Below are 144179 nucleotides of genomic sequence, written 5' to 3'. Positions count from 1 at the left end.
GCCAAAATGAATTACCGTATTGTGAAAATAAGAAATATTGGGGGGGGGGTCAATTTTTTGTCCTCACTCGGGGCACCATATTGCCAAAGTGTGCCCCTGGCCTGGCTCTGCTTATCACAGGACATTTTCAGCAGACAACGCCTGATACAGGCACAGCCCCTCACCAGTCCTGAGATTGCATGCAAAGCACGCCTGGTCTGAAATAAACCTTGCATCAAAAACTCGCTGCACATGAAAAACTAATACCGAGCATGACCTTTCCGATCGTTTGAATTGGCTCACATTTTTGGCTGCTTCAGGGAGGAGAGATGGGGGCGGGGGAGGCTTTTGTTTCTTTTTGCAGGATTTCTGTGGCTTGACAATCTCTCGGGGCTCTTAATGTTTGTAATAGAAATAAGCCCTTGCAGTTTAGGTAGTTATTTTATGAGTGTCGTTATTTTTCTCAGCGGGCCTCCTGTTAGGGAACTATGTGGGGCCTCTTTAAGTTTGGAAGGTTCTGCAAAGATTTTGTGGCCTGAAGTAAAGACTTGTCTGCTTAACTGCAGCTTTGCTAGATCTTGGATGACACTTAAAATGCACTTTTCCACAGTTGTGCATATTTCTGCACATCAGAGTTACTTAGCTGTGCCATTAACACCAGAGATTGAGGCTGCAATCCTGTGCCTATTTACTTGGGAGCAATGGAGCTTCTAGATGGGGGTTTAGTTTGGGATCAGTGCTCCTCATGCATGCAATTTTGTTTTATTTTTGCAGCATCTACATGACATTGTTGGCATCAAAATGCCCTCCTGTACTGTTGCCAATAACCCATTGGCAATCTTAATGACCTTTTTGCAATATTAAGCCTCCATCCAGAAGCCCCCTAAGCCCCACTATAAGGACAGCAGTTCTTACTCCTGCGTAAACATGTATAGGATTGCACTGTAGTGGGAAATTAAAAGGTCAGTTAAGAAGGTATCTTTTACAGCACCAATTACTACTAATGAAAAAGGCAGTATAAGCTAAATTTCAAGTCACAGTGTGTGTACTCAAAGGTTTGTGGACTCTCTCCAGCAGAAGTTGGACCAATCACAGAATCTAAGCTTGCTTTCTTTGGACAAATTCCAGGTCTCCTGAACAAGCCCCATCAGAACGGATGAACTCTGCACATTTGTGCTCTTGCACAACTCCCATCGGCTTGCTCGAGGCTTGCACAGAAGTCATTCTCAAGGGACTGTGCTCGTTTTCTCAAGCATTCCTGCAGATGAATGGCTATTGCTAGGAGCTGCCAAGACTGGGCACTCAGCAAAGCCCAGCTGGTGAAAGGAGCAGCACCAAAGCGAAAGCCACAGTCAAAGTCTCCGTCTCCAGGAACGGATGGAATATATTCAGAGCATAATTACAACAAACAAGGCCAGACAACTGGGAGCACTATGCAATTGTAAGGAGGATGAAAACTGGAACTGAGCTTCCACTTTGGAATATAAATGGCAGCTCCTTTGGCTTCTGAGTTTAGGTTTAACACAGAGCACTTGTGCACAGGCTGCCTTCAGGGGGAGCCTTCCGTTTCTGGTTGGGCTTTTTTAGACCTCATACTCAAAGTTACAGTACTTTCTTAGGAAGGAAGGAACTATCCAGTGAAACACAATTTGATCCGTGATGTGTCCAGCATCAGGCGCTACCAGTGCTGGATTATCCACTAGGCACACTAAACACATACTTAGCACACCAGCAAAGCAGGGGCACCCAAAAAGTGAGAATCGTTTTGGAAAGAATTAGACATTTTATATACAGTATTTTTAAAAAGCACTGAAGCAGTCCTCATAGGAAAAATTAGAACTTTGTTACTCTCCACAACACTCTTTCCCTGTTTCTTCTGTTCTCTGAACATGACTTATCTCCACCTAAACAAGGGGGGCATCCTTCTAATGTAGATAAAAATAATGCAAGGAAATCACATCCTGAAGTTCATTCATGTACATCACAGCATACCTATATGTTTTGAAAAATAGATTTTATTTTACAGTTTAGTGCTGTTTTTGTTTTGAATTACAGGGATGGGGGCACCAAAATCTTTCAGCGTTTAGGGCCTCTCAAGGTCTTTATCTGGACCTAGGCACAACTATACAGCAAGGATACCCTATATATCTGCACCTAGAGGAAGAGGGAGAGACAGAGAGATGGTATTCAGATGAATTCCAGTGGACATGATTCATCACGGTCTGACCATGCCCTTTTGACGTGAACCAATTGGATCATCTTATTTTAACCAGGGTTACAGTAGTCCTCAGAGCAGGGCTGCCAACTTGGATAAACTATGGGAGGGAGGTAAGCCCTACCCTGCAGTATCCATCACGTGGCATGGCACACACACACACCCACTTGAATGGCAATGCCCATCAACTGGGGGTGGGCGCTCAAATATTTTTTGGGGGGAGGAAGGGACCTCGGTCCCCAGGAGTTGGCTCCTATGCCAAATGAAGCACACTCACGTTGATGTTGTTGTTATATGGATTGTTCTCTCAATTTATTAATTATAAATTTATGACGGGACTGCCTCCCTGTATCACAGCAGCAGAGCAGAAAATCCTCAGAGAAACCTGCTTTCCCGAGCCTTCGGGATTTCGCAGCATCCTGCGCCCTGTGCGGACTTTTTTCCGCCAGACTTTTTCGTCGCCTCTTTGGGAGGGATTCCCTGTTATTCCTTTCCCATTCCCATTTCCCCCTCTCCCTATGGAGCGACGAGGCTATTGCCTCTAAAAATAAATAAACCCGCTTCTAATTTAGCTCTGTCGAGGCGCCCATTCGGTTTGATGCTTGGACACTGATATTCGCGCAGCAGCTGAGCAGGAGCCAGAGGAAACGGCAGCCCTCGTCGCCCCTCTTTCTCCTGCTTGATGGTCTGATGGAGACGAAGTGGATTCGCCCGTCTTCCGGGAGGTCCAGGCTCCCGGCAGGCGCTGAGCGAGCATGAAAGAGAAGCGGAGCGGAATTCGGAGCCGGGCTCAGATATCACCGAAGGGCTGTCATTGGGACACGCGAAATGCGCTTCCCCAGAAAACGGTGCGGCGGACAACTCTTCCCAACCCAGCCAGACCCTGAGATGCCTTTGTTTCCTGGGAATCACGCAGAAAGTCATTTGTCATTTAATGGCGGTGGTGGATTCTGTTAGAAACCAAGAGTCTGATAGCGCCTTCAAGACGAACTCATTTAGGAGGGCATGTGCGCTTCGCCAGATGCCTGCGTCTTAGTTGGAAAGGAGAAAATGGCACGGTGAGAGCTGAATGGCAATGGGACGCAAAAATTACAGTCAGTGACAATTAAAGGATAAACTATGTTAAATAGGCACAGCTTTTTACTGTAGCAGAATTGCTATAATTGCTGAAAAGATTCAAACCTGTAGTGGGGCAAGGAACCATTCGCAAGAAACAGGCATGGATAGCGCATTTTCCCGTAATTAATACATATACTGTGAGGTTTTTTTAATTAAAAAAAATCATTTTCTTGGTTTAGCCCACAAGTGATTGTATGGAACGTGATGGTCCTGAACACATGAGCTTACTCAGAACTTCTGGGAGCTTTGTCCAAATCCAGAGGCTGGTAATGTATTTAGGAGGTGTTAGAAGCTCTCGAGGCATTGCACGGACGAATCCTAGGCATGGGATTCAAGATTTCGCCCGGAAACCGTTTACACTAAATCGTTCGTGGCAAGGAAATACTTAGAGGTGGTCCCGCTTATTTGTTATATAAAAATCATTTATATTTTTCTATTAGTTTAATAACAATAACAATAATAATTTTTGTGCGGCTGAGCATTGCCTGCGATCAGCAGATTCTAAGCCTTGTTGATCCTCATGCAACCTGGAAAGAAACTTCTCCCGCTACTCCCAGCTCTACTGGGAAAAAGGAAAAAGTCATCCTTCCGCAACTTCGTTCCTGCGCGCTCCCTGCGCTGCGGCTTTCGCGATTTTCTCTATACGCCGCTTGCTTGGATTTGCCGCTTTAAACCTTGCTCAGGAACCACTTGATACTTAATACTCTGCACACCTCACCGGGCAGGAATCGGAGGGACTTAGGCTGCAATCCTAAGTAGACTGCAATCCTACTCAGAAGTAAGCCCTGTTGGGTCCAGTGGGGCTTTACTCCCAAGTAAACGGGGTTAGGACTGCAGTCTTAAATCTCGGTCAACAGCGTGGTGTAGTGCTTGAGTGTGTCAGACTCGCACCTGGGAGACGAGGGTTCAGATCCTCCCTCAGCCCTGAAGCTCGCTGGGTGACCTTGGGCCGGTCACTCACTCGCACCCTGACCTACCCCACAGGCCTGTTGTGAGGATAAAATGGGGAGCAGGGAAACTATGTGGCCACAATGAGCTCCTTGGCCGAAAGGTGATATAACTGTAAGAAGCAAGCTGTGCATAGGATCGACGGGAGGGGCAGCTATTTGAGGTTACCCTGAGAAAATTCTGGTTATGGGCGGCACAGACTAAGGAGGAATCCTCCGAGTTCCCTAGTCTCTCGATCCGGGTTTTGCAGAATTTAGAGAAAGAGACCACCAGCAGTAGCAGCAGCAGCGGCGGGAGCTCCAGGGGTTTTTACTCCTCCAGCGGCGCCTGCGGGGTGTCAGTGCCGGCTTCTCGCTCTCTTCTCCGCCTCATGCATGAATTAGGGTCCACTTGGCGTCATCCTTCTTGATGCAAGAAACCCGTTGACAAGCAGGGAGACGAGGAGTCTCAGCGCCTCCACGCCTGGAAGGAAAAAACAATTTTTTAATACAAGAAATCCGGGAGAACCTGAGAGCAGCTCAGAAGAACTCAGGCGCTTGGAGTGAGAAGTGACTCTTCCCATCCAGAGAGCAGCTTCAGTGCTCCAAGGAACCGCTACTAATAGTAGTACTAGTAGTAGTAGTAATAACAATAGCTCTTTGGAACACTCGAAGTTGATTATTATTATTATTATTAGCTTAGCTTAGCTTACATAGAATCAGAGCATTGTAGAGTTGTGGCCCAAAGAATGATCTAGTCCAACCCCCTGCAATATAGGAATCACAGCTAAAGAATCCCTGACAGAATCCCTGATCTTGTAATCCTGCCAACAACCCTGCAAGGTAGGTTGGAATTACGACCCCCTCTTGCAGAAGGGAGCTTGAGGCCACCTCGGTTTTAGGTTGCTCTCCTGAGCATTAAAATGCAGAGGAGAGACTTTTTACCGCCCTAATCTGAAGCGCGCATTGTGGAAGGCGCAGTGATGGAGATGCCATTTACGCGCAAGTAGCGCCGTCACAGAATCAGAGCTGCTAGTGACAGAGATCTTTCTTTCGGATGGGGCTCTTTCTTGGCAAACCATCTCCGCCGCTTGGAAAGGAGATGGTTCCCGGTTTAGCCCCGCCTCTTAAAACGAGTTTGAAGTTGCCCGCAGTCTCCTTCTCTCAAACGGAACGCCGAATCTGGTGCGCAACACTTGATCAGCTCCTGTATCGTTTTGGAGAGGCAGCAACCGAAGTGGTGCAGACACCCGCTTCGCCTCTCTTCCTCGCCCTGCAACGAAGGGATTGACAGGGCGCCCTGGTTCCACAGCTGCGCCCCTCACCGTAGCTCCATCCTGGTAAAAATGCCACCTGTTGGATGTGCCCTCCTGGCTCAGACCAGGGCGAGGGATGGGGACCCTGAGGCTCTCCGGCACCCAGGCGAGCTGGGCTGCTGGGTGTTGGGGTCTCCAGGGCCGCAGGCTCCCCTCCCGAGTGGAATCCAACATGCTGCTTTATTCCGAGTCAGGCAAGGGAGCCAGCATGGTGTAGTGGTTAAGAGCGGTAGTCTCCTAATCTGGGGAACTGGGTTCGCGTCTCCGCTCCTCCACATGCAGCTGCTGGGTGACGTTGGGCCAGTCACAGTCTCTCAGCCCCACTCACCTCACAGAGTGTTTGTTGTGGGGGAGGAAGGGAAAGGAGAATGTGAGCCGCTTTGAGACTCCTTAAAGGGAGTGAAAGGCGGGATATCAAATCCAAACTCTTCTTCTTCTTCTGGTCCATGATTTAACTCAGGGCTGCCTGAACAGACTGGCAGTAGCTCTCCAAGGTTTCAGGCCGGGGTCTCTGCTAGCCCAACCTGCAGACGCCTGGATCTTGAACCAGGACCTTCTGCACGCCAAGCAGATGCTCAGCCACTCAGCGACGGGTGCTTCTCATAGCGCCCGACCCAAGGTCTGGACGAGAAGTCGAAGAGATCCTTTGGGTGGCCCCCAAAGGGTGGGCACGGCCCGAGAGCCTTCTGTCTTTTAAGGATGATAGCCTGTACTGTACACTCATCTCCTGCGTAGACAGAGGTCAGGTGGCACCCCTGCCAGACGCGCTGTTTGGAAAGCCCCCTTCCTTTTCAAAAATGGCTTGCTGCCTGGTCTTGCCGGGGGTCGCTGTGGGCCAGGCCACCGTTCGCGCGCTCCCTCTCTTGAACCGCGGGGTTCTCGGTTCTTTCAGATCCCGGTCCTAAATCAGGCAAGAGTCAGTTGGGGTAATAAGAGCCAGAGTAGTGTAGTGGTTAGAGTGTCGGACTAGGTCCTGGGAGACTAGGGTTCAAATCCCCACTCGGCTATGAGTGACTTTGGACTAGTTACTGCCTCTCAGCCTAATCTATTCAATGAGGATGGGGAAGAAGAAGGAGAGTTTGGATTTGATATCCCGCTTTATCACTACCCGAAGGAGTCTCAAAGCAGCTAACATTCTCCTTTCCCTTCCTCCCCCACAACAAACACTCTGTGAGGTGAGTGGGGCTGAGAGACTTCGAAGAAGTGTGACTGGCCCAAGGTCACCCAGCAGCTGCATGTGGAGGAGCGGAGACGCGAACCTGGTTCACCAGATTAGGAGACTACCGCTCTTAACCACTACACCACGCTGGGTGGGAGGACTATGTACGGCGCTTTGGAGTATAAAATGCAACAACAACAACAACAATATACTGCTCAGGGGAAAGCACCAGACAATGAATGGGTGTTGAATAAGCAAGAGAAGCGGAAGTATTGTGTCTTATCACACATTTTGCAATAATAACGGAAAGGAATCTGTTTATTGTGGTTTTCCTCTGCATATTTTGAAAACCCCTGAATTTAAAAATATTGATAAGGGGGTGTCATTTGTTTTAATTAAGAAAGGTGGAAAATAAGATTTTGTTAGTGTTTTTCTAAAGTTATTTTTGGGCGACTGAAACAATCGGAGTCTAAATGGAAAGCTGTTACCTGGACAGTTGCTTTTAAGTAGCACCTTCCATCCCAATAAAGTTGGTCTTTTATCCTCACAAGCCCCCCTTGGTGTAGTAGTTAAGAGTGTCAGACTGGGACCTGGGAGAGGAGCTGAGTTCAAGTCTCCACTTAGCCACTGTGTGGCCTTGGCCCAGTCACTATCTCTCAGCCTAAGTTTACCCGCAGGGTTATTGTGAGAATGAAAGGGAGAGGGAGAGATCAGAGTGTGCGCCGCCTTGAGTCCCTTGGAGAAAGGCGGGATGTGAATTTAATAATGGCCTAATGGAAGGAAGGAACCCGCGGGATGAGAGAGTTATTCGAGCATATATATGGGATATTTTAACAAGAAATATGATTGCATGAAAGGAGTGAGTTGCGAGCATATTCGAAGGCTCCGCCGACGGAATGCTTGGCTCACTCCGAGGCTGCGCTGCGCGGGGACAGGACAGGGATCTGTTGCTGCTGGCCAGCTGGATCGCGACTCCCTTGACGCAGGAGCAAGTCCGGCAGATCTCAACCCCGCTTACTTGCGAGTAAGTGGCCTGGGTCGAGAGGAAGGCCAGCGAGCAAGCATTGTAGGCTGGTCCTGATGTGCGCGTCGGGGGCCGAGAGAGAGAGGGAGAGAGACCCACCCGGGACAAGCCCTGGACTGGAGCCGGGCCGGGCCGGATCGCGGCTTGATTGGCAGGCGGGCCGGGCGGCAGGTCCTGGCGGGCCTTTCTGCGAGCTTCTCCCATGCCGTGTAGATTATAGGCTAATGGGGTGCAGGCGATGGCAAGCTCTGTTTATATAATCCATTTCTTCACACAAGTTCCCCGTGCCTTTGCTGTCTGTGGTGGTTCTCTGATCCCGCTGACCCCGGCCATGTGGTTTCACTTTTTCTTCTGATCTCAATTCCAGGACCAGCGGGGAATAAAACACAAATTGAATAGTAACCATTCACAGACCATTCTTCGCAAACGCCTCTTAAGCCTTCTTTGTCTTGTCGAGCAATTGAGAGATAAATGCCTCGCATTTGGCCCCGTTTCTCGATTTTGCTTTCTTTACCCTCCTCCTCCGCCTCCTTTCGATGTGTGTGTGGTGTTCTCCCTTAAAAAAAAAAGAAACTTTCCCCCAATAGACTCACACCCAGCCACACAGGCGCACTTTCCTCTACAGCACAACGGCGGGGGGTCGGTTAGTGGATCCCGTACAAATCCCCAAAGCAAAAGGTCTTCAACACTTGGATCAGTGAATTTCCTCTGTACACGGGTATTGCCGGCTTTCCGGCTGCGTTCACACGGCTCCCTCGTTCTCTTTCCCTTGAAAGCGGACCCTGGAGCGCTGGTGGGAACCGAAAACGTAGCTGGCAGAAGAAACTCCCCATCCCCACTTGGTCCTCCGGGTCAGCCTTGTCTTCTTTTGCTCCGCAGTCCTATTTTCTGCCGTGTCAGGTGAGGGCAGGAGCTGTTTATTCAGCTTTTCGAGAGAACGAAAAGCAGCCCAGAGACGCTGAAACCATCTGTCTTGTTTGTTATGGGGACAGGACCGGGATCCGCGTGTTTGTCTTAGGCTAGTGCCCCAGGCTCTCCCGGCTGCAGCTTCGCTACCACATTGCTGAGCGGAGGAAAAGCCGCTCCGAGCGCTCAAGGGAGCCGCGAAACCCATGTCCGATCAACAGTCTCTTCAGACGACCACAAAACACGACACTGCGACAAAGACTGCTCCGGATTTTTAAATAGCGGGTGGCGAATGGTGATGACGAGGCCGATCCTTCTTAAATTTTAGGTAGACTGATGTCATAACCACTTCTATTATTATTTTAAAAACCATTTGCCATCTATTGTTCGTTGCCATCAGATAGTAAGAATTCATTATTACACGCGTGTTTCGTGGCTCTGCTAAACTGGGACGGGAATGCGGGGGAGGGGGGAGGGGGATCCCTTCCTCCTCGAAGGGATCTACTTCGAAGTGACCTCAGTTTAACTTCCCCGGTGAGAACAACTGTCCATAACCCCAAATCAGGGCATAGTCTGGTGGTCTTTCCTGGACCTGTAAATATCACTTCGGTTCGGCGGGTCAATTATTTCGCCGCTTCCCAGTTTGCATTCGCAACGAATTCGCGGTGCCGGCCGACTACCGGTCACTCGAGCCCGTGACAAAAGACCCCCTTGACGCGAGAGCCTCTGGACCGCAGCACTCTCCGGCAGTTGTAAGTTGCCGTGTCCCTCCCAACTCCCACTCCCCCCCCCCAAAAAAGGAGAAATTAAATAGGGATCGGGAAAGAAACTGGAGAACAAAGCCAAACAAAGATCGGATCGTGCAGTTAAAGTCATTAACCGCAGAGTTGAAAAGGCATTTAATTGGCCGTGTTTGAAAAGGTCCCCCCTGAAAAAGAGCTCATCAAAATATGTGTGTGTGGTTGTTGTTTTTTGTAATAACCCTCCAGTTTTCCTTATGGCTGTCCAACCAATAAGTTAAGCATCTGCCTAGCAACGGAACCAAATCCTGAGCGTGCAAGAAATAGCTCTGCGCTTTTCTCCTGCGTTGAGATGCGCTCATGCGTCTCCGAAGCGTCGATGACACCAGTCTATGAACTGGGGATAAGAAAGGCCAAAGATTTGGCTCGGGGGTGGGGTCGGTTGCACCCGAAAAGTGTTAGATCCGTGCAAGGTAAAAAAGAAAAGCCCGGGGGGATTTTAAAGGAGTCTGAGGATTCAATGAAGTTCTAAAAAGACCAGCGCCTGGGATTCCCAGGGCTTTTCGGGGATTTGTAGCGCAAGCCTCTGTTCATAGGTTTACTCCGAATTCAAAAAGCCCCCCAAGTTCAGGTCTTGTCCTTCCCTAGGAAGCATGCGCAAGGGTGTGCAACCTCACGATGGAACTATTTCGTCGCAACCTCATCGTCTTCAACACGTGTATTCAGCCTCGTGAAGAGTTTAAGATCGGGGAGATAAAACTTAGTTGGGAAAACCAAGGGCCTGCGGCTGTTTAATGAGATCTGGAAGGCGCAAATCCGTAGGGGTGAAACGAACATAACCTGAATCAGACCAGTCTAGTCTACACACGGACTTGCAGCGGGCCTTCAAGATGTTAAGTACAGCGTCCAGGAGTGCCAGCGACCGTGGGTGCCCGGGGCCGTGGGTGCCATGCAGTGTGCATGGCCCTGGCACCGAAATTTGTGAGTGCCCGGCCCCTTCATGGGGAATTTTGTGGGTGCTCGGGCACCCAGGGCTCTAGGAATTTGGCACCTGTGATGGCGTCTTTCCCAGACTGACTTACCTGGAGATGGCGGAGATCGAACCTGAGACTTTCTGTCTGAGCAGACTTTCTGCCGCTGAGCTGCGGACCTTCCCGGCTTGGAACAGGGGCAGCATCCTAGGGCGCCGTTTGGTCAGGCGTCACTGTGCAACCTTATGTGTGCTTTGCATAGAAGCAAGTTTCCGTGTGCTTAGTGGGTCTTCCTGCCTAGGAAGCATGTTTAGGATCGCACACCTGAAGCACAATGTTGACCCTATTACCTCGAAATTGAGATCCACTGGATTTCCCACGAGTAAAATGTGTTTAGAGTTGCTAATCCTATGTTTATTCAATTGTTTTTGTTGAGTTAAATATATATATATATATCCTTTTGTGGCTGTTTCGATTCATGTTGCGAAGCGCCTTGGGTCCTGCGCTGAGAGAAAGGCGTAGTATTAAACAAATAAACAAATTGCTCACTTAGCTGGGAGGGAACCCGCTGAAATCAGTAGAACGTACCATTGTCGATTAGAATCTCTTCCCTGCGCTTTGAACGCCAGAACAGGAGAGCTACATCGCTTGCACAGGGATTCTCTGGATTTAGGAAGGAGAAAGTGTGGACGGCAACAGCGGACTAGGGGGGATTAAAGGAGGCACGAGGAATTCATAATCCACATTAAGCAGAGGTATGCACGGGCCCATAATATAGGATTGCGCTCTTAATCCGGATTGACAACAATGTGGGAAACGCATTGAAGATACTTTGCCCCACTCACACAACTTTCTTTGGAAGTCCGACGCCTGGGGAGGATTCCAAAGGGAAAGAAACGAAGCAACGCTTCCAGATGCGTGGTTACCTTTCCAGTTAGGCAGCCTGAATGATCAATACAAGGCGGAGGAAGGAAGAGGGACAATCAATAGCCTCTTGCTCACTGTTTATCCTGTTTCTGTCGACCGACTCCCATTCATCCAAGCCATTCCAAGCCACTAAAACTAAAAAATAAAATCCTGCGGGGGAAAAACGCCACGAATTTCAACATAACGCTCTGGATGCGAATCTTTCGGAAGGGATGCGAATTCTATTTAAAGGCCGTTTACAGAGAGATATTTATTTTGCATGCAGAAAAAGGGGCTTAATTCGGAACGGACGGTGGGGGAAGCAGAGGTGGAAATTTTAGCACAACCGCTGATCAGCCTCGACCGGTCCTTTTGGATCACCTGGTGGCGGCGAAAACGCGGGTTCACGAAGAGGGAGCCCTTTGAAAAACGGGTTATTTTGTGGGATCCTTATCAGCTGGTTCCAAGCCGTATTAGTGAGCCACGAAGAGGACCGCCCCCAGAGTGTGTTGGCTACTCCGGATTAGCCGCTCCGGATTAAAGCGGCGGGGTGGTGCCCGAGGAGCGGAGCGGGGCCGCGCTTCTTCCCCTCCCACCTGCTTCCCATTAACCTCGCCTGCGCGCTCCGGCCTCCTCCCGGCGGCTTCCTATAAACTTCCCGTCGTTTATTTAGCCTGGTTTTCATTGCGGCAGTCGTGCATGGGTTGCCGCTTTGTTTAGTTTATTAACCCACAGGGTTACTTTAACTAAATATTTGGGCGGAATACTTTCGGGTTGGATTTCAACGTTTTCTAACAAAATTACCCAGTTTTGCGAAGCCAAACAGAGAGCCCTCTGTTGACTTTATTAGTCGATTAGGCAGACTTATAAAGGAAAATAAAAATAAAGGGGGACCTTGCGGGGTGTCCCCCACGGAGAGCCGCTTCTCACCCCGCCACCTTCCCCCAAGGTATCTTCTCTGGCCCTCAGATGCAGTTCCTCCAAGCGCGCATCGACTCCGGGGTCCAATTCGGCCAGGGCAGCAATTTAGAGGCTTTCAAGGCGCGCGAATCTATGCGCAAGTACCTTGGAGTAAGTCCCATTACTTCTGAGTGGCATGTGGAGCACTGCTCTGTAAACCATTCCCAGCTGGAATAAAAATAGCTTCTCTTTGATTGGATCCTGCTCAGGAATTGGAATAGGGATACCACCCAGCTTCTGATGTAAGGAAATTAGATTAGATTATGCACCCAGTTTATCTCGCAGCATAAACCTGTCATTGTCCAATGGAGCTTACTACTCACGGGTTTATAGGGTGATCAGAGCGAAGGGAGGCGCTTTCGGGTTGCTCTTGGGAACACAGAGAAGGGATTAAATCGGTTAGCCTGCTCTAATTCAAAGACGTTGTCGCGGACCAAACGCGAGAGAAGATTGTATGTGTCTGCACTATGAAAGCGAGATCAGCTAGGTCCATTAAACTGCATTGCATTATGTTTACTTGGAAATCAAGTAGGGTTTCCTCGCAGGTAAATGTTCATAGGACTACAGTTAGCGCAATTCAAGTTAGCACACACTTAACATTTCTAGAATCTAAATAATGTGCTAGTATTAAGTACGATTGAAATCACGGGGACTTTAACTTTAATTAAACTTATTCCGGTGCATTTCAAAGCCGTTTGTCTAAATGGTACATTAATTTTAACTTGGTTTTATTGTCTTCATTCGTGATATCTTACTTAGTATCCTTGTGGCTCATGCTGTCTTGATTAGGCTCTTGCGTCATTTTGAGTTTCCTAAATCGGGTAATAAACTAGTTTTAGGATAGCGCGGGCACATAGTCGGCCCGAAAAGGCGCGTGAACGTGCCCGCAAATCAAACAGCAAACACGCACCCGAGTCAGCAATTCTGAAATAACCCGTAAATAAATTTGATTCTTGCCAGTTGCTTAAATAAAAGTCTAAACTGCTTTGCAGCTCGCAAACCGAGCTGAAACCGTAATGGGACAGAAAATCTATTTGGATTTTTCACGAGATGGTTTGAATCCGGTACAATTTAAAACTAGTGATTGCTACGGGTCCGAAACAGGCGATACTGCACAACTCAGTTTAGGCTGCAATCCTGCACCAATTTGTCCGTAAATCCCATTGAAATAAATGGATCTTAATTCCTGTGTCTAGGATTTCACTGTGTGGTCCTGCATCTAAAGGGGCTTAATCCAAGCCCTCCTTCTCTAACGGGTCTGTCGGCTCTGGGTGTTTTGCGCAAGGAGCGCCTGGCGACGGTCTTGCGCAGAGGTGGGGGCTTACCAGATGACGTCACTGAACTTCAACTCCCATCATCCTTGGCCATTGGTCATGCTGATGGGAGCAGAGAGCCCAGCAACATTGCAAAGCGCTTCACTTCAATGATCCACTGTTTTCAGTGGTGATTTGTATGGCTGTACACCACCCTGATATTTCACGAGATGACAGCATCTAAATACTTTTATAAACAAACATCTGGAGAGCCACAGGTCCCCCCCCCCACCTTTTGACTGGTACAAACCAGTTCAGTCTCGATCGATATAAAAGGATGTCACATAGAGGAGGGAGAAAGGTTGTTTTCTGCTGCTCCAGAGAAGCGGACACGGAGCAATGGATCCAAACTACAAGAAAGAAGATTCCACCTAAACATTAGGAAGAACTTCCTGACAGTAAGAGCTGTTCGACAGTGGAATTTGCTGCCAAGGAGTGTGGTGGAGTCTCCTTCTTTGGAGGTCTTTAAGCAGAGGCTTGACAACCATATGTCAGGAGTGCTCTGATGGTGTTTCCTGCTTGGCAGGGGGTTGGACTCGATGGCCCTTGTGGTCTCTTCCAACTCTATGATTCTATGATTTCTCTATCTTATTGGCTGCTATCGAATCAAATTGATCTCCAACCCCCGGGAGATACAACACGGGCGCTCTGGACTGCTGGTTAATTCAATGGGCAGTTAAGTACCCCCAGGCTCCACCTTGCTAGATGCATCTTTAGAAGGACCCCCACCCCCTCACCTGGAAGGTACGTCTCAGATTCCTCCCCACACCCACTTTCCAGACTCTTTCCCTCTGCCCCATCCTCCCTCGCCCTCCGAAACTTGGGTGGTCGCCTCCTCCAGGGCTGCCTCCCTTCCGAAGGGAGTAAGAGCTCGCCTCCTGCGCCTTTCAAGCTGACAGCCCTGCCCTGGGGAAGCACAAAAGCTCCAGGCAGCAGAAAGGGGGACGGGGGCGTCAACCAGGACAGGCTTGGTGGTTAAAAGAGGAACCTGAGATTTTGGGAGGAGGCTTGGCCATCCCATCACTGAGAGCCCCTGGTCATGGGGGGGGGGCGGGAGGAAACGGGGTCATGGAAATGGAGAGGGTAACCCAGAGTCTCCCAGCAAGCGAGGCAAGCTCACATCCCTCCATTCCTTTTTGGAAAGGATCGCTGGCTGGTCTGTGGGGGCGAATTGCAGGCTGCGTCAGCCAGCCCCACCTGCCTGCCTTGCAGGGGGTTGGACTAGGCCAGGGCTCAGCAACTTTTTTCAGCAGGGGGCCGGTCCACTGTTCCTCAGACCTTGTGGGGGGCCGGATTATATTTTGAAAAAAATATATGAACGAATTCCTATGCCCCACAAATAACCCAGAGATGCACTTTAAATAAAAGCACACATTCTACTCATGTAAAAACATGCTGATTCCCGGACCGTCCGCGGGCCGGATTGAGAAGGCGATTGGGCCGGATCCGGTCCCCGGGCCTACCCATGGACTAGACAAAACTTGGGATGCCTTCCAACTCTACAATTCTATAATCCCTTAATCACCAGGGTGTCACTGTCCTTTTCCCCTACTAGAACTCGGCAGGGAAGTAGAATGAGGGAGCCCTGCCTGCTGTCATTGGCTCTGGCGCCACCTACTGTTGGGCTCTCGGCCTTCTGCCCTACGAGTCCCAATGAGCACCAGTCACTCCTGTTCAGTGGTGTACCCCACCTCAGAAGTTGCCCTATGCCTGACTATTCTCTGGAGTTGGCCATCAGAGGAGTAAAGGTCAGGATGGGGGAGTAGAGAATGAACAAGGGCAGATAGACAACATTTTATTTCATAGAATCATAGAATGGAAGAGTTGGAAGGGATAACGAGAGCTGGCTAGTCCAACTCAGGAGCCTGAGATTAAGAATCTCATGCTCCATTGACTAAATTATTTTTCCATAGGCGTCAAGAACATGAAGGGACATTTTACTATGCCTGGTGGATATTATGATTATGATTATGATTATGATTAGTATACCACCCTATACCCAATGTCTCAAGGCAGTTCACAGATAAAATCACAATATAAAAACACAAAATACATAAATCAAGATAAACAAGAACAACCCAATAACACCCCCCCTCCCCAATTTTAAAAGGGCATTGAATGTCAATCAGTCAAAGGCCTGGTTAAAGAGGAATGTTTTTGCCTGGCACCTAAAAGTGTATAATGAAGGTGCCTATCAAACCTCCCTGGGTGTAAAAAGGCTAAAAAAAATTGGTTACAAATACCTATATTGATATAGCAGATTTTAAAGGTTAATGTTCAGTGGAAGCCAGACCTTTTTCCAGGTAAGGCTAATGGATACACAACTGGAAAAGGACTAGGGAGGAACATTTCCATATATAATCACAGCCATGAGATTGTTATATGCACAAAGATGGAATGATACAGCCCTACTTACTATGGATGACTGATAAAAATTATTGGACTTAGCTGAGATTGCAAAGTTAATGTGTTTAAGAAGAGAAAAAGCATTGCTGACTTTTATTAAGGATTGGAAATGTCTTATGGACTTTTTGAGTGATGGAGAAAATGGGCTTATAATATCTGGATTTGAAGACTGAAAAATATTGGCTTATAGAAAACAGAATAGTTGGATGTTATTGAGTGAATACTATATTTAGCTGCGGGGCAGAGGTCTTTTTACATTTCCTTTTCTTTCTCTTCTCTCTCCCTCGCCTTCCTTCCTTCCTTCCTTCCTTCCCTCCCCCCTCTCTATTTCTCTTTGTTCCTTGTCCCTTCTTTTTCCTTCTGTTCCTTTTTAGATTAAATTTTGAAAGCATTCCTTTTATTCTAATGTATTGTAAAAAGATGCTAGCTACTAGTTTCTTAGCAGCCTAAGTTTTTTAAAGGATTTTTTAAAAAGCAGACTGGTTTAGGAGGAGTGGTGTTGCTTTGCAGAGAAAGGAACTTTCAGCATTCCTTTCTAGTACAGCGAGGCTTAGCACCAGGGAAAGTAATGTATATGATTGCAAGTGTACCATGGTTGTGTACGCACTTCTCCTTGCTCTGCATCCCATGTACTCCCACTGCCGGTGTGGAAAGCAGTGTGCACATGATGTTAGCCATAGTACATATCTATTCTCTCTCTCTCTCTCTCTCTCTCTCTCTCTCTCTCTCTCTCTCGTCATTTCTTATAAAATACTGTGTTTTAATGCACTTCCCACTAAACCAGCTTTAATCTGAATCGAGAAAAAGAACAACATAGCTGTTATGGATGTCTAGGAGTGTCTGGAGAAACTGGAAGCTCTGCTAAAAAACCATGGTAGAAAATTCCAGATGATAAAAGTCACAGTTAGTTATAAACAAGGATATTTTAAAGAGGCAGGTAAAATTGGATGAGCTGAGCTTTCCAGTCAAGGTGTGGAACAGAGAGAGAGAGACCACACTTTTCAGCTAAACACACATGGAAGGACAGACAAGGAATAACAGAAGAGCCCATGATGGATTTGCACTTGCATTCCATGAAAAGAAAAGGCTCACCTTTCAGCTGTGCACTTCTTGATACTTCCTTAAGCATACAAGGATAAAGCACTGTACTCCCACTTCAGTCATTAATCAGTCCATCAACAGTTTAGCAGCAAAAACATATGTAATTTCATCCAACAGGAATGCACAAGCTAAACTTGGTTGTGTGATATTGGGCAAAATGCATAAGATGTCAACCGTCATGCCTAAGCAGCGTGAAGTTGATGAATAGTCAAGTTAAAGTGGGAAATTATAGTTCTAAGCTTGGAATAAGCTTTATCCTAGAACCACACGTTATTGATTTTTCATACACACACTTATAGACTTTTCTGTGAAATTGTGAAATACACAGGCTGGGAAGAGCTGAAAAACTGCACAACTTGTTCTGCATGACCAGCAGGATACCCCCCATGTGTTTCTAAAACTACTTCTGAAGCAGAGAAGATTTGCAAAAAGCAGCTTGTAATATGACATTGTCTGATGTTCGTCACATGTGCTATTAAAACTATATTATAAATCATATACAGAGAAATTGGAGGGGGGGGACAGGTTCCTCACAAGTGATGTAGAAAGAAGAGTCAAAATTACATTATCTTGGACCTTATCTTTTGAATACTTAGTAAATAAATGCCAAGTTTATAAATTTCCTTTTTAAAACTAGTGAATTAATGAAATTGCAAATATGCAGGTTTAGTAACTCCTTAGTGTACAAAGCCTCCCAAATTACATACAGGCGGATAGGTTCTGGGGCTTTTGTGCTGGACACCAAGTTTGTTATTTTTTAATAGAAACCGCTATAACATATAGATTGGGGTAGAAGTGGATGAAATTTGCAGGCAAAATAATTCCTTCTGTGTGCATGAGTCTTGGGAAATTTCAGAAGCATCACTTCAGTGTTTTCCTACAATGGCAGCTGTTATAATTTGGGGGAGGGGATTTTAAAAAAGGAATCAACTAATCTCCCCCAGTGCTCTGCAGGCAATTGGCATGATAATGGTGGACATTAGAGAGGTGCTTCTGGGCAAGAAACCTGGCATATTGCAGATAAATAAGCCCAGGGGCTTTTGTGCAAGGCACTTTTAAATTTGATTTGTCTGGAAATGCTAAAAGTACCGTAATTTGTTTCTTGGATAAAATTATTTTCTAAGAGTTTAACACCATTTACCATAATTCTTTTAATATACTGCTTTGCAACTAGAGGGGGAGCAACCTTGAGAGCATCAACCACCAGTCCCTATTTAATTATAAGGGTTTCACATTTTTGGCCCAGGTTTGTGCACATCTATAAGTAATTGCTCCAAATAATTTTTCTCAGGCAATCTTGCATCTGACATGTGTTGTAATTTCAACCAGTACAGAAGCAAGGCAGTGTGAATGCTGGACAATATGGGGGAGGGAACCCAACCCCACATTTCATCGTGACAATGGGAGCGCCGCATGTGACGTTCAAGGCTGACCTCACATATAAATTTTGGGTTGTTTCCAGTTTGACAGAATTTCCACAAGCCCACACCTCTGCACCATACACCGCTTCTGAGATCACCATTCCCTTAAAAATCTTAAGTATAGAGGGTACTAACTTACCAACTTAGGGGCAAGTAAAGGTTAATAAGGCTTTGGTTACTTATAGGGTTGAGAGCTTGTATTGTTCTGGTTGAACTGGTAAGTAAGTAAGTAAGTAAGTAGTAAGTAAGTAAGTAAGTAAGTAAGTAAGTAAGTAAATAAATAAATAAATAAATAAATAAGCAAGCAAGCCAGCCAGCCAGCCAGCCAGCCAGCCAGCCAGCCAGCCAGCCAGTGTACTCAGAAAAGTGACCCAAAGCAATGTACAACACTGTATAAACGCCAGTTAAAATTACCAGTTGAGTTATGAGTTACTGTAATCCTATGCCCACCTACTTCGAGCTTACTTCTGAGTAGGCAAAAAGAGGCCAATCATAGAAAATGCAAGCACATTTTATGACACTATTTTTTTTCATCCTTCAGAGATCCTGTTCACCTTAATTCTTCCCCTTCTTCAGCTGCCCATTAGCCAGAGCATTGTACTTAACCAATTGTGAAATCCTATACAAGCCTGTTCAGAAGTAAGCCCCATTCAGTTCAGAAGGATTTACTCCCAGGGAACTGTATAGGATTGCAGCCTAAGGAGCCCAGGGCGGCTCCCATGACCTTTCCTTTTGCTTAGAAGATCCCTGTGTGCAAAGTCCACAGCTACCACTTGGCGTTTTGAAGCACATTTTTTTACTTTTAAAATTTAGTTACTGTCCATTTCCAAAGCCAGACATATGCTAGTGATAAAAGAAGGATGGTGACATTAAAGTTTAAGCAGTTACATAAGGCAGAGTGCTGAATTAGACTGGAAGGGGAACATGTTTGGCTATAAAATAAAAGAATGTGCCATTATTAAACTCTTGTTTGTGGTCAATCCTCATTTTCAAGGAAATTGGCTCCCAGAACCTTCTTTGTTGTGTGAAAATTACATATCCAAAGTAACGAAACTCAGGCTTCCTGTTATGAGTTATGGAACACAACATTGCTAGGAACAAGCATTGGTCTGCGCCCTGCTTCTGAGCTTAGCCAGTCTGAATATGGAAGAATCGGGGCAGAAATGGGTATGAAATGCTTCCTAGTGTTCCTGTGATCTTGCTGGCTGAGGGCATCCCACTGCTTCTCTCCTTGATCAACAGAGATGCCCTGCAAAGGAATGGACATGACTTTACCCCAGGGATATCCTTTCTCAGAAACAGCCAGCTCAGGAATAGCAAAGCATGTGCAGTGGTATCATTAGGTCATTTTAGATTCTGGACTTAGTAGCCTCCAGCTGATAGATGAGAATATGCGTTACTTAAATCACTGTGGCAAGCGGGCGCTCTTCTGTTTGGGAGACCTCATGTTTATCCTGCTGAGTGGGACCCTGTATGTCTGCCTCCAAGTCCTATTTGGATGGCGCCACGGGCTGCATGGTGCATGTAAAAAGGTAAAGGGACCCCTGACCATTAGGTCCAGTCGTGGCCGACTCTGGGGTTGCAGCGCTCATCTCGCTTTATTGGCTGAGGGAGCCGGTGTACAGCTTCTGGGTCACGTGGCCAGCATGACTAAGCCGCTTCTGGCGAACCAGAGCAGCACACGGAAACGCCGTTTACCTTCCCGCCGGAGCAGTACCTATTTATCTGCTTGCACTTTGACGTGCTTTTGAACTGCTAGGTTGGCAGGAGCAAGGACCGAGCAACGGGAGCTCACCCCGTCGTGGGGATTTGAACCGCCGACCTTCAGATCGGCAAGTCCTAGGCTCTGTGGTTTAACCCACAGCGCCACCCACGTCTCCATGGTGCATGTAAAGGTAAAGGTAAAGGTACCCCTGCCCGTACGGGCCAGTCTTGACAGACTCTAGGGTTGTGCGCCCATCTCACTCAAAGAGGCCAAGGGCCAGCGCTGTCCGAAGACACTTCCGGGTCACGTGGCCAGTGTGACATCGCTGCTCCGGCGAGCCAGCGCAGCACACGGAAACGCCGTTTACCTTCCCGCTAGTAAGCGGTCCCTATTTATCTACTTGCACCCGAGAGTGCTTTCGAACTGCTAGGTTGGCAGGCGCTGGGACCGAACAACGGGAGCGCACCCCGCCGCGGGGATTCGAACCGCCGACCTTTCGATCAGCAAGCCCTAGGCGCTGAGGCTTTTACCCACAGCGCCACCCGCGTCCCTACATGGTGCATGTAGTTTGGTGCTATTAATCACAGTCATAGCTAGATGGAACTTCCATGGGTCATGTGGCTGTGAATTGACTTGCTCATCTACTGGTGGAGGCTGGTCTCTCCTTGTTGGACGCAATGGAGAAATCCCTCTTGCTCCCCCTTCAGAGAGTTTTATCCAGCTTATGAGACATCTGGGGTGCATTCTTGATGGTGCTCCAAGACATATTGAACCTGCCTGCTTGTGTATTCCTCTTTACCAGTGGTGAGATAGAGAGTATCAGCCAGTCCCTTGCCCAAGATGCTTCTATGTGCGATGGGGCTTCTCTGCAGAAGGGAACCCAAAGAGGTGGATATTGCCTATGAGCCCATGGATCCTCCCTCCTTTCTACTTTCGTGTCATTGGCTCAGTTAATTAAAATTGCAGTAATAAGGGCGGCTGAACAGTTTAGCTGATTGGTAATAGGATATATAGCCTTTCACCTCCAGGTCACTGGTTTGATTGCAGCCCAAGTAGGTAGTGACTAAAAAATTATTACCATCCAATTGCTTTTCAGTGACCTCTGCGAAACCAGTTGGAGGCTTTCAGTTCCGTTGCTAACTGGGTAGGTGTCCGCGTTGTCAAGGCCTCTAATGCAATTGGCACTAATTGGCACCTTGGTTGGCAGGCTTAGCAGAGGATGAGGATGGACTGGGCATGAGGAATGAACTGCACCTTCTACTTTCTGCTCTGCCATCGGGGATGGAGTGATACACCAGTTTAGAACCTGGTTCTACAGAGAAAACAACTGTAAATAAACATATTGCTTGTGTATTGTGTACTGCATATCACAGAACTTAATAAGAATGTATCACTGGACAAGTTATTGCAGTTATGTGTTGTTCTTGTGCTTACACAAGAAGCAGTAAAAATAATTGGGGAAAAGAATATTTTCAATTCTGGGGTATGTGTGTAGTGTGGGTAAGAGATGCATTTGTTTATGTGTCCAGGTGAAAGATCAAATTAATCTGCTGGGTAACTTGGCTTTTGCACACAGATAGCTTCATTTGAGCAAATGATTAAAATGCTTATTCTTTCAGAATGGAATTCTTGGAAGTCAGTGCCACTTGAGTGAGTGGAACTTAATAGTAAATGAGCTTCCGATCGAAGGGTTAAGTGTTCCTCTTCTTTGTGCCCGTAAAAAACCCAGCATGCTATTTTCCTTCCATCTTCCTTTTACAGAATCAGTTTAAGTCCTTGACTTCTCTGATTCTCCACACACCATATTGGAATGAAGGCGTCTTCTTCTATCCAGAGGCCTTGTAAGTGCCATCCCCATGTCTCTCTGCTACTCTTCAGCACCCATGGGGAATTCTGCCCACTTCCTGCTCCGTTTTCCCAGAAACCCCTACTCCCAAAACCTCTGCTGTAAAAGGACACTCTCTTTTCCTGCAGTGACATCACACTCCCTGTTACCCTGGCAACCTCCCTGGCAGAGCTTTCTGCCTGGTTGATGACTTCCATTGCAAGGCTAATGGCTGGCCATCAGCACCACAGTTTCTTCAATGACCCACCATCACCACCATGAGGAAGTTAGCTGGTGCTTGCTCATGACCCTTCTCTGACTTTGACCCTTCACTGAATGTAGAGATTATGGGGAGTCTTCCCACACACATACCCAAATTCATAACACTATGTTCCTGTTTCTAAAGCTCTTCTTTACCCATTTGAGGACTCCTTCATGGTTTAATTTACACACTATTTTGATTCCGCGCATGAACATTTTGGCAAAGGGCTTATCAATGCCAGTTCTTTTCTTGATTGGAACAAAATGCTGTCACATTATTGACACTCTTTTCTGGCTTGTCTTCAGCTTTCCCTTTCCTTTTGCTGTGATTCCCTCTCTCATTGCTTAATTTGGTGCATTAAGCTCAGTGCCTTGTGGCTTTCTGGAGAGACTGCTTGGATTCTACCCCTCCTTTCCCCTCCTTTTTTTGGCTGTTGAAGCTGTTGTGTTATTCTTTTTGCGTCCCACTGACTCTTCTTAAGAAAATTGTTTTCCTAGAGTGTCACTTCTTTGTTCCTCAGTCACCATCAAGACACTTTTAGCTGAACTTCGCCCAAGATTTTGGACTCTCCAAACTGTTTGCTTGCTTAAGGGCATCGTTCACACCATCCAAATATCCATGGCTGCTGTTTTAATTAAGTCAGCGCCAAATCTGCCGCTATTGTTCCTGTTCTTGCCTCCATCAACCACATGTAGAAAAATGCACCTTTAATAAATAATATTCTGGCACCAGCGTGAACGATGCCTGGTGGTCCCTCTCCCAAGGTTCTCAGAAGACTTGCTGGCAACTTCCCAAGGCGCTGTTGATTAATGCTTTCCACTCTTCCTTTAAGGAGCTCCAGTCTGCACACTGGGCTACAATCCATTGTCCATGTTGGGTTGTAGCTAATGCTAGTCCTAGTCATGAGTATAGCTATTGAAATGAATGGGCTTAAGTTAACCATGTACATTGATTTCAGTGGGTCTGCTCCAAGTAGGACTAGCACTGGCTAAAGTAAAGGTAAAGGGGCCCCTGACCGGTAGGTCCAGTCGTGGATGACTCTGGGGTTGCGGCACTCATCTTGCTTTACTGGCCGAGGGAGCTGGCATTTGTCTGCAGACAGCTTCCGGGTCATGTGGCCAGCATGACTAAGCCACTTCTGGCAAACCAGAGGAGCACACAGAAATGCTATTTACCTTCCTGCCGGAGTGGTACCTATTTATCTACTTGCACTTTGATGTGCACTTTAATTCCCCCTGTGTGGAACCTACTGTAATAAAGGTTAGTTTTCATCGAAGGAATGAGTCCTCATTGAGATAATAAGTCAAACCAGGTGAGGAATGTAGATGGGCTCCAGGAACAACCTCCTTCTCTGCTTCTATTCTGAAGAAAAGCTCTCTTCTGACGCTGGTATTTGTAGTGGGGAAACGCCCCCCCCCCGAAACAGATTCCCACTTCAAGAAAGTGATTTTCCACAGGACCACAAGGGTTATATTCTCCCACCATGCTTTTTAATTACTATTAATGATTAGTTGTCCACCCTGCTGGTGCTATTTGGTCCTTGCACAATATATGAAAAGATGCATTTAACTTACACCAACCTTGGTCCTGAGGTATCACAAGGCCACCTGGTCACCTTCACAAATAAGGACCAAAACACATTACAAGGCAAATATAAATCAATTACCATCTGCTTTCTTTTGTAGATGAAAAAACAGCCACAGAAGATTGTAGATTTGAGTGGACAATTAATGTTAGGAAGTGTGACAGGAGGAGTTGTAGATGGAAGGACCACTTAACCCTTTCCAAGCCCATTATCTTAAACTCAGTACCATCATCTAGTCAGTGCTGTGTGCCGCACCGGGGCAGGGCGGGGGGTGGGGGTGGCGGCCAAATAGATTTGAACCTGGGGCCTCTTGGCTCCCAGCTTGGCCTCTTTCTGAGCCACTATAAAAGGTAAAGGGACCCCTGACCATTACGTCCAGTCGTGACCGACTCTGGGGTTGCGACACTCATCTCGCTTTATTGGCCGAGGGAGCCGGCGTACAGCTTCCAGGTCATGTGGCCAGCATGACTGAGCCGCTTCTGGTGAACCAGAGCAGCTCACGGAAATGCCATTTACCTTCCCGCCAGATACCTATTTATCTACTTGCACTTTGACGTGCTTTTGAACTGCTAGGTTGGCAGGAGCAGGGACCGAGCAACGGGAGCTCACCAGCTCTTTAAAAGTTCCTCTTTTATGTGGTGCAATTTAATAAAGTATCAAGAATGTGTCATTCAAGATAGCCTTTAAAATATCACCTCTTTTGCCTGGTAACTTTCCAGCAGTCTCCCCCACACAAATGCAAGATGGTTCATATCTTCCTCCCCCCCCACACACACCCCTTACACCTATATATCCTGGCAAAATGGGGAGTAAGTCAAGCATTATTAGCCTGGCTGCTTGTAAGTCATGTCTTACATTCATGAAGTGGTTGATTTACAGTGTCTGGGTGTTCTCTAAAGCACAAATGATCTAGGCAATAAAATAAAATCCTTTTATTAAGTTTGTACACTTGGTAGCTCAGTCGGCAGAGCATGAGACCCTTCATCTCAGGACTGTGGGTTCGAGTCCCATGTTGGGCAACAGATTCCTGCATTGCAGGGGGGTGGACTAGATGACCCTTGTGCTCCCTTCCAATTTTGCAATTCTATTATTCTATTTGTACAGTGAGAACTGGGAGCCAAATGCCCTTGAGAGCCTGGGCAAAGTATTCCAGAAGGTTGCCCTTGGCCTGGGGAAACTGTAGAGATCCAGATATTCTTATTAGACAACAACTAGTAATTTCAACAACGTTCTGGGTATCTGCTCTTTTCCATATATAAGTGTGGTGTGATGGTTAGAGTGTCATACTAGGCCCTGGGAGACCAGGATTCAAATCCCCACTCATCCCTGAAGCTCACTGGCCCCCTTGGGCCAGTCACTCACCTCCAGCCTAACCTATAATGCGGCTCAGTTGTTTAGAGTGTGCCAAGCTTGCAGGTTCAATCCTCATATGGGGATTTCAAATACAAGTGATCTTTGGATAAGGCTGGGTTGGGGGGGGTGCTTTTAAAAAATAGGTCAATAATTCCACTTGGCTAGCATGAGCTCCCTGAATGAATTAAGCAGCTCTTTGGATCTAGGCTTCAATCTTGAGCAAGCTAACAAGGGCACACCTTTTCTTTCAGCCAAGCTTTTGAGCACCTGAGAATAAAGACCAAAATCAAATTAAATTAATGTTGTCCAATAGCACAAACCACGGCCTTATTAAGACCTTTAGAGGCCCTCACTGAAAACATTTTGGTGCCCCCATATATAGTCAGTTCAAAATATAAACAATAATAAACCGTAAAATAACCATAAAATAAAATTTTCAAAATGAAACAAAACCTAAAGTAAGATGGAAAATAATCTTTATTTTTGTATACTTCCATTTTATTTATATTTGATTTTTTTCTCCTACTTTTTCTTTTATCAGATCCTCAAACCAATGTAACACGTCTGCTTCTGCACTTAGGAGAGATAAAGCATCCAGCCTGCCTTGTTGCCTAGTTGTTCTGTTGGGATTTTTAATATACTTCAGCTGAGAAAATGAAGGCTCCGCTGACCATTAATGGTAAAAATCCGGCAATGGAAAATTTCTGTGGTGCTCGCCTTCCCTCGATGCCCTAAGCATGTGCTTATTTTGCTTAATGGTTAATCCAGCCCTGGCACAAACTTTTTGAGATAGAGCACTTTGAGAAATATGTATAATTGTAGGCCAAAAAGTAGTATAATTCCTAGAATTAACACCACAAAATAGATCTGATGGGAAAAACACTGCAGTATTGCAAAAGGACTTTTGTAGTTCATATATTAGCAGCTGTGTGCTTAGCAGACACTGAAGAACAAGTAAAGAAATACCGTATTTTTTGCTCTATAAGACTCACTTTTTCCCTCCTAAAAAGTACGGGGAAATGTGTGTGCATCTTATGGAGCGAATGCAGGCTGCGCAGCTATCCCAGAAGCCAGAACAGCAAGAGGGATTGCTGCTTTCACTGCACAGCAATCCCTCTTGCTGTTCTGGCTTCTGAGATTCAGAATATTTTTTTTCTTGTTTTCCTCCTCCAAAAACTAGGTGCGTCTTGTGGTCTGGTGCGTCTTATAGAGTGAAAAATATGGGTAACACTCGAACTGTGACACAAAGAATTGTGGTAGATAGTTGTGGCTGAATAATGCACTTCACAGTTGCAATATTTAAGAAATCAAAACAAATGCTTTTTTTTTAACAAGATGGCAAGCTTTATTCAGTATATAAAGACAAATGAGTTGAAAAAGTGTCCACTACAAACCTTTCTAAAACTTTGTAAACACACAGAGATCAAAATGCAGATGTATGTCAGTGTGACACTTAGAGAAGAATGTTGTGGCAATATCTCATGCTCTGTCTGCAAACTTGCAAAAAGGAGAAACGTTGCGTTTAGTAGAAGGATGTAGAAACTGTCCCCCCACCCCAATATTGCTGGACTCCAGTTCCCACCAACCATTGGTTATGCGGGTCTGATGGGAGCTGTGTAATAGTTCAACAACACTTGGAGACCGCGGCTTTCCCATCCCAGGTTTAGGAGACTGTGTGTTTATTAAATGTTTAATGAAAAGAAAAGTTGTCCTTAGTGTGGCATGACATAAGGGAGAAGTCAGGGGGAGGTATGTTCCTCTGATCTCCCAAAGTATTTATATGAGCTCCACGGCTCATCTGGGACAGTGATAATTAAGTGGGGTTTAGGGAGGTGCAAGATAAACACCACCCTCAGCCCATAAATCAACTTTCCTTGCAGCAGAAAGGGGGCAGAGATTTTGATAAAGGGCACCTGGAAGCCCTTCCAGCATCGACATGACTCTGGTTTGTGCCGTCTTGAGTTGATTTCTTTTCTACACTTGTTAAAAGTTGACACGGGAATGAAAAATGCTGCCAGATTCGGAGAGATCCACCTCCCACTGTCAGAACTGGTTCAGCTTGAAAGTCTTAAAATAATGATCTTTTGCCATGTGTTGGTTATAACTTGAGGTTATACAAAATGTGTCTTTGATTAAGTGTACAATATATTCCATGACAAACTGCCTGGGAGTTGCTCCTCTGGAGAGAAGCAGCTTCCCCCCTCCTTGCTGTTGTTATAGCAAGTGGGATTTCCCCCCTTGGGCCTACTGAGCAGACAACGGATGAGGAGTTGGCCCTTTGCATACGGCCGCTCTTCAGAATGGAAGGTGCAGAAGGGGTTTCCGCCAGGGGGCTGTAATGAAGTCTGTCAGAGGGCCTTGGAAATGATGACTTCGCTACAAAGAGCTGCTGCTTCCCACATATGAGGTGTGCAAGATGAGACTGTGTAAGGCAGTGGTGTCCAAACTTTTTTCAAAGAGGACCAGATTTGATGAATTGAAGGGCCATGAGGGCCGCCCAAAGGGCCAACCAAAGTTGTTGAGCTTTAAGGATTGAAGTGGTTGAGTTTTTATTATGATTTTACCCCAAAGTTGTTAAGCTTTAAGTTGTTAAGGATTTTACCACAGAAAATACACTGCCACAGGGGCTAGAATAAATCAACTGGCAGGCCGGATTAGGCCCCCAAAACGGACATTGGGGACAAAGACATAAGAACAGGCCCTTCAAATGTCCCTATTTTCTCGTGACAGTCTTGGATATACAGGATCCATCCTGGAATGCCCAGCTTTTCCTTAGGATGTCCCTATTTTCATTGGAAGATATGTCAGAAGGGCTCTGCTGGATCAGACCAAAGGCCCATATTGTCCAGTATCCTGTTCTCGTAGTGGTCAATCTCAGGTGTCCCTGGGAATCCTGCAAACAGAACCTAATCCTCACAACACTCTCCCCACTTGTGATTCCCAGCAAGTGTGAAATGCAGAAGGACAGACTTCCACCAACAGGGGAGGCAGGCCATAGCCAGAGACCCACTGACAACTTTTATCCTACATGAATTTCTCAAATCCTGCTTTAAAGCCATTCAAGTTGATAGCCATCCACCTCTTCTGGAAGTGACGTCCAGTCAACGAATATTATTTTTAATCATTTGTTTTGAATAGAAAAAAAGACAACAGTGAAGCAGGAAGATGCAAACTAAATAAATATATGCCTTCTATTGAATTCCAGCATACACATATCTCTACTCCTTTGGCCAGCTGAGATATTATTGCTTGTCATTCAGACTGGCTGTGCTCTGCAATCCACAGGCAGGAGGAGCAGGGCAAATCAAATGTAGCTTCTACATTCCTCTGAGGAAAGGCTCTGATGTAAAGGATGCTGTTTTGCCCTACTTTATTCCCCTAACAGAACAAGTGTGATTTCTCAATATTCTTTAAGATTTTCAGGATCTGGAGCAATGCGGTTTATACCCCAGCAACCAGCAGCTGAAGTAATCGAGTGTGCTAGAACTCAGAGGCAGCTCTGGAGCAGTGGGTCTATGGAATTATTTGTTGGATGCATTAGTATATTGCGTGTAATGACCCAGGCGACATCAGGGGTCATTTGGAGAGCATGGAAAGAGGCTCATGGAACACTGAGCATTTCAGTCTTTATTTTCAGGGCAGCTCTGGAAACACAAAGCCGTTCCTCAGTGTACAGAATATATGCTGCTATAGCTTGTTAACTAGTGAAAGGAAAGGGTCACGGTCAAATCTACACACACACACACACACATGTTTGTATTGTAGAGTTGTTCTCAGCATAAGTGATGAGCTGGATTTCATTTTTTTAAAATAATGTTTTATCATATCATACATAGAGAAAGACTATGAAACACTGGAAATATGACAGCATCTATTTGATGGTATTAATATAATGGGATTGCATTGAACTAAGTTCTATTCAGAATAGACACATGGGCATTAATATACCTCCATTAATCATGTCCATTAATTACAGTAGGTCTACTCTGAGTAGGGCTAACATCAGATACAACTTGTGATATGAGTTCTTCTAATCTTTTGAATCAGTTCACATATTATGAAATCACAATACTGCAAAACAATTAATTTTATAACATGTCTAGTTCTCTAAAATTAATTAAAAGATGACTTTATAACTTCATTGTTTATCATTGCATATACTGGTAAATGAGAAGTACTTGAAATGTCTGCATATATTTTGCAGCCTAGTCTGTTGTCATATTTAAGAATAAAAAATCATTGTAAATGGAGTCTCAAGAACAAGAACAAGGGCAAAAAAAAAAAAAAAACCTAGGTGAAAAACTAATAGCCACATCTGCCTATTTAAAATTTGCGCAGGAACTGTAAAAAATCTGTTTCATTTTTGTATGTATGTATGTTTTTCCCCAGTTAGGGAATTAAAATGCTTTGAGATGATAAAATTATGTGTGGTTGCATTTATAAAAGCCTCCTGGTGTTTTCAGGCTATCTGAGGACATCAAACATCTCATCATGTGACAGTAAATAGGCTGACATGCAAGATGCCCTCATCACACCACAAAAAAGGCTTAAGGGCAAACCAGCTATTTTGAGTGGGAGAAAAAAGATGAGCTCCTCCAATGAGGCAGAATGAAACAGACCCTCTTTGCACGTCAAAACAACACCAATAACAACAGAAAAAATGAATGTAAAGCAAGGATTTTTTCCAGCAATGAAACAAAGCAACAAAATGTTTTTAGACAGTATCAACATCTGGTACATGGAAGATTAGGAAGGATTTTTGCAAATTACAGCTAAAGCCTGCAAACGAAAAGCAAAACAGAACACAGAAACTCACAAGCAAAACTGAACTAGCACAGATGTGAGCTACTGCTTCGTCAACTAAAAATAAGATGCTTTCGTGGTCGTGTCTTCTTGTTTTAAATGAAGCAATTGGCTGTGATGAGCTGGCACTACCCTGGACATGGTGAGCTGGTAACCTCAGGTAACACCACGAAGATCTGGATACCAGTAACTATGTGGCAGGATGAGATATGGGCAGGCATGAGCCACGAGGCCGAATCCAGAACTTGCACAAGTCCCACTCATTTGGAAAGGATGCAGGTTGGGGCTTCCCCTGGGCCGTATGCCACTACTCAGAGTAGACCAGGCATGTCCAAAGTCTGTTTCCTAATCCGGCCTGCTGGTCTGGTAAAATCCTAAAATCCTTTGGTTGGCGCTCATGGCCCTTCACTTTCAAATTGGGCCCTCTTTGGAAAAGGTTTGGATGCCTTACAGCTGGGCTCCTGGGCCACTCTCAACCCCCTGCAGCAGCTTCTCAAGCAGGGTCCACTTGGCATGGAATCACACTTTCCTCCCCATGGAGGCTTCTCAGCCACTCCGCCAGCAGCTGCTCCATTTTATCCAACTGCAAGCTTTGTGATTGATTCTCTCTCTTAAGCCACTCAAGGAGTGTTGCTATTCTCTGTTTTGACACAGGTATACCTCTCTCATGGTGCTGGAGGAGACTCTTGAGAGTCCCATGGACTGCAAGAAGATCAAACCTATCAATTCTTAAGAAAATCAGCCCTGAGTGCTCACTGGAAGGACAGATCCTGAAGCTGAGGCTACAATACTTTGGCCACCTCATGAGAAGAGAAGACTCCCTGGAAAAGACCCTGATGTAGGGAAAGATGGAGGGCACAAGGAGAAGGGGACGGCAGAGGACGAGATGGTTGGACAGTGTTCTCGAAGCTACCAGCATGAGTTTGACTAAACTGCGGGAGGCAGTGGAAGACAGGAGTGCCTGGCATGCTCTGGTCCATGGGGTCACGAAGAGTCGGACATGACTAAACGACTAAACAATAACAACAACATACCTCTCTCACAGGCCCTCCTCCAGGAAACATGGATCCCAACTTCTGACACCAGTGTCGCACACCACCCCAATCTCCAAGTGGTGTGAGATTCCATGGGTCGCAGGCGCTTAACCAGGATTTTTGTTTCCTTTCAGAAATAAGGCATAGTGGAGACTGTGGTATATTTATGAGATATGGTTTATTTACACATATATACAATCAACACCCCGAAAGTGTTTTGCTTTGCTGATAGCTGCAACCTTGGATTCAAACAGAAATCAAACATTGCTCTCTGAGCCTCTGCTTGCTGTTTTGCTTCCAGGTCACATCCCAGCCCTAAAGCTCACGTTTTGTCTTTCTAACTATCTAAGAGTTGTCGGAGGCGCCCCATTCATTTTCCATCTAACACACAGCCCACTGTCTTTTGTTCTCTTAATGACCCATCACCCAGGCTATCTTCTCATGAGGAAGTTTTATATTCTTAAGTTTATATTTAAGAATATATTTTATTCTGGTTTATATTTTAACACTTGCTGGATCTAAGGATTAAAGGGATCTGGAACCCACAAACTCATAACAATATCCTCCAGATGGAATAGATGGTCCATGAGGGTTTCTTTTGAAGCTACTTTCTAATTGAATCCACAATTACAAAATGACAGCTACAGTCCCACACTTTCCCCTCCCTCAATCCAGATTTTCTCATGCTATCTCCTCCTCAGAGTATCTGTGGTATGAAAAAATCCAGAGGGAGGGAAGGGGAAAGGGTAGGAAGGCAGCGATTTGAAGAACATCTTATGGGCAACAGAGAATTAATGGAGGTGCTATCTATATTAAACAACAGTATGGATGAGTCCTGAATCTTTATGAGGGAAGAGCCTTTGCTAGGATGGAGTGACTGGCTGGCTTGAAATGTGTGTGTGTGTGTGTGTGTGTGTGTGGTGAAGGCATAGGAGGGGCTAAGGAAGAAAGATTGTTTCTGCTTTCGAATGACCTTTTAGGGGGAATTGGCCATGCTCAGCTCAGCAGGGACCAGGAAAGACTTGCCTTCCCCCTTCCATGTTGTTTGAAATAATAAGGATTTTTTAAAAAATGGTTTAAAGTCAACACATGATGCAGAGCCATTTGGGACTATGTGAGGTGAGAGTGTAATAAATAAAATGTTATGTAGAATTGCCTTCAACGGTGCAGAAAATGATGGTGACATAGTTTTGTTACATCTGCATAGGGCACAGATATAGCCAATTATGGGCTCCTCCACACTTTCACTTGACCCCTATTTTGATTGTATTGTGTACTGATTAATTCCCCTGTGTTCCATGGCTGTGCCTTGTGAAAATCAGATCTCACCCACTGAAGTGGATCTCATCAGACATGGGAAATCCAAAAAGAGATGTTGCTTACTGAGTGTCTGATTCAGTGGGTAAGATTGGCTTTTCCCCCAAGGCACAGCCACCAAACAACAAGAAAAGCTCTTGGAACCATTAATCAGTATACAAGCCGATCAAAATTCAAGGCAAGCAAAAGTATGGATGAGCCCTATGACTCAGCGGTGCAGTCTGCCAGGCGCAGCTACCGATTGGGACTGAAGTGTCAACAGCCGTCAGTTTCACGGTTTGGCTCTGTGTCCTAAAGGAGGGTACTTTCTATATACTTTCTCAGCAAATGAAGTGCACTTTCATTTATTTAATTGCAGATGTATAGACCACCTCACAACCAAAAGCAGTGTGTGCACTAAGTTAAAATACTAAAGATCGCAGACTCAGGGCTAGTCCACATCAGTGCTTACTGTGTGTTTACAGCTGTTTGTGTGACCCCATTTAATTTGCAAGGTCCACATGCAGCTACCCTCTAACACCAGTCCTGATGTTTCCCCCTTGTAAATTCAGGTTTACCCAATAGGAGGATAATCCGATAAACCTGGGGTGGGGAACAAAGTTGCTCCTCATGTACAAATTCAAATATGTACGGGTGTGAATTACTCCAATTTGAATAGGAGGGAAATGGATTAACAGCTAAATAATGCTGAAATGTGAACATGCCCCAATAAACTGAGAGCAATAAAGTATTTCTACAACTGTACAATTAATATTACATAAAATGACAGGAGTGCCTGGCGTGCTCTGGTCCATGGGGTCACGAAGAGTCGGACACGACTAAACGTCTAAACAACAACAACAAAATGACTGGGTCACAGTTCAGGAAAAGCTATTTTAAACAAAAACGTATTCAGTAGCTACCCAAATAGCAAGATACTAGGCCCTTGTCTAACTCCATTGGCCCATCTAGCCCAGTACAGTGATAACTCAGATTAAGTACTTAATTCGTTCCAGAGGTCCGTTCTTAACCTGAAACTGTTCTTAACCTGAAGCACCACTTTAGCTAATGGGGCCTCCTGTTGCTGTCGCTCTGCCAGAGCATGATTTCTGTTCTCATCCTGAAGCAAAGTTCTTAACCCGAGGTAATATTTCTGGGTTAGCGGAGTCTGTAACCTGAAGCATATGTAACCTGAAGCGTATGTAACCCGAGGTACCACTGTATTGTTTACAGTGATTGGCAGCACCCCTGCAGGGTGTCAGGCAGGGGAGGAAGAATTCCTACCTGGAGACAGGCCACTACCATGGAGGCCTGGTATGCTTCTGGCTTTTGAGGCCCTTAGCTATAATAAATGCAGCCAGGAAAAAATGCTGACACACGAAAACACAATAAGGTAGTTAATAAAGGGGAATTTATACATTCTTTTTTATTTAACAAATGCTTTTGCACTTGAGACCCTGAATCTAATGGCCTTCCTGCCCCCTCCTCCTGACTGGCCATGCTTGGAGATGCCACGATTCAAACCTGGCCCCTTCTGTGTGCAAGGCATTGCAGCCCTTGCCAGCTTTCTGCAGGCTGCCAAATTCACTGGAATCCATGTGAAAGCACATAGCACGAAGCAGGTATTTGCATTCATTTCCCCAGAGAAAACCAACCCAGACGGTTGCAGCAAGTCAGCCATTAATTCTGCTTTCCACCTGACCTACACACCTTCGCAGGAAATGCATCTCTTTTCAGTTGCAAGTACTGCCCCTTTGCAGATATTCTTCATGGTGTTCCTGTTGAAGAAGAGAGAACCAGCAACAAACAAAGAGAGACTGTGTAACAGAGATCTCTTCTGCACACCACCACAACCAGGGCCGGCCCAAGACATTTTGGCACCTGAGGTGAACCACAAATGGTGCCCCCCTACTCTGCCGGTTGAGTTGTGAGGGGGGAGTGTAAATCTGCACCGGGATGAGTGAAGATCAGCCTCAGAATTAAAGTGGGGGTGAAGATCAGCCTCTGCATGGGAGGAGGAAGCGGTAGTGGAGGAGGCAAAAGTAGAAGCAGCAGCAGACAGATCTGCTGCCCCTCTTCTCGATCTGCCGCCTGAGGCAACTGCCTCACCCTGCTTCATGGGCCTGACCACAACCTCTACAAATGCATAAACACATTCTTTACTTGAGGCCACCCAAATGCAATCTGGCAGCCACTAAAGCAGGAAGCCCACCTACCCCTCTGACTTGATGGCAACCTCAAATGTGAAACACATTTGCACAAATGCTGTCACCAAATATCGAGATTCATGTCATGCCTCTGACATCTTCAGGCAATCTCATCTGGCTGAGTCGGTTGCGTGGTGCCAAAGCAGTACAGTCTCAGGCAGTTGAGTTCTCCAAAGTGGCTTACTCCAAAGTCTCTGGACTTGGAAGAAAACAACTGAGCTGCAGCTCTTGCATGTGGCATCTGCTCTCTTTGCCATCTTTCAGAAAAGAGTGTTTCGGTTCTGTAATGCCATCATAAGGAAATCAGCCCTGAGTGCTCACTGGAAGGACAGATCGTGAAGCTGAGGCTCCAATACTTTGGCCACCTCATGAGAAGAGAAGACTCCCTGGAAAAGACTCCCTGATGTTGGAAAAGAATGAGGGCACAAGGAGAAGGGGACGGCAGAGGACGAAATGGTTGGACAGTGTTTTCGAAGCTACCAACATGAGTTTGACCAAACTGCGGGAGGCAGTGGAAGACAGAAGTGCCTGGTGTGCTCTGGTCCATGGGGTCACAAAGAGTCGGACATGACTAAATGACTAAACAACAACGCCATCATAACCTTCTCATTATTAGGAGAGGCCTATTCTCTTCCCTGAGTTACAGTAACCAGAGTGGTTTACCATTCAGTCCCTCTTCTCAGGGAACTCTAGGAACTCTGTAGCTCTATAAGGGAAATTGGGTTCTCCTAACAACTCTCAGCACCCTCAACAAACTACAGTCCCCATAATTCTTTGCAGGAAGCCATGACTGTTGAAAGTGGTATCACAGTGCTTTAAATGTGGCTGTAGTCTGATCTAGCAGAGCTGTTCTTATGTTCTTATGACTGGCAATGCTGTGGAAGTACAAACATGGCATTCATTTCCAAGTGCATCCACACAATCTTGTTTGGGGAGGCAGAAACTCTTCACATGGGGATGGGGAACCTGTGACCTTCCAAAGATTGTTGAACTCCAACTGCTACCAGTCCTAGGCAGCATGATCAATGTTCAAGAATGATGCAAAGCGTAATCCAAAAGTGTCTGGAGGGGCACATGTCCCCATTCCTGTCTTTTGTTCCTGACTTAGCACATCTACACTCCAACCCATAGCATATGTAGACATCCTCATTAAAAAAGCCAAATCAAATCCTATGAACAATTCACACACACACACACACACACACACACACAATTTGAACTAAATATTTAATCTATTATTTTAGGAGTCAAATACTGCTTCAATGTGTTTTACCTGAGTTTTGTATTTAAAAAAACCAAAACTTTAAACTCTCTTTAAGAGAGGAATGGTGGGGTATATGGAATATATATGATCTAAGAAACTGACATAAAGACTAAGTTCAGTAGCAGTTCAGGAATAATATAGAATAAAGCCTACAGAAGGAAGAAAATACAACATATTGTGTAATTTAGTATAAAGATTAAAAACTATGAGAATACTGATGTGTAGTCTGATCCATTTAAAAACACACACAAAAACCTGGGAAATAATTTCTATACCCAGAGCTAATATTCTGTGCACAGAGAAGCATATTTGAACTGGAATTCTTCTTCTTCAGTGTGGATCATGAACTCATTGGCAGAGACAACTGAGAAGCAGAGGAAGTAATTTAAGAGAGATAATTGGAACATCAGTAACTCATCAACTGCAGACCACATACCAGCAGACATAGCACCAGTGAGAGAAACCAGAGAAGTTCTGAGTTTATGCACAAAATTATAGGTTCCAGGGACTCAACTTAGCTCTTACCTTTGGATTAGCTTTAAATTCATAGGTAGAAAATCAGCTTTGTCCAACCTGGTGCCTCCTGGTGCTTTTGACTATGGCTGTTACAGAAATGTAAAGCCTGGAAAAAATAAATATGTATTTGCCTTCTGCCTAAACGACAACAGAAGGGGTGTCAGATGAGCTTCCCTGGAGATAGAATTCCATCACTGGGGAAAGCACTACTGCGAAGGCCCTTTCCTCTGTCACCACTCACATGAGATGCTAGAAGTAGAGGAGGAACTCTGATGCAGATCATAGGACACATGCAGGTCAGCGTGGAGGAAGGCATTTCTTTAGGGATGCTGAACTCACTGGCTCTGCTCTGGTTGGGGCTGATGGGAATTATTGGGTGTCCAACATCATCTAGAGGGCTACAGGTTCTTCGCTCTGCTCTAGCCATTCCTTCAGTTTCTACCACCCAAGTTACAAAGAGTGAGCTTTTGAAAATTCACTTGATTATGATTTATTTATTACTGCATTTATGCCCCACATTTCCTCCAGGGAATACATGGTTCTCTCCCATCCGTATTCTCGTCACAAGATCCCTGTGAGATAGCTTAGGCTGAGTTCTGATGAGAGCCCACAATCACTCAATGAGCTTCTAGCAGAGTGGGGATTTGAATGTTGGTCTCTCAGATCCTTGCCCAACGCTCTCACCACTTTATCACATTGGCTCTTTAAACGAATTAATGAATGATATATCCTTTATTGACATCAGCAGAGAGGAAGAAAGGCTGAAGAATGACTCAAGAGGGATTGTTAAACATCGGGTTTCTATAAATGCAGGCAGTATGAAGCCTTTGGTTGAGAAAATCATTCCTAGTCAACAGACTAGGTCACAGTGTCAATATTCTGAATCTCACAGCTCAAAGCCTGCCTCTCTAAGAATTGACAGTTAAACCACTGTGGGAATTGTAGCTCCTTGTGGGGAATAAGGGTCTGCTCACTTTTAGCTTCCTTAAGTTCCTAGGATTCTTTAGGAGAAGCTATGCCTGTTTAAAGTGGGATGATGCTATGTTTATTGCAGGTGAGGCCTGAAGATTTGTTGCCAATCAGCATAGGTAATACTGAACTAAGGCAAGTTCCTATCTTCTTATATGCCAACCAGTACAAGTGCGTCCTGAATGTTCAAATGTGAATCTATGTACAAATCTTTGTATACAGAATGCAACCTTTTCTGAAACAGCAAGATACTGACAGAGACAAAATTACCTTGCCCCACTTTTTAACATTTCAGCGTACAAATAAAGATGTTAAATAAAAAGATGGAAGGCTGACGATGGATGGTGTCATGAGGACACCAAGCTGGTTTTAAGGCTTGCTTGTGGATGCAAGTACATGTTTGATTGAAACAATGGGCATTGCCATTTCTGGCCATTATTTCCCAAGTTTGTTCATAGCACTAAGCAGGGATGGTATCTGGGAACGGAAAGGGGTTGTGAAGGAGGAGCTGCCTCTCTGCCACCCCACCAGTAATTATACCCACCACTGAACTAGAGAAAAAGAGAAGGTCAGAGCAAAAGGACCTGCCCCAATTCAATAGCGCTTTGATTTAACAGCTCTGAGGCCTTTGAAAACATTTTGCCAAGAAAGGTTTGCCATCAACCCATATAATCTCTTATCAGAGGCCATTGAAAGTCCTGGCTCTGAGGTTAATTCCCCCATCGCAAAGCGTTTGAATCAGCCCTAAACTCACATTGAGATGAAAGCCCCCAGGTCCCCTGCTCCCCCCGCCCTCCGGCAGACTTGTCCTGCAAAACCCACTGAGATCAACCGACTGGGGAGGATTAGGGCATGTTCATCTGCTGGCTCTCCAGCAGGACGGGCAAGCTCAAAAGAAAAACAATAATTAGGGATAATTGCTTGTGTCCAAACACAGGCATTAAAGTCCCTTTCCCCTTTGGGACTTTGTGAGCTGGAATGAAAGAGACACCCCCTGTTTTGACAGCTGGGCAGGCGAACAGAATGGGTGACAGATGAAGTGAGACGTCTTCAGACATTAGGAGGAGGAGAGAAACAAGGGAGGTAGCCAGGCAGCAACAGGGCCCGCCCTCTTCAGGCTTGATACTGAAGGAGGATCTCACCCTCCCACACACACCGCCCCATCCAACAGCATCCTGCCCTGGACATTCCCAGCCACCCAGAAGGAAGCTTTGTTTTGTAAAAGCAGCCATTTCACTGAGGCAAGCCCACCCCCTGATGGCTGGGGCAGGGCACACGGGGGAACGATTTAGTTTTTAAAAAGAAGAGTGCTAGGATTTTGCCAAACTCTTGTGTGTGTGTGTGTGTGGAGGTTTTGGCCAATTGATTTTATTATTTCCATTTATAGATCACTTACTATCCGGAAATCTCAAAGTTGTTGACAGTAGTCTTTATGGCACACGTACAAAAGTACAATTAAACGATTAACATAAAAAAGATGTACAGTTAAGCCTGCAACTTACGTGGGGTTACATTGTGGAGATGGCGCCTGAAGCCCAAATCGCATATACTGTAGTCATAAACCCATTGAGTTCAATAGTGGGTATGATATAGGGGAAGGCATGCCACAACCTGGGGGGCAGCACAGAAAAGGCTGGGGGGTGCCTCAGGGTACCATCTTGGTCCTGAATGCTGGTTAATATCCACACAAAGCAATTGGGAGTAAACATTCATGTATTTGTACACTGCAGCATACAGATTGTATTTGCAGCATCAGTACACTGATGACACTTAGGGCTAGTCCACCGTGAATGGCTCTAAGCGGTTTCCCCCAAGATGACCCACGTGGTCCCTTCCAACACTACAATTTTATGATTCTAACATTCCTTTCCAAGGGAAAACCTGCTCTTTAGTGACAGATCAGAACAAATGGCAATCTGGGGGGAAAGCTGAATTACTGCTTGTTCCGATTAAGCACTAAAGAGTGGCCTCCCCTGGTGAGGCGGTGGAAAGCAGCAGTTTAGGAGGTTGTTTGGATAAGCTCTCAGCTCTGTTTCTCTGAAACATTTAAAAAAGAGAGTCCTTGTAAGCCCTGGCCTGGTGACTGTACCAGGTAACTAGCCAATTGCTTGCTTTAAATGGAGTTGTACTCCCCCTGGAGGAGCAGGTTCATGGTCAGGAGGTGCTCCAGGATCCATCTCTGTTGTATAGCCCCTCAGTAACTAGAAGTGCTTCTGACTGCTTCAGCTGGTAAGACAGCTTCAATCATTTCTAGATCGGGATCGCATGATCACTGTCTTCCATGCGCTGGTAACCTCCAGATTGTATTACTGCAATGCACTCTATGTGGGACTGCCCTTGAAGCTGACCCGGAAACTGCAGCTAATGCAAAATGTGGTGGCTTGACTTCTCATTGGGGTAAAATATTCTCTGCTGAAAGAATTGCATTCGCTGCCAATTAACTACCTGGCTGGTGCTGGTACTAGTAGCATACAAAGGCCTATACAGCTTCACAGCCAACTGACAAGTTAAGCTATGGAGCTGACTTACTGAAGGTCAAACTACAACCTCGAAAGCACACTGTTCAGTTGTCCTTAAAGTGTGCTTAGCAAAGTGAATTTTACTTTGAAGGAAAAACAGCCACTCAGTGGATCAGACAGTAAGCAGCAAATAGCAAACTTTCCTCCATCCCCCTGCCCTACAGCAGAGGCTGAAAAGAGCAGGGGGACCTAATCGCTGCCATTAGGAGCCCCACTCCCCGCAACCACCAACTCCTGGGAGGCACCTTCAAGGGAAGATTGGGTCCACCGTTCTCCCACAGATGGGCACCTGGCATCTTCATCAGACATCTTTCAGTGACGGCTCACCCACATTTCTGCTTGGCCTGCAATTTCTTTTACTTCCATTTGGGTTTTCTGCAGATTGATGCTTTGTTCCAATTCAGCAGCAAACAGCATGTTTTCCAAGGGAAAGCGAGTCAAAAATAGAGAGCCTCATGGACCTGTGGCTAGAAATCAAGGGACAAATGGAAGTGCGGATTTACTGAAGTCAGCAGAAAGGAAGAAAGGCCGAAGAGTGACTCAAGAGGGATTGTTAAACGTGTTTCTATAAATGCAGGCAGTATGAAGCCTTTGGTTGAGAAAATCATTCCTAGTCAACAGAACAGGTCACAGTGTCAATATTCTGAATCTCACAGCTCAAAACCGGCCTAAGAACAACTGAAGGTTAAACCACTGTGGGAATTGTAGCTCCTTGAGGGCAATAGGGATCTGCTCACTTTCAGCTTCCTTTAGTTTATAGGATTCTTTAGGAGAATCGGGGCTGTTGACACTCGAGTTGTATATCACCCACCTTATTTTTCTGATTGTGTTTTAATTGTTGTATCCCTCCCTGTGACCTTAGGGCAAGTTAATAATAATAATAATAATAATAATAATAATAATAATAATAATAATAATAATAATATCCCCAAGGGCCGCCTCTCTCGTCCACTCTAGGCGGCTTTTGCACAGCGGCCACGAGGCGAGCTGCAGCAGGTGGACCCAAGAAATGACCCCGGGGGGCGAAGCGGAGGCGGGGAGGCGGGCGACTCCAGCCCGCAAAGGCCTCGCCTTTCTTTCCTCCCTAGGCCGGACGTTTGCAAGCCAAGCCAGGTGGGGCCGAGGGGGTCACCTCGCCGCCCAGGCCAAGGAGGGGGACCAGGCCCTTCTCCTCCAGCCCCGCTCCCACCCAGCAGCGCGCCCCAGCCAGCCACCGCCAAGATGCGTGCGCGCGCGCAAAGGGGACGCGTCAGCTCCCATCAGCGCGGCGGCCTCTGACGCCAGGATCGGGGGCAGCCCGTGGGAAAGCGAGCAGCCGGAGGGCTCGCGGACGCGAGGGAGGACCTTACTGGGAGGGGGGAGAGACGTGTCCGGCCGGCCGGCCTCGGGAGGGAGGCGGGAGCCCTGCCTGCTCCTCATCCTCGATTCCGCGGGGACGGGGGGGGTGGGGCGGGGACGTCCGTGCGAAAAGCTGCCCCTTTTCCTCCGGCGGCCGCCCATCCTCGCGGCTGAGAAGATTGACTAGAAAGAGCTTTTCGACCAAAATTAATCCAGGGCTACGATTTCCGTGTAGACAAATGCAGATCAGATGGGGACCGTGAAATTCATCAAAACAACTGACTAAAATTACACTCTGGAGCTGTAATGTATACAATGGCATGCGAGCTTCATTAGAGAAGCCACATCCGGGGGTGGGGAGAGAGATGAAGGCAGCTGGGACCCAGATTAATACATGCACAGTATCACAGCCCTCTCCCCCCCTCCCCCTGTATCCTATATTATTACGGCCCGGCAAATAGGATAATCTAAATGTGTTTACCAGAGCATTCCATCCGCAAATTGCATTTGTCCGTGGATAATTTAATAGAGGTGATATGTCTAAGGAGCTGGACATAGGATCTCTCCAGACTGAAGGTGGTGGTTGTGGGTTTGCTCAGGGCTGGTTGTTGTTCCATAACAGTTACGTAAATAAATGCCTTTCTTTTAAAACATGCTGGAGATGGAGAACAAAGTACAAGGAAAGTGATTGTTTCCCAAAGGATGACATGCCCATGATCTCTTTTGCAAACACGGTCTTTAATACCGTGATCGTTAATGCAAAACCGATTCCCTTGTCGGTACAGTTTAGGATGCAGTTACGGGAAAGGAGCTGTTTGGCCCAGGATGTGGTGGTAGGGAAGACTAAAAGCTGAGATGAAATTACATAGCAGATAGGAATATGACACCTTAATGTCATCCACAGCAAAGATAGGTTCTCTGGCTTGTTTCCTAAGGTCACAGTCCTTTGCATAGTACTTACCTGGAAATAAGTCCCATTGAATTTAGTGGGGCTTATTTCTGAGTAAACATGTTTGTAGGATTGTGCTGCACATGCCTTTAAAAGGATGGAGAAGGAAGATCCAGGAGAAAAAAGAGCAAATGTCTGACATGGACTCTGCTCTGCACACTAGAGACAGCTCTGTCCATGCATATCAACCTATCATAGGTGTTTTATTATAAATGCATATCACAAAACAGGTATGATAAAACAATTTTCATTAGTATTGTAAGCTCAGTGCATTACAGTTTCCTTTCTGCTTTGAACACACACACTGTTACAGCTCCCTCCTTTGGACTTGGGCAGGTGTCAATCACTTGATGTCATTATGATGTCAGGTGATTGACAGTTGGGTGGTTCCTCACAACTGTCAAAGTTGTCCAGTAGTGGATGGGGGAATGAGGAGTTCCCCACCTCTGATTTAATGCAATTTGCTTCTGTTCACACAAATGCAGCAGTGCAAGTATCTGTGCTCTCTGTACTGGGGTAATGTTTGCACCGGCATGATTTTATAGATATTTATTTAAAGTTACAAAAGTTATAGAAGCTGAGGTGGTGCTTCCTGGTGGAGAACTGTACACACCTTGGAAATAATGGAGCAATAGAATAATGGAGTTGGAAGGGATCCAAAGGATAATTTAATCTAGAAGAATCACAGCTACCCTCTGCATTCTCTTACTCCAGGGTCCCTGTGTGTCTGAAGTATTCACATGTGCATTATACCTTTTGGGGAATCCTTCACTGGAAAAACAGTTTCTGCACAGATGTGGGTGGTGGGAACAGGGGGAGGGCTGTGTTTCTCATTCTGTGGATCCAGCATGACTCCAAACAGCAAAATTCTGCAGAACCAAAAAAGTTTTGTTGTAATCTCCCCGCTACACAAGTACAACCCATATGTGACCAATCATGCTGATGATCTATTACTTGTCTAATCATTAACTTAAAATGCCATATAAGAATTTGTAATCCATAGTAAATCATTTCGGAGGAATGATTAAATGTACTACTGACTAATGTAAAACAGTCCAGTTTCCATAGCAGTGGGCTGCTGCCAAATATTGTTTAAAAGGATGGAACGCGATGAGCGGGCGCCAGGGGGAGGGAAGGAGAAAAGGAAAAAGAGGATTTGTGATCTACTATGACATAAATTATGGTAGCTGTAAATCTCTAATGCATCAGTCACCGTTTGCAGATTATTGGGCTTAAAGTAGAGGAAGATGAAATTAACTATTTTAAGGACTGCCAGGAATCATGTGTGTTTTCATGAGGCTGCTTTGCAGAGAGTGTCTTTGACTATTCTTTATATGCTCTGCCCTGAAAAATTCTGAGTGGCAGCAATTGTTGAGAATGTAGCATGACCTTGAAATACCACTGAATACAGAAGCCCCCGGAGAGGGGATTCCCCTAATCGGACTCCAGTGTGTTTCCTTGCAAACATGGGAAACTACTGTTAAAAATAATACCAAGCTGTTTTTATTTTTTAATTTGACTAAAAGTAAATTTGATTGAGTTAACTGTACACCATGCTTCAGGGAAAATGGAAACAAAGGTCATTAGGACAAAAAGAAAACTCTGGTGGCAATGGGAGGCTGTGGGTTTCTTTTGTCCTTAAGGAGCTGTGGCAAAATTGGTGTGAGGAGGCAGCAAGAGAGACTCCACCTCACAGTTCTTCCATAGCAGAGGTTTTCAACCTTTTTGAGTCCATGGCTCCCTTGACCAACAACATTCTTTCTGCGGTTCCCCTGTGGGGAAAAGCGCTCTGAGCCTCAGAAGCCCAGTTGTGCCACCCCTTGCCTGCAGAGCAGGCAGCTTCTCAATCCTTTTTGAACCCCCTCCCTTGTGGAGTGTTCCCTCAGACTCCTCTCCTCTCATAGAATCAATCATAGAATCATAGAATCCATAGAGTTGGAAGAGACCACAAGGGCCATCGAGTCCAACCCCCTGCCAAGCAGGAAACACCATCAGAGCACTCCTGACATATGGTTGTCAAGCCTCTGCTTAAAGACCTCCAAAGAAGGAGACTCCACCACACTCCCTGGCAGCAAATTCCACTGTCGAACAGCTCTTACTGTCAGGAAGTTCTTCCTAATGTTTAGGTGGAATCTTCTTTCTTGTAGTTTGGATCCATTGCTCCATGTCCGCTTCTCTCCTCTCCCCTGCCCTCTCCTTGGGGGTTCTCCGAACACCCTCGTCGCCAGGGCTGCTTCAACAAACAGCCACACAAGCCCTTGGGAGGCAGAGACACAAGAGGGCATCAGAGGAGGGAGGGAAAGAAAGAGGGACAGAGGCCTGTGTTGCCTGCGGCACCCCTGACCATCATTCGAGGCACCATAGGGTGCCACGGCACACTGGTTAAAAACCACTACTCCAAACAGTGCTTTGTTTTGCAAGTTGGCCTGGATACGAATGCCACCTTCTGATTTTCAAGCCTCTCCACCACTGCAATGCCTGATGTGTGCTAAGGGTTTTTTTAAATGTTCAACCAGACTCAGAATAGTGTAGTTCCAGAAAATAACATCTTGTCCAAGAGAACGAGGGATACCATTCCAAACTCCCAGGTCCTGAACCTGGTTGCACATTAAAAGAAAAGAAAGTCCTGACACTTGTATTATGGAGTGATGAGGTAAATGCATGCACTCTTCAGCTGTTCAAGGGCACTTTGTTCTGGTTTGATATGTTCCAAAACCGAGTCCTAGTAGTGAAACGAGATGCAGGGACCCTGGTACAGATTGAGTCCTGACTCCCATGTGGATTTGTATTTTACAGCAACTACAGATATGTGGTGGAGGGTCATGCTATGCAGGATTTGGGCTTGGAGAGCAGCTGAATTGTGTATATGGAGACCGCAGTGGCAAATTGTGACAAGAGAGTCAACTTTATGGACTGTCCCATTATAAAATTTGAAGAGAAAGCTGTTTAGGGCAAGCGGAAACAGAGGTCGCCTCCCTATTGGCTCAGCAGTTGTTAAGTGAAGAAGATAAGCAACTTATCTCAGTTATCGCCTACAAACTCCCAGCAGCAGCCAGGGTTTGGTTCCTGCAGTTGCATCTCTCTCCTGCTCCCTGGTGTTCATTGGCAGTAATGCCAAGGAAGTCTGAGACCCAGAGCGGTTCCTCAATAGTTTCACCAGACAAAGGAGCGGCATGCAGTTCTTCTTCTGAGATAAGGAACAGTATGAATAGCCTGCTTTAGCTCATATTCCAAAACACACCTAAATGCATGTTGCAACCAGCTCAGTCATTCTTAGATAACTCTCTTACAATCCTTGGGAAATATGGCCCAACTCTGATACTTTCTCAGATTTCTCAGGGCAGAGAAGAAAGGGAAAGAGATGGGCAGCTAAGCATTTTTAATAGATCAACTCTCCTAGGTTCCCAATGTTATTATTTTTTATCTAACAGACTTGTGTATGTGAAATCAAACTGCAGTCCCTTAGCTGGGAAGACCGCAAGTAGAGAGCCACTTACTGTGGCTTTCCTTAACAGAATCATGTGTGTCCTATTCTAACCTCTGAAAGATCCTGCAATTGTGCCAACGTCTCAGGGCTTGGATGTGACTCTAAGCCATAGTTTAGTGCTTTGGGAATCAGCCTAAGGTTGCTGTGGGGCTGCAGACTGCTCTATTCTGCTGGTTTCATGTAGAGATCATGGGGGAACAGAAGCACATGTAAGGAAAGCATGGTGACATAGTGACATAGTCCAAATATAATCATTGGTGTGAAAGAAATTTAGCATAACAGGCAGGTGTGTCAGTCAAAAAGCCGCAGTTCCATAATACAACAGGTACTGCAGTATGACAGGAATATGAGAATATTATAACCAGGAAAACTAACACAAGATTTCCCATGTCTGAATGCACCTCAAGTCACTGCAGAAGGGCAGTTACCCTCCCTCTCCTCCACGTGTTTCCCCTTCATTCCCCCAAATTTGCTTTGGAGGGTTAAGGGAGTCCTGAGAGCAGATTTGGGGGGAGGCTGGAGGGGAGGTGATAGAGGAGAGGAAAAGTTCTATTGTGCAAGTAGAAGTCATCCTGCTCTCGTAATTACTTCCATCAGACACAACCCTAGGAATTCGAATTCGCCTTGCTTACTTCGCATGCTCTGTGGATTAGCAAATAATAATAATAATAATAATAATAATAATAATAATAATAATAATAAAATTATTTATACCCCGCCCATCTGGCTGGGTTTCCCCAGCCACTCTGGGCGGCTTCCAACTGAATATTAAAAACAGTACAGCAGCAGACATTAAAAACTTCCCTAAACAGGGCCGCCTTCAGTTGTCTTTTAAAAGTAAAATAGTTGTTTATTGCTTTGACATCTGCTGGGAGGGCGTTCCACAGGGCAGGCACCACTACCGAGAAGGCCCTCTGCCTGATTCCCTGTAGCCTCACTTCTCGCAATGAGGCAACCGCCAGAAGGCCCTCGGCGCTGGATTTCAGTGTCCGGGCTGAACGATGGGGGTGGAGACGCTCCTTCAGGTATGCAGGACCAAGGCAGTTTAGGGCTTTAAAGGTCAGCACCAACACTTTGAATTGTGCTTGGAAACGTACTGGGAGCCAATGCAGATCTCTCAGGACCAGTGTTATGTGGTCCCGGCGGCCACTCCCAGTCACCAGTCTAGCTGCCGCATTCTGGATTAATTGCAGTTTCCGGGTCACCTTCAAAGGTAGCCCCACGTAGAGTGCGTTGCAGTAGTCCAAGCGGGAGATAACTAGAGCATGCACCACTCTGGCAAGACAGTCCGTGGGCAGGTAGGGTCTTAGCCTGCGTACCAGGTGGAGCTGGTAGACAGCTGCCCTGGACACAGAATTAACCTGTGCTTCCATGGACAGCTGTGAGTCCAAAATGACTCCCAGGCTGCTCACCTGGTCCTTCAGGGGCACAGTTACCCACTTCAGGACCAGGGAATTCCCCACAGCCGCCCGCCCCCTGTCCCCCAAAAACAGTACTTCTGTCTTGTCAGGATTCAACCTCAATCATAGACATAGACATTGTCGTCATGCTTTTCTGTCCTCATGCCTCTCTCATGCTATTTTTATGTTCAGTAGGCACCTCCTCCACTCCCCCCATTTCTCCTATACAAATTAGTACTTATAGCCTGTCCTTTTCCAAAAGGTCTCAGGGCAGGTTTCATAAAATATTACAATTTAAAACAGTAGATAGATCATTACAATGATTAAACGAAAACCATAGCACTAAATAAAATCACAGGAGAAGCAAAACAAGAGTGCAACAAGGCACACTTGGATCAAACTGACCTGGTGCAGAGAGCCGTCTTCACCAAGTGGTGGCAGCTGTCAGCACCATGCAAAACTGCTGGTGGACTTCTGACCTGGCCAGGAAGACAGGGAAGAGCCAATTATAGGAACTATTTGTCTGGTTATGACAGCTGGCCAAATCCTGGCATTTGTATGTCACTGCGGGCAGACGGAAGCACTAATTCATATTATTTGTTCCTCTGCACAAGCCCACCAGTGTCCTTGCGTACTCTCAGCTGCAAGGTAACAGCAATACTTTTGAACCACAGTTTTTAGGAATTCTAGGCAACTAAGGAAAAAAAGAGTACCTGTGCTTAATGTAAGTTAGCTTTACATGTGACCTAGAATAAAATTCAGTACCCAAGAGTAACCAGTCACATACTCTTTGACTCCAGAGAATAGAGAAAATCAACAGCCCAGGAAAAACTAGGTGAGCAGGCCAACCAGCCTGGTGGTTTTAAAATTTGGAGCCAAATGCAAAATGTTTCATATTTGGAAGGAACGCTCACTTGCATTTGTCTCAGGTGCTCAGTAAATGAGCAACACCTGTTCTCAGCAAGACCTTATCACCAAGCCAAAACCTCAGTAGACAATCCTCAGTCTCTTTGGTTCCTACTTGTTCAAGTGGATGTGGATGTTTTCAAGAAGTAATCTCTGTTCCTTAACATAACTGGCAGGGATCCTTTTTAAAATGATATTTGTAACCACTGTGGAAATAGTTTCTCATATGGTGGGAGGTGAGACGTCACTGTTAATATCTTCATTCAGCATCTCTCCAGGTTCTTGGAGAGTGTCAGCTGGCCTGGAAATGTGATGAAGGGATAGGAAGAATTTTATAAACTGAAAAGCAAAAATTCAGGTGCCTAACAAAAGCAGGTTGTTGTATTTTTAACCCCAAACTCCACCCCCCTTTAATGCAGGTTGCACAGCCTGCCTCTACTGAGAATGATAGTCACAAAAAACCAATGCATTCTTGGGGGACAGGTAAAGTCCCAGTGTGAGAACAGCTGTGGAGCTCAGTGGCGTAGTGTGGGTTGTCAGCACCCGGGGCAAGGCAAGTAATTTGCGCCCCTAACCCGGGGCAAGGCAAGTAATTTGCGCCCCCCCCCCACTGCACTGTCCCTCCCCCAGATAGTCCCTCACGCTCTCTCCGCACTGCACCGCACGCCTGGCACCCTCCCCTCCACAGTGGGCGGCGATCCGGCGGCTCGGATGGGATTCGCACAGCCAGCACTGCAGTGAGAGTGAGTGAGCCAGGTAGGGGCAGAGAGCTGCGAGTGCGAGCGCCCCCCCCAGATGTTGCGCCCGGTGCGGCCGGCCCCCCCCTGCACCCCCCACGCTACGCCACTGGTGGAGCTTATAAGGGCATGTAATGCAGATCTGCTCTTCTAAACTAATTTTCAAGACCATAGGAAGGGGAGGGGATATGCTTGCTTAGCGTTGAGGAAAGCATATTCTGAATATGCTCAAAAACACCTTTTCCCCATACTATTACAGGTTTCTGGCATGAAAAATAGATTCTGGGGTAGAAATCTGGAGATCTATCTCTATTAATCCACTCCTAATGCTACTTTGACAAAATGAAAATAATTCTGTGTCGGAGGTAGCAGATACATTTTTTTTAAAAAAATGGGATTGTACTTAGCAGAGAAAAATAACAACACATAGAAGATTAAAATGCTCCATGAATGCCGCATCATTAATTAATTGGAACGGCAATATCTGTGAACCAGTTATGGCTGCTGCTTCGGGCAATGCTCTTATTTCAAATCAGTAATTGAAATTCTGTCTGAGCAAAGACTACGCCAATGCTTCATTAACACCACTAACCAGTGCATGTAAAAGACCTTGCAATTGAAATGCAGTGTACACATAGTGACTTACCTTCCGATTCCGGTGTCTGCAGGAAGATAAGCAGAGTAATTTTCATCTGCAGAAAAAGCAGAGTTATCCAGGGGTTGACATTATAGGAACAAGGAGGGCTCAAAGCGGGAATTAATGGCCTGGAGAATGGAGGAATTCCAGGATGACTCAATACTTGATGAAAATTCATGCCAATACCTTCCTGGGCTGAATAACGAGGGATGTACTGCACCACTGTAGCACCGTGGAAGTTTATAGCCTGGCTAATCCTAGGGAAAACAACAGATTGTCCAATAGGAGTCTGGCCTGTGTCAGATGCTGTTCCTTCATTTGGGCTGCATGATTTGCAAGCAATCACGTCTACTGAAAGCACAATAGGCCCGAGCAACTGAGTCCATTCGAAGCGAATGACCCTTTCATATTTTGCACATCCCTGCCTATTAGCTTCCCCCTTCTCTTCAGCTACACTTGTATAACTCTGCAGGGAAGAGGAGGACAGAAGTAGAATTAGTTGGCTCTGCCTGCTATTGGCTCTGGCGCCACCTACTGTTGGGCTCTTTGCCTTCTGCCCTACCAGTGACAATGGGCAAGAACCACCACTGTGATAACCGGTATGTATTGCTCCCCAGATACCCACCAGCTTCCCAGATAAGCACAAGTGTAACCTGTTGAGAAGAAAGTCAAGCTGTGCTCAACAGACCTTATCCCAAGGTAAGCATAGATTACAACTAAGAAATCCGAAGCTTCACAGAGAAAAAGATATGGAAGATCAGAAACCACAAGGAAAACAAACAAAGCCAGGAATGTGGACACCCACCTAATTCCCTTCTCTGCCAACACCTGCACTTTACATTTTAAAACAAAAAGCTTGACAAGGCAATCCAGATTTGGGCTTTAAAAAAAATAAAAATAAAGAAATAGATTATCTGAACCTATGCCAAGTTTACCATTTTAAACCTACTCAACTCATAGTACCACCCTGACTACAGGGTTTAAGTGGTTTTAAGTGCCCTAATGCTGAAAACATTTAGAGGCTGCAAAGTGCAGCCTAGATAATTTCCCTGCTCTTTTCCTTGCATCAGCCAAGGCCACTGAATCTTTGCAAGACCTAGGCCTAGCATGGAATCCAAGGGCTAGACACTGGTCTAGGCAAACTAGGGTGGAGAGACGAAGACAACACAATTGGCAACACTACAGCACCCACTCAGAGCATCTACTGCCCTACAACAGACACAACCCTTTTATTCAGGGTTGGCTTCAGGCTTGAAGGGGCCTTCTGCAGGCTTCCCTGGCAGTAGCAGGTGAAAAGCTATATCTGCCCTAACCAGATTCCTATCAGATTTGCACAGCTTTCTGAATGGCTATTTCTTCTCTTGCAGCATGCAAAGGTGACCTTGGAAGAGTTTTCTCAGACCGCGTGGCCGAGCCCTTTATGAAGCGTGCCAAAAGGTGTTTATTCATTGCTGCATTTTACAATTACTGCTAAGAGGTACATTTGTTTCTCATAAGGATTATTTCCTCTTTTGGGTCAGAACTGTAATAGGAAGTTCAGTTCTATGATTTCATTTATAGTTGCTGTTCCCTGGCTGGCACTGCAAAGTTAAGATTAGCACACCTTCTAAGAAGCTGCTCTTTATAGTGTCTCTCCTTGTAAAATCTCTAGGCAGAATGCTGCCATCAGCGTTTCTATGTTCAACATGCCTAACTACATTAGTACAGGCTTCAGAGGGTAACACCAGCTTCCTAACCCTTGTAGTATCTTTCAGAATACTCCCTTGCCTGCCTCTCAAATGCCCTGTGGGGAACATTCTCACAGTCATTGGCTAGAGACAAAGGAAGACGTTTTTTTGCCTGCTCATCTTATTTCCCTCTCCATTTTGGAGTAGTTACTGTAATTATTTAACTTTATTTAAACTCCTAACTCATGACCGAATTAGGAGAATGTCTTTCTGCATAACTACATGAATTGTCATCTAATGAAAGCTCTGCAAAAGCACTCTACCATGCTTCTAACTGAAATTGATTTTATTGGTGCTCACTCAGTCATGAGTAAGTTTATTTCGTATTGGAGGCTTGTAAAAACATACAATTCATAGCAAACTAAGAACATGGCAAGTAGAATTATGAATATTTCACAATCAGGGCACTACTACTGCAGTTAAGCCTTCCTACTTTGAGAAAGTGTTTAGCATTTTCTGCAGAGGCTGGATTCTGGACTGTTTTGATTACTTGCTTTGTAGATTACATTTTCACTGTAATAAGGTTTTTTATGTTTTATAAGAAATATGTGTATTAAATGAAAAATCTGTGTACTGTGGAAGTTCTTGGGAGTCGACGATAGCAAACATGTTGAAAATGTGCCCCAGCATTAAAAAAAGATAAAAATCTTTTTAAAAGACTGCAATGACATCATGCAAAAACAAACCAACAAACCCAAGACACTCAGTATATCACAATAAATGCAGCATGTGTTTACTCATAAGTAAGCCCCATTATGTTCAATGTGTTTTACTCTCTAGTAAGTTTGCATGGGATTCATTAGAGCTCAACCTTCCTGCTGCAAACCTGCCAGTTAAAGGTATCTGCAGTGTCCTTTACGCTAAATCTTCTCTAGTAATTCCTGGTTTATAGATGAGCAAATAGCAGGTTTCAGTGAGAGAGGTCAAACTCACAGAAGAGGCCTAGTGAAAAATAAATGGGTCCAGTTGGTATAAGCCCTGCACTGTGATTTACACTAAGAGCAATCGCATGAAATCAGTCATTACCACAGCTGAAGGGTTAGAGCATTAACTCTCTTCATCTCCGATGTAGTGCTCTTAACCACCAGCTAAAACTGATGTTCATGGGGATTATGACTTATGTAATGACTGCAAATGCTCTGAATTAGACACCAAAGCATTTGTTAGTAAGAATGCAAAAGACTTTTGCTTTCAGTCTCAATGCATTTCAGACTCTGGGCCCAAATAATTCAGCAAGTGTTCAGTTTCAACGTTTTAAGAGGCAAAATATTTGTAGAACTACTTTTTAATTGACTCTTCGGTTGCAGCTTCGACACTTAGACAATGCAGATTAAAGTACATAAGAGGAAGAACAGCACGAGTCAGTTCCAATTTCTGCTGCTGGACTAAGTGGCAGATAGGTCACAGAGCTAGGCTATAACAAGTGTTATGTATTTGTGTGTGGCCCACCTATTCTTCAGTTGTTTTAACTGATTTTAGTATTTTGTCGTTGTCATAACCTGCCCTGGGACCTTATGGTGAAGGGTGGGGAAGAAATTCGGTAAAATAATATCAATCCTGCTGCTCCAATGGGCAGCTCTACTTGAGCAGACCAAGGCATACTGTTTCCAAAACTGGTGTGCCAAATATTTCTGGGATGCCCACAGGCAGGGTATGGATACAATAGTGACCCCCCCACCACCCCCTTCTGCTGTTGACATTGAGTATCTGATCATGGAGGCAGAGGACCTATCCTCTGTCATTTGCCCAACCCTTTAAAAAAATCCATCTAAACAGGTGGCCATGACCACATCTTGTGACAGTGAAGCCCACAACTTAATTATGCAGAGTGTGAAAAAGCACTTTCTGCCTTCAGCTATGTCTACTCCATGTCCCCCCAGAGTTCTAATATTTTGAGTTAGCGAAGAATTTCTCTCTCATTTTCTCTCCATCATTTAAAATTTAATAACTCTGTATCGTGTCCATCCTCAGTTGGGGAAGGACCACAAGCATTACAGGGGAAGCATAGCTGATGCCGAACTGAGCCCCTCCCATGACACACTCCCCCAGTAACATTAAATAAGAACCATGTGATACCATCATGTCCAGAGATTCCCTGCCTCTGTATGCAGCAGCCAATGAGCTGCAAGTGGGGAAACACTGAAGGTTTCATAACGACACATTGTACTACTCGCAGCTGTCCATGGAGGCGCAGGTCAATTCTGTGTCAAAACAATAAAATCCTTAATAATAATTTAAAAAATTCTGTGTCCAGGGCAGCTGTCTACCAGCTCCATCTGGTACGTAGGCTGAGACCCTACCTGCCTGCAGACTGTCTCGCCAGAGTGGTGCATGCTCTGGTTATCTCCCGCTTGGACTACTGCAATGCGCTCTATGTGGGGCTACCTTTGAAGGTGACCCGGAAACTACAACTAATCCAGAATGTGGCAGTTAGACTGGTGACTGGGGGCAGCCGCAGAGACCACATAACACCGGTCTTGAAAGACCTATATTGGCTCCCAGTACGTTTCCGAGCACAATTCAAAGTGCTGGTGTTGACCTTTAAAGCCCTAAACGGCCTTGGCCCAGTATACCTGAAGGAGCGTCTCCACCCCCATCATTCTGCCTGGACGCTGAGGTCCAGTGCTGAGGGCCTTCTGGCGGTTCCCTCACTGCGAGAAGCAAAGCTACAGGGAACCAGGCAGAGGGCCTTCTCAGTAGTGGCACCCGCCCTGTGGAACGCCCTCCCATCAGATGTTAAAGAGATAAACAACTACCTGACATTTAGAAGACATCTGAAGGCAGCCCTGTTCAGGGAAGTTTTTAATGTGTGACATTTTGATGTATTTTTAATCTTTGTTGGAGGCTGCCCAGAGTGGGAGGCCCAGCCAGATGGGTGAGGTACAAATATTATTATTATTATTATTATTATTATTATTATTATTATTATTATTATGACTACTACTACGACTACGACTACGACTACTACTACTACTAGAGTAGCAGCCATGGATCCCGCGTAACTTGCAGTTTTGGCTCTTATTTCTATAGGCTAAAACTTGCCGTTGGTCACACCACCCAAGTGCTACAGTCACCACGTACATTGTGCCATAATGTTTAATCAACTGAAAATCTCACATGTACAATTTGTTAACATGAGGGTCAGCCCAAACACGCACGCAACATACTCGGTGCTCTGAGGTCTCCAGTGTCTTTACTTTTGAGTTTGTCAACAGCCAAAAAAGAAAAAGGAAACAGAAAGACAAAGCCACCAGATTTCCCCCTCCTTCTGCTTGATGTGTGCCACAGCACTATGTTCAGATGGTAGCTGACTTGACTTGAGACGTACATTGCTTTGGGTATTCCAGTTACATACAAGGTGCCAAATGAAGAGGTGTTAAGGTGCTGGGTCCTTCGTGTCCCAAGTATTTCTCTGTAGATTGCCTTGGCTTCGTTTTCCAGTAACAGAAATCTTGGCTTGGCAGGCCTTCTACTTTCTTGCCCGTGGAGCTTGCTGCTCTCACTGCTGGCTCAAAGCTCCTCCATCTCTCTTCCAAGCTATTTTCACCCTGTAATTTAACAGTCCTCTTTCTCTCCCCTTTTATACACCTTCCCTCTTGAGTATTTCTTACAGCTGGTTCAAAGCGGATGCCAATGGATCATCTGGGTGATGTAAGGAGAGGAAGAAAAGACACATTCATTATTTACAGCTGCTCGTTTGCCCTTATAATTTTGAGATGGCTCAGAGGGATGAGAGAGTGTGGATTAAGTTCTCAGAAGGTGAATCACATCCTGACATTGTATACAGTAGCTCATTCTCTCTTCAAGCAACCAGGTTTGATGCATCAGCATTCTGTGCTCTGCAAAGAAATAACGAAAGGGTACATATGTTGGCATGTTTAATCTCTCTGTATTTGTTATTTCAATTTATACCTCACCTTTCTACATATAGTACCCAAGATGCCTAAAAGCAATGATGATAATGTTCTATTCACCAAAGTGGTAAAATTACATCTGGCATGGATACAGCCAGTTTAATTCTAACTGGTAGAGGCCAAAGAGTACTTTGCACATGACGAATTGCTTCATATATATCATCGCCCATGGGCAATGTAGAAGGGCGAACTTCTGACACGAAGCCAATCATGCCAATTCATTGTTATAGTACAATGAAAAAGGACACAGGCACACCCTTCCCATGCCATGGTGCATGCAAATCAGTACGCAACAGCAGCACCTGTGAAAGATCTTATTTGTCAAGTAAGAAGAGGCCCCAATCATGCCATGGGATGCAAAGGCTTCTTGAATTCATTTCTGGTTGATTCAGAAAAAATAGGACAAAGGCTCTGAAATATAATGATGGAAATGATGTAATGTGAAGTGTACATTCAGATGGAATGCCTGTGACTTGTTTAACTTGTTTATGACATTTATATTCTTCCAGGGAGCTGACAGCAGCATAGCAGTAGGGTCTGGCACCCAGGTGCTGGGAAAACCAAGAATCTGCTTATTTATTAATTAAAATATTTATAGGCCGCCCCCTCACATAAAATATCAGGTGGTATACAGCAAACTATGTAGGTGAATAAAACATAAAGTATAATTAAAAAATACAAAATCATAGAAATGACTGGCTCCTCTTTAAAAGGTTTACACAACTGAATAGGCCTGCTGGCATGAAAAGGCAAACCCAAGCAACATCACTGTGTACCCACCCAATCTTCTCTCCTGTGTCCCCCACCCCTCATGGCTGCTTTCTAATCTAAACAAAAAAGAAGGGAAGAAGGTATTTGGAGAGCCAATTGTTGGTCTTCCATGTAAAATCCAGTTTTAAGCACATTCATTACCAATCTTCTCTGGTAATGGATGTGCCAATCTTCTTTGACTAGTGGGCATTGTGGGGTGTGTGGCACAACTCAAAATGGCCGCCACGTTTAAAAGACCAGAGAAAGAGCCAAGACCTCAAAACGGAGTAGGAATTCCTCCAACCCCAAGAGGGGGGAAATAGCTACATAAGCCAATGCTGTGCTTGCTCACTGTGAGAACCTCTTTGTACCTTCCTTCTATTCAGAATGAAAATAAGGGTGGATGTCCAATCCTGGCATCCAGTGAAATATGGGCCTTGTTAAGAGAGCCTGCCCAATGTTGGCAGGGACACTGCCAGTGCAGCAAACAGGAACTGAGCAGGAGCAGCAAACAGTGTCTCATGTATTGTTGACTTCTGAAGAGATTTTTGCTGGGACCTTTTGTGGGTGCCACCTGAGGTACTGATATGCCCACTGGTGCCCACTTTTGCAACCTCTGCATTAGCCCATGTGCAAAATGCTCAAAATGCCCAAATTTAAAAGTACAAATGATCTTACCAATTAATAAAAGTGCTGTGGTACGGTGGAGGATTTTCACTTAAAGGCAAATCACTTGTTACCACGCTAGGAGTTATTGTTTGCAGCGGACAGTCAGCGAAATAAGGTGGTGGCGGTGGTGGGAATACCATTACAGTATCACCTACAAAAGAAAAATCCAAAACTTTTAAGGTCAAATTTATCTGCAGTTCTCTTTGGAGCAATATGCAAGATACCCTTACTTGTGATGTGCATTTCATTAAGAATCATCGCTCCCAGGCATTAGGGCATCTTCAAATCATTTGATTAAACTCTTATCAGTCTTTCCCTACTACACTTTGTTGGAAAACAATTGCACTTTTATTAGCACGCGGAATATTGTTATTATTTATTAAATTTCCACACTGCCCTTCATCAAAGGATCACAGGGCAACTTAAAATATTTCGAAAATGCTTGGAGATTAAAGCTTTAAGATCTGCATTTGTCTAGACACACAAATGGTGTAACGCCATAAACTGGAAGGTCTAAAATACTGTTGTAGGGGCTATTGAAACAAGTGCTCTCAACACAATGTGAAGTAGTATTGCTATTATACTTTGTAAAATAGAATCCAGTTCTCTCATTAATTTCACCACTGTTCTGAGGAGTGTACTGTACTTCAAAAGCAGTCCTTGCAACTATACTTTCAGTGGCAGATTCTGGAGTTTATCTTCTTACCCACCCTGACTTCTTCTTCTACCATTCCCACATTCCAATTCCAAAATTCTTCCCTCCCCTCCTAATCCACCCCTCAAGTGCTGGGGAGGAATGGGGCGTCCTTGCAAGTGTCTCCTGTTGCTGCCCACTTGGAAGACTTCTTGGCTGTGTCGTTCACTTACCCACTGTAACTTGAAATGATTCAGGATCCAGCTGTTCTTCTTCATTGACAGAAGACTCCTGGACGAAATTTATGTTTTGTTTCTTTTTAATGTGAGCTATCACAAAGAAACACAATCCAATGAGCACAATCAAAGGTCCCATGGTCTGAACAGAATGAAATCCACAATCCTGGAGTTCAACATTAGAAGTATTGCTATGGTTAAACTGCTGGTAGCGCCAACCTGGGCTACATCCCGGAATCCAAATGCCAAGGACGCTGATTAGCATCCCACTAGTTAAAAATAAAAAACCAAAGACAAGGAACTGAGCAAACTGGCAGTTTCCTCGACAAAAAACAAACCCGTACACCTGGTCATCTTGCAATTGCACCTCTCTGAGGTAGCCTTTAGCTCTCGATTGCGCCAGAATTATACAAACTAGTCCAGTAACAGCAAGCAGAGGCCCAATGATTTTGAGGGCTCCTTTACAGTCACCAAAGGCACCACTCGGGCACGTCTGCAACACAAACATCGAAAGCAGAAATCCAGCACATAACAACGTAATGCCAAAAACGAAAAGGAAAGAGATAAGTTTCCTAGGATGTCCATTATCTCCTTCATGCATGGAACCAGGAACTGGATACATTATTATTATTATTTTTAAATCCCTCTTCAAACCAAGGAATAACAAGTTTTCTTCTATGGAGATCAGAATGACATTACCACTTCAGTAGGCCTGAGAACGAAAACGAAAAGAGGACTATGATTATTAAGCCAAGGGCAACAACAGATAATTCACATATTGAGTCTGTCCCTTATTTACACCTGCTGGGTGGGAAAAGGATTGCTCCCGGGCAGAGTTGGGGATATGACATGGGGGAAGAGGAAGTTAGCTGAATCCTCTGCTTGCTCAGGGGGTGGTCTTGCCTATGAGAATGCCATGTTACATCAGAATAAGAGGCAGCTCAATCTGAAAATACTTTCACTGAAGTCAGGGTAAAGCTCAAGATGCGAGCCCCACCTTTCCCCTCTCTGTTACCATCTCCCCACCACATACAACGGATGGCAGGAGAGTCTGACCAACTCTGCAACCAGTTGTGGCATTAACCCCAGGAGTACATAAACTAGAATATAGTTCACATACATCAACATTTGTGGCATAGGGCCACAGCCTTCTGCCTCCATGGCTGGAGAGTTTGGAACACAACAAGTGGGAATTGTTCCCTATTAGGAACTGTGGTGAAGGAGCACACTTTGCACAAACAACAAATGACGAATAAGGCTAGTCTTCTCATATCTTTTACAGATGCAAATAACTACCAGGAACCTCAAGCATAGGCTGCAAAGACAAGGCACCTCACACAGATAAGCAAGGGGGCGGTGACTCACTAGAGAAAGAGAGCTCATGTCCAGAGTTTGAACCTCTTCTATTTCTAAGGCCCCGAAGGAAGTAAAAAAAATAATGTGTGTGTCTTGAGCAACACAGTGTCTCTCAACCCTCTATGTGTAGTTCCTCAGCATCTCTCACTTGGAGGTCCCTGGGTCAGTATGCAATTTGCAGTGAAGGGCTCTCTGTTGTTTACACTAGTACAAGTAAGCTCCTACCATGCCTTCACAACCTTCCAGAGCCCCAAAGGTAGGTTCTCAGGGGATCAGATTGGAAAAAAGTATTGGCTGCAAGCAATGATGGACGTGTATCAGTTTTTATCGCTAGTACTGCGGCAGGGCTGCTCACTTTTGCAAGTACCCCTGCTCAGATATCCACATGGCTCTCTCTTGCTACATCAGGGACTTGAGGTTTGTTTCAATGAAGCTAGTAAATGTTGTAAACTTAATTCAGTAGAATTGAATAAACTCTCAGGGTAGATGAAATGTAGAGAGATCGACAGGCTGTGGTGCCTGGCTAGAGCAGCAGCCTACCTAAAATCTGCTGCCCTCCAGATGTTTTAGACTACAACTCCCATCAATTCATCATTGGCCATGCTGGAGTTGGTGTCCTAAACATCTGGAAGGCAGCAGCTTGGGGGGAAGGTTTGGCTGGAGTGCCGAACTCTGACTGAGGGAAACCTGAGTTCAGATAACAATAGCTAACAAGCTCCGGGAGGCTTTATGCAATCCTTCTTAGACTAGTGTCACAGGGGTACTGTGGGGGGATAAAATGGGCCAACTCCATGTAAGAAGCATTGAGCATCTTGGGATATAAATGTGATAGAAAAATACAAGACCATGGCAGGCATGCAGGCAGGAAGAGACAAGGATTTGCATGCACTTAGAAGGACAGAAGTCCAAAGTCCATTTGCAACTATTAAAGCAGAAAGCAAAAACTCATTTGTGTGGCTGGTCACAAGTTAAATTGCAAACCTTCACACCTGTAAAAATGTATTTATGATTGCAAGGATTCCTTGTAAGGAAATAAAGGACTGCAGAGAGACCATGAAGAAAAATGCAGTTTGCTTCCTAGCCCCAAACCCGCATTGCGCACAAAACAGGCCAGGATTTTACTCCTCAATCTGATATACATGATCCAGAGGGGATGAAATAGCAGGTCCCCATCTTCCCCAGCACTTTATTCTAGCTGGATTGCATAAGAGGGTTTATTCCATGTGATCAGCTTCAGCTCAAAAGGCAACAACTTCAACCCTGCTCTTACCTCTATGCACCTGTCCTCAATAAAAGAGAAAAATGACAACACTCTGGCATCATGCAAGACATGTTGAATTATAAACCAAATGGTTCCACCTATCAGAGACATATTGGGGAACAGCACAGACTAGCCAAAATACCCCAGTCCACTGTGTGGATACAAGTAAAAGACTCCTTCCAGGAACACCAACACGTGGGGTGGAGCTTAACAAGTCACATGGTGCTTTGTTTAAGGATGTTGGGAATAGTAGCTCTGTAAGGGGTAACCTACAGTTCCCAGGATTCCCTGCGGGAACTAATGTTTTTTACATGTATGGTGTGTATGAAGCCTTTACTACAGCTCAACAGGTCTGGATCTGTCCAGTGTTCATATGAGAAATTGTCCGATAAGCCCCTTGTAGGCTAATATAAGCTTCTTGAAGTGATAAATTAGGCAATGAACATTGCTGTAGGGTAAGGTAATTAATGCTGTGTACACATTCCTGTCTGTATCCAGTGCATCCCCACTGCAGCCTAGGAAGCAGTGTACACCCAATGTTAACTCACATCTTTCCTGTATCTATCCTGTAATTTCTTAGGAAATGCTGTGCTTTGATCATGTGTATTTTCTCCAAACCACCTTCGATCCAAATGGGAAAAAGAACAACTTACCGTATTTTTCGCCCTATAGGACGCACTTCTTCCCCTCCAAAAATGAAGGGGAAATCTGGGTGCGTCCTATGGGGCGAATGCAGGCTTCGCGGACCTCTCCGCAAACAGCAGGAGCGCTCCCGCTGCTGGCGGAGAGGTGCCTGCATGCGGAAGCCTGCGCGCGCTGAGCTCAGCGCGCCCAGGCTTCGCGGACCTCTCCGCTAGCAGCGGGAACGCTCCCGCTGCTGGCGGAGACGTGCCTGCATGCCGAAGCCTGCGCGCGCTGAGCTCAGCGCGCCCAGGCTTCGCGGACCTCTCCGCTAGCAGCGGGAACGCTCCCGCTGCTGGCGGAGACGTGCCTGCATGCCGAAGCCTGCACGCGCTGAGCTCAGCGCGCCCAGGCTTCGCGGACCTCTCCGCTAGCAGCGGGAGCACTCCCGCTGCTGGCGGAGACGTGCCTGCATGCCGAAGCCTGCGCGCGCTGAGCTCAGCGCGCCCAGGCTTCGCGGACCTCTCCGCTAGCAGCGGGAGCCAGCACTGGGCTCCCACGGCTTGCAGAGAGCTGCCTGTTTGGGGGCTGGGGTCGGGGGAAGCTCGGGCTTCCCCAACCCCGCGCCTGGGGGGGAAATAATTTTTTTCCTTTATTTCCCCCCCAAAAAACTAGGTGCGCCTTATGGGACGGTGCGTCCTATAGGGCGAAAAATACGGTAGCTGTGTTTTAAGCCCATAATGCATAAAACACCTAAAAGCTATACACTGTGAAGAATTTACATCTAGCCCCTTGCAAGGGGCTCTGTAAGATTTTCATAACGCATTGACAGCTCTTTTACTCCATCGCAGCATCCCTGGTCTCTATTGTGGGGATACTGAAAAGAATGGAACACTTAGAGGAGTATGAGCTTTTATGTATTTAAGAGAATTTGTATGCCACTTAATTGTAAATAGAACCTCTAAGAGGTTTGCAGAGGTTTTACACGTGTAGAATAATTGTGCTCAGGATGGGATACAGGAATGTGCCTGAACTCTCTGATTATCCATGTGCAGAACAGGGTGGGCAGAGAGAGAAAAAGCAAGATACACATCCTGTGCAGTTTAGTTTGGCATTGCAGATCCTCAGGTGTGCCAAAGGGCAGCATGGCCTTTAAGTCCCTAAAGACACTGCAACGAAAAGCGCCCCACTCACAGATAGGATGCTTGTGCATGGAGGTTTTTCCAGAAGTGATTTCTTTCTACGTTTGGTAAATTTATAGCATCAAACTGGAAGCAGAGTAAAGCCTTCCATAAACAAAGCTTCATACTTCCCTTCTAAAACATGATAGAAGACTAGGACAAATGGAAATAATTTGAAATGATATAAAGTCTACATAAAAGAAAAATATGGATGTCTTTATTGCTGTTTTAGAGGAAGTGTCCTTTCCTCGCCAATAATGTAGCAATGTAATTTAGCAGACACAAATATATATAAAAGGGAAGTCGGGCATATTTTTTTAATTCTTTCAATACCACAAAAGAATGAACACAAAGAACTCTCTGTTGTGGGTTTCACATCGGGAAATCTAGCGCCTATGCTAGAAAATGTATATAGTTCCATTTTCAATTAACTTTAATCTGTAAAACTAAGGAAGTTCTACCATAACACATTAAGAGTGCCTATTTGGTTTTTGATGAAGTCATCAAAGCTTGCCATCCCCACAACCGCCACATTGTCTCAACGTAGAATGTGCCAACTGTACAATTTGAAGATCTGGCATTTATGTGCTACCCAAATTTACCCATAGTAATCTGCAGCAAATGAGAGAGGAAACAAGGATTCAAAGTATTAGTGAACCTAAGGTCATATGTCATGGGAATTATGAAGTCAAAACAGTAGAAAAGATCATGATGTACACTGAGGCTCCAACCCAATGTGTATTTACTCAAGAATAACTCCATGAGACTTTGGAGTAAACATAAAAAGGATTCAGTAGAAACCTCTGAACTAATTTCCTGACACTTAACAGACACTAACACAGAATCAGCTAAAATGAGTTGTGATTAAATCCTGTTTAAAGCCAACTCAACAGCTGTAATGACTGACCAGAACTCCAAGGGATTTCACCATCACTTAACAGTGAGCTTTGCTCCCATACATTTCAGAAGTAAGGGGCTTACTCTCAAGTAATTGGGTACAGGACAGCAATCCAAGTGTAGCTGGATCTGGGTTAGAATATGAGATACCTGGCACCCGCAGACTCCCACTGAAAACTAAGGAAACTAAAACTTTATTGAATTAGGAGCTTTAACTGGATAACTAATAATAATCTTGTGTGTGTTTATAAAGAGGAGTTTTTAGTTTGTTAAAGCTTGCTGAAGCTTTAGGGTTGCTGCCCCTTTGTAAACCAAAACCAAAACACAACACCCTTTTGAGAAAGAATCATAGTTCAGTGGAAGAGCACATGCCGTGCATGCAGGTAGTCTCAGGTTCACCTCCTGGCATCTCCCGATACGGTGGAGGAAAGACTCCTGCCTAAAACCCTTGAGAGCCACTACCAGTCAGAGTAAACAATACTGAGCTAGAGGGACAGGTAGTCTGACTCAGCACACAGCAACTTCCTATGTGATGTAGAGCCAGTGTGATGTAGTGGTTAGGAGCAGTGGACTTGTAATCTGGGGAACTGGGTTCGCGTCTCCGCTCCTCCACATGCAGCTGCTGGGTGACCTTGGGCAAGTCACACTTCTCTGAAGTCTCTCAGCCCCACTCCCCTCACAGAGTGTTTGTTGTGGGGGAGGAAGGGAAAGGAGAATGTTAGCCGCTTTGAGACTCCTGAAGGGGAGTGATAAAGCGGGATATCAAATCCAAACTCTTCTTCTTCTATGTTCCTAACAATACAGTGAGATGTGAGGTCCTCATTCCATCAAAAAATAAGGAAAAAGAAATGAATAATGGGCTTCCAACTACAACACAAGCAGGAGATTGCATATGACATGTACTGCGTACCTTCCAATATATGCAGTTATCTATGCTAAAGACTGATAGCATTAAAAGCTAGGCATTATTCAAAATCAAGAGTAGCTCTGGATGTTAATAGATTGCTGCCAGACAGATGCACAAGTGACTTTTTTCATTCAATATAGATGTTTATTGATAATGACTGAAGAAAAGATAAACACATGAGGAACACGTAGCTCATAGACAAGGGGTGAAGCTTCTTCAGCCTTCCAGTTGTTGTTGGACTTTGACTCCTTTCAGCCCCAGCCAGCACAGCCAAGGGCAAAGGATGATGGGAGTTGCTGTCCAATAACATCAGGAGAGTCACTGGTTGCCTGCCAGAGATGCATATAAAAGTATGCCTTAGCAAGCAGCCATGCACAAGTGCACCTTTGAAACTTATAAGTAAAGATTAGGGTACATATGGCTGGAAGCACTTCTGCAGTTAAATCTGAAGCTATTTTTTTGTAATCAAATAGGCACATTTGTTAAAGTATTGAATTGCATTTGGGAGACCTGGTTCAAATATCCGCTCAGCTGTGACCTTCGGCCAGTCACTGAGTCTCAGCCTAACCAACTTGCAATGTTGTTGTGCCAATAAAATGAAGAAGTGGGTGCTCCTTGGAGGAAAGGCAGGAAATAAATGAAATATTATTCTTTTTTTTAATGCTGAGTCAACAGAAGCAAAACACCCCTAAAGCATCTGTTGACATGCCCCTACTGAAGAATGAGTTCAGCAATGACTTTGAAATATTCTTTTCTGAAAGTATGCATATTTCCCCATTTAGATTGCTAACTTTTTTTTACACAGTTTGAATGCATCCCCTTTCCACATAACAAAACATTAAGAATGCCAAAACTCATTGTGTGCAGTGTTTGTGAAAGGAGGGAAATCAGTTTGCTAGTAAGACAATAAATACTGTGTCATCCAACTACAGTTAGCAGGTAAGGAAGGGAATATACTAATCCGATCTGGCGCCAGCAACCTGTACACACAGACATGGTTGCTCCTGGGTGTTGTTGGTTCAGCATTAAAGGTAAGGGCAGAGAGCATGACCTGTAAAAAGGAGACAGCATAGGAACATAGGAAGTTGCCTGATACAGAGGCAGAGCAATGGTCCATCGCTACTGACTGACCGGCAGCTGCTCTCTACGGTTTGAGACAGGGCATGACTTTCCCAGCCCAGCAGATGCTCTACCACGAAGCTGCGGCCACACTGCATGGGGCAAGAGCGCCCATTTCTTCGCGTGAAGATCGGCGACCCCTTGCACACGAGGAGGACACCCTGCAAGGCAGTTCTGAGAAATGAAACGAGTCAAAAGCGCGGCCTTTTTCCAAGGACACACCTGGCGGGCAAGCGCCCAGCCCGAGACACACAAGCGCTTTTACGCACGCCATGTCCACCCCCGTGATGGTCGGCACGTACCAACCCCCCCCCCCCCACCACCTTAAACGCCACCCAGAGGAGTGCGGTAGCATGGCAGGAAGCTGGGGGGGGGGGGGAGAGAGAGAAAAGCTGCAATACCCTGAGGATGGGGAAAGCGTTGGCCCTCGCCTAATGCACCCGGAGGAAGGCGGGTGGGCTGTTGTTTTCTTCCCCAGAGGCGGGAAAGCTCCAGCCTCTCATTGGCGCTCTGGGGGAAAGGGAGCCTCTCTTTCGCCTCCTGCACCTCGGCCCCAGCCGCCATTCCCGCCACGACACCCAGGATAGGCTCCCCCACCCTCGCCTCTCTTCCCCCCTCCGCCTCTTGACCAGAGAGGTTGCTGGCGGCGCAAGCAGCGCGGCGAATACCTCCAAGCAGAGCGGCTCGAGGAGCGCCGCCTTCTCTTCGCTGGGGGGCGCAGAGTGAGGCGCTGCGCCGCTGGCCGACAGCCGGGCCGCCTCCCTTCGGCGTCGGGGGTTGACGTCGCTGGGTTGGGGCCGCCCGGAGTGACCTTGAGCGGGAGCCGCGCGGTGATTTTTTCCCTCTTTCCCTTCGGTCTCCGCTTCTGAAGGGAAAGAGAGGATTCTTTGCCCGGCCAGCGCGCCGTCCTGTGCGAGGCAAGCGCGCCCTCTGGGGTGGAGAAGAAGCCCCCTCAGCACCGGGCGGGGAGGCGCGCCTGCGTCCGCCAAGCGGAGGGCGGCGACTGGGCAGGGAAAGTGCCTGAGGGCTGGGAGAGCAGGAATGGGGGGACTCTGTGGCTGCCCGGAGGGGTCCCTCATGCTAGGCGCCCCCTTCGTTGGGGGGCATGAAAAGAAAGTGGGCTTTTAAATTAGCAGGACGCTCAAGGAACAGAAACCCTTCTAGTCCGCAGGTGCAAGCCGACTATTTCATTGCCAGGGAGAATAAAGCTGCCACCTAAATAAATAAAAAAATACACCCCAAGTCTTTTAGATAATTTTGGATATATTCAATACAATAAGAAAGGGCCATGCAGGAAGAAGCCAGGCTTCAACTTGCCATTTCCCGTCTTGGCTTCTCTGTGGCAAACAGGCACATTTCATGCTGTCACATTTTAAACTGCTGCAGGTTCACCAAAAAATGTGTAGTGGAAAAGACAGTGGCACTGGAGCTCCAGAAAATTAGTAACCATATATGAGTTTATTGTGGAATCGGTATTGCTCCCACCTCAAGTCAAGCACATCCTGGTCAAAATTCCGGCTCCTACTTTTTTAACAGCAGGAAGATTGTTATCTACAATCACTCCTTGGTGCCTTCTGTCTTTTGTCATGTGTGATTACGTTTTGGTGGGTGATAGGTATCTTTGCGCCCCTTTCCATTTGCTCTGCACCAGAGTACAACTCAGCCGTTTGGTTCTATAGACCCCAACACCAAAGGAAACCTCCAGTATAACCACCATGAAACGTTAGCTGGGTGTTTAAGGCAGATAATATTTCCTTTTGCACACTTCTTGGTAACTAATTTTTAAAAGTATGCACACTCTGGTTCAGAACTACATGCATGCCCAGCACGGGAAAAGGTAGCAAAAGTCAAGGGAGGAGTGTGAGAGGAAGGACAGAAAAACAGGGCAGGTATATTCTATCAAGCTCTGCTTGCTGGTATGGATGGCAGAACAGCAATGAATGTTGAATGAAAAATAAATGCATGGAAGCTAATGTATCAGATGTATATAGAGAAAAATCAGATCAGAATGACACATTTGAAATATGAAGTTCTTCTGTGGAAGCATTCTAAGTACAGTAATAATAATAATAATAATAATAATTTAGTCTAATACCACCTCTGAATCTTTTCAGGATTGAGTTTCGGTTTGTTGACCCACATCCAGCTTCTCAACATAGGCCTAGCACCTCAGCTGCCTTTCCTGATTCAGATGGAACAGAGTTAGTTGTCCCTCACATACTGATGACGCTTCACGTCAAATGACAGCTCCCATGGGCTTCATATAGATGTTAAATAGCATGGGGAACAAGATGGAACCCTGCAGGAGACCACAGGAAAACTGCCATTGCCTTGAACAGTGCCCCCCCCCACTTTCTGGAAACAACTGTGGAGGTAGAACAATTTAAGTACAGTATCCTTAGTTCTCATGCTGAGCCCCTCCAGAAGGATATCATAGTATTTAATGGTATCAAAAGCCTCTGCAATATCAAGAATGAGCAAGGCTACATGCCCTCCTTCCATCTCTATCCTGACAAATGTAATTAACCAGGGTGACAGAGGTAGTTATGACCTGTCCTGAAGCCAGACAGAGATGGATCCAGGCATTACGACTCCTCCATGCATCCCTGAAGCTGGACTGCCATCACCCTTTCCAACACCTTTCACTTAATGGGTATATTTGTCATTGGGTAGTAATTCTTTAACAGTTCATGGTCCAAGGATGTCCTCTTAAGACGGCAGCCCACTCTCCAGTAATTGTACACTTAGATGGTCTACATTTGCCAGCTTGCAACTAAGGGTTCATTCTTACATTGGTTAGGGCTCCTAACCAAATGGGCAGCTATTTTAAGAAGCGGTACATCGATCCAGTCTACTGTGGTAGGATCCAGCCAAGTGTAGGATTTTTACTATAGTAATCTATGATGAGTTCAATGAAATTGTTATCCTGTTTTTCAGGTGATTTTAACCAAGCTAGGAAGATCTGAATTCAGCACACTTTGCTGGTATGGTTGAACTCATTCTAGCAAATAAATAAAATGTTTCACGCAAAATGTGTTTTAGATTAGAAACTTGCACACTCACATTCATAGAGGAAGCCACACCAGAATAGTTGGCATAGCTATCCTGTGACACTCCAAATGCTGCTAGACTACAGCTCCCATAATTTCTGGCCTTTTGCCACGTTGCCAGGAGTTGATGGGAGCTAGAGTCCAACAGGGTTTGGAGGACCTCAGGTTAGCAACTGCTGCCATGTAAAATTGGCTCCTCATTGTATAAAAAACAAATATACAGGTGATGTAGACAACAAAGTTTATAAGCTCCCAGTTTAACCAGCTCAGGTCTTCCACTTCTAAGCCGCTTTGGAAACAACAGTTTTATACATTGTATAAACAGGCCCTGCCACATATTCTTTTGATGACAGTTTAGCTAACTGGCCAGGTGACCTGACCATGAAAGGAGATATGCCTACCCTATGCAAATACAGTCAAACCTCAGTTTACGTAACCCTCTGGTTACGTAAACTTCAGGATGCAAGCGCAGCAAACCTGGAAGTATTTTACTGGCTTTCACCCTGCGCGCATGCGCAAAAGCGGTCTTCAGGTTGCGGAAAACTCTGGATCCGACCGGACCTCTGGAATGGATTCTGCCGGCGACCAGAGGTACCACTTTACTGTCCCCATTGTTTGAGCAAACACCGAATAACTAAAATAAACCTGGATGGTGAAAGTATGTTGCCTCTCTGAGGTTACTTCTTGTTTATCACCAGAGATACAAAAGAAAGGACTTGACACTTTAACATGGCAGGAATACAAACTGCAGAAAAAGTGTATTTGGCACAGGAATAGATGTACATAAGAAAATACAGACTTTGAAATTCTTGAGTGAAGCCTGTTGGCTCTTGCTCTCAAATAATGTATACCGTATACACTATCACAGCTAAAAGACAAGGTGGGACACTTAACAGAGTACTTCAACTCCGGCGTCACAAACTTTGAATCAAAATAATTTATAATAAAGCTAGTAATGCAGAAAAGCAAAACAAAGTCAATTTGTGACGGTAGTTGTTACGGTGCCCTTATAGTAGTTGTTGCAGCTGATATTGATGTTTAAGAGGATATATTATATAATAGTTATCTGTGTTGCTCTAAAATGTGGATATATTTTTGCATTAGATTTTTATTGGTGATATTCTTAGGTTGTCAAATGTTTAGATATTTTCTTTGAAATGTGAAGTGGTATATAAACTACATAGCCCAAGGATTCCAAAGAAAAAGAACTTGATTTCTAGATCCAGTCAATCATAAGTCTTGCTGGTTCAATGGGACTTCCTCCAAAAGAAATCTGCAGAATGGCAGTCTTACTGCCTCTTTGGGAATTACTCAGTATGATGGCTTGTCATAGCAGTGGAGCAGATAAATCATCCTTCTTCCTGCCTGACTTCTCCAAGTGGTGAGCACCAGTAATGGTGCTAGCCTGTGAAAGCACACAAAGTTTCCATCTAATTCCTCCCCTTACTAACAGGAAGGGGAAGGAAATAGCAGGCACCCATTTAGGAGAAGGAAGAGGAATGCCTTCTTTAAAATCAGGGGACATTTAAAACTGATGATGGGATCTTTGATTAATTACTGTAGCTGTTTATTGTGTTTCCAAACACACCCTCTTTTTTTGGTTCTAGCAAAGCACCTGGCCTCCTGAAAATGGTGGCATAAGTGCAAGAGTGTATCTGTGTGGTGCATGTGTGTGTGTGTGTGTGTGTCTAAGAATGCATACCCATATCATCTTATTGTGCCTGAATTTTCCGATACAGGATACACTGTGCAATGTTACGTCATATACCTTACCCTCCATTCCCATAACTTTCTTGAATGGGAGGAAACGAAGTAGAAAACCAAACCGTTTTCTGTTAAGTGGAAAGACAGACTGCTTTTGGCATAGGACCTACTCTAAACCCATTGCTTCCTTCTGCCAAATCCCTTGAGTTTTTAAAAACAAAAATGGTACAAAGATCCCATGAAGTTTTTCTGTCCAATGACCCACTACAGAAAAATAGAACCATCTGCCCATAAGATGCTGCTAGGTAGCATTTAGGTATCATTTAAAAGAAAAGGGGGGGGGGAAAAACACCTATTGTACCACATGCTTTAATAAAATACAAACATGTTAAAAGTATTTCTTTTGTTTGAAAAACCAACACATTTTATGTGAGAAGACTGTCCTTGACCTGAGATAGCATATAAACAGCAGAGTCAATTTATAAGTTATATATTATATGTTTATTATGGGGTGCAATATTTTTTACATTTTGTGAAAGATCAGATGTATTTACAATTTTTCTAGGAGATTTATATTGCTCTAATTTACAGTTCATACAAACCTAAAACACTTTAGAGTTGTGTTTACAAATTCTCTCAAGAGGCAGCTATAAAACGGATCACTTTTATAAAGAAGCAAGATCCAGCTTGCTACATGCAGTTTTTCAGATATTTGTGGTTTTATACAATTTCTAGAGTTCTTTACAAATATGCTAATAAACTTGTATGGCTTCAAAATTGTAACCTGCACTCTTTGCGAATGTATGTTTGAGAACACTTGGTATTAAGGCTAGATTAAAAGTGCTGAAACTTAGCTTTTGCATGAATTTAGAAACAATACATGATTAATAATGAAAAACAAAATAAACTGAATTTCAATAGTAAGGATTAAACTGTTCAAGCAGTTTTGATTGCATTAGCAGATTACAATTAAGATTCTGGTAAAAGACTGTACCTTTTGAAATGCCAATTTATGCCAATTTTAGTTTACAAATTCTAGTAATAATTCAGTAAAGACTAACATTTTTAAATATGAAAATCCAATATATATTGCTGCAATGAAATCCCAGTTAAGATTTGATAAAACAATCAAAATGTTTAAAAAGCAAACTAATTCGCTATAAATATTTTGACTGCAACCCTACACTTAGTTATGAATGTATAAAATATGACTAGGCCATAATATTCAGCCCAGAGTTTTTTCAGCATTTTGGAGGCAGTATGTGGTGTGGTATTACCATTAAAGGGAAGGTGGCATTTTTATTTTTATTTTAAAGAGGGGAAGCTTTGCTGTCAGCTCAAGAGGCAACTGGGTTGCCTTCAGCAGCTTGGCAGTCTTCCCTTTGAAATTAGAGACAGAAGACCCCATGGAAATTCTACTATATCATTGACCAATGGTGACAGACACCTCTTTTCCTTCCAAGAGTGCTGCTGGGAACAACACTATGTCATGACAGTGTGTCATTCTTACAGGACATTCTGTTTCTAATTTCAAAAGGAACACTGCTCAGGGCAACACCACTTGAAATGGCAGTAAAGTTTATTTTCTGTTTGTTAAAAATGAAAAAAAACCTTCAGCCACTTTGTAACGCAAGCCCATCCTCCAGCCAGAAGTTTCTAAATTGTGTTCCTGTCTCCCCAAAATCTCTGATATTCTGTCTCCTTTTTGGGGAGAGGGGAGGACAGGATACTTGGCTCAGCTTGAATATAAATTCCTTTGAAATCTATGTAACACGTGCATTAACATATGCACTTGCCACTAGTTGCAGCCTTTATAGTGTGTTCCCATTCTCCAAAACTTGTGGCTAAGAGCATTATATATCTACATTTTATATATAAAGCTGACTGGTCAATCCAATACTGATTTTATAAGCATTTCTATATTTAATTATTTCCCCCCTAGACACTGCAATTCAGAAGTGCACAGAATTCCACACCCCCTTAACTTTTTATTTCAGGATTTAACAAGTTCTTAACAACACAATACATAGCAAGCTTTAAAAGTATGAATTTGTGCTAAAAATGATCCCACTAGATCACTTCTGTTGATGTTTAGTGCCACTGTGTTTAAAAAGTGATGAATCCAAACATTCAAATGCTAAGTTTATCAATTTTTAAGTTTATCAATTTTGTTGAAATTAGCATGAATGACAATTTTTGTTCTGCTCAAAATAAACATTGAAAAATATTACTTCTCTAAAGCTACTACATTTACATTCATGTCACCTTTGAAAGCACTTGAAACTTCAAAACTTTATAGTTAGCAAAAGGGAATGCTATAATTATTCTTGTATAAATTGTTTTAAACTTATTTAACACACCTTCAGGATTTTACACATCTTTGGTGATACTGAAGTTTAATTTTGATATCAAGTTGTTTTTCTGTGAATATATAAAAGTCAAGCAGTTCCCTTTACAGTGGCTGCATTTATTGCATTCAACCCACAAGGAAGCAATGTAATATTTTAGCGGCTGTTTTAGAGTTATTTGAAGTTTCCCTTCCAAATCCCTGCTTTAGGGAATTATGTAGTTGTACATATTACACAGAAAAAACATCAGCTTTTCTGTATGGAAGATCTAGACATTGAAAAAAAGAAATAAGAGGCATATAGACATTTTGATAGGCACAGTTTTAAAAAGGCACAAATGTTACACATTCCATATAAAAATAAATTAATCTACAGCATTAATTAAAAATTACAACTCCCATAAAGTTAACTAATGGCAGAAGTAAATATCTGTTGTCTGTTGCAATTTTTTAAAAAAACATTGCACTTTACATTTTTAAAACCATCTTTTATAAAATAATATACACTTAATTATATATGGTATATGAAAATCAAGTTATTTTGTATACGTATCTCTAACCAGATATGGCACATGAATATACAAGAATGAAACAAAAATTACTTTGCCACTTTTTTAAATGAAATGGCAATATTGAAACTGAAAAAAGTATACTTCAGTAATATTTATAGAAAGCTAAAATAATGTGGTTGCTTTTGGTATCACAAAGCACCACACCTTTTAAATACCAGAAATGACTGCTATTTTGGCTTTGAGGCTACATAAGTATTAAGCATTTGCGTAATCTTGTTTCCCAGTATTTCAGCTGACCACCTACAGATAGTGTTGGAGTTCACTTCAGTGCTAATAAAATTATTTGTTTTAAATGACTTATTTTGAAAAGTGCATTTTTGTTGGATATAAGACTCAAAAACTAAGCAACACATTTTTTAAAAAAATAAATGCATGTTAAAATAGTGTTGGAAAGGTAGTAAAATAGTGAATTTCTATTCATTGAGAGAACTCATTTCCCCCCCACACTGGCTCATCAGCAATCTGCCATATATCGACCTGAAAGACAGAAAAAGCTTCTGTAGTTAATACCTTTTCAATAAAGTGAAAAACAGTTATATTAATTACTTACAATTTTCTTCTATTTAAAGATAACAACTAAGATCCACTTGTCACATACAAAACAGCCCTATTTGCTAAAGCTGCTAAAATATGCTAGCTATATAAAAGACAATGCTGTAGACTGTGCAGGCGATTCATTATGGTAATGTGACTTATTGTAAATGGATGTATATCTCTATTTCTTTTAACAGGTTTTAATTGACTTGTGGATCTATAATTGAATTTGTAATGGCTTTTAGTCAAACACAATAAATGATTTACTGATTCTTGAACTAAAGCTATATTTTTAAATTACCGTATTTTGCCGTGTAATGGTCACATTTTTTGTGCCAATTTTTCCCTTCCAAAAAAAGGGGGGTGCGTCCATTATGAGGTGAATTATGGTAAGAAGCAACAACATGCTATGGACTCCAGTTTTCTTAAGAGGGCACTATTGCAATACAAAGCAAAAGGCACAGACTTCACCCTTTCCGCTGGATTTTGCCTTCTCCCAGCGCGAAGTTCTGTTGGGAGAGGTGGCGGCTTCAGCCATTGTTAAGAGTTCTTTCTTCCTGGGTCCCTCAAGGCTATTCGCTTGTGCAGAGGCGGGGGAAGGTGGTGGATGGGCAGTGGAGATGTTTGCCTGCCCGCTACTTCCCCTTCTTGGCAAGTCCAACGTGGCGGCACTAGTGGCAGTGGCAGCAGTAGCAACCCGGGCCTGGCTTTGCCTTGCCTTGCCTTGTCTCCTCTAGCTGGCAAGCCAGTGAGGGCATGGACTGCAGCCCTCAGGAGCCCCCTGTGCCTACTCCCAGCTTGCCTCAGAATTACCTCTGCAACTATTAAGCAGGGAATGCTCTGGGACCAATTTTGGGGTCTGAGAAGGGGGTGCGTGACTATTACACGGTGGCGACTAGTATGCAGTGAAATACGGTATGCTTCCACATTTCCACTGGCCATAGCAAATAGGTTCCTGTGCTCTGGTGACACAAGTTCCACTCTTCTCCCTAAACCTGGAACTTCAACCAAAGCAGCAAGTGTTTTGCCAGCCTTAATTACAGGAAAGGCAGAGAGGGAGCAAGCCAACAAGGGGAGAGACAGGGACAGGCAATCATAATTTTTGGTTGGCTAACACAGCCAGCCCAAAATGGCGGCACTGTTTTCAATGTTTTAATTGTATATGTTAGAGCACTCAGTTGCTTATATTCTAAGATGTCAAGTCACTACAGAACTTAGGTTTTTCCCACACACTTTTCTCAACAGATATGTCTGTAGAACAGACATTGGTATTTGCCATTGTAAATGTTGTAAAATGTGAAGGGGAGATTCGTGTCAAAGCACTGTGACTGACAGGGGAAACTCTCCTGAGTCTACTACATTACAGAAAAAGGTTTTCCCTTTGCACTCATGGTTCTGAGTGTAGCAGAACCACAGTGAGTCACAGTGTACTTTCAGGAGGTATGTTTGACTTCCATGCAAGGGCAAACTGGTACTGCATTAACCACATCCCACTGATGATTTTAAAAAGTAAGAAATGTACGCCCTGTTATGATTATGCTTCTTACCAGTGGCAAATCTCTTCTTAAGTAGGGAAAGCCGATAGCCAGTGCCTACTAGTTCAACGTCTACTCCTGAAAGTGTGCTTCCTTCACTGATAAATTGCACTGCAAGTGTTGCTGGCTTGCTGGGTCCTTCTGAAAGGTCAAATTTGGCTCTGAGGGAGCCAGAGCCTATTCAGGGGGGAAAAACACACAAAATGAATAATAATTAAGGACTTGGTTTGCAATGCAACATCTAGGTGGATGGGAAAGAATTTGGAGGATACCTTGATAAATCAATAATACAGGAATGTACATATCAGCACATAAAAAGTAAACATCTGCAGTGTGGAACCTCCAGTCCATGGACCTATTTAGGCCCAGTAGGACTTCTAATGTGGCTTGCAATGCCATTTCCCTCAAACCACATCTACTTGCTCTACACCTGATGTAATGTGATGTCAAATGTGGGGTGGTTAAGACACAGGTGCAAAGGAGCAACTGGGAATTTAAGCTTCCAATTGGTACTTGGGGCTCACTGACTGCACTGATCACCACTAGGTCCAGGTAGTGTGGTAGAAGGACTAGAGGAGGAAGTGACCACATTTTCACACCCTGCGCTTGCACACTCTCTCATTCAAACTTATCCATGGTTTCCTTTCATTGAGTTCAGGATAAATAGGCAAAACCACTATTTCTCATTGCTATTTTGATGACCAAAGCGACAGCCTATAACATCCAAGGCCAACTTTAAAACTGCAAATATATAGTTGAATTTATTTTTGAAGGTAAGGTAAATCATAAAAGTGCCTTTCGAACAAAAGAGACCTAGAAATACATTAAAAGGTAAAGGGACCCCCGACCGTTAAGTCCAGTCGCGGACGACTCTGGGGCTGCAGCACTCATCTCACTCTATAGGCCGAGGGAGCTGGCGTTTGTCCACAGACAGCTTTCTGGGTCATGTGGCCAGCATGACTAAGCCGCTTCTGGTGAACCAGAGCAGCACACGGAAATGCCATTTACCTTCCCACCGGAGCGGCATCCATTTATCTACTTGCACTTTGACGTGTTTTCAAACTGCTAGGTTGGCAGGAGCAGGGACCAAGCAACGGGAGCTCATCCCGTCATGGGGATTCAAACCGCCGACCTTCTGATTGGAAAGCCCAAGAGGCTCAGTGGTTTAGAACACAACGCCACCCGCGTCCCAGAAATACATTAGTAGGCATCTTTTTCCACCTGAAAGGGCCCCTCGCAAGACATGTAAATACACTGATATAAATATATAATACATATAAAAATGTGGAAAATGCATAAAATTATCTATATACCAGACACACCATTAAGTGTGAATCAGTTTTCCACTGCTTACTTGTTAAATTTGAAATAGAAGATAAACAAGAAATATATACTGGTTAACTTTAATTTTTTAAAAATACTTTCTTACCTCCATTTTCTGATTTTTCTGAAATACTAGATAATTTCCATAAAGCTTTCATCTGCTCTGAATTCCTGTTAAGAAGTAAAGTCTGGTTATTGGACTGCAGCCTAATGGCAAATTTTTATAGAACTCCCTTCTAGGTAAGTTCATACAGGCTGGCTTCCTTTTGAAAGTTCAGTGCCTACTGATGACTTCTCTTTTTAATTCCAGCAGGCACGTTAATGGAAGTTTTATTTTATAGTTTAAATTGATTTGTACTTTTTTTGGTATTGTATGCCTGTAAACTGATAAGAGACAATCGTAGCAGGATATACATTGCTTAAATAAATAAATATTTTAATATTTTCATTAACTTTAATTTTTTTTCTTTTTACTTAACAAGAATATGCTAGATTCCGGGCAGAACAAGGAAATTAACTTTGTAGTCTAAAATATCTTGAAAAAGTAATTGTTTTGTTGAAGGTTTGTACTAAAGCAGAAAACCTAGTTTTCTGTGTATTATCTTTCAGGAGATGTACAGCACCCTTAATATCAGTACCATGGTGTGAAAAATTTAAAAATAAAAGGATTGCTTTTCACAATGTTTCAGATGTAAAACAGCAGCAGCATAGTGAAATGAATTCCATGTAGTATCAGCAGTAAAATAATAATAATATTTTTTAAAAAATTACCATTTTGCTGGAGGAAGTGACTGCATATTCATTACACCTCCATCAACTGGTACCATGACCTGTATATTAGAAAGCATAGTTGGCACTGCCATAGAGGCCGGGTTGTATTTGTAATCGACTCTTACATCAGTAGTGTTACTATTGCACTTCCAGTACGTAGCAAGATTCAGAGGTGTAGATTGGATGCCATTTGAAGATACCTTTGAAAATAATCAAATAATGACTTTTAGGTCCAATAATGAAAACTATAATGTTTCAATTTTGTGCTGTGCTCTGCAAAATATACTTAATCAGAAACTTTACACTTAATATATATAAATTAACCACATTACTATAAAAAGTCCTGAAAATGGCTACGTTGCCAGGAAATACTTTTAGATGATAAAGGCACAGACTGAAGTTATGAACTCTTGGCTCCAAGATGTGTCTTTCATTACTGGAAAATATTCATCCTGATCTTCGAACCCATCTCAGCAAAAAAGGCAACAAAAAGCATGTTGCAGCTAGGACAACAGCCAAGATCAGAAGTATTAGGTTATCATAAAGGTAAAGGTACCCCTGCCCATATGGGCCAGTCGTGACTGACTCTAGGGTTGTGCGCCCATCTCACTTAAGAGGCCGGGGGCCAGTGCTGTCTGGAGACACTTCCGGGTCACGTGGCCAGCGTGACGAAGCTGCTCTGGCGAGCCAGCACCAGCGCAGCACACGGAAACGCCGTTTACCTTCCCGCTATAAAGCGGTACCTATTTATCTACTTGCACTTTGACGTGCTTTCGAACTGCTAGGTGGGCAGGAGCTGGGACCGAAAGACGGGAGCTCCCCCCGCCGCGGGGATTCGAACCGCCGACCATGCGATCGGCAAGCCCTAGGCGCTGAGGTTTTACCCACAGTGCCACCCGCGTCCCTATTAGGTTATCATATATGAGCCTTAAAAAGAAAATACTAGAATGTTTCCATTAATACTGTGAGGGAAAACAGTCTGAACAAATTAATCAAGGGAGAGTCAATTGCTTTTTTTGCAGTCAGATGCAATGCCAAGCTAGTGTGGTGTAAGTAAAGTAAAAAATAAAAAGTTACCTGATATTTTAGAACATCTACATTATAGTAAGAAGCCGAAGGATTCTGTTCCGATAGCTTCTTGAGGTAGACTGTAACAGCTTGCATGTCCATCCAAAAATCTCTTACATTGGAATCGCTTTGTGATGGATCACTGTGAACAAAAAGTTGGTGAAAACACAGGTTTTAGATTTCTTACATATTGGAAATGTTTTGCAAAAGAAGGAATACAAAGTTTTTAACCATCTTTTAAAACTACTTCTATGGATGGGGGTTGGATCCAAAGGGTCCGTAGCACACCCAGAAGAACTGTTTTATACCTTTGCAGAAGATCGCACAGACAAATGGGAGCTGCTATGGAACCCACCGATTAAAACTAAATGAACTCTTGCATATTTGCAGAACAGTGACTTTGTCTCTGCTCATGATGTTTTGCTATAGCAGAGAGGCTAAATTACAACTCGAAAGTTTCTGGTTTCACTTCCCCTCTGCCCATATATAACTAGAAGGACTTGGCATTTCACACATTCTCTGCCTCTGCACCCTATATGTAAATTCTTTGGCTTCTGCAGTTGCTGAAATTATATGACTATCTGGAAAGTTCAACTGTTATTTCTTTATTTTAATGGTTTTATGCATATTGTGAACCGCTTTATGACGTATAAATAAAAAGCAGTATGTAAGTAAATGAATAAAGTATGATGGTAAAAATGTTGCAATACACTACCTCTACAATTTTATACTCAATTTTGCATTTTTACACAGTGGGTGCTATATGAAGTAGCTGGAAGTCTATTTCCACTGTAACACACAGACAGGAGCAGCCCAGGATGAATTTAATTTACTTCATAATAAATGTTGCACAAATTAGATTTATGTATAACCCTGTAGAAGAAAGCATGCTCATTTTAAACACACAAACAGCATATCCTGGGGGAAATTCATGTTGTCCAGTAAGAGAGACAGCTGGTCTAAGACCGTAGCCTTAATCACTCTCATATGTGTCTATTACACAGCAGTTTATGTCCAGCTTGAGCAGCTGCCCACAGTGAACACGTTCTGTACTGAGTAAAGAAATCAACTTTTTATTCAGTGGCTCAGAACATAATTAGGTGACTGTGATTAAGAGACCAGTGTAATCCATATGTAAACCCAAAATGAAGGCTGTAGTTTCTCAGGAATAAATGAGTACTCTGTGTGTTGTGTACGGCCAATTGTTTAAAAAGCAATCCTGAAGATATATGGCATATCCTGAGCCTGTAGAAAGCTAGTAAATTGCAGAGCGACCCTCGGATTTCCATAATGCCTGGGAATCAAAGAATTCTGATAAGAGAATGTATAGCCATACTTTCAACCCGCAAGCTAAACACCTATGGGGACTCACGACACATATCCTTATGATGGCACACAGGCACAAATCAACAACAAGTTAAGATTGTACCTAAACGTGTACAAGTGATACAATTTTAGTTTTCCAGTTTGATGTGATGAGTGATGTCTGAACTATTCTCTAACACATGTTTCAAAACTGGATTAAATCCTTCCTCAAATGAAAGAGCTTAATATGTTTTGAAAAATAATGTAAATAAAATAAAATAAATCACAAAAAGCATTAGATGCTTTCCTTGTGGAAACGAAGCATACTATGTAATCTGTTTGTAATATCAAACCATATGAGGAAATGCAACTAGCCTCATGGGGTAAGGAATACCAGCATAGTTAGGAGGTGGGAAGACATCTCTGTTACCCATGAAATAGTGCACTACTACTGTGGACATTATGGTTAATTAACACTGCCACTATGCATTTCTTTAGCACTACCATTTATTTAGCATTCATCCAGTTCTCAGACACCATGGACCCACTACTGCTCTATGAATTACCCGTCTGGGAATTGTTTCTATGTCTTGTGTGTGCATGCAATGTGGACTCTGTGTGGTGAACCTGGCGGGGGGTGGGGGAGCTTTTTAAGGAGCTGTGAATCATGGTACTACGAAAAATGTTTATGGTTTAAAATTAGGTTATTTCAGTAATTTGTTCTAAGTGAGCTCTAATGGAAACTTGCAAGTTTATTAAATCTCTAAAAGTAACACTAGAATTGGAATGAAGATGTTGAAAAAGACGACAAGCATAAAATATACAATGCAATTTACCAAAACATATTTGCAGGGCGAACAGGGCTTCAGCATGAGAGAATGTATAAAAAGGTAATAATGCAACAAAGCACATTTATAGATTAGATAGTTTACTATTAGATAAAAAAATACAAAACCTGTATACAAGTTGTGCATTTGGAAGAACCTGCTCTAGTTTGCTTGTGTTTTTTACCCTGAAGCAGAGCACAGCTGGAGATGGATTGCTGGTGAAGACTTTAATAATTCCACTTGGGAATGAGACTGTCATATCACCAGTGATTTTCACAATACATCTAAAAAAAAGATGTAAAATTACAAGCATTACTTTTACAACAAACTATAGGATGCATGCTACATTTAGTAAAAACATGTCTGTTGTTATAACAATGTAACTGTAAAAAAGTATTAGTTAACATACAAATTTACTAAGATTGCTCATTTATAATGCAGTTTTAGAACTAGGAGAGATTTCAGCAGAAAGTTCTAAACATACAGCACAAGTTCTGAGTACCTTTGGAATGCCTCATGACTACCATTTTGGTCAACCAGTGAAATATTGCTTGAGGCCTTTTTTGGATGCTAGACCATCTCCAGTTGGGAGCTGGGCTTCCTCTGTGATAGCTCCAGAACTGTAAAATTCCCTCCCTCAAGAGGACAACTTGCCTAACTTGTTGCCTTTCAGAAACTGGTAATAAATGCTATGTATAGGCTCTGAAATGGCTTCTTATGTGCTCTTATACATTGTTAGCTTTTATGCCTTTTTATGTAGAAAAGTGTTCTATAAATATGGTACTGGGTAGACTTTGTTCCCATGAACAGCGAGATCCAATGCCACACAAGCTGATGTGATACTTTTCATCTCCTCTTGGGAGCTACCTGTCTCCTCATCTATTCCCCAGCTACTCCAGAAGGTCCCCCAACCTTATGGAGCAAATTTTTACAGAGGGAAAGAGACAAAAGGGAGACCTGTTTGCATAAGCAGAAGTCTGATGTACAAGTTGGAAGTCACAGCTTAATATTACCCTAAGAATCATTCATAAATAAAAATGAAAACCAAGTCTGATGCAGGTATTGAATGACATTCAATAGTTATCTAACAACATAATCCATACTTTCATCAGCAGTGTACATTAGAATTTCATTTCTGAAGTTCCATTATTTTTTCCAAAGTAAAAAACAAAACAAAAACCTTAATCTGTTTTTTTAATGCAAGATATAAAATTCAAAACAAATGTTTCACTAACTTTGTGGGATCTGCTCCTTTGAAGTAGGCATTAACAGACTCAGTAAGGGCCACTGCAACAGGCAAAGTGTCCTGGTTTCCGAGGCTCACAGGGCTAGGGCCACGTGAAATACCTAGAATGCAGAGAGTTTATTGATGTCATTTCCTATCATGTTAGCAACTTCAAAGATGGATTACTTCAGCTATGAATTTCAAAAGGCATTAATTATTAATGTAAGACTTAATACTAAAGTACAAATATTAGATGATGCAGATTTTAAGATATTGCACTAGGATTTTTGGGGGAAAATACCTGTGCATGCATGCATGCATGTATGTATAACATCATATCAACAATTTAATATAGATAACAAGTCTATATTTAACAAAGTACTCCACCAGTTAATGTCGATTATTTCCATTTCCTCTATGATGACTGCAGAAAAGTAACTTTTCCTTGCCCACTTTAAAGTAAGACAATCGCATCATTTTTTCCACTTTGGAAAGAACAAGAAACCATGTAGTTCTACAGCAACAAAATGTTTCAGAGTAACGCAGGTGACATAATATCTATGTGTGGTGGAAGACTGAAACAACACCTACTGGCCTTCTTTGCTCCTTGGAAATAAGGCTTTGTAGGCCCAATCTGCAGAACAGTCTTCCCTCACACAGACGGCTTTGAGGGGTAGAGACCATGTACACAGGGCCCATATGCTGGCAGGCCTGGCACCAGCACAGCAGGGGGCAAAGCCAGCTGGGCACTGTAATCCCCACACTGTGAATACAGCTTTATTTTTGAACGTTTCTTACAATAACGTATAAAACAGAATAAATGCCAAGTAATTCTGTATGTTCTGTAACTTTTAAAAAGATTACTTAGGAAGATGGTGATGAAAAAGAAGAAGGAATTTCTTTAAATATGTTACTTAAAATAACACATTACAAAAATAAATTAGGTAAATATTATTATTATTATTATTATTTATTAAATCTTGCCCAAGGCAACCCAAAGCGACTTATAACCAACCAACAGAAGGAGGAAAAGAAGGAAGGAAGCTGCGTAAGTTCCTTTCTCTTGGCCTGAAGCAAGAGGCAGAACTGAAAGTTATAAGACAGCTAACAAGACCCCCAGACAACAGCGGAACATTCTACATACTGTTGGTGAACACATTAAAAATGTTTTCCATTCAGCTGAAACAATGATTTTTAAGAGAGCAAGGCCAGATTTGTCAAATGCTGCATCTCAAATCTTTGAAAATCAATCCAGATAAATCTGTTTGGATAATTGCTTGTTATCATGAACAGAACCAGACAACCAATTTAATAATTAACTATTTTAAAAAAGCTTTTTCGCAGAGGGAGAAAAAATTCACCTATGAAAATAAGTATTCTCTCCAACTTATCAGTACCTTATAGGCTTTATCATGCAGATATCCCACTTGTAGAAAAATGTAGATCACCTATGTTTAAAGTCTAAAATCCTGTTAAAATGAATCCTGTCATTGCATGTTTGCAATGTGTGTGTGGTGTGCATGCATGCATGCCTGGTGACAAGACCCTTTTTGGAGTAGCTCCTTTATTCCTAAACAAATTCTTTCAGATCTCATATAAAGGATTTATAATTAGATTTTATATCCATTTTTCAAAGGCTAAAAAGGTTTTAGAATTAGATACTACACAGGGAATCACTGATAAGACTTCCTTACCAACTGTAGGTGTATTTGCTGCACTTAATGAAGCAGAAGATGATATTGAGGAGGAACTCTCTGCACGGGCCAAAGGAGCTGAAGGAGGTGGGCTGGAATTGGAGGTCAAAGGAGGGCTGAATGGCCTTGGCTTGAAAACAAAATGCAAAAGCATGAATACATACAAAAGTTAAGTGGGAAAAGCTACACTGAGAGATAAATATAACTTAAGGCAAGTTGCATTGCTCTTACAATTTCATTAATTCCACTGAGTTTCCCTGCAGTCAACTTTGGTCTAGAAGCTGGTCTTGGAGGAGGCACTAAGGTACCTACAGAAAGAGGGGTAGTTGGTCTTGCTGGAAGGCAATAGTAAAGATTAATATATTTCTATAACATTTACATTTACGAACAGCAATAAAATATTCTAGTACACTAATTATTGGAATAGAAAACTAATTTAAACATGGAAACTACTGGACTAAACAGTTCAACAGTACTGACCACAACATTGGTGGTCAAGTAGTAACAATAGTATGAATAGTACTCTAAAAAGCAGAACTAGAAAGTACCATATTTTTCGCTCTATAGGACGCACTTTCCCTCCTCCAAAAATTAAGGGGAAATGTGTGTGCATCCTATGGAGCGAATGCAGGCTCCTTGGCTTCAGCAATAGCAACGCAAAGCCTCCAAAGCGCAGAGGGAGCGCTCCCTCCGCACTCCTTGGCTTCGCGTTACTTTCGCGCACCGACCCCTCTTGCTCTCCAGGCTTCAGGGATAGCTGCCTGAAGCTTGTGGAGCGCAGAGGGAGGTCCCGCTGCACTCCGGAGGCTTTAAGTTCCTTTTGCTGAAGCCGGGAGAGCAAGACTCAATCAAGAAGAGCATCTTCATTACTGTCTGTAATAAAACCAGGCTGATCCATGATCTGATCATGAATGAATAGGGTGACCTGGTGTGTATCACTGGTACTTGAGGGGTGGGGAGCTAGAACCATTTTCAGGCAGAAACCATGCAGGGAGGGAGAGAAGGAGATTGGACGAATCAGGGGACGAAAGATTGGACAAATCATTTTTTCTCTTTGTCTCTGTTTGGCTACAGTCATTTAAAAAAAAAAATCATTGAAAAAGTGGTAAGAGAGACCAGAAAAATCCCAGATTAGAAATGTTCCCCTAGGAATCAATGGAAATCATGCAAATACTTTCCAGGGAACACATTGTGTTCAGTAAGTGGGATCTGGGTGTTCTTTATCAGCATTTTCTTTTTTAGAAATCATATGTAAGTTGACATTACTGTGACTATGTTTGAAAATCCTATTTACATTGCACACTTGTCATTAAAGTTTTCCAATGGAAAAAGAGGCACTCCCACAGGCTTTTCTCTGTTAATAATAAACCTACCTGATGAAGATGAAGACATTGTTGAAGTCAGGGAGGCTGAATCACCAGAATTCCTAAAGAGTGGATCCCATGCCAGGAGGTCATTGTTCCCCTTCCTATAAGTCATCATAAAATGAATATAAATCGTATCCGGTATGTTTTTAGAACTGAACTAACAGTTGAAGCTGCATATGCATATTAAAAAAATAATAATAATAATAATAATAATAATAATAATAATAATAATAATGCATACTTAAATATTTTACACCAGAAACTATTCCCTTACAAATGTTGAAAGGGAGAATACTAGTGGTTTTTTAAATCAATAAAAAGTATTACCATTCTTGTAGCTTTTAATCCATTGTTGCCATTTTTGAGAACTTGGCTAATTAATAATGCAATCCTAACTATTTCTACTCATAAATACTGAATTCAATGGGGTTTACTGCCAGCTTAGTAAGGTGAATACTGTAGCCTTAATCTAATTTTACATCTGTGCACTCCTACAGCTGCTTTGAGCTGCTGGGTTACTGTTTAATGGTCTATTGAATTATCATAGACATTGTCCCTGAAACTGTCAATTGTTTGACATGCCAATGTTACTTTTGTTATTGATGTTTCTATTTTATGTGCCATAAACCACTCTGGGAACTTGTGTGTTTGTAAAATAAGATTAAACAACTGTTGACCAAACAATGATTAAATTATTTTTTAAAAGTAAAGAAAAACATGATGCATAATGAGGACATATTGAAATTTGCTATACTATATTTTTTTATTTGGAAAAGGCGGATGGAATGAAACCCCTTCTGTAAGCATCTGATTCAAATAGAACAAAATACATTTTACACACAATAACTCTGGGCCAGATTCAACTAACTGCCCCCCCCCCCAAGTTCCATTAGTACAACTGGGCTTTCCCCTGCTTCCAATACATGTCCCCTGTACCCCCAAATTTACTCAGGAGGGGCAGAACTCCCAAAACAATGCATGGGGGGGAGGAGGAGAGGGCAGTTAATTCCCTCAGACAAGCAGAAAAGCTTGCACTGACAAAGCAATCTGTTTAGCACTCCACTGAAGAACTTCCTATATAATGGCAGCTTCTAAAGGTTCCTGATTGAGCTTTAAGACTGCATAAGAGCAGCACTTCAGGGTGGGGATGGAATCATGTATGGCTAGCAAGTTAATTGATTCTTTTTGGCCTTGGTCTGCAACCATGCTATCATTTTTTCCAATATGGCCTTGTAGAATTTAGGTTGACTTTAAGGCATTTTTTATTTTTTTACTTATGGATAACAAAAATATTTTGGCTTATGACAGCAAGAAAGTGATTTATATTCTTCTGGCAGATCATACATAAATTTTCAGATGCAAAGCTATGTACATCGTATTTATGCTACAGGTAATTATCAAATTTTCATCTTAGTTGTTTTATTCTGGAAATACTATGTATCATCTGATATGAGCACATATTAAAAGGGGAGTCAGGTAAGCAGCCAAAGTGAAGGATGGATGGATGGATGGATGGATAGATGGATGAATGAATAAATAAATAAATAAATGCATAAAACCCTCTTTTGGAGTCCCAAGCAACCCACAACTAAACTGTCACATCAGAACTGAACACTGGACACAGGAATCTGGGAGGTGGGAGGCAGGGAGAAAGCCCTTCAAACCTAATATTCAGTGACTCTTCAAATAAAAATAAATGTCTAATTTGAAACTTACTCATTAGATGAAGCAGAAAGCTTTGATTTTGTTAATTCTTCACCTAAAAGATATTATGACAATTGAAAGCCATGACATTTAATTAACAAAATCAGACAGCTTTATAAAAGTAATGTTTTAAATGGCAAAGATGTAATACAAAACAACTCAAACACTGACATGAAGTGGAAATGCATCACAGTATGAATCTTCTGCTTTTGCCAAAAGTGTTTATAACAAAAATTGCTGTGTGAGAAGGAATCCAGGAAGGACATGGGTGTGGACATCAAATGCCTGCTTAAACGGAATCAGTTTGTTGGTTTTTAAGATGTATAGTTTTTAATGTTTCCAATGCATTTTATAAATGTTGAGAGCCTCTTTGAAGACTCCAATTAAAAAAACAACAGGATATGAATAGAAAAATAAATAGGAAGTGAGTTTTGCAAGATACTGATCTCAAAATAGTTTTACTGTAAAACACAGGCATTACAATATTCTTCTCAAACTATGGCTTGGATTCTAATTTGCTCTTCTAATGTAAGAAGATGGTTGATTTTTGCAACAATTTCTCTCCATCTATAGCCCCCTGCACTATTCTCAAGAGACCTCTAGCTCTCAAAAACAGATTTTCAGAGGTGCATTGGTAGCAGGCCTGTGGGTAAACCCTGATTTCTGAACATGCTCATAAGAAAATTTGGGGTACAAGCCTGTCTTTGGAGTTAAAGGTTAATAACTTGTATTAAGTCACTAAGTATTTAATAGGTATTTAAACCCTTAAGCAAATCTAGAAAGAGACACGTTTTTACAATTAAGCACATATGTACACAGTGCTGACAAAGTAACTTTTAGTATTCAAGTAACTAATACCTGACAAATTCCTATATGGAAGTCACTTCTATATGGGAACATGTAGATCACTCTGTCATGTGGCACCCTGCCAACTGCAAAGGTTCCCTAGCTCCTAAAGGTAAAGGTAAAGGGACCCCTGACCATTAGGTCCAGTCACGGACGACTCTGGGGTTGCAGCGCTCATCTTGCTTTACTGGCCGCGGGAGCCAGCATACAGCCTCTGGGTCATGTGGCCTGCATGACTAAGCCGCTTCTGGCGAACCAGAACAGTGCATGGAAACACTGTTTACCTTCCCACCGGAGCGGTACCTATTTATCTATTTGCACTTTGACGTGCTTTTGAACTGCTAGATTGGCAGGAGCAGGGACCGAGCAACGGGAGCTCACCCCACTGCTGACCTTCTGATTGGTAAGCCCTTGGGTCTGTGATTTAGACCACAGCACCACCCGTGTCCTTCCCTAGCTCCTACTCACCCCATTAAGGAACTAGTATACTTGTATGATTGCCCTAATAGGGAAATAGCAGCTGAAAATAGCATGGGGGGTTAACCTGTAGTTCCTCAGGCTTCAGTCCTGATTCTGAATGCCCGCTCCAAAATTAAAAAGCTGGGAGATCACAACTCTCTAATGTTTTTTTCTTTTAGGGCCAAGCTAGATAAGTCTTCTTTGAGCACCACCAGCACACAGGAGAAGAGCTTTGCCACATATTTTATACACATTGCTCCAATGAAGGCTAGTTCTTTTAACAGCATGTACAATCTGTCACCATATCCTGTAAGGTTTTAGAAAAGTTTAACAGGACAAATATATTATTCCTTTTTTAAAGTTGGAAGTGCTATTAGAAATAGCTTACAGGACAATCCAAATCCTGGTTGAGCAGCAGAGGGGCATGGTGGAGTAACAGAGCCATCACCACAGCTCCATCACTTGTGCTGCCTGGGAGAGAAGGCAAAGTAGTAGCAACTGGGCCTATATTGGGCCAGATGCCATCAAGTGACATCAGTGAGGCTAAGGATCAAGCAGATCCCAGCATGGGCCAGCCCCACCTTGGAACACCCTTGTTTTGGAGCTGTGAGCTACTGACCTAGGGGATCCCATAGTTTTTCTGCCCATCCAGCAAATGGAATGAAGAGCTCCATGCCAGCAGTTACTCTGTGGGTGGAGGCTGGCAGGGGTGCCTGAAGGAATATCTCCACCAAATCCTTTCTCTCCGCAAGCCTGGCACCAAGGGGAGTTGGACTGCAACCTAAAGCCTGACCCTAAAGCCAGGATGCAAGCACTAAGCTTTAATGTGTAGTACAGTTTTGTCTGTCAGATTATTTAAGAGTTCCATTAAAACTATCTAATATCACACAGTCATTTTACTAATCAATTTTATTATGGACATATATATCTGTTTTGGACAATTACCAAAAGTAGGCAGACTTTTGTATTTTGTGGGTGAGGGCAGGGGAGTGAATTGTCATTAAAGTCTTTAACATGGCAGCAGAAAAAAACAACCCTTGATTTAGGACTCCCTGATATCCCACCATATACAACTTTTCATTTACAAGAAACAATTTATACAGGCATGATTTCATGAACAGGAAGTTAAAGTCCAATATAAACATAAGAAAAACCAGATGATGGTCAGCAGTTCATACACACTTACTGGATGAATTCCGGTTCATTTGTGCCTAGATGAAAAATAACAAAAATAAACAACACTTAGTGAACAAATATTTTGTTCCTAAACTAAAGAGTTGGCAGTTGGAGATAAATTCCAAAGCCACCACTAGCTATTAGGCTTAGTACCTCTAACAGGCAAAGTAACTGATAGAGACAGGTAGTGAAATATCGGGTAGATCTTCTGGAGATTAAGTTTGCAATCTGTGGTAAAATTAACTGATGGTGGCTTTTCACGATATGGCCATCCCATTCCATGCAGACTGCCCAAAACTGCTGCAACATGATGACTGCTCTCTATTGCAAGCCAATACTTTACGCTACTTAAGTTGGTCCTCTTCCTTTTTTTCTTCATGACCAAGGCTGAATACTGTTGGCAGGTGTTTTTAAAGCCAAGCAGTTGCTACTCTGCATTTCCTTGAAATAACCTGTGTGCGCATTAGTAGCCATGTGGGAGCAGCTTCAAATGGCTTCTGCTTAGGCGTCAAATTGTGAAGCCACCCTGAGAAATCTGTGCTGGGCTTTCATGAAAGTAAATTACTGATCAAAAGCAGCTAGGGAAGCAAAATACAGGTTTTTTTGTTTTTTTAAAAAAGCTGCTCATATGAAATTGACATAGTGCCCCAATTCAGATGATTGTCATGGGGACCACACTGCTCCACAAGAGACAGCCACTTGTTCCCTTGCCCCTGACCTCACACAGTATAAGGTCAGGGGCCAATTGCCTCTAACGCTTCAAAGTGTCTTGGAAGCGCAGCAAAAAAGCAAGCTTGAAGTTCACCACCATGAAACACACGTATGCACACACTCAAAACAATCACCAGCCCACACGACTAAGTTTTAATTAGAAGTAAACTATGGTAAATATAATTTAATACTTACAGGACTATGTCTCTGATGTCAGCATACAAAATAAAATAGGGAAAACATAATTACATACGATTTGGTGCAAGTTAAATGTACTACTGTATTCCCCTCCCCACAACTTTGAATCTTGAAGCATCAAGCCATAAGGTTAATGTAATAAAAAAGCCCAAGTGTAAAAGATAATTTTAACATTTTAAAGAAAAAGGCAAGAATCCTGATGGTGTGGTCTGAATGGTACCAACTAGAAAACTAGAAAAAGCTCAGATTTGACACACAAATAGTTAAAATGAATGTCTACTGGATTATATAGAAATTATATAGAAATGTTCTTAAATGAGATATTTTAAACCAGTGTTTCTCAAATTTGGTTCCCTACGGTTGTGGGACTACAACTTCCATCATCCCTGATCACTGGTCCTGCTAGCTAGGGATGATGGGAATTGTAGGCCAACAACAGCTGGGGACCCAAGTTAGAGAAACACTGTTTTAAACCCTTCTCCCTAGCCTTTTGAGAAACAGACTCCACCTCATAATAGCAGCAGCCACTCCAGTACAGAAAAAGCCAAAGCACAGATAGAATAGTTTGTTGGATTCATAACACCTGAGGCAGATATAGTCTGGGGGAAGATAAATTTGTAGAGTTAGCCAGGGACATCTTTATCCATGTAAAATGCAAACGAATAATGTTATGTGACAGGTTGCACTGTAGGATGGAACCTGATTGTTTCTCACTTTTCTAAAGACAGTTAAGATGGAGTATAGGAATCCAACAAAATGTATTCGCCTGCCTTGACTGGCATAGGGTAGGACCATGCCAAAAATATTGTAATTCTAACATGCACAAAAACCTAAAAAACTGACTTTAGCGTATATGATTACAGTTAGAATATAACATAATCTGTTCAAAATATAGCTTCAAAAACTGGGCTGGGGTGTTTGTTTCTGAATAATGAGGCTCTTGTTAATAAAAAAAGTGGCTCTATGTTAACCTCATATGTACTCCCTTAACTCCATATATACACAGGCAGCGTCTCTGCTCTTGCTCCAAAGCCCTGGTATACCACATTCCAAAATTCATCCTTTTATAATTTGAAATATGTAACTTATTAAAAATAGGCAATTGAGATATTCTACATTTGTGCTAAAATGGTTAGTTTTAAAGTACTATTTACCGATTGTGCCTGATATACTAAATATTGTGCTCAGTTTACTTACAGATATAGCTGGTGAAAGTGTGATGTTCCCTATTGATTCTTTTAATTCATCCAGTGAAGGCATTGTATAATGAGAACTACTATTTGCCTGTACAGGCTTAATTTCCACATGGAACTTCCTTGGTTCATCATCTTCAGAGTCAGAATCACTTGAAGAATAGAAGTGGTTCGCTTTGGTATGTTATTTGCAGTTAAGGTGAACGTCATGAAGTTAATCACATAATAACTAATAGCACTGTTCTATGCATACACACAAACATAGAGCAACAGCAAGTTAATAAGTTGCTAAACAGTATTTTTAAGACCCACAAAAATCACTGATATTAGTCCTTTACATATTCATAAAGCTTTGTGAAGAGATTGTACACAACCAGGGCAACCAAAATTATACAGAGGCTGGAGCAACTTCCCTATGAGGAAAGGTTACAACATTTGTGGCTTTCTAGTTTAGAAAACAAGATAACATGCGGATTGTGGAAAAAGCAAGGTTATCCAATGAACCATAATAATGGGATACACAGGAAACTGAGATGGATTTAACAGGAGATCAGATAAATTTATGGAAGATAAGGTTATCAGTGACCACTAGTCACAATGGCTCCAGTATCAAGTGGCAGGGTGCCTTTGTGTAGCAGTTGCTTCAGATCACAAGCAAGAGAATGCTATCAAGCAGGCACACATATTGCTTGTCAGCATCTCTTAGGCATCTGGTTAGCTACTACATGAACAAAATGCTAGACTAGACTGGCCTTTGACATGGATCCAGCAGGGCTCATGCCCTAGATTCATAATTAAGCATTACACTAAAAGGATATTCTGACTAGCTTCTGGTTTAATGCTATAACCTTCATCATCAACATCCGGAATGTTCTGGAAAGAAAACAGGTAACTTATTAGATCACTATCAAAATATTTTCCAATAGATGTCAAAGCAAGCATAATGTATTGTTGATTATTTTTAAACCTGTTTATGAAAGCAGCAGTGTTTATCTCATCAGAACTTCAAGCCACGAGTTCAGAGGAATCAGGTTACAGTACTCATAATTTGGTACTTTACAAGTCTTATAGCATTCACAGTTCATTTTGAATAATTAGGGAATCAAAACTGGGAGATAAACCTAGCTAAAGAGTCTGGAGAAAAAAGAAACTCTTGCAAATCTATGTCCAAAACAGTGTCCACTGAACTACACACAATATACCACATTAGTGAAGCTATTTTCCCCTTACAACACTTAAAACAAGAGATAGCTGACCAATCAAGCATAGGAATTACATGTACTCCAGAAAGAATTTATGACCTATTATTCCTGCTTTCATAACCTTGACAGACTACACTGCAGCCTTTGATTATTGTTCCAATATTGCACCTGGTATAGACTACTGCCAGCTGCCAGAAACCTACAACTCTGTTGCAAGATCAGCACTGGTTTGTTACAACCTACCAGGAACAGTTATGGCATTTTCATATGTTGCTCTTAACAGCAATCAAGGTGTGCACCGGGAACAGATGGCTTCTCTCTGGGATTCATTCCCAATTGAGTGCACATGATAGCAGCACAAATGGCATTTTCAATTACTTTTCTTTCATCTTGACATTCAGGAAGCCCTGACCCCTTTTAGATGTAATATAGTATTTGCGATTTTACACTGCTTTACTATTTTTATGCATGCTATTCAACCTTCTGAAGGAAATTTTAAATACATTTTAAAAACTTCATTTAGGGTTTAGAATGGGTGAAATTAAGCTAATATAGAATTAACCTAATATAGAGTAATACAGAATAGGATAACCTGTAACCCCCAGAGCCTCTCAATTTAGGTTTGAGTATGTACCGATGGGCCTGGGTCTGTTCACGCCCGTGGAGATCGCTCTGTGGGCTGGATTGCGTGATTTCTGGTGCCTGTGTCTTTGCAGATGTGATTTTCGGCGTCTGCACACGTGATTTCCAGTGCCATGGAAGTAAGTCCCTGCTCTGTGCTGCGCCAGTTTAGCGCAGCACAGGGGGGCTCACTGAGTGGGCAGCTCAGTTGGGGGGCAGCTCGTGGGCCATTTAAATGACCCCCATGGACCACTTGTGGCCCATGGGCTGCAGGTTGCCGACCCCCTAGATGTGAGGCTCTCATAATGAAAATGCCAATGCACCATCACAGTGCCCTGAAATTTTACAGATGTAATAAACTCTGGGTGCATTGGCAGGTTCAGAGAAGCAATCGGATTCTGATTCTGATTCAGAGAAGCAACAAAATGTGGATGCAAGTTATACCTACTTCACATTATCCCAGCAAAGCAGAAGCAAGCATCACTCTTGCATTTACTCCTTGTAGTACCTCAATGTGAAAAGCAGTTCCTTCTACTGCATCGTAATAGTAATTTTTGGTCAAGAACAGACAGAGCTATGCCAACTGACATTAGTTTACACAGAATGTTTAATGGGTAAGGCAATCACATGACAGCTTTTTTATAGACCCATTAATTATGCTTCTTATGTCCTTTCCCTGAAGATTAGCAATTTTACGCTTTTTATACATTGCAAAACAAGTTCTCTCTCTTAGGATTACAAATTTCTCAACAAATACCAACTTCATAATCACAACCAGAAAAATGCATCAGAAAATATTCATCCAGATTATTTAGACAGTTTCTCTTTCAAGAACCTGCACATTTTGCTTTTATAAAGCAACATGATTTAAAAACAGAGAGTGGCATCACACGGTTCAATACCTTAGCACTAGTTGTTTAGAATCACGAAGCTTTTGTTATGCTTGACCTCAAGCTAACCATGTTAAATATCCTAACGAGACTTGACAACAAAGTAAACCGAACAAATACAAATAGCTAGAGGCCATGTGTACATTCTCATACAACCAAAGAACTTTTGAAGTTATATCGTTAAAGTTGGAAAGCTATTACGTTACCTATCATAGCTAAATGCAACAAAGTCCGTTAAACAAAGACTCTGGATAGCTTGTGACATAAACTGAAGAACAAGGATGCAATACCAAAGCAGCAGCAGGTAAGCTGCCTTTTTTTGCGAGCGTAAAATGTGGAAAAGGTGGTGGTCCAAAAGCATAGATACGGAGCAGCTGGTTTACAGTGCTCTACTGTTGCTATATTCATACTTATGAAATATTGCTATTTAGCTAAAGAATAGTAACTACAAAATAATAATTTTAAATTATATTTCAGCTTACAAATATCTGCCTTGGTAAGTCCCCTTCCATGTGACCTAAAACCTTTACTTGCCTATCCAGCGGTAGCCCAGGGGATTCATAACACATTCCCCAGCCTCCTAGGAGCAATACACCCTGCCCACCTGTCAAATTTGGCCTCTAAGACTGATCCTGATAAGGATCTGGTTCCCAGAGTCAAGGAGGTTCCCCACCCCTGATCTATTTCATTATATATTGGGACCTATGTTTCAAAGGACCAAGTGAACACCACAATAGGCTACACTGGTAGCAACACAATCACTATTATACCATCTCTACTAAGGCATTTAAATTGCCTTGGCTAAAGGCATTGGATTCAAGTGCATTAGAGCAGTGATCAATATTCTAAGACCAGCTCTTTGTTTCCTTCTGCTTCTACACAAGAAAGTCACTATCAACCACAAGTTCAATGCTACATTTTAAAAAACATATGGATACATTTTGAAGATATTTAAAATGAGTCATGCCAGCCAGTTCAAACAATTCCAAAAACATTTTCAATTTGAGGACATCTATTTGATGACAGAAAAATGATGGTGGGAAATACTCTACTTAGTGCTTTTCACATATTTGTTATATTTGCATAACTTTTGTTATAAAGTGAAGTTTGAAGAATGTTGCCTCTTAGTAAAACTGGCATTAAAGAGACTGAGTATATGTGTAACACTTCGAAAATGCTACAGAAAGGAAATAAAATGTATGTTTTGAAAACCATGAAGCCGAGTTATTCTTCTGGGGAAGGGGAGAGTGAGTGATCATGCTTGGTGTAGCTTGAAAGGAATATGCCAGACACATTTACACTTGGATTTGTTTCATTAATTATTAAACAATGAGCAACAAAACAAACAAGTCAAAGAGTAAACATTGTAAGTCAACCCGACTTATGTTTCACTCTGTGAATGGCCTAATTCCTGGAATAAACGTATCAGTTTGAGCAACATAAAATCACACAAAAACTTGATCTGCTTCGGCTTCTTGCAACAGTTCAGAAAAAAGCAACTTCAGAGTGGGTTTACAAGAGAAAAAGTTTATTTGACAGATATACATTTTATATCTGTTTATTTTGTGCTTTTTATTATGAGACATTCTCATTTCACAAAAAATTTTAAACAAAAGAAACGAAACCCATGAATTTTCTAGAATATTAGAGGCCTAATACATGGGTTGATAGCTGCCGTTTCTACAGGAAAAAATTCAGATTATTCTGGAAATCCGTTCTTTCATTTCAGCCACAGGGAGTTCCACCTTTCTGTCATCTCAGATTAAACACTGATAATACGGCCAAGAGGAACTAGAAATACAAATGATGAAAGGAACACACTATACATAACTTGTTTGAAACTAAAGAGACTGTGAACCTCCGAGACCCTCAGGTATAGGGCGGTATATAAATTCAATTAACAACAACAACAAATTTCTTGAATAACTTTGATCAATATAAGAATACTTACAACTGAATCAGCATCTGGACATTCCCTGTTTAAAAAAATAGTGAATTGTTATAATAGCTATGGTTTTTATTTACCAAAATCTCTTTTGGTTTTCTAGTTAACATCTCACCAGATACATAGCTGCTTTAGAACACCTTTAAAATCAGGTTATAGGCAGTTATTTAATTTTTCAGGATTCATATATCACTTTTCCATTTCCACATATCACTTTCCATTTCCATTTCCATATATCACTTTTCAGGTAAAAAAAAAATGCCCAAGGCAACAAAAATAACAGCAGCAGCAGCAGCAGCTAATGTTAATAAAAGCATACATATATAACTATACATAAAAAGAAGATAAATTCAGACACTGGGATGCTAGAATAACAATGTATTTAGCTGCCTATGGAAAATTAGTGAAGTGGCCAGGAGGATTTCCCGGGGGAAGTAGAGACAAGGGCAAAGGTCTTGACAGGAGCTGCCATTGATCACACCTCAGAAAATGGTGGGATGCACAGCCTGTGAAACTACCATAACGAAGGAGTCACATCCTCAAAATCCTGGCTCTAGCCAGAAGATTTGCTGATGATGATTCAAACCCTAAGAAATAGCCACGATCCTCCAAAAATTTGATGCAGTTTGTCCCCTAACCTGACCTAGGGAAAACCACTCCTAGCCACAATTGCTACCTAGAATCCATAAAGATTCCCAAATTGTGACCCCCACACTTAAAAATTGGGGAAGTTGTTTTTTTTTGGGGGGGGGGGAGGGGTATATAGGAATTTATTGGAGCATTATCTCTTACAGCATTAATAATAAAATTTAAAAAGATAGAAATATTTATGCTTCTATTTTTTAAAAAACCAAACATTAAACGATTTACTAGCAAGTTTGAAACATACTTACACAGATTCTGCATCTTTTCCCTTTCTACTAATTGGTAACACAAAATGCTTTCTTTTTCTAGGCTTTATCCCTGCAAAGCAGACAATGTGTTGTTAGATGGAAATTAAGATTAAATATTAGTTAACAGAATAGGTATATGAATCTCCAGCACATAGCTCGAGTTTGTAAATATGGAAATGATCTTTATGCAGAGTAGTCCTTGCACCCTTATGTACACAAAATGACACTTGACTCAGGCATATCCAGAATGAGATACACTATTGCAGTAAATAACATGAAGTTATTATGTATCATAATATGTATTAATAATAATAATAAATTAATATTATTAATATTATTAATAATATGTATAAATATATGATAAATATGTATCATTTTATGTTGCACATAAGAGAACTACCAATACCCACATCTTGTCTTGCCTGGATTGAGTTTTAGTCTTGTCATCCTCAAGTAGTTTATCACTCAAAGTATCTGTTCAATGCTTACTATCCCTTTTCATCAGAACCAGCTTAAATGTTATTGGTATATTATTCCAGTATGTCATACGTATTCTCCCCTTTGTTTTATAGCGGTTTCCAAAGTATGGAGGACAAGAATGAAACCCAGTGCATCCTAGAGGACAAATTCCATTGTGTGAAGCCATCTTTTCAGACTTTGCTCACAAAAAAGAATGCAACTACTTCAAAACATCAACCCCAATCTTTAGCTCTGCCATTAGATCAACAGAAAGCATCCAAAATACCCTGGTTTAGTTTCCACTAAGGTGCTAATAATTGGTTTGCGGACCAAGAAGCAACACCAAAGTATTGAACAGAAGATCTATGGGATACTTGGAAATGGCATGGTTTAGATACAGGGACATTCATATATAAGGACATGTTTATGTATGCATGTGAGTGAAATTTGCCACTCCCTCACTAATAGGATACTGAACATTAGCCAACTTCTCTCTAGCATCTGTGATGGGACCACACTGAGCAAGTTCTGACTCTTAATTGAGACAAAACATAAGGCTGCTGATCATTTCCTGTTATATCAGAAATATATTAACTTCATTTAATCTTAATTAGAGCAAACGACTTCACTTCTTACTTTTAATCCTTATATTTTTTTAACCCTTTCCCCAATTTTCACTAGAAATGATGTAAGAAGTACATCTTGAATGATAAACAATACAAGAAAAACTCACCTTCAACTGCACTGGCTGTATTACACTCTTCAAATTCAATAAGTCCTTTAAACAATGGAAAATCAATGTTATTCTAATGCTGTTTCTTGTTTTAATTTATGGAGAAACATTATGTATCAAGACTAGGGTGGCAGTATTTACTCAATCAATTTGTTTGATCAGTGGCTTCCAAACAAGTCCATGGAATAAAATAATAATGTATGAGAAATAAAAGAGGCAATTGAAATACAATTTAAAAATATGCAGCATCTAGCACAGTTCATTTCAATTGCTGTTTCTTGGCAATTTTAAAGGGTTTTTTTGGGTGGGGGGTCAGACTGTAATATAATAAAATACATACATTAGAAGAAAAAATCCAATAAAAATGCAATTTAAAAAATCATACGGCACTGATTCACTGTTATTGTGTCAATTATATGTTGCAGAAGACATCTGCAAAAACACCACCAGTCTGGAGGGGCCTTTAGCCTAAGGTTGGAAGGAACCCCCACCCTTTTCCCAAGGCTGGAGAAGGGCAGAGTCTTATCCCTAAGACTGCACTAAGCTTTGGCAACAGTGAAAAAACAGTGACAATGATCACTACTTTTCACATGACAGAGGCTTTTTCACCATGATGAATGAGAATCTATTTTCTCCTAAGAATAGGATTAATGAGAAGCACAAATTTTGGCTGCCTACTGAGACCAGTCAAACCCCTAATGTGATTTCATCTTCTTGAATCTGTAGCTGCTGGACTTTAACTCCCCTCAGTCCCTTGACCAAATGGTCAAGGTTTATTATGAAGTGCATTCCAAAAATTGTTTTTTTGATAATTTGATTTTAAGTGGCATTCTTTTTTTCATACCAAGAACTAGGACAGTGTTTTAACTACAAAAAGAGGCTACTTGTTATTGCACAAGTAGAGACTATATAGATGTTTTAATTTTTCTGAAAATTAAAGTTCAGTTGAGCAATTTTACAAACTGTAAATAAGAATGTTTTGTATCTAAACTCAGGAAGTTACATTTTGTAACCCCTTCACAGTTTAAGGATAAAATAACACAGTTTAGGCCATTCAAAAGACGACAAAATCTACCAGTACTTCTATCCAATGAGATTTAAGGGGGGAAATGCCTTCAGGATATAAAATGCTTGTGCTACACATAATGCCTGGACTGTGCATGCATGTTAGTTTTAGCTGCTTCTCTTTCAAATAAATGTGTGAACAGTGATTATGAAAGAACTGAAATGATGCCTCTTTGTAACATAAATATGTTAAAACGCATGTAAATATTACTGAATACAATGTGCAGCATATGTATTTTTACTCTGGAATAAAACCTAGTTGTATACACCTTTCTCTTGATTTTTGTCTTAACTGCTTTAATCAATGAGCAGCTCCTGGACTTCACTAGATTTTGAATTCAGAAAGATCATAAAACCTATCAATGAGTATTATAAGACAAAAATGTCTTACCATACACATACTGCATTTGGCAGAATTCTATAGATATACCACAGATGAACCTGTTTGTTTGTTTGTTTGTTTGCTTGTTTGTGAGACAGGATTGCAGGTAGTTTTTAGATAGAGTTCTTGTAGACCACTTATCCAGCCCTTAATGGGACAGCTTTTAAAGCACAAGTACCTACACTCCCACCAAATTTATTTCTAAGTTGAGATCCACACACAAAGTAAACTTAATCAATAAATTATGTATTTATTTACAAACTGCCACCCTTGGAAACAACCCACAGTGATGTACAAACATATGAACAGAATAAAACAAAACAGCACTAATAACATATATACACTAAAAAATGTAGGAGATCAATTAAAGTACAAATATATTACAACTAAGGAGACATCATTCCAGAATTACAATCCAACCATAGAGGCAGCCCTTCTATGTGTATTGCCTCACTTGAATCCTGGCAGAGACTGGGAAAAGAGTATACACACAGACACAGACCACAACCAATCTCAAGAAATGAATTAGCTGGTATTAGATGAAGCACTCCTCCAGATAATTGGGCTCCAAGACACATAGGGCTTTTAAAACCATCACTAACACTCTGAATTGATCCTGGCAGCATTCAGGCAGCCAGTGCAGAGCTTTTAGGATAGGTGTTACGTGATCCCATCTAGATATTGCAGTTAACAACCTGGCAGCTGCATTCTGCATTAATTGCAATTTCTGGACCATTTCCAAGGGCAGTTTCATGTAGAGCTCATAGCAATAATCCAACTGCAAGGTCACTACAACATAGGTTACTGATAGCAAGCTATCTCGGTTCCGGAAAGGTTGTAGCTGTTGAATGAACTAGAGCTGTATACAGTCATACCTCGGGTGACAGACGCTTCAGGTTGCGCGATTTCGGGTTGCACACCACAATGAACCTGGAAGTACCGGAACGCTGAATCACAATCCGCGCGTGCGCAGACGCGGCACTGCGGGTTGTGAACGTGCTTCCCGCATGGATCACGTTCACAACCCGAGCGTCCACTGTATACAGTCCTTTGCTACAGAGGTCACCTGTGCCTCTAATGATAGCTATGGCTCAAATACATACAAGCTATGTACCTGCTACACTGGGGGTGGGTGGGTGCTACCCTATCCTAAATACTCCACCTCCTCAATTCCTAGACTTCATAACTGCTGATCCATAGTACCTCCATCTTATTGGGATTAAATCATAGTTTATTAACCCTCTTCTAATTCATCACTGCCTCCAAGCATTAGTCTACCATAGCTACAGATGGAATAGACAGTTGGAGCTGGGCGTCTTCCTGCTCACTAAACCCTGTTTCCTCTTCAGCATCTGACACCTCCTCCTCGCAGTCTGCTCCCTCTTCTCCCTCTGACCACTCACTGTAATCCCACCACCAATCCCCTGTCTCTAAGCCAGCGGTTCTCAACCAGTGGGTCCCCAGATGTTGTTGGACTACAACTCCCATCATCCCTGAGCTCTGGCCTTGCTAGCTAGGGGTGATGGGAGTTGTAGATCAACAACATCTGGGAACCCACAGGTTGAGAAAGGCTGCTCTAAGCCTTACTTCCTTGGGGGTTCCCCAACTTGGTGCCCCCCCACTCCTCTGAATCCAGCCAGTCCATAACAGTGGCCTAAAAGAGGCTTCCTGCCACTGATCTAGTTATACTGATCCGCAGGAAGTTACATGATCTTAAACATATGGTATTATGTTATAAGAAATATACATATAATTGCAAATCATATCTTCCATTACCATATAAGGCATATAGTATCAGGAGTCTGATGATTGTGCTGTTAACACAATTATTTAAGAAGGATAAACAAACATAGCTGACACCATTTTGACAAATTCAGCTGAACTGGAAACTACATTGATGAAGTAATAGTAGTAAATATAGTATTACATCCAATTCTATTTTGATCTTTTGCATGCTAGACAAATAGTTACCAGTGATGCACTTCATCTCTCAAGAGAGATTAATGAGACAGTAAAACAAAAAACAAAAAAACCCCAGTCATGTCACAGTGTCACCTGCCACCTAATTAATCTGTGAAGTGGCACTAATGGCCTTGAAAACAGTTAAATGCTTTGTCAACCAGTTAGAGAAAAGTGTCATGATCGGTCAACTAGTGTGTATTCTGCAGAAATGGATAAGCCAAGCTTGATGAAGACAGCAGCTACACACTCATGGGTCTGAAGGAACTTTTAAAAAAAGGAAAAAAATGAATGAAGTGGAAAATACTGTATGTTGGCTATTTAAATAGGAAAGGAGGAAAAAAGGATGTGTGTTGAAAATTCTTGTTTTGTAAGAGATAAACAGTACACATGCATTCTCAAAATATTTTAGTAGCTTTACAATGGAAATTAAAACAAAAAAGAGAGTATCTTAGGAACATATTTTGTGGAGCATAAAGGAATGCTAACCAACTTAAATTATAACAAATTGTTTTTTACATATTGCTAAAATGTTACATTGAATAATAAAAAGTAGCCTCTATTTAAAAGTGACATAAGCTTAAAAAGCTACTCGTAGTTGCAAATATAACTGCAGACAATATGCTTGGTTTTAGATGAAAACAAAAGGGTTTTTTCCCTCTGGCATTAAATCATGCATGAAAGGAGGACAATTTTTTAAAAAACTGCATATGCCTCACATGCTGCTTCAAAATGGCAAAGCTTTGCGTGTCTGGCTCAGTGCCAGTTGACAGCTCAGCTGGATATCAATGCACATTCTGACCCCCCTTGCAGCGTGTCACTTCTGAATTGTTTCCGCAGTAGAAAGTTTATTCAACCTCTTTCTCAAATGCAGTGGACCGACCATCATTCTGCTATTTAATCATAGCAGAACAGGTTATTTTTCTGACAGCACTAAAGCCAGAGAGCAATTCCTAATGAACAGCTTGATACAAGTGGAATTTCGACTGTTTTAGCCTCAATTAATTCTGCTGTCAAAACAAATGATTGCTCTTAGTACTTAGATGTTAAGCTGGATCACAAAGGTCAATTTTGTATGTACAAACACACAAGCAATCTTTTCCTTGCTAACATCTGATGCCATTTCATATTTAGCACCAACAAATTTTCAAATTGAAAATGAGAGATATATAAACTGTCAGTCAATAATATTCTCCAACAGTAGCTTTTTCTGACTGATAAATAAAAACCAAACCACTCTCTAGATAACTCTGTGGCTATATTTAGACTTGGAAAGACAAGATGCATTTTTATCTCTTCCACATCATTACAACAAAACAAAGTCACTAAACATGTTAATCAAAAAATCTAGCATGTGAAAAGAAATGCAATACATATTGTTTACAATCATTTACTATGATTGGCAACTGGCTTTAACTGCAGAGATACTAAAGAATCAAAGCAGCCCAATTACTTAGGGGTTTCCCCTTTAGAACAACAATAGGCCAGTAGTACCTGTGTCACTGAAGGTAAATACATGTCAAATTCACAATATTCCATTTCATATTCTTTACACCTGAAAGGTTCTATCAAGACAAATCCAGTGACAATGAATTTTAATAATTTAACACAATGCCAAGTTATATTCCCTGGGTTACAGAGAGTCAGTGATCACAATACAATCAGCACACTCAAACAATATCCATGACATTAATTCATGGTACTAAAATGAAAATTAAGAAACCAAAGACAAAAAAAAGGAAACACAATAAAGATAAATCTCAAAACATTTTTGTGAGCTACAAAGTATGACATGTCAGACCTAGACATATCTTTGTAGGATTTTAATCTGCTGTGAAAGGTTAGTTTTATGCTTATTAATTAATGTCCTAACAAAAATTCACCAAGAAGCTATGTTAAATGGGAAGACCATGTATCAGATTATTTGACCATACACCACTATGATCATACCTAGATTACAATTCAGCTAGTCATGACCCAATCACATTGCAACAGAACAGTTCAATCATGACTAATGTAAATCCAATTACTGACTTTCATCACACAACTAACTTTAACCAGAGTGGATCCAGATCAATTTCCCCAGGAAATAAGGAACTAGTGCTGGAGCTCTGTCTTGTCTGTGATCAGTGAAGAAAACAAGATGCATTAGATCTTGTTATTCTAACAATATATGAACAAGAAAATGAAACAATGAGGTTCAGGATAATTTTGAATATTATGGGTTGTATCCAAAGTTGTCCATATGCATATGTAATGTAATTCCATTCACAGAATGGGAATTCACATTACTCTTTGCAGTCCCTTGCACACCCTCAAAATCTGCTTTAAGGTTGGAGGACCCTCTGGAGCAGGTTTTTTTAAAATGCAGGGAGGGCAAGAGAAAGTTAAAGGCCAGTGGCATGAGTTGAAGTCCACTCACACAATGCAGAATGAAAATAATGGTTCTGTATAACTTGGGCCTTAACAAAAATAATAATGTTAGGCTGTACTGCATGTCTTTTAAAACTCAAAAATGTACTGGATGTTTTAGTATACGACATTATGCCATTGTTACCCAGAAGGATAAGATTCAAAATATACAAATCTTGTGTGTGTTCCCTACTTTCGATTCCTTCAAGCAAACAATCTAAGGGTTCATCCTGTTAAAGTCCAAGCTGTATCTTAGTACAGTGGACACTTGGGTTGCGAACGTGATCCGTGTGGGAGGCACATTCGCAACCCGCAGCGTTCGCAACCTGCAGCGCCACGTCTGCGCACGCACGGACTGCGATTTGGTGCTTCTGAGCATGTGCAAAGCGCAATTTAGTGCTTCTGCGCAAGCACCAAAACCCCAAAGTAACCTGTTCTGGTACCGCATGTTCCGGCGTATTAGGCAACTGGGCATATAAGATGACCCCCCCAACTTTTGCTGTTAAATTATAGAGTTTGGCCTCCACCGCCCTCACCTGTGGAGACGCCCAGCTCTTTGGAGTCCTGGCCGAAGCTGCACACCACCTCCAGCGGCAGGCTCTTCATGGCACCCGCGAGCTGAGCGAAACCCCACGCGGCCACAGCGGAGGCCAGATCCGGCTCCCATGATGGCGGCAGCAGGCGTGTGGGCGAGCGCCGCGCTTAGAAGGACTTTCCGCGGTGAGGAGAGAGCAGCAGCCGCGAACACGCACTGTGCCGGTACGGAAGAGGCGGGGCCTTGCACTTCGTCACAGGAGGCTGCGTCCCCTTTGTGGGAAGGAGGAGGAGCAATGGCAGAAGGGGTGCCTCTGCTCACTGGCTCCCTCTCCTCCTTCCCAACAGGTGGCTCCGCGTATACCCAGCGTATAAGACAACCCCCAACTTTTGGGGTGGTTTTCCTGGGTTAAAAAGTCGTCTTATATGCCGGAACATATGGTACTTCTGGGTTCAGCGCGGTGCGCAACCTGATCACAAGCAACCTGAAGCGTCTACAACCCGAGGTATGACTGTAGTCTTGTATATCCATTTTTTATCTCTTTCACACTTCTGATAATTTCCGTAGAAGTGTTAACCAGTTGAACTACCAGAACAGTCTAACCTTCCCAGCACTTTAGAATGTGTTTTACATACATGCATAAGAGCAAATGCAGACGAGTTCAGGGTTCTTGTACCTTTAAGAGTTGCGTACAGGTGAGGAACCATAACAGGTTTCACCTCCTTGAATATTAGCTTGGTCAGGCCATGGGTTTTGTAAATCATTTATGTATACTACTAGATCACAACTTTTGACTACTGCGTCATGCACACTGCCAGTGAATTAAAAAAGAAATAGTAAAACTGATTTCCTCCAACTCTATCAACCTGAGATTCTCTCCTTTTCCTAATTACACTACTCATCTGCTCAGTCAAATAATGCCCTATTGTAACTTCAGTCTGCCAAAATAAAAAAGCAATACCTGTTTTTAAAAACTGAAGCAGCACTGCAGAAAGTTGCACAAGCAATTTATCCATAAAGCACAGAAAACTAGAGACTACACCGTTTCTGTCCTTTAATATACACTGTGGGCATATCTATGTTCAAGCAAAATATGGAAGCTGAGAAGGCAAAGTGTATTCAAGTATTACCCTTAAAGTAAGGGAGAACTAATTGGGTCTGGTATAGGTGCTAATGTGGTCTGTAAATTCCTGGTTGGAATTTCTACAGGGGTTGTAAAAATCAATTGTAATGTATTTGTTTTGCATTCATTTAAGCTCTGATTAAGTTGTCAAAGATGAACTTTTTTTGCATTTTATTGTAATTCAACATCAACTTTGCTGTGTGCATGCACTTATGTATTGTGTCTACAGGTATTGTGCTCTGCTTTGAATACAATGATGTTCAATTAAAATGAGGGTTAGCTAACATCCTCTTGGCCTTCCTAACTTTCCGGATCTGCAGCATACACTCCAGTTGGACTTCTAACATGGTGCTTTTAAACAACTCTCAAGCATCTGAATGATTTTACCTTCTTGACTTTGCCTTTCAAATTCCTTTTTACAGATCCCTTCATTTTGGACAAGTTTCTTGTTTTGAAATCAAACGTGACTGTTGAATTTTCTTAGCAATCAGTCATTTACATGTATATTTAATAGCACTGTGGTCACTGCTCCCAACTGACTTAACAACACATATCTGATGCCAGGTAATGGATACTACTAAAGATTAAGTCCAAGGTCAGTTCTATGACCAACCACTTTAAGATACAGTAATTTGTGGTATCTAGAATTTTACCTCTTTGGAACATATTTGTAGTCAGTCTACATCAGGGTAGTTGAAACCAGCCATTTCTACAACATTTCCTCTTTTGGATTTTATGTGCATTTAATGATCCCAGAAAAAAAATAAAAATAAAAAGGTTTCTATTTTTAGAATGAGGACAGCTGGAAGCTGATTTACAATCCTATACATGTTTATTCAGAAGTAAGCCTTACTCCCAAGGAACATGGGTACAAAACTCTAGCCTGTGAAGTCTTGTCTCTACTGGGATTTTCCAATACTACATCAAATAAGATGATGCTAAGTAATATATGCCTATTAGTCATGGAAATTAATGCCTTGGAAATTGTAACTGATCTGCAGAACATCAGAATGCTAGCCTAGAAACAAATGTGACAAGGTTTAAAAATATTGTGCAACAAGTGCTGAACAATTATGGTAAACTTGGCAGCTGTTTACAGAACACAGCTATTAATTTTTATGGACTATTTTAAGCATAACACAATTAGGCAATAAAAAATACTGCTGAAGACAGGAAAGAATATGATTGGAGAATCAATAATTTAATCTGTTTGAATGTCACATGGAAGGAATTTAACCTTTGTTTGACTGTAAATAAAAGATTTCAAAACTATGTTTATATTGTAAGAACGTAAGAAGAGCCTGCTGAATGAGGCCAATGGCCAACCAGATGCCCACAGGAAGCCTGCAAGCAGGACTTGAGCAAAACAGAATTCTTCCCTTTTTCCATTGTCAGCGACTGGTATTCAGTGTTATATTAGCCACCATGACTTGTAGCAATTGATAACCTCATCCTGGATGAATTTGTCTAATCCTCTTAAACATCCTTAAAGCCACCCAAGTTGATGACCATTATTACTTACTGTGGGAGCAGGTTCCAGAGTTTAACTATGCACCAACCAAAGAAGTACTTTATTTTGTCAGTCCTGAATGTTCTAACATTCAGTTACTGGATGTCCACAAGTTCTAGGTTTATGGGGGGGGGGGGGACCCTGAACACTTTCCCTACACCATATATACCTTTATGATGTCTCCTCTTACTCACTTTATCTCTAAACCAAAAAGCACCCAAAACTATAACCTTGCTTTATAGGGGAGTTGCTCTATCCCCTTGATAATTTTGGTTAAACTTTTCCAGTTCCACAATATCCATTTTGAAGTGCGGTGACCAGAACTATACACTGTAATCAAAGTATATTTGCATCCTAGATTTCTATGGTATTATCATGTTGGCTGTTTTATTTTCAATTCCTGTCCTAATGATACCCAGCATGGAATTCACCTTTTCACAATTGTCCCTCCCCCCCAACACACACAGCATTTTTTTTCTTCCAAAGAAAAAAGAATCATGATAGTGAACTAAATATCTGCATTCATTACTGCCAGTAAATTACAGTTATATATGCATAGTATCATTCTATTGTAATTCAATAAAATTACATAGATGGAGGTGTGTGAGTGCGCGCGCGCACGTGCGTGCGCATTGAACACTAGAAGATAATATCAAGCAATCTTTTATTTAAAAAAATACCAAATCAATTATTTTGTATCTCTTACCAGGTCGCTCTTTGCCTGTGCCTTTCGACTCAGCAAATTTTTGTATCAAACTTTCAACTGTTGTGTTTGCCATGTTATTTATAAATTCTTCATGTACCTTTGAGAAAAAGAACACTAGTAAATATAACTTTGTGGGCTTCAGCAATTTGCACACAAACGGATTGCTGAATTATTACACTTCCCATCTTGCTCTTATAACTAAAAAGTGTCAGGCTGGGACTCAAAAAACCATGAAACTAGTTCTGTAAGCCTTAGGGTTGTTTTCCTCAAACATTCCCTATGGTGACTGGCAAACTGCTTTTAGTTTCAAAAGCAATTTGTAATATGATGGGGGGGGTGTCAGCTGTTTGAAGTAAATATTATCACAGAGCTAGCACAATATTTTTGACTATGTCTTGGCCACTCTTTGGATTTTAGACACTGTACTGTTAATATAATAAGCTAGGACTACTACGCCCCTCTGAGATCCTGAAATGTGTGCCTTATATGAACAACCTAGTTTCTTTAAAAAAGTTGTTTGGGTCCAAATCTGTCTGCAAATGGCATACTGAGGGTCTCTTTCAATACCAAACATATTAGGATTACTCAGAATATCTGAATGATAGAAATACATTCTGTCTCGCTCAAGGGCACTTTCATTTTTAGTATAAGCATGATATATCTGTTTATAATCGATATAAACATGCAATGATATAAATTAAACCATACGCATGTCTCCATCTAAGTTAAATCTTAATAAGCATTTGGCCAAAACAAAAAAAGTGTAAAGAAACAATTTCAAAATCATAAACACCATCCCTTTGATCTCAAATATCTGTATTTTTAGCTCAAACTAAAGATTTGGGGAATAAAAAATAAGTTTTGCTTAGCGTTATTTTTTAACCATATGCAGAAATGCTATATCAACATTCTAATAGTATAATGAATACTGTACAACTATAAAAATACTAGAACACAAGGTACAATAGATATAAACTGTTATGATAGGTTGCTTTTAGATCCTAGATGGGCAAACTGATCTCTTGAATTACATGAAGAAGAAGAAATAAAGTTTTAGAATTCAAACAGTCAAGATGACGATAAAAGCATTCAGTATGGAAATTCAGCAGTCAAAGTTTTACTCCTGGAAATGAGCTATGAGACAATATTCATTTATGCTAAATGCCAATAGAGATATATTTTCCACTTTGTGCCTAGCGAAGAGTTTTCTTCATTTAGATTCAGGGGCATCCTTTTTATAGTAAATAAAAGTATAAAAGTCAAGGGGACCAATTTCCAAGTAAATTTGTTTGGTAACAGCAAAATAATTATGCCCCATGCCAGATACACCAGAATGGAGCTTGCCAATGTGGTGCCCTTCAGATGTTGTTGAACTGTAACTCCCATGAGTGCCAATCAACATCACCAATGCTGAAGACAGACAGGAGTTGTCCTCCAAGAACATCTGGAGGGCATTACATTGACTCAAGTGTCCCTGTCCCATATGACAAAGATCAACAACCTTAGTCACATACATTTGTTTTCTCATGCTACCACCAGATCTCTGGATCAGGGTGATCAGAGTTGTGAATATATGAGTTCCCTGTCTGGGCCAATTATAAGTTATACTCAAACCACACTAAAATTTGGACCCATTTAGAAACTGTTTTGACTCAGTGCCACTCCGCAAGCCCTCCCCACTACCAGCCCACCCTTTTCCCAATCTAACCCTTGCACTGAGGAAGGGTGAATGTTTTAAGGAGCATCAAAGCAGGAGAAGATACCCAGTTCTGAGGCATCTAAAGATACTGGGAAACATGTGAACTACAGCAGATTGTAGTTTCCAGTGCTTCCCACTACCAGAGGTCTCAAGACAAAGACCACTGCTGCATTAAGGTTAACCTCCATCATCTCAAGTGAAGCTCCTCACAACTAGACTTTTGTAAAGATGTCATTTCTCTCTTTACAACCATAAGTTTGAAAAGTGAGGGTCTGATGGTGGGGCGTTTCCACAGACTTAAGCTCTATGGGCCCAAATATGGTGCATTAAAAATTAAGCCGTATGGAAAACTCACTTGTCAGTTATTACCAAACTTACACCTTAGGTTTCCTACTTCTCTAAATACTGTTCTTAGCTCACAGCTTATTATTGGATTAGGTGCAGTTTGTGAAGAATCTTGCATTTCAGATCTCTTCCAAAATTTATGACATATTATTAAGCTAAACTATATGATACAGGCAAAGAATATGTGCTGCCTGTGTACAGCAAAGAGATCCAAAGAGCTTTTTAAATCCAATACAAAAAGAAAAAACTATCCCAACCAACAAAAGAACCAGGTGTCTGTGGATCTTACTGCTTTATACTCCAAGTACAAGCTGCTTTTTATTTCTTCTTATCCTAGAAATACACAATCACCAAAATTATTTTTACATCTAGATACAGGTACTGGAGGAACAATCTATAAAACTTAATTGAAAGTTTATCACATACCCATATCTTCCTCCACACCTACAGCAGCAGATTAAATACAAGTCCTGCTAAAATTGGATACCTACAAACTTCAGTGAAGATGAAATACATCTTAATTTATAGCCTGAATAATAAGAGCTACTATAAAAAACTCACCTCGCCAATTTGTAAGTGAACTTCTTTGACTGTATTTGAAAAACATTCTATAATCTCTTTCATATGGAACAGATGCATTTCTTCAATGTCTTGAAATTTCTGCAGAACAAATAAGTGTTGTGTTTAGAGCTTATTTAGAGTTAAAACAGCTTAAGTCAAAACTGGATTTTAAATACTGATATACTGAACTGTCCACTGAGCTCCCATAATTAGCTTGCTTTCACATTTGGGATTATGGAAGACATTCATCAGTTAAGCTATATCTAGTCTTGGTTCTAACTCATCCTTCAGCTGCTTAATATTGCAAAGACTCTACCAATCATGTGACAAAGTAAGGCCCTATCCACAGTAACTGAAAATTCACTTATACATAGCACAGCTTCTTCTGTTTTTCAAAATTCCACTGGACGCTTATTTCGCCATTTGAATCCCTGACATGTCCAGGAAATTCCAGACGTATGGCAACCCTACCTAAAGTCTATACATCTCAGCCACATGTAACATTTCAGTAAATGAACATTACTACTGCAGAAAGTTAAGGTCTTAATATGATGAGTAGAAAAAAGTATTTCTCCCCTATACAATCATGTTTGAAACAGACCCATTTTGTGGGTTTTAAGAGTTTAGACAGCACACTTAAAAACTGAAAAATAAATATGAGACTAAAAAAAGGCCCGTGTGAGGTTTAGCCTTCATTGACTACAGCTGCCACTTCTGCTTTATTAACTTATCAAATCCTGGCATATATATTTTATATTCAAAATTTTGAACTTAATTTGATCAAGGAAATTATATCAATCTTTTTTATTTATTTGTTATACTTTTTTACTTTGCCCTTCTGTTGCAGTCACCAACAACTCCAATGGACCAAATTATATTGATATTCAGTTCAATCCTATAAATGCCAACGTACTTTAAAAAAATGATATGCCAAATCTAATCAAAATAAAGAGATGTGTATTAAGAATCTTCCAACAAGTATGCAATGTGAAGCTTCTGTTCTAGTGCAACACAAAGAACTAACTTAAAATACACAAACTCAAACACAGTACAGTTTGTTTGCTTTGCAAATACGACATTCTTTGCCAAGGAAGCTCTCAGCTTGCCTTAAATGGCAGGCATACTTCACATATTTTTCATGTTTATGTTATTTCTCTATTTATTAAGAACAGTTTTAGGACCAAAAGTTAAGTGTTTAATATCAAAACTAAAATGGCAATATTCAAATAGCAAAACAAATTCCACAATAAATTTGATCCAGGTGAAAGAAGCAAATCATTATGTAAGAAGAAATTAGCCAGGGGGAGTATAATGTTGTTTCTCTATCCCATGCACTTAAAACTTATCCAAAAGTATTTCCTGACACAAAAGTTCAAATTCTGAACCCAGAACTTAAAGCCAACTGTGCAGATTAGGAACACTTTTATTTAATTTGCTGACCGTATTCTCGTTTTCCAGACTCCTTGGAAAACTGTAAGTGAGAAGAGCAGGGACTGTGCAAATTATAGTGTTTGCCTTGCATATACTGAAAAGAAGGTTTACCTGTGCAGTTTCGGTCATTTTTTGTTCAAAATCAGATTTTGCTGTAGCATATTTTTCCACATAAAGTTTATATGTATCGGTAGCCTTCTTGGATTTTACTGCTGCCTAAAATAAAATAATAATAATAATGATTGTAGGGAAGGAAGAAATAACAAGGCATACTTTTTACAATCAATTTAGCTGACTTACAATTTCATGTTTTGCTGCCTCAGTTATTTCCAGTTCTTACCACATGAGGGCTCATGCAAACAACATACCATATGAAATTAAGTTGCTATATTACCTTGCAATGTTAAAACACAGTTGTTATAGTTTCTAACACATTTTAAAATAACTTTGAGTTTGTTGAAACTCGAAGGGGAAAACATAGAACAAGATGGCAGGAAGAACGTTCTGACAGTAAGGGCTGTTCAACAATGGAACAGACTCCCACGAGAGGTGGTGGTCTCTCCTTCCTTGGATGTTTTTAAGCAGACGTTGGATAGCCATCTGTCATGTGTGATCTAGTTGACATTCTTGCATTGCAGGGGGTTGGACTAGATGACCCTTGGGATCCGTTTCCAATTCTACAATTCTATGATCCTATGATTCTATTTTACAATCTTTTCTCTACTAATCCTTTCAAAGCATTCTTTAATGATATATAAACAAGTAGTGAAAACTATGGTGTTAATCTTTCCTGAATCTCACTACATATATTAGATTTTCCATTAAAATCAATTTATTGGCTCAGTTACACTGCACAGTCTCAGTGTAGCACTATGCCTGTTTTAAAGAAAAATTCCAACTAGACCCAAAGTTGAATTTACCATAATCATTCTCTCCTTTGCACTTCAACAGTGGAAAACTGAAGTCAAATACATTATGAAGTCAAATATATTATGTATTCAAATGCCGCTACACTTTTCAAGCTGAAAGTAATCGTGCTTGCTTGTGGCATCCGAGTCTACTGCATGTTGACCATGTTAAGACATCTATTTAGACATCTAAATGGATGGTAACTATTTTTTAGTAGTCTGAGACATATTACATAGCCTAATAGAAGGTGCTTTGGGGGAAATGTGTTTTCCTAACAGTAAATTCAGCAGGGGTTACACATAACTGAACACGTGAACAAAACTGAGCAGGGCAATCCTAACGGGGTCAAAGACTGGATGCTGTGGTGGTTCCACTGCTCCAAAATGTTGCCTGTACCTGCCAGTCAGGGTGGAAGATGCGGCTTTTTGTATTTTTGCTGGGCCAGTTGCAGGGCTGGCAAGTTAAGGAGCCAAAGGATCAAGCTCCTCAGGGATCTACAGTGGCATGAATTGCAGTGGATCCCACCAGAACACGCTGTTTCCCCCACTGGTGGGAGACTTTGCCCACTCAGGCAGTGTTTGGGCATTTGTCACAGCAAAGTTAACCCAGTGACACTACACTACTCTCTGCTGGCAGGGAAGAACCCATGCTGCATCCTGGCCCACCCTCATCATCTACATCAGGTGGTTAGGATTACAGCCTCAGTGAATCTCAAAATGTTGCACCTGTGCAGACACAAGCTAATTCAATAAGCAAACAGAACCTTACTTTGTACTATTATATAACATACTATTGTTTGTTTTACGCAGAAGACATCCTTTGATTATCCTTATTTTTTATGCTGAAAAACACTAAAAGCAGCAATGTCATATGGATGTTTTCTATCTGTGCAATTAGATAAAGAAAGGCAGCTAAACCTTTAAAACATTACCTTGTCTATTTCTCTCTGTGTTGCACCTTCCTTTTTCAAACGTTCCTGTTCCACACACTTTGAATTGTAGTTTTCTTTTGCTTTTTGAAGGGCCTGAGTAATATTCTGAATATTTTGCATTGCTTCCAAAGTTCCTGAAACTTCTTCTTTAGTCTGTTAAATATGACATGTGTGTTAAACACTACCAATTTAATATTTTCATCTGCAGTTATTAAAATGCATTAAAATGACTATACACAACCTTTTTATGAGCTTTTAGCTGTTCATCTCCATACTTCTGCACTTCTTTTATTAGTTCTTGCAACTTCCGAACAAGTTCTAAGTGACAGCTTGCTAATTTTTCTGATGATGATTTAAAAACATCCCAGACTGGTGCAAATGTCCTACAAATAAGAGAGAAAATGGGTATTTTAGTGCTGAAATAGACTGAAAGCAAAAAATAAATAAAAAATAACCACAGTTTTCTTTAATTGCAACTCCTAAGGATATTTGATTGAGTCTTAGTTTTGTTTACTTTTATTCTGTTATCTTGTTGACCCAACAAAAATATATTCCCTATGGCCCAATAAGGATTTCTAAGTCCTGCATTTCAAGGTTTGACAAATGTCACCACAGCTTCTTATTACTGCTCAATGCATATTCAGGACTCACTTAAAATTACTTGGTTTAGAAGCAAAAAAAAGGTAATTAGTAGGAGTAAACAATTCACTTACTATAACAAGAACAGGATTAGGAATACTCTCCAATTCAGAAATTTACTCTAGATGTGGGAGCTCTGACTGAACAGGAATGTTTTAAGTTTTCATCCCTGTTCAAAAGCTTATAAGCACAGCTGAGGCAAGCAGTGCCTCGGTCCCAATTGTGTCATATTCCTGCAGATAATTTTAGGCCTGGTAGTCCTAAATCTCATTCTTGGCAAAATATGATGCTCCACCAGGGCTTTGGGCACTCCTGCTCTAGTAGGTAGTTGGGGCCTTGGGCATAGCAGAATGGAATGGCAGGGACATTACAGGGAGTTATTACTCTGTGAATAACTTTCAATTGTTTTTACAAATGTTTAGATGAAGAACTCATCAATATTTTAGGTTTTTTAACATTCAAATGGAGCACTTATTAAAATATTACTCCTCTAGGAATTTAAATGTCAAATTTCCACTAAAGAGAGTCACATATGGGTTAAACTTGTAAGCTACTAAGGGCTGCCCAAATTCAATTCAGTAAAGGAAGTAGGTTTGCATCCACATATTTCCTTCCACTGAATGAATGTGGCAGCTACCTGGCTAATAGTTAGCAGCCACTTTACATACTTTATCTTATAATAATTGCTATTGCCTTGTAAGGTAGGACAGATTCTTTTCATTCCCATATTCAACACGTTCTACCATACATAGAGTATATCATGCTTCAGCAAATTCCTGCAAAATACACAAACATTTTGCATTTTCTTTAAATGCACAGGTTTTTGTTTTTATTCAGAAAACACACACAAGAGAAAGAAAAAAGGAGTAAGCTCCCAAAGCCATATACACACATACAGAGCTCAGTTTTAAGTGTTGTATACATCCACACACATTCCAGATAATTCTGTAATATAATTATTAGTATTATATTATACAGAGAAAGGCAGAAAAGCTCCTCCAACAGCCTCCAAGAACCTGCACAAAATTATTTTATTTTTAATCATCATAACTTACCCAAGCTGTGAATAATTGCTTGCTGATTTGGCTAGCTTTGTCATGGATCTTGAATATGCCTCTTCTATTGTAGCTCTATCAACGGAAGAAGACAATCAGCAATCAGCAGTCCAAAACCAAAATACGTACAAATCTTAGAGCACATGAACAAATGCACTGTTTGTTAACAAACCACTACCTAAGTTAGTCTAAAGCTAGCCTAAAATCACGTGTTTTAACTTAATATGCTGTGCTTTTTTTTCTAAGAGTCACATAAACCAGTAGGTAGAAGAATAGCTGAGTGTGGGTCATTAGGGGGACAAAGACGGGTGGTGACTCATCAAAAGTTGAGCCACCAGGACATTTTCAATGCCTGCTATCAAGGGGGATGGAGCCCCTCCTCCAGTGTATGTTAGTGGGCAGAGATAAAAAGGGTTTAGGTTTTCAGTTTGGATAATGTAGGCTCAGGGAAATCCTTTTCAGTCTGTTAGAGGCAACAAGGAAGAAGAAGGGGATCCAGGGACAGCATGTAGGCTGAAATTACAGAGAAAGGGAGAGGGAGAGGGAGAGGGGGAGAGAGAGAGAGAGAGAGAGAGAGAGAGAGAGAGAGAGAAAGAGACAGACAGACAGACAGACAGACAGACAGACAGACAGACAAGAGAAAGAATATGGCTGGTTTCTGTGTTTTGGACCCAAATGCTGCTGTGCTGATGGGAGAAGCAAGAGACCCTCTTTGAGCATAATGGTTTGAACCCCTCTATATTGACCAGGGTGGTCCAACACGTGGCCATCAGCAGCATTGGATGCCCCTACCCTTCACAATCTTCATGCTGCCTTCCCAAAGCCAGGTAAGTGAGGTGCTGGGCTTTGGGAAGAAAGTGTGAGGGCTCTGACAGGGTGCTAGAGTCCTTCTATCCCCTTTTCAAAGCCTAGTTAGGGCTTTCCCAGCTTTGGGAAGGAGGTGGGAGGGCATTAGGTCCCTGCCAGAACCTTAAATCTCCTTCGCAAAGCCTGGTGCCTTCCTTAGCCAGCTTTAGGAAGGCATAGTTAGGGCTTTCCCAGCTTTGGGAAGGAGGTAGGAGGGCATTAGGTCCCTGCCAGAACCTTAAATCTCCTTCGCAAAGCCTGGTGCCTTCCTTAGCCAGCTTTAGGAAGGCAGCATGAGGGCTGGAGGGTCGTCAACCCCTCCCCCATGTGTGTGTGACAAGGTGGTGTGCAGCCCATGGGTTCCATGTCACAGTTCTGAGGCCCACTTGGTATGAAAAGTTGGATGGCCTGATCTAAATTCAGGTTGTATGAACTTAATCCATTCCGAAAATCCGTTCTTAAACCGAAACCATTCTTAAATCGAGGCACGCTTTCCCTAATGAGGCCTCTAGCTACCGGTCCCCTTCCACCGTTCAGCTTCCGTTCTTAGACCGATGTAAGGTTTGCAAACCGGGACACTACTTCCGGTTTTGCAGAGTTTGTAAACAGAATCGTTCATAAACAGGGCTGTTCTTAAACCGAGGTACCACTGTATGTGTAAATAAACCGTATATCATAAAGACACCATAGCCTCCACTGTGCCGCATTGTCCAAAAGGAAACAAAAGGGGTGGTGTCTAACAATGTTATGTGCTTTCTTATTAAGCCTTTGTGAACTCCTTTGCAAATTGATATTGACTGCTTCACAAAATTGCCTCTCTATACAATCTAATACCAGATATACCTAGCAGATACATTCCTTGAGATGGTAACTAATTTGGATTTGTTGCATGATTAATTACTCTAACGTGAGATCCCTAGGTCAAGGCAATTACACTGATGTTTCAATGCAACTTTATTCCAAATATTAGAGAAATTTCTTTGAAAGATTACTTTTAAAGCACTATAACAGGGGTAGGCAACCTAAGGCCCATGGGCTGGATGCCACCCAATTGCCGTCTCAATCTGGCCCACAGACGGTCTGGGAATCAGTGTGTTTTTACATGAGTGGAATGTGTCCTTTTATTTAAAATGAATCTGCGTGTTATTTGTGGGGCCTGCCAGGTGTTTTTATATGAGTAGAATGTGTGCTTTTATTTAAAATGCATCTCTGGGTTATTTGTGGGGCATAGGAATTCGTTCATATTTCCCCCCCCCCAAAAAAAATATAGTCCGGCCCCCCACAAGGTCTGAGGGATGGTGGAATGGCCCACAACTGAAAAAGGTTGCTGACCCCTACACTAGATTCTACTTAATGTATTTGAACATCTAAAAAGTGTCCTACAGTGGCAATAAAAAGGTTTTTTTTTGGACAATTTCAGAGCACAGCAGAAAGTGTCCTATATGAGGGGTAAAGGTGAAGGACCGCTGGACAGTTAAGTCCAGCTGAATTCGACTATGGGGTACGGCGCTCATCTCCGCTTTCAGGCTGAGGGAACCGGCGTATGTCTGCAGACAGCTTTTCCAGCTCATGTGGCCAGCATGATTAAACCAGTTCTGATGCAACAGGGCACTGTGATGGAAGCCAGAGCGCACAGAAACACCATTTACCTTCCTGCTGCAGCAGTACCTATTTATCTACTTGTGCTGGTATGCTAGGTTGGCAGGAGCCGAGACAGAACAATGGGAGCTCACCCCATTGTGCAGATTCGAACTGCCAACCTTGTGATCAGCAAGCCCAAGAGGCTCAGTGGTTTTTACACCACAGTGCCACCACATCTCTTCCACATGAGGGGTAAAGTGATATGGCTGCAATATATCTTTGACTGTACTAATGAGAGCAAAGCTTGTGACTCAAATTACAGTTTACATCATGTTTTGTGCTAGCAGCCAAAGGGAAAACACACAACACCAGATAATATTCTCTGCCTGAGATTTCTTTTTTAATCCAAAGAAGTTTATAAATCATTTTAAATAATAAATAAAAACATTCTAACAGAAGACCAAAGGGCTTGCAACAGTGTCTTTAAGTAACCATGGAAAGAGATTTCGTACTCTTAAGAGTTACAAATTAGAATATTTTAAAGAAACGAATGACAATGAACTATATTATGGGACAGAGGATCAAGGGTATGAACGATGCACGGCTAATCCTATTTGAAACTTTGCAGCTTTATTTATTAGAAGCATTTCCCCCCATGTTCCACTAAAATACTCAAGTCCCTTAGTAAACTTCAAACTTCTGCTTTTTTAATTCCTCTGTCTGTTTACTGGAAACTGGTTCATACTTCTATAGATATCTCTACAACATTTACCTATGACCACAAAAATACAGTGTTTCCCTTTTTTTTATAATACTGCTCTATACCGAATTCTGTTTAATTTTTGAATTGATTGTATCAAATTCATATTTTAAACTACAAACAGATGTTTTCCAAATAGCTCATTTTCCCACTTTGCACACTACTCTATAATTACACTTGCTGTAAACCCAAATAGCATGTGAAAAATAAGCTATGTAAGGACAATGTATTGCTGCAAAATCAACTTAGGTGGGATCCAATGTTCTCCCTCTGTTGAAGGGAGGGAACATTTGTATTAACTCACTGATATGAACACTAATTTTCATGACTAGAATGCAGAATTTGCATTTCCTAGTGAAAATGCCTAATTTCTTGGATCAAAAATTAGACATGCATAATTCTAGAAGAGAAAGTTTTGATTATGTAGTGTTCTCAGAAAGACAACACTTTCAGTGTTCTTTTTTGTTTAATATTAATAAATTAAATCTGATACAAGTATCAAAACATGAACAAATTAAAGCATCCACATTATATTAAAAACATTTCTATAAGAACTTTACAAAAGGGAGACTATTATCCACTATATGGAGTTTCACCATTCTAAATGGTCATAACCCAGTGACAAAATTCTTTATAAAAACTACAGCTCTGTATTTCATTAACAAATTTGAATGCATTTTAAGATTTACAGAATGATGTCAATCAGACTAAATAAAGAGTACCAAACCATCTCCCATTCTTTCTTGTTTTGAAGGGCCTCCTTGCATTTCCAAGAGCAAGCATAAACCAGTTTAGCAACCAGTAGCACATGTTTTGGAAACAAGTGACTAGGAGATTGAGTTCTGAGGTCCTCAGTATGCTACCACCAGCCAGGTCTATTTCTTTGCTAAATCTGAATCAAGAGTGACCATGACTGTTCTGAACCAATGTAGGCTGGATGAGTGTCAGTCAGTACACTTAGAAAGAATCCTGGCAGAATTAAGACTTTGCATGTGAGTAATTCTCAGGTTCTCTGGGTGGTGGAGGCAATAATGGCGCACAGACTGGAGGCTCCCCAAGCTATCTTGATTTATTAGGGCCACAGTCCAATGCACACAGACCTGGAAATTAAGCCTCACTAAATTCAGTGAGGCTTATGTCTAAGTATAGATGCATAGAACTATGACGTAAAACCATTAAACTGTAATACAGTAGTTGACTAGTATTCAGAAAGATGTCTTCAGTGGTTTATGTAAGTATGCCAGAATAAGTAGCTAATAAACACACATACCTTTCTCTTATGAAATCTGCTAGTTCTTTTGTAGATACATGTCCATGTTTCATATTATGATAGAGAACATCAAAGCCATTGTTCCTTTCCCCCTATGATTAAAAAAAAATTAAATGGTTTAGTTGAAGTTATGAATAATAGAATTAACAACAGAAGAAGTTCACTCATTAGCGCCACTCCACAACCAGTTGCACAAGCACTAGAAGCAAACTCTATGAAACAAAGTATCTGGAACTAAATCACAGTAGGACTATTAATATAATGTGGTTTATTTAGAAATGCGGAGCAACAATAGTAGGGACCACAAAGGACCCTCATATGGGGATTACATCACTCTTGTGTAGTCCACACCTTCTACTACCCTTCTCTTACACTAAAAGATGAAGCAGGAAAAAAAAATTGTTCCAGTTCTAATATTCTGCATACTTATTACTTCCAACAGAGGTGTGTCCCATTCTAAAATGCTTCAAAAGGGGCTGTTTCCTTTTTAGCTATATTGAAAAGTATGCAATTACTGTCTTGTTCAACATGGTACACCAAGAGTAAAAAGGGGGCCGTGGTGTTGTTCTTCCCTGCTCCAAATTAGATAAATGTTCCTTCTGACAATAGTGACCGATGGCATTAAACCTCCACACCAAACCATTATTAAAAACTAACAATGATATAATGTGAATGTGCAACATGCCTAAGCGTGCTGCTGAAAAATTGCTGCTCTGCTTCTTCCTCACTCCTTCTGTTGATACAGCACCAGGAAACAAGCCTGTGTGTGGCTTGTTGTGACATCCGAACTAAGGCTTGTGGTTTGTTTCCCCCCAAATCAACCATGAACAGTAAACAAAACAAACTTTGGTTATCACTTGTAGTTTGGAGAGAAACAAACCAAAGCCCAGGTTTAGACATCATGACTCGTTTACTTCCTGGTGGTGCATAAGCAGGCGTGCGGGAAGAGCACAGAGAGAACTTTGAGCTGTGTACAAAAGCATGCTGCTCATTCATATTAAACCATAATTTGTTTCTGACTATGGCTTTTAACTATCATTTAAAAATTAAAACCTGTTAAGAAAGCTTTTGTAATATATCTAGATTACAATGAATCAGTTAGGATTGCCACAAAGTAATCTCATAATGAAAACTGAGAAAAAGAATTCAGCTTGATATTTTTGTTTGCTCTTTCCATTGTAAGCCATCCCCAAATTACTCTGTTAAGGTTCTAAATGAGATGTCACCCAATAATACTTGTGTTCCTGATTCAATACTTTATCACACAACAAATTCAGAAAATGCAATGCAAGGCAGGATGCTGCAAACATGGAGCTATTTGCCTTCTGTGAAGGTGTACAGCCCAATGTTCCTCATATGCCCTTTGGGAAGCATGTGTAGTACATGACCTGAAGTTCATAAAGAACCCTGTACAAACTGTTAGTGTTAATGAACAAGAATCCAACAGCAATTCTTTAAGTCCAAGGTTATAAAGTAAAACAAATAAATGTTTGTATTAAATGTGACTATTCCCTTTATCAACTAAGTAAAACAACTTCTAATGCTAACATGGAAATGAAAGTAGCTGTGCAAGCACTATCAAATGACCAGAGCATTTCCAAAAAATCAGTTCATAACAGGAAACACATTACAGGAACTCCTTGTTTTGTTAACTATCCTAGTGCCATATGAAAATTCTGCAGAAAAGATAGAAGGCATCACCCTTGTCTATCCAAGCAGCATATTTGAACTTTAAAACTCCTGTTTAGCAGTGCAGCAAGTTTTCAACAGCATTCTTGTTTCTACAGTATGTAACTAAGCAAGGAATAGCTTCCTTCCATTATTCTTTTGGTAAATACAGCAACTTAAGCAGCTGCAGTTTCTACATTAACATTAGCAAATCTGATAACACAGTATTTTTTTAGGTAAAAGGTAAAGGGACCCCTGACCATTAGGTCCAGTCATGGCTGACTCTGGGGTTTTGGCGCTCATCTCGCTTTATTGGCCGAGGGAGCCGGCGTACAGCTTCGGGTCATGTGGCCAGCATAACTAAGCCACTTCTGGCGAACCAGAGCTGCGCACGGAAACGCCGTTTACCTTCCCGCCGGAGCGGTACCTATTTATCTACTTGCACTTTGACATGCTTTCGAACTCCTAGGTTGGCAGGAGCAGGGACCGAGCAACGGAAGCTCACCCTGTCGCAGGGATTCGAACTGCCGACCTTCTGATCAGCAAGTCCTAGGCTCTGTGGTTTAACCCACAGCACCACCCGCGTCCCTAGTATTTTTATACTTGAAGTATAAACTACAAGAAGGCAGTACTGATTACTTACTTATTTCTCTGTAAATCACCCTATCTATAAATCCTACTTCCTTGAAAACCTAAAAACATATATACAGCAAGAAATTGATAGCAAACCTTTAAAATAGAAGTACATAAGTTGTTAATGAAGTGTACACAGCCTATCTGTCAAACTGCAAATGCTTGAGTGAATATAAATGTTTTCAACTAGAGTCTCAAACACAACAATGTAAGAGACAGCAGCACCTTTAAGGGGTGATAGAAGCAAACTCTTTGCACAGGGAACACCCTTCTAGATACCCCCTCTTATGCCTTTCTAAAAATTGGTGTTTCATAGGTTGCTTTTCAGTTCTCAGGGGTGGAAACATGGGGAAAGTTACCAGTTTTTGATAGCTGCTCAGCAACTTCACATTTGATTTCTTTCAGAACACATGGGTGGATGCCATTCAGACCTGACAATTTGTCAGTGTTTATTTTGTCTATTAGGCCAAGAACTTCATCTCTTGTTCCTTCCTTCCTGCAAAAGTTCAGGCACTGGGATCTGCCCTACAGATGCAAAGAATTTAGCTTCTCTGCAAACCTATCCTCTTTTAACACATCTTTGACTTGCTTGACATCCAAGGGTGCAACTGCTTCCCTAATAGTTTCCAATAGTTATTAATGGATTTAAAGAACTTCTTGGACTTAAGGCTTTTAGCAATGTGTTCCTCCAATTCTTTTTTCTTTTTTTAGTATCCTTTACTATATGCTAGCACATTTTTTGGCCTACGTTAGTGTTGAATTTTATCCTCTTTATCTGGACAAGACTTCCATTTTTTTAAGGACGCCTTCTTGCCAGTAATACTTTCTTTTCTTTGATTCTGCTTGTTAAGAGTGCCAGCATTTTCTTGGCCCTTATGCTTCCTTTCCTGATCTGCAGTATACACTCCAGCTGAGCGTCTAACATTGCGCTTTTAAAGAGCTCCCAAGCATTTTTGAGTGATTTTGTCCACTTGACTTTGCCTTTCAGCTTCCTTTTTACAAATGTCCTCATTTTGGGGAAGTATCCTCTTTTAAAATCAAATGTGACTGTTCTGGGCTTTCTTTAAAATTGGCCATCTACATGTATGTTTAATTTAACAGAACTATGACCAGTGCTCCCAACTGACTTGTCAGCACTTACACATCATACTGGGTCCTAGAAACCACTTAAGATTAAGTTCAGGTTTGCTTGCTTAATCAAATATTAAAATTACAGAAGTATACAAATTATAGCCAGGTTTAGAAGCCATGCATTACTATCTAGTAACCAGCTGTGAAATCCAGTCCTGCCATGATACACATTATATGCATTTATCAATACACATATTGTATAATGATGTAACTTGAGTTTTATGTATACTTAATTCCTCCACCACAACCACTTTCAACATGAAATTTGCTCTACAGGTTTTTTCTTCTCCTTTCATATTTTTAACTGCCCCAGGTTTACATGTGGTATTCAACTAGGTTTTACTCAGAAGAGACCCAATGAAATTAATGGACCTAACTTAGTTATGTATAATAATTTCAGTGGATCTTTTCCAAGTAAAACTCAGTTGAATACTACGTTTTATATCAGTTTAGTTACAAAATAGTTACATTGATGTTTCTTGGTAGAACCACAAAATACAGGCAACGAGCAGAATTTGACTAATAAAATTATTTGAATTTTCTAAGACTATTTATTCACAAAAATGAAGAACTACTAGTTTTTCATGAAAGTGTTCATGTGGAATCTTAAAAGGCTAAACTCATTTGCAATCTACTCAAAACAAGCCAGGATATGAACCCGGAGAATGCCTTATATCCTAGCTTGCTTTGAAGCTATTAACCAGAGTTTCTGAATTTGCACACAATTGAATGTTATGGATAAGAGTTAAATGCTAGGTGTTTGCATAAAGGAGAGAAATGGCTGCAAAGAGGCTGCATGGTAGGCAAGTCATGGCTTAGTAAACTCAAATTATTGGCTTTCTGTTATATGCAAATGCAACGATTTATGTAATGCATTCCAAGACAGCAATGTTATGCATAACTATCTGGGAGTAAGCGCCACTGAACCCCATGGTACTTCCTTTGAGTAAAACAGCATTGATTCAAACACACTGAACATTTGTTTAACAAAGTTGGAGTCAGCCAAATACACCTTTTGATTTTAATCAGAAATGAAAATATTATGAGAACATTTTACTATTTAAAGTGCTAGGCCAAAACAGGAAGCACATCAAAGAAAAAGAGTATCCGGGTTCTACTTGATTATTTTCTTCGCTGTCCCCTATCCTATTTCCATTTCTTTATTTTTGGTATGTACTAATTTGAATTGCAAGTTGACTACCTTGAATGTGAAAACTGAGTTACCTGGTTTACATTTCATGCTAAACCATTGCTTAGCATGACATGCACAAGCAGAAAGAAGCCGCAGCAATACTTGGGCTCAGGTACTCTCTCTCTCTCTTCTCTGGCATAGCCAAGAAGCATCTGAATATTCCACTTTTCATTACCGGTACCTACAGCTTGCCATGTGGTCCAAACCTAGATTTGTATTTAACCTTAAATTATGGTGAAACTGAACAAAGCAATTTCAGAAATAATGATTTGAAGTTGGCTTGCTTTAAACCAGGGGAGCAGGGATCCCTGGCCCATGGGCTGGATGCAGAACATAGTGTTCAGCAGGGAGAACCCAGAGGGAAAAGGCTTTTGATATTGTCTGATGTTGCTGTGCAACTACAGCACCTTCCGCTGCAAAAAGATCTGGAGCAAGAAAATCAGAGCAGAGAAGAATTGTGTTTTCTGTGTGTGTGATAAAGGTGTGTGGCTGTATGTGACACATGAACTTTTGAGTCTGACCCTGTCCCTTACTGGAATGTAGCCTACTACTTTGCAACAGGATGTTTGCCCTATTTCAAAAACGTTCCCCATTTTAAACTAACCACAATGACAAAGCAAACTCTAATTACCAAAAAAGCAAAATCTTCTGTACTCCCAGCTGTGTGGGAGAAGGGAGGCAGCACATGAACCTGAATCTCTGTTGGACTGGATCCTCCACGAAGCGGTGCCACCCACCCCTAACTCAAGACAGCCCCTCCAGGAGGATACCATGGTTGATGGTATCAAAAGCCGCTGAGAGGTCAAGGAGAATTAATAAGGACAGATTTTCCCATCTCTCTCCTGACAAAGGTCATTATACAGGGCGACCAAAATAGTTTCTGTGCCAAAACAGGGCCTAAACAACTATTGAATTAGATCTAGAAAATCTGTTTCCTTCAAGAGCACCTGGATGTGGTCCACAACCGCCTGTTCAAGTACCTTACCCAATAAGGGTAGATTAGCAACCAGTTCTGAATCCAAGGAGGGTTTCCTGAGGAGTGGTTTTGGCACTGCGTCCTTCAAGCCGGCGGGGACCACCCCCTCTCACATTAATCTCCTTCCTGGCGCAGTCAGCTGTCCCTTCCCTGCTAGTTATTATCAGCTAAGAGGAGAAATGGTCCAGAGTGCAAATGGTCGCCGTGACTGATCCAAGCCTTGCTAACTGAATCTCATCCAAAACAGTGCTCTGGACACCCCTTGAGATCCATCTGCCATAACAGCAGAGTTAAGATCCATGTGGATTGAAGCTATTTTATTCTCAAAATGCTTTGCAAGCAAGTCACAGCGAGCTACCATTGGTTCTACCACCTCCTTCAAGCCAGACTGTAAGAGGCACCACACAGTCCAGAAAAGCTCTGCTGGATGGCAAGAAGAGAATGCAATGGAGGCAGCTAAGTATGTCTTCTTTGCTGCCTTCACTGCTACTAGATGGACTAGATGATGATGAACCCTCACATGTGTTTGAATGCATTCCACAGTTTTCCTGCTTGTTTCCTCGCCTGGGAGGGGCCCCGCTTGACTGTGACATGGCCAGTGATTGCAAAAGGTTACTAACCTAATGAGAGACTCAAACTTCACCCTCATCAAGCTTCACCCTCCATTCCCTCTACTTTGTTTTTAAACTGTAATTCCTGTTTACTGCAACGGATTAGCATAAATAAGTAAACCTTTCCTCCTACAGAGAGACTGGCTCAGTTTCCTGTATTTCCATACCTTTTTGAATTTGATCTAATCATCACAAACGGAAGCAAAACTTAAAAGCCTCCCTGAGCCTAGTCATTATCACCTCAATCACTTTCCAGAGCAAGGAAGACTAGTCACCATAATTAAGCTGGAGAGTAGATTTGCTGGAGCCTGTTATGTTCAACTACCTTTCTCGATAAGAAAACTTCGGAAAATCCATACAGCTAATAAGATGACATACTTTCAGTTTTGTTTTCTGACAATAATAATATAAACACACAAAATCAGATACAACCAATTTAGAGTAGTGGAAAGGTTTCTGAAAACCCTCTTTACAACTTATAGGGCAGAAGGCACAGAAATGAGAAAATACCAGAGTAACTCATTTTATTGCCTGAAGATGGAACTTTCAAATTCATGCTAGGTCCTCAGACAGTGTGTGGCTCAAACAAGAAGCCCTGCAAGATAGGCACCAATTCCCTGCTTTCTGTACCACCAGAACATGTCTTCTGTATCTACAGCACTGTACCTATCTTCTCTGGCTACTACAGAAACTACTGTCTTTTCTGACATTTTTCCTTGGAAAGAGCAATTATGCTAAATTCTTCAATTTCTGCATTTTCTGTTAGTAGTTCTCAACACTCAAATGGGGAATCTATTGATTTAATGGCTGAGAGTTTCAATTGCAAAAGAGAAAAGGAAAATGGAAGGCAGAGAAATGGAAGGCAGGGAAAATTGGCTCATACAAGTGACTACCAGTTTATATTGAGCATTCTGTAGCAAGAGGGTATTAGGATTGTGGAGTGATTGTCACAGGTTTTACAACAGTAATGTACCATGGAAAGTTTTGCAAAGTGGGAAAACTGCAGGACGTTTTCCAAAGCTTAATTTTTCCGTAGAAAATGTCCCATTAAAATTTTGTTTCATAAAACAAATAATCAGTGGATAATAATTAGTAATAATTAGTGGACACCAATACGATTACAAGCTGCAAGCTTGGCAGTTGTGTGGCGAGTTCCCGCCCCCCACCAAGGATAAATAAAGACACGAGACACCATAATTTAAGGGTAAATGGGCGAATTAGGCCACAACTTTATTGAATTCAGGAATGAGAGGCATTGGCTTAGGCATTGGTCCTATCGACTATCCAGCTCCAGCCCATTTGCTGGAGACAAGGGAAGGGTTAACACCATAGAGGGGGAGTCTCCTGCTGAGGCACGTCAACTAAGAGCTCCCCTGGGTCACCGCTCGGGGGCGTGCCTTTGGCCCACACCTCCATAGGCTTCAGACAGGGCCACGCCCCCTGGAGTCCTTTATCGGACCACCCTTCATTCACTGGAGGGAGGTGATGGCGTTTCTCCCCCCCCCCACACACATCCTCTTAACCCCTTCTTACCAATGCCTAACCGCCACACGAGCAATCGCTCGCCGCCAATACTCTCATGCCTGAAACCAATCCCTTATCCCCTTTGCTATATCCATCAGCCAAATATCATTTCCAGCATCCGAAAGATGCACGCCATCAAGCCGGTAGAGGGCCTCGCAGTTGAAACATATGCCCGGGTGGTCAATGACCCTCCCACCCAGGGCTGCCACTCTACGCACCACCGCCCAATCCAAGGCTTTCCTAGCCCTATTTATGGCTATCGGGCACCCGCAATCTCTCCAAACCCGCCTCTCCATCAACGAGGCCCAAATAATGGTGACATTTGGGTAAGAAGCCTTAAGTTCCTCAAAGTCACTAAAGATATGCCACATCAAGTCAACTGCCTTTCTGAAAATCATTTTCGCCCAGCCACCCGAGAACAACGCGGCCGGGATTCCCCTGCTCTCACGGGGGCTGAAACCAGCCCCCGCTCACATGGGGTGAGCGTGAAGCCTGCAACCCCACCTCCTGCTCAGGTTCGGAAGTGGCTTTTCAGAGTTGTAATTAATGTTTCTCAGGAAGTGTTAAAGAATGTACTTCTATATATTTTCCTGATTTCTCATTGGGGATAAAATAAAACTGCAAAGACACATGAATGTTACCTGATTGCCTGTGCAGGTCAAGTAAAAAAATGAAGCTAAAATTCTTATTTCATCTCAGTCTGCATAATGTAAAAGAAGTTCATGCCACAGTCTTTACATTTTTGCAAGTACTTAAAAACAATTTACACATAAAGCTTTGAATGCGTTGGAATAGAACATTTAATAGGGCAATCCTAAACATTTCTATTCAGAAGTAAGTCACAAATTCACAGGCAATATTTCACTGCTTAGATTAGCCTTCTCCAACCCAATGCTCTTCAGGTGTTTGGGACTACAACTCCAATCAGCTCCAACAAGCACTGTAAGCATTCTAGTCCAAAACATCTGGAAGTTGAAGGCTGGTTTCATACTCCATGGCATAAGCCATATTATACTGACTACTAGCATCCAAGGGCTAAACAAGTCATTAATTTCTCTTCAGTAAATGCATATATAGATAAACTTCCCAGAATCTGAATAGGCCTTGAAAACACCAACTTAAATTATCAAATATTGCAAACACTGAACAACCATAAGGTTTCACATGATAGACAGCCATACCAAGCCATATCCTCCATTCTATTTTCATAAAATTTGCAGTAAGTGTCCTCTAAAATCACCCGGATGAAATCACCCATTCCAGCACCAAAATCTCCAAATTTGCAAACTGGAAACTGGGAGGTAAGTACACTATTTGTTGGGTTCAAATGCAGCTTCTTTACCAGAGTGCCTGGGGAAACCCAGCCAGATGGGCGGGGTAGAAATAATAAATTATTATTATTATACCACTGCCTCCTTAAGAACTGTGGGAACTAATCGTTCAGAGTTGTCCACATGACCAACCCAGTTCTAGCTGATCTGAACTGTCAGGATGGGAAAGACCCTATAGAACACACATGTCTCAGCCTTCCAAGCAACTTGTCCACATAGTCATGCAATACAAGCTTCTTCTTGTTGTTGTTGTTTAGTCGTTCAGTCGTGTCCGACTCTTCGTGACCCCATGGACCAGAGCACGCCAGGCAAGCTTAAAAGGATCCATAACAACCTGACTAAACAATGTCCAAGCCCCATTCCTCTCAGAAGCCAGTGCGGATACAAGCAATTTTATCTGAAAAATGTCTAGTCATTTGGTCACAGCAAGCTTTTTGAGTGTTCCACTATCTGATCTCCTGATCCTATATGAAGATGGCTATTCCCCTTCTTCTGTACTTAAAAATGCAGTGTACTAATAGGCTGTTACAGGGAAACAGCAGGAACTGTCAAAAGGTCTTAAAGCACCAAACCAGATGTGAGTTTACAGTACCACAAATGATCAGTTATAAATAAGTTATCCTGTAATGGGGCAGGGAACTTAAACTAAAAAGCAAAGTACCTTTCTATATAAACATGAACCCAATTTTAGAAGTCTCAGTGCTTAACAGTGCCTTACTACTTTCAGCCTATAAAACTAGAAAAATTATGAATTAAAATACCTCTTCCAATGGAACAATAATTGCATGTTCATTGCAACTGCAAATAAGCCCACAAAAGTTACTAGCCTACAAAAATATTTACTAGTCTGCTGGAGCTGGCAGAGTAAGACTAGAGAGCTTTATCCCTTATCCAGTATGTCCAGAAGAAAGCAGCCTAAATACTGAAGAATCTGGAAACCAAAAGCTATCAGCAATGGTGGAAAGAGAGGGGTGTACTCAGCACCGAGAAGAGAAGATCAAAAAGTAACATTAGAACTGCTTTCAATTATCTAAAGGGTTGCAATGTGGAAGATGGAGCAAACTTGTTCACTGTTACTCCAGAAGGCAGGACTAGACACAGTGAGTGGAAATTGAAAGGAAGCAGATTTTGATTAAACATGCAGAGAAACCTCCTAACAGCAAGAGATGTTCAACATTAGAATAACCTGTCTTGGCAAGCTCTTCTTTGCTCGATGGCTGGGTGGTTTTCTCTCTCAGGGATGCTTTTGAGCAGTGGGCTAGAATTAGCAATGAACATATCAACCTATTTTCTTTCTTTTCGCGCCAGTGTTGATGTGCTCAAGTCAGGGCTTTCTTTGCAGGTTTTTTTAAAGGTCCCTTTCCAATTTATGAACTGTATTATAGAATTTGGTATTTGGATTTTGCCTTAACTAGTTTATATACACACGGCACCTATACACTGTAAGCAAACAGCAAAAATCAACCAAGTCACACAATGTACGTGCATTGGGATTTGCTGCCCATTAAATCCACATCACAGTCTGGCATATTTCCTTCATTGTATTAGGAATGATGTATTGGTTGGGCTGATAGTGGGTTACCTACGTAAAAACTAGAATCACTAAAAACAAAACTAAAAGCTATAATTAAAAAACAATTAAACATTAATAGAAGTAAAACTATATACACATATAAAATCTGTTTAAAACATACAAATAATTACAATAAAAACAGCACAGCACCAGCCCTTTCATCAAAAGCAGTCAATTCCCAAAAACTTGTTGGAACAAGAATATCTTTACCTGCCAGCAGAAGGACAAGGAGAAAGCCAGTGTAGTTTCTCCAGGGAGGAAGTTTCAGAGTAATGCATATATATCTCAAAGACATATAATAGTCCAAAGTATCAGACCTGACATATTTTATTATGAAAAGTAATTAACAGAATAGTTGCAGTCAGTTCTGCAAATTTTGGGATTATTTATATTAGCCCTGTTACCTTCTACCCTCATTGACAAATCAAGTGTCAGAGTGAGTGAAAAATCATATACTTTGTATGTGTGTCCCTATATACATTTCAGGCAAAGTCACTGGGGTAACAGTTAATTATAACTTTGAAACCATTTTATAGAATAGAATTGTAGAGTTGGAAGGGACCCCAAGGGTCATCTAGTCCAACTCCCTGCAATGCAGGAATGTTCTATCATTGTTCCATCACTAATGAGTTTCAAAAACAAGAGGGACCTGCAGCACAATGTTGCAGTATATTCCGAGAACCCAGAATAGGAGCCTTTAAATGCTTTTCAGGCCTTGGGGCAAAGTGAATTTCAGGAGTTTCTGTCCCTGCTGGCCTTCTACAGCTGTGTTACATAGCACTAGAGAGTTGCCAGTGTCAAACTCAATACTCTCTTAGCTATGAAGTGGAGGAGGGCACTCAGCTGAGGAGGTGGGGTGCTGAATAGGTCAATTCCCTCTCCTCCTCTGCCCTTCATTTGCTTTTTGCTTTCTTTTACAACTGACAGAAATATTGTATTCTAGTGATTAGATCAGCTTTTCTCAACCTTTGTTGTTGTTTAGTCGTTTAGTTGTGTCCGACTCTTCGTGACCCCATGGACCAGAGCACACCAGGCACTTCTGTCCTCCACCGCCTCCCGCAGTTTGGTCAGACTCATGTCTGTAGCTTCGAAGACACTATCCAACCATCTCGTCCTCTGTCGTCCCCTTCTCCTTGTGCCCTCCATCTTTCCCAACATCAGGGTCTTTTCCAGGGAGTCTTCTCTTCTCATGAGGTGGCCAAAGTATTGGAGACTCAGCTTCACGATCTGTCCTTCCAGTGAGCACTCAGGGCTGATTTCCTTCAGAATGGATAGGTTTGATCTTCTTGCAGTCCATGGGACTCTCAAGAGTCTCCTCCAGCACCATAATTCAAAAGCATCAATTCTTCGGCGATCAGTCTTCTTTATGGTCCAGCTCTCACTTCCATACATCACTACTGGGAAAACCATAGCTTTTACTATACGGACCTTTGTTGGCAAGGTGATGTCTCTACTTTTTAAGATGCTGTCTAGGTTTGTCATTGCTTTCCTCCCAAGAAGCAGGCGTCTCTTAATTTCGTGGCTGCTGTCGCCATCTGCAGTGATCATGGAGCCCAAGAAAGTAAAATCTCTCACTGCCTCCATTTCTTCCCCTTCTATTTGCCAGGAGGTGATGGGACCAGTGGCCATGATCTTTGTTTTTTTGATGTTGAGCTTCAGACCATATTTTGCGCTCTCCTCTTTCACCCTCAATAAAAGGTTCTTTAATTCCTTCTCACTTTCTGCCATCAAGGTTGTGTCATTTTGTTTTGAAACTAATAAGCACTCAACCACTTGGTGTACCCTAGAGTTTGGAGCAGAGTTTCTGTTTTTAGAAATGTTTCTAGGGAAAATATAGTGAAGGTAGATTTCATCTATAAGAAACAAATATTTTCACTCAACATCATGGCCACAATACCTCATACAGAATGCTTTTCTATGGAGTCAGTTCAAACGTTCCATTACAAAGTTGTATTCATGATCTACTTTTAAATAGGCCTTTAGTCTCATCAAAATTAGAAACATTCACTTGCCAGTGTTTTCCCCTTGAAATTGACACCAGTTAAACCTGGATTCAGTTAAACCTTTATTTGTTAAACCTAATAATTAAGTTATTAGCATTATCTGTTCCTGACACCAAGAAGGTAACTGTTCCTGACACCAAGAAGGTATGTAGGTTTTCAGTAATGGCAGTATATTCTTCTCCAGCAATGGCCAACAATTGCCACATATTTCACACTCTTAAAAAAAAAACACCCAGTCACCACCACCACCCAACTGTAAAATACAGGAACAGAAAATACAGGCAATAAGTATGAGGAAACAATAGCTTATATATTCTGACTTTTATATCATAAAAGGACTAGATCATGGACATAATGAACGTACAGATAACTGCAAAACTGCCACCCCAAATATACTACCAATATCTGTAACAGATACTTCCTTCAAAAGATGTCATTTGAAATACAATCAGCCATTTATAAAGCCATAATCAACATTTCAGTTGATTCTGAAACAGTTGGTCACATTTCTTGTCTCAAAATGCCCCAAGATATCTAAGGTTGAAATCCTGCGCACACTTACTACAGCGTACACCACAATGAATTCAGATGGACTTTCACTTGAGTAAGCATGTAAGGATTCTGTCACTTCTCCTGCAAATTCATACATGTCTACTCAGAAGTAAGTCCCATAAAGGTAAATGGCAGACAGCAACCACAATTGGGTACTAATTCACAAAATTCCTAAGCAGCAATTCACTGGGACTCTGAGCTTTCAGAGAAAAGCAAATCCAATTTAAGGAAATCAAAGCTGAATGAGCATTCTTAGAAACTTTATACGGACAAAAATTTTGTGACACTTTTAAGATTGCAGATATTCCAAGGCAACATCTAATTGTTTTATTAGTAACCTATCCATGCTATTTAAATCATTACATGAAACTACTAGCTTGCTGTTCTTCTGAATCATGAAGTGCAGAAGAGGCAGAGAAAAAGAGCACAAGCTGTATGTTCTTGTATACAGTTTCATTCCTGGAAAGCACAGGTACACTAACATAGTGTCTCTGAAAGAAAGCACGTATAGAGGATATTTTTAAAAAACCCAAACCAGGTTTGCTCTGTAGTTAGGTGATTATGTTGATTCTACTACATACTGTTGAAAACCTCTAACCACTTAACACAAAAGTCATGTAATAAGCACATAAAAATTCAATGTCCAGACAGTGACTTGAGGTTCCTATCATTACTTCATCTCTTTGGTTCCTTTGCTAAGAAGTTTTATATATAATGGATTGGTAGGATCTCCATGTTAAGTCATAAATAAAGACCTCGTCTTGCTTTTTTTAAAAAAACAAACATAAACAAGACCTTTAAAAAAAGCAGCACTACAATGGAGTAGTTTCGGATTCCACAAGACACTGAAGATTCACCAGTGGCATTTAGTAGAAGAGTCAAGGGAAGGAGGATCCCGAGTAAACTTCCACTGAGCGAAGAAGCTTCAGTTTCTAGGGTTTTGTCAGCGAGAGTGAAGAAGAGGAAAAGTAAACAACCTCACCCAGCAGCCTGGCCCCGTCCCGCCGCCGCCTCGAAAGACGCCCCTCGGGGACAGGAGGGCACATTTTAAGCCGCCACCCCCCCCCCGCCACCCTCCTCTCGGGGCAAAGCAACAGGTGCCCTGGACTTCCTTCCCACCCAGGGAAAGAGACAGCCGGGGAAGGCTGGTACCCTCAGCACAGGAGCCACACAAGGGCATTGGCCTGGGATAAGCCACACAAGCCAGGCGTCCCCTCATGCCGGCCTCGCTCGCTCCCGCCCCCCCCCCCCACCCAGCAGCAGGCGCTGGCACTGGCCCCGGAGCGGCCCGTGAGGTAAAAGCCGAGGCCGCCGCACTTCGCAGCGCCCCCCGTATCCCAACCCGTCGCCACGGCAGGCCCGAACCCTGCCCCGAAGGTGGCGCAAGAGCCGGGAAGGAGAAGAGGCAGAGGCGCCGCTGCCGCCGGGTCGCCTCTTCTCCCTCCCCGCGCTTCTTTTCCATTGTGCGTGACACGGTCCGGCCCCTGAGGAAAGGAGAGCGGGGGGGGGGGGAGGAAGGGAAGCCCAAAAAACCCCACAGCTCCTCACCCAGAAACTCTCCACAAAGTACGCCATGACCATCTCGCTGACTCGGCCCGGCCCCGTCCGACACAGCCACCGGGAAATGGGGGTGGGGAGAAAGAGGGAACCGCCGCCGCCGCCGCGCGCCGCCCTTCCCTTCACGGCACAACAACTCCTCCTCCTCGTCCTCGTCCTGCTCTAACTCTGTCCCCTCTCCTTCGCCCTCTCTACACAGAGGCGAGCTCAGCCAGCCAGCTCCAAGGGGCGCATGCGCCAGGTTGCCGGCCAAGGCGCGCGCACCGCGGCTCGGCACAACACGGGCGGCGCAGGAACGGCCGACTTCCCTGGCGAAGGGAGTGAGCAGGCGCGGAGAGGCGGATGTGCAGGATTCGAGAGGGGCGGGGCGGAGGAGCGAGGGAGGGAGGGATGGAGGCCCAGCTTATGGGGCAGAGGCCGGCGCCGAGGCTCGGAGGGTGGGCGGGCGAGTCGGGGAATGCTGTGCGTCTGAGGGGGGGGGGGCGGCGGTGTAGAAGCGGGGTATCCCCACACCGCACCCAGGGATATCTTAATGTAGTAAGGCCCCCTGGGGAGCCTTCCGGATGGAAAGGCATCAACAAAGCAGGTTTTAAGAAGGCGACTTTTTCCAACAGGTGTGGAGGGAAGCCGCGGCGGCGGGGGCGGGGGGGATAAAACAACAGAGGAGGCTGAGCCACTGGTCAGAGTTCAAGCAATTCTGGTCCACGCTGAGGCTTTTTTGGTTGGCTTCGGCAGGGGTGTGATGATAGAGAAGATCCCAAGCCCACCTGTTGCTGCTCCAGCATCATGTTCTTACACTGGCCCATGGGAAGGACACAAACAGAGCATGACATGTTCCCTGCCCACTTGCCATTCCCACAAAGGCTGGGGACACACCATGCATTTAAAGCACATCCACCGCCGGCTGCAAAGAGTTGTGGGAACTGCAGTTTACCCCTTTCAGAGCTACTACAGTGGTACCTCGGGTTACAGACTCCACTAACCCAGAAATAGTACCTCAGGTTAAGAACTTTGCTTCAGGATGAAAACAGAAAGAATGCTCCAGCGGTGCGGCGGCCCCATTAGCTAAAGTGGTACCTCAGGTTAAGAACACTTTCAGGTTAAGAACGGACCTCCAGAACGAACTAAGTTCTTAACCCGAGGTACCACTGTATTCCCAGCACCCTTAAACAAAGGCTCCCAGGATCTGGGTTGTGGGTGGGTGTGCTTTAAATGGAATGTGCACCAGCCAAATCCATATAACAACAAATAATACTATATCACAGTAAGCATTTTTTGACTAACGGTGGCAGTGCCAAGCCAGGTTTTTTCTCAGCCCTGCTCCCACTTTGCATACACTGAAGAGGACTGGAGGACTGAGATGGTTGCTTTCTATTTTTTGTCATTTTAGTGGGTCATAATAAATAATTGCTTTTGATGGCAGTTGAACCCTTAGCCAAGTATGTTAATCTAATCAACCACTTACGGGCTGGTTAGCTTAAATTCTGTTCCAAACAAACTAGTAGAAAGCATTGTTAAAGACAAAGTTGCCATGCCTATAGAAGAACAAGTCTTGCTGAAGGAGAATCAGCATGGCTTCCGAAAGGGTAAATCCTATTACACTATTTGAGTGTCTACAAGCTCCTTGGGGTGTAAGGGGGGAATATGAATAGAATAAATAAATAAAATAGATGTGGATGATCCAACCAACAATGCTGAGAGTAAGAGAAAACATGATAGAGGTGTATAAGATTATGTATGGTGTCCGGGGGGGGGGCGGGGGGATAGAGAAGGAAAAGTTTTTCTACTGCTCTCATACAATTAGAATCAAGGTCCATCCAATGAAATGGAATGTTTGAAAATTCAGGACAGACAAAAGAAACAACTTATTTGCACAGTACATTCAGTGGTACCTCGGGTTACATACACTTCAGGTTACAGACTCCGCTAACCCAGAAATATTACCTCAGGTTAAGAACTTTGCTTCAGGATGAGAACAGAAATCGTGCTATGGCGGTGTGGCGGCAGCAGGAGGCCCCATTAGCTAAAGTGGTGCTTCAGGTTAAGAACAGTTTCAGGTTAAGAACGGACCTCTGGAACGAATTAAGTACTTAACCCGAGGTACCACTGTACTCAACTATAAAATTTGCTCCCATAAGATTTAGTGACAGCCACCAACTTGGATGGCTTTAAATGAGGTTTAGTGAAAATTTGTGGACAGGGCTATCAACTGTTACCAACCATTATGGCAGTGTTTGACCTCTGCTGTTGGCGATAGTATGCCTCTGAGCTGCTGGGAATCATCACAAGTGTGCAGAGTGCTGTTGCAGTCTTCTGCTACTTACGGGCTTCCCATAGGCATCAGGCTGGCCAGTGTTAGAATTAAATGTTGAACTATTTTTGTTTAGGCAAGCCTATCCAGATGCATAGGTGTTGACGTGTTTTAATATCTTTTGCTGTTAATTTTTATTCTTTGTATATGTTTGGATTGGCAAATAGCAATCCTGGAGATGACATCATTGTCCCTGCCATGAAATAAGTGCCAGTGCCTTGTTGGCACCTGCTCCTGGCTCCACTACACCACTGTTTTTGTAGGAACAGACAAAACATGGCAAACCCTGCGATAGTGAGTAGACTTGATCTAGGTCCAACCTAGTGAAGTCAGCATGTGCATTGTCTCAGTACAGTATATCTTTTTCTAACAGAACTGAGTTGTGATACTTGGATTTTATGTTGGTGCTCTGTGGATAAGGACACCAAATGTGTCTGGGAAGTTCTTGATGTCTGGAAGATCTTATCCAGACTGAACATGAAGTGAACAGGAGAAAAATAGCGAGTTATGCTAAGCAGGTGAATTTCTATAATGAAAGCTGCAAGTTCCTTATTTTCAATTTTTGCTGCTGGGATAGGCTTCTTGCAGCTTGATGATCAAGAGCTTGCAGCTTAATGATCTTCTACCCATCTTTAACAGTAATGCTTTTTTAAACCTTGAAGTTCCTATGTACAGCTATTAAATGTACAGGAAGACTGGTCCTGCATTTCCCTATTTTTTTTCTGTGTCTTTTATACAGTTCCACACAATTCTTCATATATGTGCCTTTGCAGAGCACTTTTGGGTGCAGTTTCTAGAGCTCTCTGGTCACAGAACTGTTCTTTCTATTTTTCTCTTGACACACTTGAATGATTTTATTATTTATTATTTTATTATTTATTAATTTGCATACTGCCCCTAAATCTCAGGACAGTTCACAAGATAAAACTTGTGTGCATCTCTCATTTTTCTTATGTCATGGCAACAGGAAATGTCTTCTGAAATTTTCTGTAGAATTTGGAATTTTGTGGCATTTGTATTTCACTATGTATTTCATTCAGTTCAGTTGAAAGCCCAACTTCCTCCCTAAGGAGCCCAGGGATTGGAACACTCAAATAATGTTAGTGAGAAAGTACTTGCCCTTTCAGAAACTCTGTGAATTTTCCTCTAGAGCTTTATTCTATCCCCCCCCCCCTTAAGAGTGAGCTCTTCCCTTTTCCTCATTTAGTTTAAGCAGGCATTGTCCTCATTTTTAGTTTGTGCAAGTTCTTCTCAGTCTTCAAATTCTGGAGTCCTTTAAAATATGCTTTTCCAATGGCAAATTCACCACCACTGCTCATAATCAATGCCCACATTATTAAAACCCACTAAGTATGCACACCACAATTGTTCCTTGAGGCTTTGGGTGTCATTATGGGAAAGGGTTTGGCTGCTCTGATTTCAGACTGACCTGTGAAACCCCAGGCACCGCCTCCATGGCCGCTTGAGAACTAACTCAATTTCTGTCTTTCTAATACCTGCTGTCAAAGGTTCAGTGTTAAGCTCGTCCCTAAGAATGACAGAAAACACTGGACCTTTTAACTAGCATTATGTTTTACACTGCTTTATAATAATAATTATTAACTGGTACTCACCATGAAGTTGTTACAGTAAGCAACACACTTTTAACCATAGTTGTCAACTTTTTCCTTTTTTTAAGGGAAATTCCCTTATTCCCAATAGGATTCCTCACAAGAAAAGGGAAAAGTTGACAGCTATGCTTTTAACATTTTGGGGACCCTTTAGTATCCCCAGAAAAAAGCACTGTTTTAGCTTCAAGATCACCTCAAATGTGTTCTTTATTGACTTCTTGATATGCCCAGTATATTAATATGCCCAGTATATCTATCGTTTTTCAGACATGCATTCTGATTTTAATCAGCCTCTGCCAGAAATTCCTTCTTAATCAGAACTGGGGAGCCTGTGGCCTCCCCTAGGTTTAATTCCAACTTCCATAAACCCTGGCCAGCATGGTGAGTAGTCAGGAATTATGGAAGTCCAGCATTCTTCGGAGGGCCTCAGCCTCCCCGTTCAGGTTCTAAGTACTAAAACATGGTTGTTAGCTGTACAAACTGCTCATGCCCCCCATTCACCCAATGGCACCTCCAGCACTGCAGCTTCAGTGGTACAAACATCCTGTAGCCCCAGTATATCAGATTTTGGGGGCACAATGGTACCTGTAGTCACTCAAATGGCTTTGTTTATGATGCCTTCTTTGGCACTGGTCCCATAACTACCAAACCACCTCCACTGGTTAGCATGTCACTTTAGTAATGTCCTAGATATCAACCCTGTGTATGAAGAGGATAAATCTTCAAGACATCTGATGATGTGGACTCCAGTTCACAAAAGCTTTTGTCATAATACATCTTTAAAGTGCCCCAAGAGAGTTTTCGCTTTCTGCTATTATCTAAAAGCCTAAAACTGGGCTCAAGCTTTATAAAAACAAATGAGTTAATGCATCTAATTTCTGCTCCTTCCTACAATGTAGAAAAGTCCAACAAAATCACCAACTGAAATTGGTGAGAAAACATACCACACCAAAGAGAAAAAAAATCAATTGGGTGAGAAGTGTAGGGGGGGGGCTGGTTGCAAAGGGGGGGGGATTCTTTGGCCAGTTTTGCTAATTGAGTTTTTAAAAGAAAGAATACTGGTCTTTTTACATTCCTGAGATTAAAATCCAATATAAAAGGCATGCTTATTTTGAAAAGTGATTATATGGTTGAGTGGTTTATTCTAGATTTAATAAATTGTTCTCAGCCAGGCTGAAAATCTTGTTCGTTAAGCTGCATTCCTTACATACCATATTAAAAGTGAAATGCATAATGAACTGTACACCTTGAGAATGTTCTCCTTTTGAATCCTTGTTCAAATGACTTATGTTCAGAGATGTGGAAGCGTTTATGTCTCATGTGCTCTCATTTTTATCGCTCGTTTTACAAAATGAACAAGCTCTCACTTTCAAGATTCAAGATTCATTCACCAGCCCCTTTGCTCACAATGCTAATGCTGCAGAAGAATAACAACACTCCCTGGGATCTCATTTGTACAAATTTCCATCTTCCTTCCTCCACTCAGCTCCTTTTGTTGTTGTCTTGGTCATCCATGCATTTTTATTATTTTTATTTTTGTCTTTAGTCTTACCTGCAGCCCGGTGCCCATCTGGTATCTCCAATTTCTATCTATGTTATCTGCTAGCATCACCTTCCTGCTCTCATTTCTCTTGTGCCAGATCTCCTGCTCCTTCACTGAGAAAGCAGTTGCTTTTCTTCCTCGTTCCCTTCCTTTAGCATCTTGCTCTCATGGAAATCTGGCATTCCCCTCTGATGGCACTGCTGCTATTTGCCAGTCTTTTTCTCCCACACATCTCAGACCAACACCCAGAGTAGTATATTTGGTCTTCTTGACAAAACCTGCCAGACAGTTCTGATCTCTGAAGGTTTTCTTAGAATCCGTTCCCTTCTATCTCTCCATTTGCTTTGTTTCTAATTCCCATCCCACTCCTTTAAATGCAAAGTCAGATCTTGATATTTTTTTCTTGCTTTTGACATTTCCAATCCTGCTGACATTCTTACCCAACATTCTCATCTCCAGTTCTCCCTCTGCCACCCTTTCTTCTTACCCTCTTCCTACTTACCACACTCTGTATATTTCCTTCTTTCACCACAACGTAATTTCTTTCAACATTTCAGTTATGGATTAATTTTATACCCACTTCTTCAGTGTTGCTACAGCCATGGGAGTGCACACTGACTCAGTCCTTCTTGTAACCTGAGGTCTATTTTGCTTCTCAAAAGCATTGTTCCACCCCACCTCATCTTACTTGCCATTACCACCTTAATTCCACTACCTTATACCTATTAACAAATAAAAACTTTGAACAACTCAGTGCTTCTCATCAGCATTAATCCTCCTACGCCACCGAAATTTCTTCTGCTCCCCAGCTCAGGATTCAGTGTGCATTAGTGAACTGTGGAAACCATTCTGGCATTGGCAATCTTCTCAAATTTTTGCCATGGAATGGTTGTAATAGCACTCTGTCAGCCTGTAGCCATCAGGCTACAATATATGCAGATGCAGTCTCCTCAAAAAACCTTGCACATCATAATTATACACACACACACACACACACCTATTTAACTTCCCCAGTAACATGTTCATACTACATGTTCTAGTTTTATTCAAATTCCGTTGCAATCCACCTAGACCCTGAACACCTTCTAGCCAAATGCTAGTCAAACACACTTTTTAAATTGTAACATCTAGTGTAGTTTAGCTTCCACAAAATATTATCTATGATTGCTAATACAAAAATTAAAAATTCAGGTCTTAAAATAGGAGTTTATGCTTTTATATGTCCATTTTAGACTTTAGTTTTGGTGGGTTTTACTGACAAAAGCCTGACAATTCTACAAGTACTTCATTCTTTCCCGGTGCACACCCATTTAGTACCTTCCCTTCTACAGTGATAGCACTGTCATTCCAACCTTCTTCTGCTAATTATAACTAGGATGCTCCCACCGTTTTTCAGCTATCTTCTAATGTTTTATTACATTTTTATAAGAAATGTATTTTATTAAAATATTACATTATAGGTGAAAACCAGTATGCATGTTTTATAAATATAAATGACATTCACCTAATTATTTGGTCAGGCTAATCATCACCTGCACCGCTTCACTTTAGGATGGAACATGATAGAGAGGCTTGTGGATTTCTTTAAGAGGTCCACTACCATTTCTCCATAATAGTTCAAGCATTAATATGCCAGTTTTGTGCCCTTTTAAAAACCATGGGAGCAAACCAATAAACCTTTAAGGAAGAAAAATACTGCAGCAAACACTAAAAAGAAAATGGAACACCATTTTGCAAGCTTTTCCAAACCCTGGACACAGATTCCTTCCCCCTTTTTTGTTTGAAAGAAAAAAGGCAAACTGTCCCCAAACATCATGAAGTCTTCTCCACAATTCATTTTACAGTTCATGCTGTCAGTGCATTTGCCTTCAAGTTCTCTGATGATCTTAGACAAGCCACAATCTCTCACTTTTCTGAAAACATGTTAAGAAAGTTTAAATACCAGCTGAACATTCAACTGACTAAATATGTTCCTGTTCTGAATGTGAGGTCTGATTTCAAATAAATGTTAATGTGACATCTTCAAATCTCACTGCTTTCATCTGTTTGCTGCTGCTACAAAGACAAAAAAACCCCCCAAAGCAAATTGAAATAAGAAACAGTACTACTAAGTCTACGCATTGGCTGTGTTCACAAATCATGCTAAATCATGCTTTAGTGAAATAAGCATGAAGTAAGAAGAAGCCACAGCAAGCCTTGGGCTCACACACTCCCCCATCTCTTTCTTCCTCCTGCATGGCTAGGTTCACAACTTTAGCAAAGCTTACTTTCAGTTTCCTCGAACCCCAGCATGTCATGCTACCTAGACCACAAATGATGGTTTATCCCTATCTATGGTTAGTTTGAACAAGCTACCTTAATAACCCACAGTTCTAAGTTGGCTTGTTCAAAAACTAACCATATGCAGCAGGAATAAATAATAATGCATGACCAGCACAACACAATAAGCAGTTGTTTAGGGAAACTGAAAGATTTGTGGAGTGAGGAGGCAATGATGAAAAGGAGAGCATGTGAACACAAGGCTCAATGTGTCTCTGTCCTGTCCCTTCGCATCTCACAAAAACGTGATGTACCATTATGTGTGAATGCAAATGTTTTTAGCTCTCACACTAAACTTCAAACCCAACTGCTTCCTAATTTCAAAAGAAACTGAAAGCAACACAAGCATGTAATTCAGTTTAGAGCAAACCAATGATCTTGAATGAAGTCCTCCTCTTTCCATTAAGAATCAAGAGTGCAGCATCTATATTTAAACAAATTTTATTAACATCATCAAGCAGTGATTAACATTCACATCTATTGTCACATCATACAAATGTAAATACAAAATTACTACATTACAATATATATTCTCTGCATGATCCAAAATATTTGGTGGCCCCAAAAAACTCTTTAGAATTCAGCAGCTTATCAAAAATCAAAACCATATTCTATTTAGAATGAAGTTGTGTTAGCAGAGGCAGACAGGAAAAATCAACTCAATACAGCTTTAGAGGTTGTGGAAGGATATGTTTGAAGGGAATATTCTAACATACAGAAAACACATTCAATTTAAAGCTTTCAAGCATAACTCATACAACCTAAGTTGTCAGCAGAAAGATCTGGCTACTTCAACTATTGTTAGTACATCCAACTCTTTAACAATTAATTTTAGGATAGGTAGGAGTTAATTGAGAGAACTTTTGATTGTTTTTTTTCCCAGAGGGGGGCATGGAGAAGAAAGAGTGCCCTTAAGTTTTGGAGAGAGTGCCCTCAAAAATTAGCCAAGGATTTGTAGCTTTCTTGCACATCCAAAAGAGACCTCCATTCTTAAATGAACTGACATGTAAAGGTGTGGCATGCGTGGCAGGTAACATACCATGAGTCCTGAAACGGATTTGCAAAGTAACGGTTTTGCGTAAGAAGTGCATTTGTCCAGCAAAACTAAACTAAATTAACCATTAGTTTCCCTGTCATGCACACACAGATCTAAGTATCTTTTAGTTTATTCTCTTAGTGAATAAAAGCTGTAATGTATGCCCTTATTAAAGTTTTATTCAAGACAGTCCGACCCTCATTTGCTCTGACAAGTAGAAAGAGCAAAACTGGGCTATGGACATAGTTCTGAAATGAAGAGATATCTGAAACTGAGTGCAGTGTTGAACTGTAGAACTGTATTAATATGCAAAGATTATTTATATTTTCATTTCAACATTAAAGTATCCCAGACAGCCAAATGCTTACACAGTACATAATAAATTCATATGCAAACAGCAACATTATCTTACAAGATTACTGCTTGGTATTCAGTAGCTCACAACAGCAGACTGATCTCTGCTGAAGTTAACTGCTTAGTACTGCATTAAGAAGTGTTATTCTTTTGACTCTACATATTATGCTAAAAAGGTCTAGGCATCTACACAAGAAAAATATATCAGAAGGATTTATGCCAAGTTATAATTAATTTTAAAAATCAGGAACTTAACCTTTGCACTGCACAATATGAAGCACTCTTTATGCTGATTTTTAGGTGCTATTCTGTGCAGGTGCATTCTTCTCTTAAGAAGAATGTTACAAATCTCTGTTAATACATTCAATATGAATAAAATAGGTGACTTATTTTGAAGCACAGTCATTGCTGTTCCACAGTAAGTTAATTTAGATACGAGAGTTTAAGACATTAGGCAGTTCCTATATGAAAGACAAACTGGAACACTTAAGACACATTAGAAGCCTCTAGTTGAACAAAATGGGTAGAAGAGTATTTTACCTGAGATAAAACTAGTATGAATATTTCTTATCCAAACAGCAACATAAGCTTCAGCTTTGGAAATCCTCTTACAAGTAGTATAAATCTAAATTACACAATATTTATGTAGCTTAAGTAATTCATGCTAATGCTAAATAAAAATTCAGAATTATCACAGTGTGTATCAATAGTGTTTGTTACAAAACTAAAATTACTTTATGCTTCTTTTTAAAAAATCCTATTGGCTATGTATTTGAAAACATTATTCTATGCATGTTGCCATGACTGCACCCTTTTATGGCTGCTATCCTCAGCATACTTACTTGGAAGCAAGTCCCATTTAAAGGAATAGAATTTGCTTCATCGTAAACATGCCAAAGCATCAGGGTGCAACAGATAGGATCTACATCTTATAACTGATGTCTACACACCAATTTAGAAAACAAATCAAGCTTAAAAAAACTTACAAAATGTATCCATTCCCCTTAGATTTAAAGAAATGAAATGAACATTAAGATACTTCTTTCCCTTAATAGTTAAAGTGTACCACTAGAAAACCCTATAATATTAGACAAGTTTAACTGCAAAAGAGATGCATTTAAAATGTTTTAAAATACACTTTCTGTTACCAACTTAGGTTGATCAGCAGCTTTATTCACTGTTAGAATCCTTCAAAGCAAGGGGGCCTTAGACATGAAAACAAAGGCATATATAAAAACAGTAAACACTGACCTCCTGAGGTTCCTACAACAAAAATATTCAAGTAGAAAATCTACATCACTTAGCAGCGGCTATTTCTGTAGTTTCGCACACTAAGCACTTTATTCACTGTGTAAGGAGCAGATTTAGTAAGCCGTGCTTGTAGCATGCCAAGAGGCAGAGAACACTGGAATGTAACAAAGACAAACTCACAAGTCTACCAGTATCAACATTCAGTCAACATTCAAATAACTGTCAAGACTACATGAAAAGATGCTTTATATATCCCATGATGCAATATAGTTGAATTACAATTGTTAGTGTTGTATCAGAGCTCTCCTCATCTCAAATTCTAACCCAAGTGGTTTCTGCAAATATGCTATACTTTACTCAGAATGAATATGTTTTGGTTTGCTATGAACTTAATAACAATAATTATC

General features: G+C 42.1%; 2 protein-coding genes and 1 long non-coding RNA gene across 5 annotated transcripts; 1 reads left to right on the top strand and 2 right to left on the bottom strand.

Moving 5' to 3' along the window:
- Positions 1-54059: 54059 nt before the first annotated feature.
- On the bottom strand, positions 54060-65308 carry TMEM171 (transmembrane protein 171). 2 transcript variants are annotated; one of them, XM_083404366.1, is made up of 4 exons: positions 65195-65308; positions 57182-57896; positions 56324-56465; positions 54060-54820 (listed from the first exon to the last, which is right to left on the bottom strand). In XM_083404366.1, coding segments are annotated over exons 2-4 (768 nt in total). In that variant the 5' UTR covers positions 57807-57896; positions 65195-65308; the 3' UTR covers positions 54060-54819. The 2 variants fall into 2 exon arrangements, with proteins under 2 accessions (XP_083260492.1, XP_083260491.1); XM_083404365.1 differs by lacking the exon at positions 65195-65308 and adding an exon at positions 61140-63025 and having other exon boundaries at positions 57182-60449.
- A 4450-nt stretch (positions 65309-69758) lies between these two features.
- FCHO2 (FCH and mu domain containing endocytic adaptor 2) lies at positions 69759-133658 on the bottom strand. 2 transcript variants are annotated; one of them, XM_083403897.1, is made up of 26 exons: positions 133340-133658; positions 118598-118689; positions 114141-114215; positions 112688-112829; positions 112447-112599; positions 110718-110822; positions 109176-109274; positions 106571-106667; positions 96879-96923; positions 95687-95756; positions 94800-94824; positions 90954-91008; positions 90140-90318; positions 88940-88951; positions 88044-88068; positions 85565-85607; positions 83855-83949; positions 82713-82816; positions 82482-82611; positions 80798-80909; positions 79691-79846; positions 77440-77572; positions 76363-76562; positions 75698-75762; positions 74281-74445; positions 69759-72676 (listed from the first exon to the last, which is right to left on the bottom strand). In XM_083403897.1, exons 1-26 carry the CDS (start codon positions 133370-133372, stop codon positions 72654-72656), a joined length of 2433 nt encoding a protein of 810 aa, XP_083260023.1. In that variant the 5' UTR covers positions 133373-133658; the 3' UTR covers positions 69759-72653. The 2 variants fall into 2 exon arrangements, with proteins under 2 accessions (XP_083260023.1, XP_083260024.1); XM_083403898.1 differs by lacking the exons at positions 88044-88068; positions 88940-88951 and having other exon boundaries at positions 90115-90318.
- LOC310660189 lies at positions 76050-78331 on the top strand. The gene is made up of 2 exons (XR_014503287.1): positions 76050-76896; positions 77274-78331. It is a non-coding gene; the product is annotated as an uncharacterized lncRNA (long non-coding RNA).
- Positions 133659-144179: the final 10521 nt, after the last annotated feature.

The sequence above is a fragment of the Podarcis tiliguerta genome (genome assembly GCF_965153285.1).
Source record: "Podarcis tiliguerta genome assembly, chromosome: 11".
Taxonomy (NCBI): Eukaryota; Metazoa; Chordata; class Lepidosauria; order Squamata; family Lacertidae; genus Podarcis; species Podarcis tiliguerta.
The sequence above is the reverse complement of the archived record's forward strand: the minus strand, read 5'-3'. Positions and strand labels throughout refer to the sequence as shown.

Excerpts from the sequence above, each read along its gene's own strand:
- TMEM171 (XM_083404366.1), bottom strand. The coding sequence starts at position 57,806 with ATGTATCCAGTTCCTGGTTCCATGCATGAAGGAGATAATGGACATCCT. Across the intron at positions 56,466-57,181 it reads ATCATTTCAAGTTACAGTGG|GTGATACTGTAATGGTATTC; the intron begins GTAAGTGAACGA and ends TTTCTTTTGTAG.
- FCHO2 (XM_083403897.1), bottom strand. The coding sequence starts at position 133,372 with ATGGTCATGGCGTACTTTGTGGAGAGTTTCTGG. Across the intron at positions 114,216-118,597 it reads GCAGATTTCATAAGAGAAAG|AGCTACAATAGAAGAGGCAT; the intron begins GTATGTGTGTTT and ends TTCCGTTGATAG. Across the intron at positions 106,668-109,175 it reads TTCACTTACAAATTGGCGAG|GTACATGAAGAATTTATAAA; the intron begins GTGAGTTTTTTA and ends TTTTTCTCAAAG.